This window comes from Pagrus major, chromosome 17, assembly GCF_040436345.1.
Source record: "Pagrus major chromosome 17, Pma_NU_1.0".
Classification (NCBI taxonomy): Eukaryota; Metazoa; Chordata; class Actinopteri; order Spariformes; family Sparidae; genus Pagrus; species Pagrus major.
The window spans coordinates 15,003,387-15,147,565 of NC_133231.1; the positions used below are offsets into that span (position 1 = coordinate 15,003,387).

The following is a 144,179-nucleotide window of genomic DNA, read 5'->3' on the forward strand; positions in this document are numbered from 1 at the left end:
TGTGTGGATGCAGGAGCAGAAGAATTTTCCAGTGTGAGTAAGACAGATGTTTTTCCCCTCTTTGGCTTTGACATCATAGGGCTCATTACACAGATTACATCATGGTCAATCTTCAGTCTCCTGCATGTGAGATGACTGAATGAAGTTTCCTAATGATGTAAACACGGTGTCTCAGAGAGAGAAAATCCCTATGTGTAGAAGTGATTCAATGAGCACAGACACAGTATTTTATGGGTCATTCATTTTTATTACACTATTAATTAGCTTGACCAGTTTTAATTTCTCAGATTGCTTGCAAATACAGTTACACAACAGAGAACATTGTTGCCAAATTGAAATATCTGTCTGCTTATTTGTGGAGCATGTCTTTGGTTAAAGGTCTGAATGAAAATGAAGAACAGCTCTCTCGATGATGCTATCAACATCCCTAGAATCAATGCAGTATAATTGAAATCAGGCAGACAGAATCAGTGTCTCACAAATACACAAATTGAGTCATTTGGTTCTACTTGTGCTTAGTGCCACTCCTTGTCAATTAGGCAGAGAGGCCTCGTGTCTACCTCTGTTTCACATTTCGGTTATAAACTTGTCAATGTTTTCTCATACAAGCCTCTAAAATTACATTACAGGTGAAAAGCATGACCCTTGATCCAACTGATTATTACATATAAATAAAAAATACAGAATAATTACATCCAAAACACAGCATTGTAAAAGGCAATAATGCAGCAATTAAAATCTCAATAACATTGTTTATATTTTCGTTGGGAAGTAAGGGGGACAGACCAACAAAGAAGTCTAGAATTTGACGGAGGACGTACGTACAAATGTGATTGGAGTAACTACAGTATACACCATTCTAAGTCTGCTAAATGCTGGTAGGAAACCTTCAGTGGTTTGGGAAACACAGGCAAGCTTATTCTCATCTATGGTTTCAGTAGTATCATTACAAGATCAACTGACTTAAACTGTGAACATACGACGTTTTCATTCACTAACGTAGCTGTACAAATTATACAAGGGCTATGACTTCTCTTCACCCGTCATAACTCAACCGCAACCTGCAATTAACCTGCCTAACGAGAGAAACTGAAGATTAATCCTAAATCATTACTCAGATAGTCGAACAAAAAAAAAAGAAGAAAAGAAATTATAAATAAAGACCTTTTTCCTCTGAATGGACAAATGCAGGTTTTTAGAGAAAAACTTCCACCAGTAAGAAATAAATAAAATATGAACTGATTTTGGTATGAATTATCTATACTATAGCATATAGGTTAAGACTGATGATTAAAAAGCAACATCCCACAATGTGACCTTCCTCAACCAAGATGGTCTGATAGAATTAAGTAATGGAAATCAACCCTGACGCACTAAGCGTTAACAATCAGCCAGAAAACAAGGGGTAATCCCTTTTTTTAACTACCTATACGGGGCATTAGGTTGATCATAAATATGACAAACTACAATGAGTCATTCAGTGACAGGCTTTTTATGAAGAGAGTAACTTAAATATAGCATCTATAGAGTACTAACATTCGATGCTGTTGAGTTCAAATTTGTCAAACTGGCAGATTTAAAGACATACAGCATGTTTCTACTACTATCATGCCCGAGTGTGGTCTGTTTTTAATACACACACTGATACTTCACGTTACTATAACTGTGGCCTCCTCTGTAAAGTATAATACGCTTTAAGTTCCTCCACTCTGACACACACCTGCCAACTGTGAAAATGAACAGGCTGCTACAGGAAGTGATGAGAGGGGCATCAGGCGTGTAGTGTGTCTGTCGGATGTGTCGAACGTCACTACTCGGTCTACTAGGGGAGTGATGCATTTTACTGAAAAGAAGATGGAATCTCAACGTCTACCTTAAATACATTCAGAAAGAAGTTACTGTGTCGTTGTCTTGTGCTGGTTTTTACAACAGTCCGTTTTCAATCAGCCATGTTAGGAAAATGTTTCTCCTTCTCGTAACAGCACAACGTACTATTTTTATGTATTATTCCGTTTACATCAATGCAAATTAATCATAGAAATGTCTACATCTAGTAGTAGCATGTATTTCTTACGTTATTTACAGTGTCCAGTTTGAACGGTGACATTTCCGACTTTTTCAAAAGCAATGACAAGAACAACACAAAGAAGTACAGCAGCATCATACACCAAGTTGTCATGCTTTCATTAAAAGAACGGACTTCTGATTATTCTGTTTTTACAGTTCTTCAGGTAGCAGATCAAAAGAAATAAACTCATTCACCGACTAAATTAGCTAAATGGAATATTTGGTATGCTTTGCCAAATAATTTGATCCTCAGAAGTCAAAAACATGATTTTTTCTCTTACAGTAGTTCTGTATCGACTAGTGTGGTCTTTTTGGCCTTCCATGTTTTAAATTAAAGTCTCACACATTCAACGTAAACACCTCCACATCCTCACTTAATGTCCATGTCTTAATATTAGAGGTATTGCCCAATGTTACAGTAGCTCCTGGAGGTAAGTTTAGCTTGACAATTAGCTTAATTGTCCTTTCATCACTGAGTGGGTTTTAAATTGAGAATTATTACACCATAACTAGGCTGTCACTCACACTCATCTACACAGATACATTATATCTAACTGTGGTACAATTTGAACAAAGAGACTACTACTGAAAAATAAATCCTATAAAGCATTATGCACCGTTCAACTTTCTAGTGAGGGGCGATAGGTCAAGTCATGCCACTGGGATGGTTCTCCTGTCTATGACGTGAAGGTTTTCAGGATTATGAAACGCTGTGGCACCGCTAATGGAAAGAACAATGCTTGGACTCTAACCTAAGAGGAGTATTAGGTTACAATAGGTGATGTGAGTTCGTATCATATCTCAATATTCACATTCTGGTAATGATGATAGGATGTCGTCGGTCATTTACAATGGGTTTGGGACGTACCCCGTACTTATTCAGTTACTTTATGTTTGCAACACATCTTAAATCCGTCATAGGGAGTGTAGCTGGGACACCACTGTAAGGAAGAGTGGGGGGAGGGACAAAACAAGTGGTCAGGCATGACTTGTTGGCAGCCCCAGTACCTCAGTTCATCTGTTCAAAGAATTTGTAGGTAGGGTTTTCATAGCCGTGGTTCTGCATTTTGTTGAGCTGTCGTTCTTCTGGCGTCAGCATGGGGTCGACCTGCTGCGAGACAAAGAGCTTTGATTATTACACACTAAAGACAAAATTCATGAGCAAGGACCGCACCATCATCACCATCCATCCAACCATGATTTTGTTGAGGGAATAGGGTTACGCACTACGAAATTTTTGCTCTTCGGGGTCTCTCAGTCCAAACAATGCAATGAAATCGAATAAAGATATTTCCAAAAATGTCAAACTATTCTAACTATTAGCATATACAAAGTCAACTTACTTTCAAATTTTGCCGCTAATAAAGTATACCATAATCTTTAGCCTGATACCCATCATCCATTGGTTTACTTATTTTATCGCAACATGAAATAAAGGGAAGTCAGTGGATACGTTGAGCGTAGGAAATTAATCTGTTTCTGTAATGACCTGGTCAGTGTTACTATAGGCTCTAATACAATATTCACTATTTTTTTCTCTCTCTCTTTCATTGCACTGCTGTGGTCCTTTAAGACAAGACTGGCTGAAACAAAAGGCCCATCTGGGGTCGTACCTCTACGATGCCATGGCTGATAGTGCCGTATGGCTTCCTGCGCACCAGCAGCAAGCTGATTACCATCACCATGGCAATGGCCACAGCCACCACCAGCAGCCCCACCATGGCGCCGCGGTTAAACGTCTCCAATGCATCGGGTTGCTGTGGACAGAATTGTGCAGTGAGACGTTAAACGAGGGAGACACTTAGCGACATAGTGAAAAAGGCCATCTGAATTTGAAATTATTTCATACCAGTTCATCTCTCTCAATCTCAGGAAGCTTGTTGACGACCTGCTTGAGCTCCACAGAGGTGTTGATCTAAGAGAAGGGAGGGAAGGTGTGAGAATCAGGGAAATATAAGGACACAGTGTCTGAAATATGACCAGCCTTTTACGCAATCGTCATATTACCTTTTCCTCGTATTCGTAAGTAGGGCCTCTCTCAGATGTAGTGTAATCATATTCATCAACTGCAGGTGCTTAAGATGGAGACACAGAATTAAACATTAAGCTGTGGGCAAAAGTAGGAAAAACAAAACTCTGAAATCATTGTAAACATGAAAACAGCAGCTCACCTTTCTTATTAGACTGCAGTTCTTTAGGGCAAAAAAGAGGGAAAAGTGTCATTAACAACAGCAGCCACTTACACACTTAGGACAGGCTTATGGATGTTGAATTTGTGTGTGTGTGTACGAGTAGGATGTGGATGTATACCAATGCGGGGAGGATAAGGCCTGTTCTGGAAGGCTCTCTCCTCTTCCTCTTCATCATCCTTTTCCTCCTCGCTCTCTGCCGGCAGGAGCTCCTCAGTAGTGCGGGTCTCAGAGAAGGAGGTGGTCATGAGCTCGCTGATGTCTCCCCTCTCTGCCTTGACAAGCTCCTCTGCAGGTGACACATAAAATAAATAAAAAACAGAAGTCAGCCTGACGGTGACCAGAGTTCACACACAGCGATCTGCGGATTTGAAAGCTGATAATATGATGGGTAACAGTAGCTGAGCTTACGGATATCGCTGTGCAGCTCTTCGGCCAAGGAAGGATCCTTGTAAAGCAGTGCAAGACTCTGGTTCATCCTCTCCTCAATTACATGGAGATGTGTGTACACCTGCAAATCATAAACATCCATTCTAGTCACGCCGGGCTCCAAAAATACAGTAATAGAGTGTTGTTATATTGGGCTATAATAAAGTTTGACTCGACAATCTGTTTAAAACACCCCAAAGAAAAACCTCAAGAATCCAGGATATTATTGTCTGATTATTCCAAGATGTAATCCAAACATGATGGTATCCATAGTGATACTCTCCAATCACAAGAGTCAAAGACCTCATGTTTGGAGAAATTGGGTCATATTTGGGCCTCGTACATGACAAAAATAAGATGTATCTGATATCTTAGTATAATATAATATCTGTCCTCATAAAGTGTATTAAATCCATATTTGACCTGATATTGGGTATATCAACTAAACTATCCAATCATAATGTTTTGAATTCTGGTCTTTTTTGCACAGTGGAACTTTTACCAAGAAAGGGCCACCAGAGTTCAAACAATGAGTGTGTGTTGAAATGGTGAAAAGAGAAGCAGTGACTTGGTTCCTTGAATTAATGAAAACTGAAAGTCCAGATAGATATTTTTCATGGATTCTTGTGTTGAAAGCAGCTTTTGAAGTTAGCAAAGCCTGGCTTTGATCTCTGTGTAATGAAAAGAAGATTGGGAGCTGCTTCACCTCTGTGAGTTCAGTCCCAACTCTTCAGCACACAATGTTCTGTACGTTTCTCGGTCAGCAGAAAAGGAGCCTCGCGTCTCAAAAGCACAGGCGTGCACGGAAAGCATTTCAGAAGCAGAAATCTCACACACCTGGAATTTCATTTGCTCAGCCTTCTGCGGGTCGACAGCCACAATGTGCTGGTAATGCCTGAGTGTGTGTCTGCGGTCCTTCTGCTCTGCGGCCATGTATCGCTTCAGAGCCTGCAGCACGCGCTCCGGCTGGAAGAAGAAGTTAAAGAGAGAGGCCAGAGTCAGGGAGATAAAATATATTTGCACTTTCTTTTTATGTCGCTTCCCCCTCTGTGCTCCATGATGGACTTACCTGAGGGGGATCGGACTGTACTGCAGTCAGGTAGTTCTCCAGGGCCAGGCGGCGGTTGTTGTTGAGTATGGCCTCCACTCTGGCAAGATGAGTCTCCACCAGCCTCTGCCTCTCTCCAGCCACTTGCTCCTCCAGCGTTTGCAGCACAGATTGGAAGTGCTAGATGTGAAAAGATGAGGGATGAGTGAAGATGGTGCAACATTGCCACAGGAGAATTTAAAGTACAGAATTAAAGCCAAGGTTGACGAACGTCTGCTTACCTCATTCAGGGCCTGTCGCTCTGACCTTGGCAGATTCTTTGACTGGTTGTCTGCCTCTGCCCATTCCTTCATGATCTAAGGAAAGAAAGGGACGTGATATCAGTTTATTTTCATTCAAGTATCCTATATGATATAAAACAGGGTTCGCCAGTACAACCTGTATAAAGTGCACACTGACGGAGGCATCGACATGATATGACTGTACAATTTCTTGAAACTGTAGAATGTGTATATGTTTATCTTTGCATATCAACTGGTGCACCTTCATTCCAAAAAAACTTTGATGTTTGTCTTCAAACAATAGTTTGACATTTTAGTTAATTTCACTTATTTGCTGTTTTGCCAAAAGCTAGATGAAAAGATTGTTATGGTCCCACTCAGCTCAGATCAACAGTAGCCTGGCTGTCTGAAGGGAACAAAATCTGCTCTCCAGCACTTCTAAAGCTCATAATTAACATGCTATATCTGTACAAAATGTGAACAGTAAAAATAGGGTGTCAAGACTTTAAAGGCCCTTTAAGGGATAGGCCATGGACATCAGCAGTAGCTGTTGACGCTGTGATACTGTGCACTGGATAATTGTTGTGCAATTCAAATAAACATGAAATTAAATCAAATGCAAAGATTGTTTGTGAAGTGACTCTCTAGAGTCTCTGCTGGTTGCGAGGCCACATCACAGTGACGACAACACAGAAAAATTAAAAAAAGAAAGCAGTGAAGTGTTTCGAAAAGATTTTGAACTGTTCCTTAAAAAATGGGACAATAGTTGTCGTGACAACATCTTTCATCAGCCCGCAACTAAACACCTTGGCAGTTATGAGGAATGTATGGTATAAAAAGAAAACCTGTGACATTGTCTGACTAGTTTTGAAAGAACATTAAACATATCATCACTGTGAATCTCTAACAACATGGTGACCATCGAAACTGTTGAGCAAGAAGGCTTGATGGCAGTGATGCAAACACAGTAATTGTGGTGTGTGATACTGCAGCTGAAACCCAGAGAAGGGTTGTTTTTTTTTTCCAGAAGCTGTTTTTTAGATTGTGAACAAAGATATGAACACACACACACACACACACACACACACACACACACACACATACACACACACACAGAGTCAGACATGCAGTGTGATAAACTCATGTGTGAAACATGCCTGCACAACCACTGCAAAGTATTATATATATTATATTATATAATTATAAGTATAGATTATTGAAAATAACTTTAACTCCTGGAAATAAGCACTGAAATCACATTCTATTTGAATTATGAGGGGGTTGATTATACGTGCGAATATAAACAATCATACCACTGACATTTGAGGTTAGGGTTAAAAGTTCACTTCTTTCAGGGCAAATGTGAAATTTCTATCTAATTTCTGCTTCCCTGAATGCAGGTAAAACATGCAGAGGCCGGTGCCCCTGTGGTTTTGAGAATTAGACTGGGGAGTCTCAATCCACATTAATGACTCAACTGTCCGACCTGACAGCCAAAAAACTATTAGCCTGTTCTTAGCCCTGTGAAAGTCACCTCATTGATGCGCTTCATTCTGCGCTCCTCCAGGTCTGTTTTGGCACGCAGGAAGTTGGCATGCTCAGTGTCATCCACCGGCTTCTCAAAATAAACATCGACACCATCTGTGGGCCGAGGCGTAGTCACTAGATGGGAAGAGACAGAAAACAGAGGTTGTTACTGTGACAGGAGCCAGAGAGCAATTATATCCTAATTAAATGAACAGCCCTGGTCAAAGTGTGTCTCAGGGTGTGCACAGAGGAAATAGGAAGAGAGACGGAAGGTAATTTTACACAACAACTACGGGAATGGTTAAAAAATGTTTAAAAAGGACCATGGATAACTATATCTGCTTTGTTCTGGAGAGAATTTAGGTGGAAAGTGATGATAATTCTTTATGGAGTACCAGGGAAAAGAATGAGAAGTTTAATCATTACTGTTGATTCGTGGGCTTTAATCTATATAAATATTGGAAAATAGATTAAGAAGATTATTGAAAAAGTGCTGAAACTACTGATCCCATTTCATCTGTGTAAGTGATGGTACCACTTTGTGGTTTAGAAAACATGCATTCCAACATTACTTAAAATGTGAGTACTAGGGATGGAATAATTCTTCTGATTATCAGAGAAAATAAATGCAATACTTTGGCCCCGCTCTGTCTGCAGTCATCACTCTCACTCAATGTCCCGCCCACAACACTATCTGATTGGTTACACATCACAAGTAATAGCTTATAAACACTGAGCAATCTGATTCTGCAAAGGAACTATTAACTATTAAGATTTTTATTTTTACTGGAAATGTATATCTGTTCCAAATATTGATTATCGCTGTCCTAGATTACTAATAATCCCACAGACAGAGAGCACCATCATGGTTTACCATCATGGTTTACCATCATGATTTTGTTCTTAGCCAATTTAAGTGGTCGACTGTTCCATTTTCTGTGCACACCAGAATAAACTCTGCTGACGCCTGGAGGTTACTGTGGACACCAAATACAGCCACCATGTAGGAAGAGACACTTTTGAGGCCTTGTCAGACGCATGCATATACCACATACGTGCATGAGGTGCATGGGTGGGTGTAAACATTCAGTATGTGATGGCACTTATTTTACATTATGGAAATACACTCACAGCTGTCTCCCTTGATCAGAGGAGTAGAGGTGGTGGGCTTGTGACTTTTCGGGTAGTAGAGGGAGTCCAGATAGTCTGACGTCTGGTAGGGACCTGAGTCAATCGGGTACTCATACTCATCTGGATCCTTCACAGCTATAGCCTCCTCTTCCTCCTCTTCTTCCGCCTCCTCCTCATCAACTTCCTCCTCTTCTTCCTCCTCCTCCTCGTCCTCTTCCTCCACCACCTCGTCATCCTCCTCTTCCATATCGGCCTCGTCCACGTCGGTGTCAGGAGAGGGGCTTGGCGTGGGGGCCGTCACTTTGGTGCTGTGGAAAAGTGGTAAAGGTCATTGCTCTGACGTTTACGAACATGCAATGTGTTATCCTCCAACATCTGGCCAAGCTGAATCATCTTACACAGAATTCAGTTTTCCACTGGTCTGCGATGAGAGTGTCTGAGCGCCGGCAGGGACGTCTCTTTCCTCTGTCTCGCCTTTCCCGCTGGAGCCCCCTCGGCCTGGGCAGCACACATACTCGACTCCTCGGAAATGGTCTCCACATGGCAACAGCATCCCATAGCTGTGGAGCTCCAGATTTTCTGCAGCACATTCCTGAGAGGCAGGTTGTGATTAATATTCTTGTGTTAAAATGTGCACAAAGTACGGTAAATTCTAAATATAACGAGAGAGTTTCTACTTTACTTTTTGAATATAATAAATGAATGCTGATATGAAGGAGTGCTGAACTTTAGCTTGAACTTGACACCTTTCTTCTGTGGAAATAACACCGCAGTTGCTGATAAGGTATGATGTGTGCACACCACACCAACGTGCAGACTTGTCTGATCTTGCCTGCTATTTTCTGTTAGGCCTGGCTACAAAAGAGGTTTTAATTTTGCATTGGAAAGTTTATTGGGTGCATGAAAAGTTAAACATTTACAAAATGTATCAGCGGAAAGTCCCATAAAACAAAAAAAAAAAATCAACCTTCTGCTTTTCCGTGACTTTAAGCCTTTTTTTCCTTAATCCTTAAACTCACATTGTACAAATGCCATGTATCTGCCCTTCTTACCTCCTTAGCAATGTTGTGCCAGTACACGTAGCTCTCACAAGCATCCATCTGCTCCTGGTGGAGGAAACGGCATCGGTCGGGCACCAGCAGGGCCTCGCTCACATACTCGCCCTCTGCAGCAGGATGGAAGAAAAGCGGCATTTTGAGAGTTGAGGACAAACTTGAGGACTCAGTGCTGTGTTTAAACCTTGAGATTAAATGTGAATGTGCTTTAATAAGGAAGAAAAGAGAATACAAGCTGCACCATACATAAAATACATGAAACGCAAGTATAATAGTGAACGAGAGGGGTTAGATGGGGATGGGCGGCATAAATTAAGACTGACAGAAAGCATAAATGAGTAATGTGCGAGCACTTTGAACAGACAAACTGCAGCTACAGTCAAGGACATAGAAATAAACAATAAACCATACTTAAAATGGAAAAGAGGTTTTATAGTACATATAATACAGTACATGTAGTAATCATTTCAGACCTGTTCTTCATACAGTACTGTTATTACACACTGTTCTTTCACGACTCATACACCCACACAACAGGCAGTACAGTAGAAATCGAACAAGCTCGAGCCAGTTCTTCAGCGCTGTGCAAAATAATAATGCTCCACGACTCAAAGGTGAGTCACTGCTCATTACTCATTCATTCATTCATTCATTGTTGGTCTATCTGCCCCCCTAGTGGCTTACAGCAGGCATGGCCTCTCTGTAATACTGCAATTGTTCATGCTGCTTTGTGTCCGTTAAACTGCACATCCTGCTTTGTGTCCGTGCCTGTCTGCAGGTTTAACAGTAACACAAGTAGAAAGCTGTGATAATGAGAGAGATGCAAAGAGAGTTTTGTACATTAAATCTAAGCATACTTGAGTATACTTGTAGCCAGACCAATCATCAGTACACTTCAAGTATGTTAATCATGAGTTAACTTAAACTTTGCTATTTTGGATCAACTCATTTTGCACACACAAGTATATTTTAGCTGTAATTAAATAGTAGAAAAGCACAATTTGAAATGCGTTTTTGTGTGCTTTTATATGCTAAAGTGGAACAGCTTAAAGTATACTTTGTACACTTAGTATTAAGTATGTTGCTGTGTATGTACTAATATACATGCTTGGTTAGTTAACTTATTTGTGTTACAAGTACATACACATGTATTGTGAGTGTCTGGCAGATATACAACAATACAACATGAATATATTCCTCCTGTAGCATGCTCAGTTATACTTTATTACAATTACTATGAAAGGACACTTTGCAGTTAATTATCAACAGACTTCAGTTTTACTTTGCTGTACTTTGAACATAAATATAAAAGTATACTTCTAATAAGTTTTCTATGCCTAAAATGTACTGCTAATACTACTAATAATAAAGTACACCATTTTATTTCACAAGGGTGGTACAAGTATGAAATCAGTGTGAAGCCATATGTGGCACTAAAAATCTTGTTAGCTTATGCTTTTACTGAGAAAGCACAAACAAATTAATGTATTTTTCTGTTCTGACACAGAATCATGGTTTATTTCACTGTTTATTGTATTCAATGTACTGTGTGTTATGTAACTGCTTAGTTTGGATATTAGACGTGTAGTGTTTTAAAGGAGTCTCTAACATCTCAAAAGGACGTGTTGTTGATGACATAAAACTGACCCTGTTGTTTGCACTGAAGGATTTATATTGGTCTATAATGAAAAAGAATAGAAATAGTTTATATCGATAAATATAAATATGAATATACAGTCTGAGAAAGGTATAGGCTGAAGCTACAGCTTATAATGCCTACCCTTTTAACAATACATTATGACCAACTTCGAGGGTAATTGTTAAGGATAAACCAATAAAAGTATAATTGTTGCTCATGAAAGTGTTTGGCCTTTAAAGAAATTATGTATCTCTATAAATGTATGACTAAACCAAGAAAAGAAATACTTCAGCATCTAGGGAAATGTGCTTTTTGGCATTTTGCTCAAAGTCACCAGACCATATGTAACGTGTTATAATTTGTTTAATTTGTCCAAATACTGGAAGATAAAATTGACTATTTGACATTTCAAAACTTTTTTAATTATTGAGTTGCACAGATGCTGGTAGGTAGATTTTGTCATTGTTTTAGCGAACCTTCTTTCCCTTCTGCAGTTATCAATCCCCTCCCTTCTCTCTATGTAATCAAATCACACTTCATCGCACTCATCTTAATGAAAATATATCACTTACAGCAGTTTTTTAGACAGAACTGGGCTAGCTGTTTCCCCCCCATTTCCTCTCATTGTGCTAAGCTAAGCTAACTGGCTTCATGTTTAACAGACAGACATGAGATGACACGATGGTATTAATCTTTTCATATTACTCTCAGCGAGAAAGCAAGACATTTTGGGTGCACGTCATCCCACTGTCTCTCTCCCCACATTTCCCTTGTAGATGAAGCATACAGTAAATCTAGAAACAATTACTTTTAAGAAACAACAACATGGAGAGGTACTTCCTCTGCAGGGACACAGGAAATCTAAACCTATGTATTCTTGGTGGTGTAATTGACCTCATGGTCGTCAGGTGTGCTGGTCTTACCTAGACAGCGGTAGGGCAGGACTATGAAGGGATGTGTCTGGCAGCGGCCCCAGCCTTTCTTGCACCAGGCGTGGATGGTGACGGGTCTTTTCGACTCCTCTATGTGTGAGATCGGAAGTGCTGGGTACATCTGGACGTACGGGTACATGCAGAGACGACAGGGACACAGAAACAGGTAGATGGATGGGCAGAACAGAGGGGATTGGAGACAAGAGGAGTGGCAGACAGGGAACGATTGGTTAGAGAGGGGGTTTGAAGATCGGTTGGGAGGGGTGGGATCAGGGAAGAGCACAGTCAGTTGGGAGAAGACTAACAAGGGAAAGAGTCATGCAGCATATTCTCCAACTACTTACACAGAGCCATGTCAGACATTTGACACGGCGTACTGAAGGTTCATTCTTTCATTTCAATGAACATTCTTGTCTTTTAATGTTTCTACTTTCCCATCCGACTACTTGAATTTAAAATCTTGGCCAGCAATTTGAAGCACAAACACATAATGTGGACAGCAATGTAGACTCTGAATGCACACTGAAGTGCTTTCTTCACAAATGTCAAAGCAAAAAAAGAAGGCTTTTGTATAACAGATACACTACTGTCAGCTAATCGCATTACAGTCCGTTCATGGCTCATGGCTGCTGCTGCTGCTGCTCTCTGTGTCTACTTTGACCTCCAGATGGCGCTTGGTTGCCTTTACTTCACATGAATATTCCTGAAGGGGGAGTGTGTGGAGAGTATGTGTACCATTGATTACCTTACAGTAAATGTTAACGAGTACACATATCAGGTAACAACGAGGAGGAAAAGTGGATGGAGGCACAAATGAAATATGGAGATATTCCAACAGGCCTCCATCACGTCACTATATATGGTTAAATATATAGATGCATAGGACAGGTGTTGGACAAACCAAATTAGAGAAAAGAGTATCATACTTCATTAAATTAAAATCAGCTCTGGACTGCGTTGCCATTAAGCGTAATTCTGATTTGAATAGATCCAGACTAGTGTTCATCATGTTTCTGTTAGGCTCAGGACCCTACCTCCTGACAGTAGGACAGGATTTCGCTGGGCTCTTTGAAGCAGCCCTGGCGGCCCTGAGGATCTGGCTCCCACTGGCCCGTCTGTAGGTTCATGTGCAGGAGCTGACGGCCGCAGAACATGGCGATCTGCGGCTCCGCCACCTGGGGGCCGGGCCCATTCACCTCAGTCATGGACAGGGCCTAGAGAGAGCAGAGGGAGAGAGACACATGAGCGGTGAGGAGGAGTCGATACAAACACAGTGGCACATCATATCGTGTTTGAAGCTGAACCAGGGCGGGCAGACCAGAGATAATTCCTAAATGCACTCTCCAACATTAGACCAAGAGTGTAAGCCAGGGTGGTGGGCTGAGAGTGAGAGAACGATCGAAAAACAGAAGAATGTCGAGGGAGGAAGAGGAAGCTAATGCACAGGAGAATTGAGTGCAAACTGTGAGCTTTAAGAGAATATCGGCAGTCGTCTTCCATAGAAGACTGCTGAAATAACCCCATGAAGAGCCAATAAAAAAGCTGACTTATCGACTGGTGGCCTATGCTCCCTGCTGGCTGACAGCACTGACAGCTGACAGAAGAAGGAATGGATGGTGGATGAGGAGAAAGGTGTACAGGAAACACATGCAAGAGTATGTAAAAGACTGCCCCCCGCCCCCCTTTCCCCACTCCAGCGGCCTTCTAGGATGTTGTTATTGATCCCGGGATATGTTGCCTCTGCCTTGGGGAGGGCCCATGGGACCCCACACAGAGGAACAAACAGCAGCTAGGGCTCGGAGTCAGGTGTTAATACAAGCTCATTGACCGATGGGCCACTTCACTACATTAACACACAGCACAGAGGCAGAGAGAGAGAGCCCAGGGAGGAATAAAGGAGGGGTTAGAAAGCTCTATAAACAGCACAGAGAAGGACTTCATCCACACATTTTTCAGACAAACAAAAACATCATGACAAAATGCCAAAGTATTCCATGTTCCACTGGATGTCTGAGTCATCCCTGGTGCAACAGTGACTTGTTTACTCCAGCAGACTCACTTTGTTCAAGTACAAGATGAGCATCTGAGAGCATCAGGCGACAGCAACATTCATGGTACAGAACATGCGATGATGTGTACTGTCCAACCCCCGAAACTCATCAAAAAGGCACCCCGAACTCCGGAGCCACCTATGTATAGCTCCTATCCTTTCATCTTTGCTGACAGACAGAGAGACAGACCCACTGACGACAGACAAGACGAGCGACGCTGAGCCAATTAGAAGGAAGTTGCCCAAAGGGAAGAAACGGAAGAGAAAAAAATCTGAGCGAGTGACGCCTGATCAAAGGGAAGCCCTGCTTTGGCCGACCGGAGCTTGAGTGTTTGAAGTCCCTAATTAAAATTCATACTGAATAAAATAAATATATAAAACCCCTTTGAGTAAACGTACAATAAATATAATAAGCCCTGAGCAGTCTGTGCATTATAATTATGCTAAGAGGAGTTTGTGTTTCTGCGTGTCCTAGCAGATTTCTTACAAATTACACATCTACTTTTGATTACTGCTGACCATCTCCCAAAGCAGAGCAGTGTTTTTAGATTTATGAATGCATTTTTCTACCTTATAGGCAGCAGTTTTTTCCAGATCATTTCAATAATGTCTGAATATCATTTAGCAGAGGCTTAAAACAGCAGCTCCAGAGAGGTGATCATCACAGTGAACCTCTTCTTTTTGTCTAAACCACTTTTGAAGTCATGAGCTGCAATCAAATTTTTCATTTGTATGTTTTTTAATATTAAAGTAAAAAAAAGAATGTTTCCTTTTAACACAATTCTTTCTTAATCGCTACAAAATCTTTTTTTTTTTCCCTTTCCTTGCTGTGCATATCTTCTCATTGTTTGTCTCCGGCGTTTTCTTTCCTGACAAAGTTGCTCTCTAACACGTTGCTGTTTTGCTGAAGTTTTTGCTGTCGTCACCTGCTGACATCTCTGCTGTGATGGATAACTCATCTCAGGCAAGTTTCAAGTGCCTGCAAGTTAATGATCGACCCGGCAGATAAATAGAGACAATGGCTGCTTAGCAGGTATGGAAAACATATTCAAAAATAGAAAATAATTACCAGAAATAACTCTATTATACTTTGGGATATCATTGATTAATAATCTGTAGTAAGCAGTGTCGCACAATCAATCAAAATATTATCAAAATGCAAAGTGCAATATCCAAATTGCTGAGGCTGCTGGAGGGTAAAATGTGTGAAAAGATGTGCAGCAAAGACACCCTGGCCTCCAAATCTTGTTCTCCAGATGTAAGAAAACATGTTTGTTTTCTTTACAGACTCCAACAAATGTCACATCATCATGATTTTATTAGTTTTCTCAATGAAAATGAGAATTGTGGTGGAAAAATAACCGCAAATCGAGAATCATATCGCAATTGTTATATCCGTCAAATCACAATAAGTAAAACATGTTCCACTCCTGAGCTGAACTCTGTGTTAGTTATTGACTGAGCTGAAATGGAGCTTTCTATTGGCTAAGTGTGTTGCTGGATAAGCATGAGGAAACCCTGCTGAAGCTGCTGAAACAGTCTGTCTGGTGTGGCTGCTGAGCTAATGTCTAAATAGATATATCTCTTTGACTCGGGGAAGGTCAGTGCCACGAGGAAAAAAAAAAAGGAAGAAAAAAAAAACTTCCGGATATTTGAGAAGATAACCTGGCAGCTCCCCCTGGTCCAGCTCTCTCTTTCTGCCTGCTCTCCACTACTGCACTTGCAGAAAATCAATGCTGAGCGACTGCAACTGTATCGCCACGTTCCCCCCAATCAATAGTAGTCCATCAGGAGCCTGAGGCCCTGACCTCCAGCACTGCAAGGCCAGGCTGATCTGAGACCAGATTAGATCTCGCTTCAGTGATAACCCCTTATAAAGATATACAGTTTTAAGATGTGCAGTCGTGTTGGTTTGTTCCTCCACGGCAGCAGGACACCTGCTTGTTTTTGACCCAGTTCGGAGCATGATTCTTCATATGAACATTAGTCAGTGGTTGACGTCAGACGGATCCACGCTGCTCTGGTGTGTGGATGCCACTCAGTGTCTTTGTAGGCGTTTCATTGTACTCTCACAGCAATTTCAGAAACTGTTGCCAGCATGCGTCAGTCCTTTTCATTCTTACCCCAAAATGGTGAGAATCCTTTCAGGAAGCATCAGTTGATGGATAGAAATATATTCTGTGGTACTGACATCTTTATTTACGAAGTGCGTCATGTTGACTGGTCAGATCGTGGACCTGTTTTTCATAAAAATATACACGGACTTGGCAAGTCAGTTAATGCAATACTCAGGGGTCGGGGAAACATCTGGCAAGACAGTGCTTGAACGCAGGCATGACGATAGAAGCTGGATTTCAGTCAAGTGAATGTTGTTGTTGACTGTACTTGTTGCAAGAACTTACTGTCTTAATTTGCTTTGTTTATCTGATCATGTTCAATCACAACATAACTAACTGTATTACACTAAAACATATAGCTTTTACGATGAAGAGGCAATTGCATTATGTCTATTATTCTTAGGCCCCGGATCACGTGTCAGTGCTATTTCTGTCGAATCAACTTCAACATCCAACTTAAAGCCCAGCCAGGACACAACTGCTGCACAACAAATATTAATGCGCCATGTGCGGCTGTCTGTGCAACAGGACGGCAGAGAGGATCTGCCAAGTTGCTAATCGCGTTTCAACCACAAATTGGTCGGTTGACCAGGAGCAGAATCTACCTGATAACAACAGTCAATTAGAAAAGATGGTCTGCAGAGGTTGTGGACGAGAGAGGAAAACAGAGCAGGGAAGCTAATGTGTTTACAATAACAAGAAAACTACAATGTCTGCACACATCTACTTTATTTTCTTGTCTTTGTGCCATATAGACTAAGATTGTCGCCTGTATCAATTACCACTTAGTCCAGCCTAAATTAAACTAATATAGGGTGGATTTCCAGGATGAAGCTTACTGACTGACTGTGATCCCCTAACCTTTAACGCCACCATGACGTTGACGTTAAACCTCTGTAAACTTAATTTACAAGTGATAAAAAAGAATTTAGTGCAGTTTATGGCTATTCATGATGGCACACAAGAACATGGACAAGTAACAGTCAATCTTCTTTACCATTGTTTCATCTCATTTCCAGTCAAATTCTGCGAAACGGACACCACAGTGCAGTGAATAAATACATAATTCCTGCATTTTGCCTTGATGATTGTCTTGCAATGTACGGATTATCACAGAATTGCTGTATTGTGATATTATCGTTATCATGAGCAACGTATTGTAAGGTACTCTGTGATTCCCACCCAATATAACACACACAAGTAAAATGCTGAACACGGTCAACATTTCAACTGTAAGTATAGAGGGTTTACAACACGTATTCATTATAACACCAAAACAGGTAATGTTTACAAAAAAGAATTACACAGTAAAACATGCTATGCTCCCAATGCTCTGAGGTCTTTCATAAACACATGGCTGTATTCACTAGATACAGATTAAATAGACACAGACAATAGTCCTCTGTAGGGAAGAATTAGGCTTTCATTGACAGCTAAAAATAGCTTCTGCTACAGTGAATGAGACACATTCTTATGCCGTGATTAAGCTGTTTTGTCCATGTTTTGTACTTCCAATTTATAGCTGTAGTTCTCTTCAGACTAAAAAACATGTGGTGAAAGCTTTTCAGTGTCTCTGTGTTGCGCAATTTCCATTTTGACATCAATTGGACTTCTTGTTAAAAACTGCCGTGGTGTGAGCCGGGAAGTGAAAGTCTCTCTGAACATTCCCAGTCCCCATCAGGAACTGAGACTGATCACTGGTCCAGCTGGCTTCACAGTAATGCTTCACAATCTGTCAACAATTATGCTTCTTCTCCAGTAAAGGAAAGGCTGCAGATCTGCTCTCCACCAATGTCTCAGAGAGGAAATGCTGTAGTGTACTGAAGCATCTCTGTACAGTACATGGAGGGGGGCAGGGAGGGTGGGTAAGACGGTGCTGCTCAACCATCCTGAGTCCCACATATCATGTCCTAGTGCTGATGAGGCTGAACAGGCAGACAGCCCAGAAGCCTGGCAGCTGCCCACTGCGGAGAGCGCTGCATCATTAATAACGACCTGGTGATATTAAGCATCGATTGGCTTTCTGCCTCTTCACCAGGTTCTTTGCCTCCGTTTGCTCCCTTGATATCCTATTTTTCTTTGCTCTGCTAAGTTCTCCATATCCGCCGCATGCAGAGTGCTGCGTCTCTTTGTGATCACACGTGTACCTCCAGAGTCACCGTTACAGAGAGCATCACAAGGAAACTAAGTGATCCCACAGAGACAAGAGCACAATGTGCACTGGAGCAGAAGTTGTGGAACAGCTGATGCAGATATAATAATGGTTAATTATATTTTCACAGATATCCGTCTGGTAGAGGAAATTATGCTGCAGAGTGGAGCACTCGAAATAAGTGCCTGCAACAGATATGATCTTGCAGCATAAATACTTCTGTCAGTTGAGCTGAGTTTGTGCCGGGGCAGTACATTTACATGTTCCTCCAGCAGCTTCAGCCCTGTCCTAATTAAATTTTTAGCACCTGTTCCACCCTTATGTTGCAGGATGACTTCATCCTCTGTAATGATGCAATCTCCCGGCCCTGGCAGGCAAGCCAGAGCAGGAGAGGCGGAGGCCACCCATCATTTGTTACCTTTTACAAGTAGCTGCCAGACCGTACAGTGGAGAGCCGCGCCATAAAATGCATTACAGGCTTACAGGCAAGTAGATCCTGCAGGGAGCAACATGTCATGTTATGTATGAACAGTCACACAGGGGCTTTTGATTGCATTTTTTTTTTTTTTTTTTTAACCCTAACCCTAACCCATTTCATGTTTCTCCATGAAAACCATTCTATAGTGGTATATGTGTGCATATGTATTTGTTAGGTATATCTGTGACATGTTGTGTGAGGCCCTTGGGTACGTATTTTGTTGTGCTCTATAAATCAACTTAAAAAGGTGCAATATGTAGGTGTCAAATTCGTACTCAAAACAAACAGGGGGCAGCATATCACCAGAGTAACCGCTAACTGCTGCTAAATGTAGCTGCAGTCAGCTAGTTTGCTCAATTAGCATGGGAGCTCGGAGCACTGGGGGAGTGTTGCTGTTCACACTGCTAGCACAGGAGCTGGATACACCAGGATAGGCCAGGGCTAGCTGGTTAGCATGCTTACTTCTGTACATATCTCTGCAACGCTAAATTGCTTCACATTCGTTAGATAATTTTAGTACATTTTTTTTAAGGTTTTCAACTCAAATTCTTACATATTGCACCTTTAAAACAGCAAATACACTGCCTACGACATAAACACAGGCTGTCTGGTCAGAGGTTTATTATATGCAGCTTGCTTGACACCTGATAATTAACTTGAGACAATAGACCCCTGAGGAGCTAATCCCTTCTTAGCAACAGGGATCTGGGATATCCAAATCGAACCAAAATACACCATGTAGTGACAATCAATTGAACAACCATACATCACAAACACAAAACAACTTGTAAAATTCCACGATTCATCCCAATTTTGTCTATTATACTGAGGCTTGACAACATTTTGAGTAACATATGTCACAGAATAGGAATTAGAATTATGAAATTACAGCAGGCACGTTTACTTTCTTCTGCGTGGTGTATGGACAAATCTTATGCCATCATCTTTAGGATACATCTCTCATGATTAATGTTCAGGCTGTTGAGCAGGCTGTTTGGGCAACAGTACAAATATCTTGCCAATGTAACTGATGACAAGCTAGCAAGCTTGAGTTTCATGTTGACACTGCGTACGAGACAGCACATCAGCGCATGTTTATTCAATAAGGTTCAGAGTTGTAATATCGACAGTACTCTTGTAAAAATGTTTTATTCTTGTTTCGTCACATCCGTACTCATATTCTCTCTTGCTGGTGCAGATCACTTACCCTCAAAAACAGATAAAGACTGCAGGGTACAAGGTGAGGACTTTGAAGAAGGCCAAGTAAGTCTTGGCTGATCTCAGCCACCCACTGTCCAAAGAGTTTGCTTCCATCTGGCCACAGATACATTTGGCCAAGATGCAGGACCTTTTCAATGTCCTTCTTAATATGTTATGATATGATTTGATGATTATGTTTTCTTTGTATTTATTTTTATTTCTTTGTATGTATTTTCTTTTTGTGTTTTTTCTTTATTGTTGCCGGATTGTAATGTGATTACTGTTGGCTGTCCAACAAATTTTCCTTTTGGGATAATAAAGATACCTTCAACCTTGAACATGTTTGCACATTGTGTTTACATGTGTGTTAACCAAGGCTTAACAGACTTGTTACATTTCAATTCCAATGTCTGAATATTAAAGGTGCAATGTGTGATAATTTTGTTTGAAAACATTAAACATTTAGTAAAATCTTTGACAGAATATGAAGAAATGTTGACGTCTATGTAATGTGTTGCAGACATATCTACTGAAAGTTGGCATGCTAACCAGCTAGCCCCGGCCCAAATCTCCTGTGCTAGGACACTAACACATGCCTGATAATGTGTGCTCCCAGCCTGGACTGACAGATGCACGGCTAAGTTAGCTAACGAGCTAATAATAGCTACAGATAACAGCAGTTAGTGGTTATTCTGCATATGCTGCCACCAATTTGTTTTGAATTTGGCAGGACGCCAATTCTTACATATTGTCCCTTTAAGAATTCAGTGCTCAGTGAAACGGTGTACTTACACGATTATGCTATTATTTTATCATTATATCAGTGGCACTTGAATTTCCAATAATTTTGTTTATCACAATTATTTATAGGACAATGTATGGTTGCAATACCACAATACCACAAGGGTTGCGAGAGTTTACAAACATCGAGTCATTAAATACCCAGAATTCCCATTAGGTTATGTTGGTGAAACGTAATAAAGCTATCTGCAGCTTGCTCGATCCTGTGCAAACAACAAGCTTTGTCATGTCTGGTGTGAAAAGCCTGCATGGTTAAGTAGGGCTGCTCTAACATTGCGGAGTGGCAAATTTCCATCGCTCATGTAGAGAACACACCCACGTACAAATAGGCCTCATCGATGCACAACCCATGCACGTTTGAAACACACACGCACACACAAACAGGCGTTCCTGTCTTTGTGCTTCTCTGCAGCACAGATGGCTGAATAGTGGGAGTCTTCCTGCTCTCGGGGGCCCCTCCCTCCACCTTCTCTCAAGGCTGAGCTCCATCCACCCCAGCCAGCCACCCTATCCTTGATATCCCTTGCGTTGTTGTCTCCCTCTTCCTCTCTAACAGCTTTCACACAATACCCGACACTCTGCTGCTTGGCCTCCCTCCCTAGGCCAGTGCTAAATGGCCAGATAGATTTGGGAGCATTCATCATTGTAATCATGTCGGTTAATTATTCATAGGCTCCATCAGGCCTCTTCCTGGTGTGGCATGTACTTATTAGAGAGTAGCAACATTAGTCTGCCAGGCTCTCATGATGCAGAGGGGACAAAGGAGGATAGAGCAGGTTAGCGCTGCACACTGACGCTCATTATTATACATCTCTGACTAACAGCTAATTGAAGCCATTAATTTTCTATTGAGCAGAGACTGATGGGCAGAGTGGAAAATGCTGCATTGTGTTTTATGTATTGTTCTATAGCTTCCTACTGTAAACCACATATAGGGTTACTTATTGAATATTAAACTTGATGCCTCGTTTCAATACTCGCTCGACAACCATTATGGCAGAGGCTTTTGGCTGTGCATTTGCAAACATCACGACCTTCCCTAAGTCGGGCTCTCTCATCAGTCCAGATTACAGCGGTCCAGCCTCCAGCTGGGCACACTGGGAGCAGATGGCCCCATAATCACCAGGGTTCATCTAGGTCTGCAACAGCAGCCAAAACCAGCTCCCAATATTTGATTTAATTTCAAGTATAGCTTAAAATACAGAGCATGTCAGATGGCATCACTGCAAGAGACTCCATAGATCTGGAGGCTGACCGTGCCAACCATTTCATGATTGTGGTTATTTAGGAGTGTCAGTCAGAGCTGTGCCAACTGGGGACTGTATATAGAAGACCAGAGTGGCATATCCTTTCTTAAGGTTTAAGCCTCTTCTGAAAAGAAGCTGCAGGGGAATAGGAAAGAGAGCGATTTCTCTCTTCTGTAAAGGTCACTATCTCCTCCGGGGATCGCATAACCTTAGCTGTAAACGGATTTCCCTAATGTAGGATAGAACCATGAGACTCGAGCAGAGCTGCAACATTTAGTAGATTAATCAAGTAGTCATTCAAAGAGAAAATTAATCGCCAACTATTTTGAAAACTGATAATCATTTCAGTCAATATTTGCCTTTTCCAGCTTCTGAAATGTGAGGATTTGCTGCTTTCATTTGTCATTTATGATAGTAAATGATGAGGCTCTGGGATTTGTACTGAAAGTAGGATAAAAGAAGCAATTTGCTGATGTACTTATAGGCTGAATGATTAATCAACTAATTGAGAAACTAATTGGCAGATTAATCGATAATGAAAGTAATAGGTTGCAGCCCTAGACTCAACAGAAGCGACAGGAAGAGAGTCTTCACCTTTCCCATGACTCCTTATCAATATCATGTTCACACATATCCTGCTTCTCTCTTCGCATTACACTCAATAATGCACACACCTGAATTTTACTTCCAGTGTGCTGGCAATATTGTTACAGCCATGTTTCCTGTCAGCTTTTCTTTTTTTTTTTTTTTAAACATCCTGCCTTTCAGCAGCATCCGTGGTAAAACCTGTCCAACGCAATCACGAGAACAAAACAGGAAACTCCCACGGACGTAAAACTGATTTCATGTGTAGTGTTCCCATTTCTATGGAAAGGCTGTATTAAGCAATATTCGGAATGAGACAAATGAGAGTGATACTTGTGTTGCACAGTAGTAGGCTGAATGTTGCCTCTCTGTTCCACCCACATTTCAACAAATGCTTCATCTGAGTCACGCAGCATAATGACGTTTTCTGTCAAGAAAAGACAAAAACACCAAGCATGGTTGGTCATTTTCACAATCCTCTCTACTCCACCACCGCCTCCTGCAGATATGTGGGAAACAAACAGCTGCGTAATAATGTTTCATGAAGCCAGCCAGAAAAACAGAGTCTGAAAACATCAGACTCCTGCTTGTTCCTTCCCAGTTCCTTCTATGTGTTCAAACTGAGATGATTTTGTCTTCTGGTAGCACTGTTGATGAATTTATCCTGTTATGTAACACCGCTGAACCTCCTTGACTGTTAAGCAACACAACATGGGAATGCCAACATGTTAATGCCAAACTCTGTGCGACTGCAGATATGATTTCAAGCTGAAGAGCTACCTCGGGGGATTTACGGAATCAAAGGCTTAGCGGAGATTTGAGTACTGCAGGTCCATCTGAAACATCCTAATGTCAACACAATTGCCACTGAATCAGGGATTTTCTGCAGGCAGATTGTGATTGACACAACGCAAACAAGCTCTCCAAGTCTGTATTTATATGGTAAATACATCCAAAAAGGCTGGTGTCATATCTGGCACTCGACGGTTCAAATTTCTATTAGCAAGCGCGTTTTGTGCATCGTCACAACTGGGATTATTTTCTGCAGGCTAATGTTGCCTTTTTCTCCCACATAGGCCGAAACCTCTTGGTTATAATGAGTTGAACAGCATATTTCAGTGAAATGAAATGAAAATGCACAATTAAATCATAATCATCCTGAGACCACAATGAGATACGAGCAGTATTCTATGTTTTTTTGCCTGCTTTGAGTGTAATGAATAAAGCAATCCTCATCTAAATGAATCTCTGAAACTGGCAATTCATCCTGAAAACAAATCCCGATTTCTGCAGGTTAGGGAGATTAGGAGGTAACAAGATTTTCAATTTCAGACACATATACAGATGATGACTTTGTATTACAGTGGGAGCGTGCAGAGACAAGACTGGAGGTGTTAAGGCAACAACATGATGGCCTTGAGCATGTTCTAAATAGATTAAGGCAATCTCAAGGCCTAAATGAGAGCATGTACAGGTTAAAAGACTGAAATAATTGATCCACTTAAGGACAGACTGTCTCTCTACGGTCTCCACTGACAAACAGCAGGCAGCCGGCATCAATAAAATCTGACACTTCTTCTCGCTTCCTTCTTATCTCACACCCTGGGCCTCTGCTGCCTCTCCAGCCCCTCGCGCTGCCTTTGTCTTCGCAGTCGATCTGCACTGAAGTCTTTTCTCTTTTGGATCCGCGTGTCATTGCTCTCCTCCCCGGCTCTAGTTTCCTGTCACTTTGTGCACTTTTTGAATATTGCAGATAGTTGGTACGGGAATCCTCTACAGATCTGTCTACAGTGCTTTTCTTGAAGCTAACAGCATCCTGAATCGCTTGAAACTGGAAACTATAAGTTAAATTTTAAATCATCTGTCAAATTAATATTCTCGTCAGGAAATGACGAGTCCTTTGGGGCATGGATGCACTTCATCCACATGACGTATGATCTCTGGTGCTTTCTGCGCTTTAATAGCGCAAATATGTAAATGGGCAACTGATAAACTAATGACATCCTCTGTCTTGTTTCTGCTGTCTTGTTCTTTGTGATTGAAGCATGTGAAATAAATAAAACCGTGCTGAACTGAATATACACGTGCAGCAGCAGAGTGATAAATCAAGTAGTGGAGGGAGATGGGGGTTAAAAGATTCATATATCTCTTTCCTCCTGTCTCTTATTTATGCACATATACAATTCTGATCACATTGTGCCAGCCCTCCTGGGAGCCTGTCTAGCAGATGCATCTTATGGAAATGAGGCTTTGAGGTTATATATGTATATGTTGTGTGAGCCTCACGAGGAGAACATGAGGCAGGGGCTGAGTGCTGTGTGGTTGTGTATTATTGCTATTATTATATATTTGTTGAGGTGGGGGCGAAACCAGAATGCTAAAAGCAATAACTGATGTTTTTATTAGTGGCGGATCTGTACCAGCTACATTACACACCACATTAAGTATAAGGGGAGGTATACAACAGTTAACTTCACAACATGTTTAATTCAGAGGCATGTGGTATCACCACAGTGTGAGCAGGCTGCTCTTTAACTCCCAGTGAGAGGTCAGAGTGTACACCACCGCTGATAAAAGAGCCCAGCATGGACAGTTTCAGCCCAACAAGCTGCAAAGACATATTGAGGGGACGACCTCTTCCCAGGTTTCTCATCGTGCCCTGCACAGCATCTTTGGCCTACTGTTCATGTTAATGAGGTGCTGCGTTAATGAACAGCAGGATAAACAGCTAACGCTGGGAGGACCACTGGGACCAGCCTGCCGCTCGAACAAGGCAAACGCAAAAACCTGAAGTTTGGCTACGGACACACTCGAGGAAACCGTGCGCTGCGCAGCTAGTGTCGCTCCTCCCTCACATTTAACATCAGCTTCCGCTCACTCGTCCTCCTCTTCATCCGTCTCACTTCCTCCCATCCAACCCGTAAACACATATTTTTTTTTTAAAGCCCTCTCCGCCACGATCTCCCTCTCAGCATCACTTGGCCACCGAGGGTGGTTGCCATGGTAACACCACCCACAGGAGCCGGCTACCTTCCCTGTTACCGTAGCAACTGGTTCCCCACAGAATTTCAAGCATGTCACTCAGTGTCTCTCTCTCTCCTGCTTGTTATCAGTCTGCCTCTCTCTCTCTCTCTCTCTCTCTCTCTCTCTCCCTCTTTCTCAAATGAAAGAGTCCCCACATGTTCGTTCGACTTTCTGTCCCCGGCAAGTCGCTGATCGCCGGCTTAACGGTTGGTTAGCTTTCCTCCGTACAGTCTGTTGGATGCAAGACTACAGGTGAAAAGGGCAAAAAAACCAACTAGAAATAACTGAAATAGAAACTAATCTGCATGAAACTTCTCCGTTGATCGCTTCCATGAGGACAATTATTGTTGTGTTTTTTGTATTTAATGACAAAATATGCATTGTCTAATTAAATATGTGCTAATTTGCACACTCAAAATAAACACTTAATTGTGTATTTTGGACGTTTTCTTTTCACTCGCCTGAAAGAAGACATGTTATGGAAGCTTAACAGCCAAAAATCTCAAATCTCAAAGTTTGTTAAATCATTGATGCTCTTCTGGGCCCTCCTGAGTTGGGCAAAACCGTGTCCCTCATTATATTGAAGAAATTTTACAACAAAACAACAAACAACCAGCAGGCGAACACTTGAAACTCCAGAGACAGAGATATAGTTGATAACATTATTGGGTTGGACTGCTGGTCAAGTCAAGTCAAGTCGATTTTATTCATGTAGCCTAAAATCACAATCATATTGCCTCAGTGGGCTTTACAGTCCCACTGAAGAGCCTTGATTTGAGTAAGTAAAAACTCCCCAGAAAAAGAAACCTTGTAGCAGAGGGGGAAGAAGTGGAAGAAACCTGAGGAAGAGAATCCGTGTATCATTCGTTCATTCGTTTTTCAAAATAAAACCAAAAATAAGAAAACGAAAAAACAATTCCTTTTCTCAGTATTCGTTTCCTAAACTAAAATGAAAAAACGGATAACGACTCGTTTTTTTCAGTTTTCGATTTTATGCTCAAATGAATAATGGAAAAAACGGATAACGAGCGTTTCCCGTTTCATGTTGCAAGCATTTGGTACCTACACCGGAAATTACCGTCACCCGGAAGTGGCCTGGAGCAAAGCTAACGTTAGCAGAGCCAGTCAATTCTCTGTTGGTGTTGAGCACAGAATCTTCTCACCGACATTTCCGAGCACCTCTGAACACCGAACTGCTGCAGCGTGGTAGAAATCTCGGCATGCGTTTTACCATCCTCAAAAAGCTGTCCAATTATATCTGCATGATCCTCAAGTCCTGCCATTATTTTTGTTTTGCGCGCCCTCGCAGTACAGAGACAGAGACGGTCACTTCCGCTTCCGGCTCATTGAACTTTTTTCAGATCAAAATGGGATAAAACATGAAACGGGAAACGCTCGTTATCCGTTTTTTCCATTATTCATTTGAGCATAAAATCGAAAACTGAAAAAAACGAGTCGTTATCCGTTTTTTCATTTTAGTTTAGGAAACGAATACTGAGAAAAGGAATTGTTTTTTCGTTTTCTTATTTTTGGTTTTATTTTGAAAAACGAATGAACGAATGATACACGGATTGAAGAGCCACAGAGAAGAATCCCTCTCCTAGGTTGGACAGACATGACCGACAAAATCACAAGGATGATTATACAGATTTAAATGGTCGCACAATTTAAAGTATTCGGGATCTGAGAAAATGTGACATGCAAAATAAAATAAGAAAAAGGTTGTTAGTAACAGCAAAAAACCCCCCAAAAATGTGTATATATATATATATATATATATGTACAGTTAATATAATCGATTACTACACTGTCAGCGACAGTATTATGTTGTTTCTTTTTAATGATCCCACTCCTGCTCAGGAGCTGCCCTTGGTAAATCTCAGTGTGGTGAATCAGTAGCTGACTTAACGATTCGTCACATGTCCCACTGATTCGTCTGCTTCAGGGCCAAACAGCCTGCATGTTACAACACAACTGATCATCTTTCCGTTTTGCTATAAATCTACTTCAACAGTCATCCAAACACTTCCTTCAAGTACTCTCATACGCACAGTTACAAAAGGGGGATGTGTACAAATCGGAATAATCTGTTTGTCAGTCGAGAAGTGCATGATAAATCACCTCACCTTAAGTTAACTTGGGTAGCAAGGTGGTGAAACTGCTGCTTTAGTCTGTGTTTTTAACAAAAGCTGATCTTAAAAGGCACTGCAATGTTTCCTTTTAACAACCTTAAGTTATTTCTTACCGACCTTTGTATCCAAAAGCTCATGTGTTTGTATGCATCAGATTCAACACAATCCCTTTACATTTCCAGCAGCACTAGAAAGCACACTTACACTTCCGCCAATCCGCAGAGAAAAAATAATAACTGAGATCAGGTCAGGCTGACATGTCCTGTCTTGCTTTAGCCGTCTCAGTGTTATTCTAGACCGGGCCACTCTGCTGAGATAATGTGTGCTGGCTGTGCAGGCTGCCAGTCTGTGCTGCAGAATCACTCAGTAGATTAAATATTAGCGTTATCTCATTTCCTCAGGCCATAAAGTCTCCACAGACTGTCCAACTGAAGGGAAAATGGTTTAATCATTGAGACAATCTGTACAAAAGACCCCTCACCGGGGCCTGGGACCTCCATTTATGCTTTGTGCTCTTATTACGTTCCTTTTCCAAGCCACCGCTGGACTCATGCGAAGTGCCCTATTTGTCAGCCGAGCTTGGTTGAGTATTGGCTGTTAACCAGCACAGCTTGGCCTTGGCGAGCATGGTGAGCCTAAGATGAGAAAAGAATGAAGAACTACTTGTTTCTCCCCATCACCCACTGAATCTTATTGTTTATGATTAACAGTGGTCGCAGCAGCACCCGAGTCTATTTGTTATCTATAGCTGTTTGCTCCACCAACCTGGCTCTTTGCAGCAGGCACACCAGCTGTGTACATTGTATAAAGTAGAAGCAGATTCAACTGCATGCAGCCTTTGGAGACTTTATACTGGGGTTTCTGAATACAGAGCATCAAGTCAAATGCTGTGGGAACATGTTGTCTCAGGGGAAGGGAGGATACAGTATGTTGGAGACTCCTCTGCTGCAACTGTACATTCAATATACAATATACTATCCTGAAACGTGTTAACACTAGAGCTTCAACCATTTAAAGAAAATGAATTGCCTATTTTAGTAATCGATTAATCATTTCAGTCATTTTTTAACAAAAACATCAAAGGACTTGCTGCCTTCCTTTGTCATGCCAAACAATTTATTAAATGTTTCAAAAGAGCACTCACTGAATATCCGACATCCACTATCAAATAACTTTGCTGCGCACACAAACAGCTGAATGCAGCAGGATCACACCATCTGTCTTGGGATTGTCAAAAAGCATTCTGGGAAATGTAGGAAATCACTAAAAGATAATTTGATGGCATCCATTAAGACAAAATGGCTACAACCAACAGACAAATTACGCAACACAAGCCTCATAAAATGAGAAATGTACCAAACAAAAAGAGAGATTATAAATATTTATTGATGACGTCTGGTCTTTTTCCACCGCCTCTGAAGAATATCTGATGTTAAAACCTTTGTTTGGGTGCATCAGTGAGGTGTACTGAGAAAAGAGAGCCAGCAGATGCAAATAAACACAGGCAGAGTCTGACGTCTGAAAATATCAAGAATGGAAAAAAAAATAAAAAAAAGTATATAAAAAAATAACACAATGAAGGTTGAGTTTGGAGCATGAATTATTCAGGTACAATTGCAAGGAAAGTGAAAAGATGTCACTGGCCACTGAAAGTAGCAGAGGCAGATGGAGGAGCAGCGTCTGGGAGACTGGGCAGGGGAGGGGTAATGAGTGCCTCTGGGATGTGGCAGGGGGAGAACAGAAGAGGCTGGGGCCGAGACAGAGAGGAGGGACAAGGGGGGCCGAGGCGAAGGAGGAGACGGGCGTGGGGATTTTCTTTTGTGCTCTGAAGAGGGAGGCTGTGGAGTGGACCTGGAGGGTGGGGAGGGAGGAAGAGGATGGGTGGGGGGGGGACATAAAAACCAGGTAGCATGAAGAGAGAGAAGACTGGCGGTGGAGCGTTGAGAGGGTGCGTGACAAGTGCCAAAGCCCTGTCGACAAGCGAGAGCCCAGACCTTTCCACGGCCTTCAATAATTGATGCAACCTCTGCAGCGTGCCATCTTTATAAAGCAGCAAGTGTGTGCTGTGTGTGTGTGTGTGTGTACTTCTGAGTTATCTACGAGCGTAAGCATGTGACCTAATTGTGTGTTTGTGAGTGATTTCCATCCATCCATCCTTACTGCTGCACCTTTAGATTAAAGTGTTAGAAATGAGCTTTTAGTCCTCCTGATCGAGCTGCGTGTTTTGATGAAGGAGGTGCCAAAAAGTACATCCGTTTCTCTCCATTACAGCTCCCAATGTTCTTCTGCAGAATGTTAATACGGGCCTGATCAGTCTCAGTGGACCCGACAACCCCACACTCTCTCAAACCCTGCAGCCAAGGCCGTTAAGGAAATTAGATTTTGCAGTCCTGCTTTCATACAAGTCAGCGCTCCGCTCTGGCCACGGGGCTTCTCTTTGCCTCTGCTCACCCTCCCTCCGTCTCATTTCAAGGCCACCTGTGAATACATGTACATGACAGAGATGGATCTCTGCGCTCTCCCAGCTGCTCGGGCTGAGTAGCAATAGGGCTGGGTCCCTCCATTAGCATGCACTCCACCCTGCAACCCACATAACATCCTACATGCTCTACATCACTTACACTCTCTCTCCTCCTTCGCCCTTTCTCAAATTGTCCGCCGTGCCAGGGCAATCCCCCGCTCCCTCTCTCTCTCTCTCTCTCTCCCTCCACCAGCAATCTGTTTTCTCTCTCTTTCCCTCCTGAACATGGACGACAAGTGTTATCACCACACTGCAGATGTTTTTTTTTCCAAGAGCGGGGGCTCCTCTGAAACCTCCCACTGGCTGCAGCAGGACTAAACATCATGCTTCAACTTTTCCCTGCAGAAATCCAACCCATTAGGCTTACTGATATCTCTGGCCTGCAAGACTCTGGAGAGGATCCACAGCTGGATGCGATCAGGACGGCTATTCTGGTACCTCGAGCCCTCTAGGTGACACTGGACATACTCATGACACGTGCAAACACACACTGGAGATGCATGCACACATCTCTACCACACAGTCCCATATGAGCTTTTTACAGGCAGGTGCAAGCAATCAAATTTCATCCGCAAATGCTCCATGAATCTACACATATGATCTATCTGACATTCAAGTGAGTGGATGATGAAAGGTGAAGTAATGTTATTCCTTAGAAACAGCCATCTGGGAAGTCAAAGAAATTAACTCATCAAATGTAGTGCACTGGGTTATGCATGACGGGCTATAGAGAGGATATAAAGTGATGAGCCCTGCAAGCAAACATTATTAAACTCTGATGTGGGAATTACTCTTCTTTCCAACTGAGACACATCATTCAAACTGTTTCAGAGAGGCCAGAAGACAAGATTGAAGCATCTTAAAACATAAGCATTTTGACAGAGCGTCCCTGAACCTATGGGGAGGACGTCACGCAAATGTGCAATTAATGTCAATTTAATTTCAGCAGAAAGTCTGGACAGACTCCATGCCCGCCGGAGACACAAACACAAATGTATATTTTCTTCATTTCCACTCCAGACTCTCGAAACGACTGGCAGCGAGAGAGGAAATGAAACCCGACTCAATAACCCCGTGAATCACACAACAACACAGGGCACGCAGGGCGCAGAATGGCCGAAAGGGTGCATTATTATCACTCATTAGCCTGTCACCTCTAGCTCAATCGCTCGGGCACGTTTACAGCACTGCTTTCCTGCGGTACAGCTCTCATTTCACAATGACTCTGCAGGATTTAATCCACGTCCTCTGTGTGTGTGTGTGTGTGTGTTGCACTTGAAAACCTTGGAAAGGAAGCGAGATTCAGAGAACGGGGGGAAACATGTGATACAATAAAACGGTGCGTTTTATGCCCACTGGCACACGGATATAGTAGAGAATAGCGAGCACACAGGAATCCATTAGAGGAACCCGATTATCTCTTGGCTCTAAAATTAATTAAGTGAGTGTGGAGCAGTGTGTGCATACACGTGTGTGTTTGTGTTTGTGTGTGAGAGAGATCTGGCTGTCCTCATCTTTTTTTTTTCTTGTTTTTTTTTTTTATTTTTTATAACAAATCCTCTTGTGTTACTGCATTGAGAGGCAGATGGGGGTGGGAGGTGCATGAATCTGTATGGCTGTGTTCCAGCACGAGGCCTGAAATTGCTGTTGGTGGTGGAGGTGGGGTGGGGTGGTGGAGGTGGGTGGGGGTTACGCAGAGACTTTGTGACTCACCATTTTCATTTAATCTTCGGCCATACTAAAATGTGCTTTCTACTCTTTCCTCCCCTACTCTCTCCCTCCCCGTTCCTCCCCTTATGCTTCGTGCCTGCCCAGACATCCTGTACTTCCTGAAACCTGTAGATAGAGTACGTAGGTTTCTGGGTGTGCCACGGCTGTTCTCCTGCAGCTTATTGGGACTATAGTGCTCAGGTTTACACTGCAGTCATTTATCTTGATAAATACAGACCTGGTTGACTAAAGCTGAGCATACCTGTCGTCCCTAGTCATCCTTTTATCAAATATGGCTGCACACAACCGCAGTAATCATGTGGTTGCTCTCCTTGAATCAGATTTTCCCGTGGGTTTTGTTATGGCAAAAACCGAGCTTATGGCTGCAGTCTGGCTCTATGTGAGTCGGTATTCACATATCTGTGTGACCTTATAGAGCATGACAAGATACCACAGGATGATATGAGATTGTGCTGATCATTTCTGCAGCAGTTTCTGTTTCTTTAATATCTCTGGCTTTATGAGACTATGTTGCAAATCAATGACCTCTATAATTAGATATATATACTTTTATTTCTGTAACAATTAGTTGGTTGAGCAGTTAGTTGATTGAAAGAGAACTAAATGGCAACATTTTGAAAACCAAACAGTCATTGAAGTATTTTCACTGGTTGCACTTCCTAGAATGGGAATATTTGGAAGTTTTCTTACTATTTTTTTTGTTTGTTAATAAACTTGATAACTGGACTAAAGTTGTCAACTTCAGCTTTAGGAAACTGTGCATTTTTTCACAATGACCTGACACTTTATAAACAACAAATCGAGAAGATAATGGTCAATTATTAACAAATAATGAAAATAAATGATAGAAAAAATTGACACCCTTCATCAGAATATCTACTGTAGTGTTATATATATATCTCGATTCTGAATAGGATGGAGGATTTTATTTTTCAGTACTAGCTGTATTTTTTTGCTTTCCTCTCTGACAGCAGGACACATGTACCACTGTAGTTCCCACCTCCTCAAGAAGTGAATTAGCTCAGATGCTGTTGTTCTTAACATTCAATACACAAGCCATGTTATATTTACACACTTGTTTATATTTATATTATATTTATCTTTTAACCCATTAAGAGCGAGTACAACGTGTTTCTCCCTTTAGAGCCTGATGCGACGTGAGCATGTTTGATTGATGGATGATGTTTTCACTTTCAAGACATGTGACTCAAGACATGCACTGTAATTTGTTAATGAACATTAGAGCCCATTTCAAATGGGTGCCCGAGGTCTTAATGGGTTAATAAAAATAAAAAAATCTTATGCCCTGAATGTTGTTTCAGTTTCTCCCCATGGTATCGAAAATTGATATTTTTTAAGGTATCGTATCGATCCTGTTTCGTGACAACACTACTACTGTATAAGTGTGTTGTGTAAGGTTGCACATGTAATTGCAAAATGGTCAAAATCGCAATATGGCTAAGTGCAACATTCAAATTGGAAGAAGTTGCAATTTCTTCTTAAAAAAAGGTCAAATGTGTGACAAAACAGCATTATAATGAAACACTGTAGTGCTGCAGAGACGCCCTGACCTACAGTAATTACTCTCCATGATGTAAGAAAACATATTTGTTCGGCACTCTGTATATTTTAAAGGTTGACTTCACTTTAAAAAAGTCAGGAAACCGACAACCTCAGAATTGCCGGGTAAAGGAGACTGTCTGTGACTGACCTACAAGGGACAAATATGTTCAATGGATCGCTGATTCGGTATAAATTGTACGTCAAAATCTTCAACAGCTGACAAATCTCACAGTATATGTTATGATAAGTATCAAAGATTAAGAATCCATTTTCTGCTCCACGAATGTCAGACTACCTGATGTAAGTCTACCATGAAGGTGGCTGCTTCTGTCATCTCCTCATGCACGACGCTTTTGTTCGGCGTGTCAATTAGCTAAATGCTTCTTGTGCTGCCACAGGTAAGTGCTGTCACGGCCGAGACACCTGGGAAGCCGTTACTCTACTTGACATGCGTGACAACCTGGCATCAATGTGTCCGTCCAATCGCAGCAACAACACGGGATGATGCTGAATTTGTATTTCAGCTAAAAAAAAAGGAAACCACTGAGGCCTCACTAATCCAGAACAGTGTCGGGAAATTAAATTTACAACTGTGATTACAGTCCGATGCACTAACAAATTTCAATATTACGCCACAAAAGAGAGATCAAAACAAATTTGTCCAACTCACACATCTTGGCTGAATGGATGTTGAGTAAATTAAGGGAAGCTGACAGTTTTATTAAGACTAATACCACAGTGTAATCCAGCCAGCCAACCCTCTCACAGCGTAATCTTCAGCCTAAACCTTCATGGGCAGGTCTGCTTGTATGAAGCTAAAGCCTGTTCCTCAGCATAGCAGTAATCCCACTAAGGCTCTTAGAGAAGTGAAATTATTTCACAATGAAAGGAGAGGCTTTATGTGACTGTTCGAGACTCGCTGTGGAAGATGGCTAATAAATAAACATCTCACAAATCCTCTTAGGAGCTCGGGGGGGAGACCCTGAAGCACTGATACCGTACCCAGTCGCTCATCGCTTCCAGGTGGAGAAGTGAAGGACGTTTGACCTGAGCCACAGCTCCAGCTGGGACATCATGACTCATCCCCCTCACCCCCACCCCCACCTCCTCCTCCTCCACATTCACACGCACCTCCACCACCACTCTGCTCCAACCTGCCTCGGTTCTAACGCAGATGATGGATGACTGAAAAGGTATTGAGAACTAAAGGTCGAGTCCATCAAACTGTGTGTCTGCTGCTGGAGGCTGGAAGGTGGGGAGCAGCTGGTGGCCCATTGATCTGTCGCTCTCTGTGAGAGGCTTCCACTATCTCCTCTCTCACCTATTGACGGAGACACATGCCAATAAGAGATGACCCTGTATCTCATTAGTACACTCTGTATCACACTCAGGCACCGCATGTCCAATGATAGATCAAAGTCGTGCCCTCTTGGATGAACAGCTCCTTCATCACAAGGCCTCACATTTAGAAATTGACGCTCTGTATGAAATCTGACAATGACAGTGATTCTCTCTGGTTGTTTTATTTTCTGTACAGTGTTCCTTCATGGAGACCAAATGTGCCACAGAGCAGCAATTGAATATGCATGACTCCATCCTGCTTAAGAGCTGCACCACTCCTCTAACAAAAAAAACAAAAAGGACGGATGGAAGCTGATTTCTCCCTCTGACAAGGCCAGATGGGATGCAACGAGATGGGATTTGATGTCAGAGCAGAAGGGCCTACAGAACATTTTCCAGGCCCAGACTTGACGCAGCGAGCCGAAACCACATCTTTACGGGAGCTCTCTCTGTTTGCGTGAGCTTCCATCTGACCATCGCCGCATTTGCATTTCAAATCCCTTCCCCATCACTGCGTTTTGTGCGGACGCTGTGTGTCATCACTCTTGTTGACACGGGACGGTGCTCGAGGATGCATTTTGCAAATGAAACCTGGCCCAGATAAGGGTGCGTGTCAGCAATACGGAGATAGAGGCGACTGTGTGCGTGGCGTGTGTGATAATGTCGTCATGAAGTCAAACTAAAATAAAACAAAGAATTAAAATACAGCATTTTGTCCCAAGATTCACAAGGAAACACAGCAACAACAAAAAAATCACAATGCGCCATCGCTCCAAATGATCCGGATCGTGTCGCTCTTACCTCGACGTTTCCCCACACGCAGCAGGACAACACAGCCATCAATATAGGTATTGCGGTATGTCCCATTTTCTCGCCTCCTTTTGTCTCCCTCTTTTTTTGTGTGTGTGTGGCGAAGTTGCTGTTGTAAAAATGAACTGACTCCCAACAATCGCTGTCTGGTTACATCAGCTGAGGTGATGGACACTGCGTCCGTCGGAGCCTTCCTGCGATATCTCCTGCGTCTGCGTCCTGCTCGCTCTTGCCGACGGGCTCTCCAATGGCAGCCTGGGATTTTATGTGGATGAAGTCTGACAGAACCAAGCCCTGTTTCTGCGGGTATTTATCACAGACTTTACTCACGGCGTGCTCGCCTTGGCTTGGTGAAGAGAGACATCTGGTGGTGGTGCGCTGAGAATGCACGGCGGGGGCCGCTTGTTGAGTTTCTGCGACAGTTTAAAGGGAGAATCCAGAGAAAATAACACATGGTCCCTTTAAAAATTTTGACTTGTCCTCAAGCTGAACAGCTGTCTGAAGTGTTTGTCATCTTGGGGAAAAACCTGGGGCTGCGCCACAGAGAATAAAACTGTTAAAGATGTATAAAATTATCTGCTTTGAATCTGTTCAAACATCTGAAAGTTTAACTGCTGGCTATCAGATGCCTCAGATGATCCTGAGAAGTCAATTCTCAGTGTAAAAGCACTGCAAGCAGGCCGCAGATGATGGATGATGGATGATGGATCACTGCGATGGACTGTTTACAGGTCTAAATCAGCAATCAGACAGCTTCAGCTGATCCAGAATGCTGCTGCCAGGGTGATAACCAGGACCAAAAAAAGCTCAGCACATTACTCCAGTTCTCAGATCACTGCATTGCCTACCAACTTCTCACAGAACCAACTTCGGAATTTGCTTGCTTGTCCATAAATCAGTGAATGGTGCATATCCAAAATACTTGTCAGATCTCCTGACTCAGTACAGAACCCTCCAGACCTCTCAGGTTGGCTGGTTCTGGAGTACTGGCTGCTCCCAGAGTCAAAACCAAACATGGTCAAGCTGCTTTTGGCTTCGATGCTGCCCAAAGGTGGAACAAAGTGCCAGCTGAGCCAAGGCTGGAGACTATGCTGTCTACTTTTAAGTCTAAGCTAAAGACCCAGCTGTATTACATTACTTTTAATTAATTTTCTCTTAAATCACATTTATTTCTTAGTTTAATTTGTATGTCTTGTTTTATTGTTTTTATTCTGTGTCATGTTGGCAGCTTGCTTGCTATTATTGTTTTTGCCATTTACTTTTGGTCTTATTGTTTTTATCATTTGTTCTTTATTGTTATTGTTTGTATTGTATATTTAAAACACTTTAAATTGCCTTGCACACAAAAGGTGCTGTACAAATAAATTTGCCTTGGCTAGAGGGGGCCAAAAGGGCCAGTGGGATGGTGGGGTATTGGCTGGATGCATGTCTGCATTTCTTATTTTCATCTTATTTTCATTATTTATTTTCTTGATAACTGAAAAAAAAAAAAAAATACAGTACAGGGCACTCGGGATGGGGGGACGGGCACTCTGTGTACTCGAGTACAAATGTTAAACTCACATGAGAGCAGAAAAGAGAGAAAAAATGTGAAAGTTCAATCAACACTTTTCTATAAGAGTTTCAACAAAAACTGAACATTCAAGAAGGTAGAAGTCGTCTCAGGGTTGTCGTATGAGACTTTATTAGTTTTATGTGTGAGTGTGTATTTATTTATTTTTGACTTTTCTCCCCATTTTTATTCCCTTCCTGTGAAACGCTGGATTTTAAAATCTGTCAAATGAAACAATCGGAGAAGGAAAATTAAGATTTTAGTTGAACTGAAATCAGAAATCTGTGATGAGGAGTTTCAAGAGGATGGAAGATGGTTCTCCCATGCGAAAAAATGTTGAAAACCACTGGGATAGCAGATAAACAAATACATTTATAGTGACTGAAAAATAGCAACTCTTGTTCTCCCTTTTTTTTAAAACGTTTTTCAAACACCACAGAGACATTAAACCGAGGTAAACAAATTGAATAAGATGGAAGACTAAAAGTTCAAGAAACATCAATAAATAAAAATTGAGACAGGAAAGACAGGAAAATAAATAGAAACATGAGGAAAAAATCTTACAAGCATTGTTTCAAAAATAAATAACAGGATAACATACGATATATGACATATTAAATATAGAAGTGCTGACTCATTTTGTGCAGACCTATTATGCTTTTTCATGTTTTTCCTCTGCTTCACTGGTCTATATATGTTCTTATGCATGTAAAAGATTAAAAAGGTCAAACTCCGCACCTACAGAAGCTCCTCTCTCCCACAGAAAACACTGCTCCTGAAACGTCTTGCCAGTAGTCTCGCCTTTAATTCTGTGACTTTGTGACATCACACTACCTGACCATGTCAAACATTTGCATGATTTATGCCTAGCGGCTAGTTTGGCACATATGATTTAATTTAGCACAGCTGCTCTGTTGTTTTTAGCAGTGCTAGCTCAGGTGTGTGTGAGCTGACCAATCAGAGCAGACTGGGTATTCAGGAGGGGGGGCCTTAAAGAGACAGGAGCTAAGACAAAGCGTCTCAGACAGAGGAGGAATACACTTTTACTTTTTTATATATAAGTAAAGCATGTAAACCTATTCTAGTGGTAACTAAATATAAAGTTATGAAAATAAAATCATGAACCTGACAATGAGCATAAGATGACTCATTTAAAAGAGCACTCAGAAACAAGTAAATACAACTCAATCAATCAATACAAATATGAGATATAATTAATTCTGTAAAGCATCTGTAAATGTATCATAAAGCATCAGGAAATTCACTTCATTATTTTGTGATGTCAAATCCTTGAGGTGGTTAAAATGTGTTGTTTTCATAAAGTAATCTATATTTTGAACGTATTTACAATTCAAACATATATTTTTCTACACGAAATAAAATGAGGTTTTAGCTCAAGCATTTCCCTTAAACGCTGCCTAAATGCCACCCTCTCAAATACAACACATGACATGAATAGGAAGTGTATTCTTTTTTTTTTCAGTGTTCTTGGCAGCAACATCCACAAACCGTCAGCAGGGGGAACACATGGTATAAAAATAAATACAACTTCCTCATACACCCCTACAGCAAACTGAGCTGCGGCAGGTGGCTGAATGAAACCCTGATCCTCTTACCTGTGTGTGTGTGTGTGTGTGTGTGTGTGTGTGGGGGGGGGGGGGTAATTAATGGTCATGGTCTGACACTTTACTGAAAGACAGCTGATGAAGAGGAGGAGCATGCCTTTGCACACTGAACTCTTCACTGCAGCTGCAGCAGGTATTTGGGGCGTGGCTTAAACTAAAGGTGTGTGAGGAAGAGGTCGTCTCGGGTGTGTTTCTGCGTGTCAAGGAAGAGCAACTGACATTTGGATTGAAGTTTTAACGACTGCCGAAATACTTCTCAGAAACCGTCTCTGAACGTTTTACAAATTCAGGATTTTTTTAAATTAACTTTGCAACAGGAGGAGTACAAAAGTAACGCGTTACAGTCAAGGAGTTGTCCTTTGGACTTCCTTTGGAGCGTTTTGGAGGATGCATTCTGCCAGATATGAATACGACGTAAGTTTGGTCAAATATCACTTCTGTTAACATTGTGTGTTGTTTATTCCCTCATAAAGACATCAGTTTTTTACTACACGTTCAAAGTCGGCTCGCCTCGGGCCTGGATCCGCTGACAGCCTGTTTTCTTTAGGAGTTGTGTGTGTTTACACGAGCAGGCCTCCACGAACACACATTTCAAACCTTCATACCTTCGACCTCTGACAGGGTTTCTGTATCTGATCATCAGGGTGTTTCTGGGTCTTCATCCCTCAATAAAATCATGAAATATCAAACTAGGACCACTTGATTAGTGTTAAAATGAGTTGTCATGCTGACAGAGGGTTTATTTGCGCCTACTGCCATCAGAAAGGAAATGGATATTTTAGTAAATTAGTGTTTGTCCTAAATGGGGCTGATATCATTTTTCCATGCTGCAAAATGTTTTTTTCACTCTGTATTTCCAAGTTATGCTTCGTCTCTTTTACATGCCTCAATCGTCAGAAAACTCAGTCACAAAGGCAGTCCAAAGACATCATCAGACTTTGATGCTATTTGCTGGCTTCACATTGATGTATACCTTTTTAAAAGATAATTGTTATTAGTTGGATTTCTTCACATACGGAGAAAAAAAATGTGTGAGCTATTTTTACAGCCTACTACTCATCATCTCATAGCCTGTGATCTGGTTAGATACTGTTGAGATGATCTGTGTTCTCTCATGCAGAAGGAGGCACAGACTTGAAAACCTCAGGCAGACGTACTGTGTCACTAATAATAGTTGGTATTTACATTGCTGGTTCTGTTTACATTTCGCTTTTGAATTTAAAATTAAAATGACATTTACTTTGCTTAATTCCGATCATATTAATTGAAAAGTTTCTCGAACCGAGGAACTGTGTACCTTCAGTCGACTGAGTCACGCTCAAACTGATTAGTTTCTGAGGATCTGCTTGTGTAGCTGCTGCCGTGGTGCCTCGTTTAAAGGGTAACGCCACCAATTTGATACATTAAAGTATGTTTACAGGACTTGAAGAGTACTACTGCATATGTAAAAAAAAAAACCAACTGGTATGAAGCCCTTTGTGGCTCCAGATTAAGATACATGTAATCTGGTAAATTGCCTCCAGCGGCTACATTGCATTGTGGGTAATGTAGGAGCCAGGTTTTGAAAAAGAAGAATGCACAGAATAAAAAAGGGGATATCTTTTGATCATTTGTTTTTAAACTGTCCATAATGAGTCCAACAATGTTATAGGAGGCTTTTCAAAACTTGGCTCCTACATTACCCACAATGCAATTAATCCACAGCGTGACATCACTGCAGGATATTTATTAAATTATGCATGCATTAGTGCTCCTCAAGACCTGTTAACACACTTTGATGTGTAAAATTGGTGGAGTTACCCTTTAAATCCCTCTGGCTGTAGTTATTGTGTGTCTCAACAACAACTGCTGGTATATTTTTTGGTGAAATGCACTGAATTATGATTGACTGAATAAAGTATTGTGGTGTATTTTGTTCTTTAAAGGCCATAAACAAGTCAACATTGTGATTTACATTGATTTTAGATTAACCAAGACAGACTCTTCACTGCTTTAAAAGCACAATAAAACAATGCTTTTTGGTGTTTAATATTTAAGCAGACTTGTGTTTTAGATGATAATAGGATGCAAAAGCTCTCGAAAGCTTATGTTTCCTAACCTATAGGTCAAATTCTCCTGGAGCGTGCATACATTATGTAAATACCCAGCATACAGTTCTTGTTACTACATAATTCAGTCTTGTTTGAGACAAGTGAAACGCCAGCAGAGGATGTGGGCAGAAAATAGTGTCAGACGGCCAAAGGTTGAACTTCACTCTGCACAGAGACTCATTAATGGTTACAAGGCTTCGGTCAGTGCTGCTGAAATCCACCAGCTCTCTTCCACCTTTATTTGACAGCTTCATGAAAACAGTCCTAACCCCCCGGGGAAATACACCCTGCACTGTACCGGAGTGTGTACGTGTGCTAAGAATGTGAGCAAACAGTAACAGGATTCAAGCAAAATAAACTGTCTTTCTTTCTTAATATAATGTGACACTGACACAGACTGTTATCAAAGTGTCAGAGGTGAGGGGGTGCCCACAGCTTGAGGTATTTGACACAATTGAATTGCCTGGCATTGTTCTTACTGGACCCCCATCCTCCTAAAAGACAACTACAAATACACGAACCAACAAAGCAAGCAGCAGGTTGAGATTTGGCAAGGAAATGAAGCGCTGCATACTGGCACGAGTTAAGATCCAGTGAAAGTGTTGTTGTAGGTGGCAAAATTATACATGCATGCAGGCACATGAATCTATTGTCCAGCTTTGTGTTGGTAGAAGTAGGCCTTTGCATGTAGTGTGTAGTGCTGTAACTATCTATTATTTTCAGTATTGATTAATCTGCTGATTATTTTTTCAATGAATTGTTTAGTCTATAAAATGTCAACAAAAAAAAGTTGTGAAAAATGCTCATTACAGTTTCCCAGAGCCTGAAATGACGTCTTCAAATTGCTTCTTTTGTCCAGTCAAAAGTCCAAAACCCAAAGATTTCATTTGCTGTCATGAATGACAGATGAGCAGCAAATCCTTTACATTTAAGAAGCTGGAACCAGGATTAATTAATCCACTAATGACTGTCGTTGCAGCTCTAATAGTAGGCCTAAATCTCAACAAAACTGACTCTGTAGATACACATTCTAAGTGTTTCAGGTTTAAAATATATCATGTACTGTATATCATATCTCTAAGAAAGGCTCAGAGGTGAAGGTAAACAAATCTGAATTTGCAGCTGCATGATAAGTGGACTAAGGCACTTTCTGTTTCTATTTAATATGCTACAAAAGTTGAATTGCTTTCAGATTTCTCATTTTTTCCTGTGGTAGACGTGCGATAAAGTACCTGACCTAACTCAAAAACTCAACGACTGACGATCCAGGATAGAACAGGATAGAACAGGATGTGGGCGGATATATTATTATGTTATACTCTGGGCAAAAAAACACAGAAAAACAACATTTAAATGTAACTTGATAGCTCTCAAACCACTTACCAAATACAGCACACTTTAAGACAAATCGAGATTAAGTACCAAATTTGTCATGCCACACCTCTGTCCTTTAGATTCTCAATGTTGGCAGAGATTGTGTCACAGTTGGTAAATGAGCAGTTTCTTCCTTTTGTTAATATTTGATTACTCACAGACAATGAGGTCAGTCATAGATACTGGATGAGATGGGAATACTATGATTAATAAAGTCTTTGTTCCCTGTTTTTGTGGTGACTCAGCCGAGTAAGTAAATGATTCTTTGTGCAAGGCCGTTGCTGCTTTTCTGCCGCATTTCGAGCCACATTCTAAGAGCAGCCATGTTGAAACTGAGCAGCTGAAGTGAAGTGAATGTGGTGTTAGTGTCGCACCTCTTTATTATTGACCTAACTGAATGATACACTGAAATGAACAGCTGACAAAACTGGACAAGTTCAATCTTTAATAACATCTAACTATGTTCAGTTGTGTTTAGTTTCACACAGCTTTTGTTTGCCATTTATCAGCGAGGTGGTGGTATGCCACAAGGCTGTAGCGTCACTTTTCCACACACACAGCCGCCTGCTGCTGACTAACTGCTAAATGTCTGCTCAGGGCTACTGTCAGGTAAGAGATGTGTGTAGGTGTTTGCTCACTAAAAGTAAATATGAGGGCACTGAAGCCTAAATTGCTTTGATTGCTGTCGTATTTGACTGCCGTGGTTTGTGCTGGCTGCACAGGTCAGTGTTGGAAATGTGCAGGAGGGGGGCAACGCAACAGATTTTCCACATCAAAGTCTGTTTACAGGACTTGGGGAGTACTTCTGCATCTGCGAAAAAGTTGTATAAAGCCTTCTGTTGCTCCAGAGGGAGGTGCACGAAATCTGACAAATTGCCTCAAGTGATGTCGCTCGAGGCAGCGTCAGTTGACTGCAAGTTTGAAGTCAAACAAAACTGGAAAAGTAGGGTTCGAAAGATGTTAGTGTCCCAGACCTCTGTCTTCATCTCTGCTTGAGGCGAGCGTCTCGAGGCTACATTAGCTGCTCCTAGCATAAAGAGCCCACATCTTCAACTGACTGAGTTGCATTCTGGGTAATGTAGGTGCCAGGTTTTGACAAGGAAGAAGAAATCTGAAATAGACAAGATGATTTCTCTGGTCTGACGGTGTTGTAGGGGTGCAGTGTTAAATAGGTGGGGCACTCTTTAAAGTTCTTACCCCAGACAGCCTCATGTGTTTACTCCTCTGCTGCTGGAAAATGTTCAAAGTATGTCGACGAACTACTTGAGCAGGTGCAGCCCCGAGCAATGCACTGCAGAACTAACTGGATGAAAAATAGTACAGCACTCATTCTCCTTGAACATTTGTAATTGTTCGAGCTGCAGTTGAATGTTTTAGCAGTGTCCATGACATATATCGATATTTTCTTGAACTGGTACAAAATATGTTTAGACAGAGGAAGAATAGCAGCCCAGGGATTGGAGAAACAAAGGCGGTGTTGCTGCTCAAAATTCTTCGGCCTCTTAGTCTGTATAGTGAGTATATCATTTTGACTCGTGTTCCACTGGATTAAATTCAACCTTCTTGTGAAAACCCAATGTACTCACGATTCAAGGAGGCATGGAAACTTGAATGAGCATTTATTTCCTTTACCCACTTGATGCTCTATTCATACTAAAGGCACTGTATCTGTTCATATCATATCCATCAAAAACCTGTATCGATCCACACATCCGCTGATTTCTCAGCAACTTATTAGCGACCTTTCTGCTCGAGCCCATTATCACCCTTGGTAAACTAGAACAATATAACTGTATTCTAACATTTAAAAGCAGAATAATAGACATAGAAACATAGTAGCATAGCCTTAGCATAGTCTGCTATACAAAGTATACATTGACCATCGTATAAACTCAAATAATGTTTGAACGTAAATAACATATTTGCCAAATAAGGATAAGCACTCAAGGATAAGTTTATCCAAAAATGAAAATTCAGTCATTATCTAGTCACCCCCATGCTGATGGAAAGACAAAACAAAACAGCGTTGCAGCATTCTCCTTTACAGCTGAAGTAGATGGGGAGATTTTTAAAACATGTAAACATCCAACCAAAAGTCTCTGGAAGCCCCAAGATCCCAAACTGATTTTGAAAGACATCATTTACACCCAGGACACTCTGTTGAGCTTGTGCACCCGCTTGAGACAGGGTGCGTGCTAATGCTTTTAGCTTAGCAGCTACAGTGTAAATAACATCTTTTGAAATCAGTTTTTATATCTTGGGGCTTCTGGAGACCTAGACAAGCTGTATGGGGACATTTTATGGTTTCTTTCAGTTATTTTTTTATGTTTTAAAACAAGTCCCCATCTACTTCAGTAGCTTAAAGAATGCTGCAACGCTGTTTTGCAGTGAAGCTCCAGAAAAGTGGACTACAAAACTTCCCCAGTCTTTCCATTGGCATGTGGTTGAGTAGATAATGACTAAATTTATTTTTTTGGGTGAAGTTATCCTTTAAGTGGCTCTTACCCCAAGTGATTGGTTGGATGGAACCGATCAGACCTTGAGAAGAAGTTCTTACATGTTGAAAATGGATGAAGGGACTCTCTCTGAATTTGTGCATGTTCTAGCAAATGCAGTCATCAAATGCATATAAAAAATGTAGCAAAACACAGTGTCAGTGCCTTAAAGGGCTAGTGAAGCATGGGACATTACAGTACATTCATTTTTTGCTTTGTGAACTGACAGATCTGAATTGATGTAAATGAATTATTGTTAATATGGACCATTGTTAAAATTACATAGTAGCAGCACTGCTGGAGGGTAACCTGCTTCTTTTTTTTCTTAAACCACACCTCACAGTAGTGTTAACTTGTTTTCCACTTGTCAAACTGGTTAGATTACTTAGAAATACTGTGTTGCAAGCAACAGACTGCAGAATACATCCCTCACCCATTATGTTCACAGGCTGTTTGAGCCTGATGTGCAGCCCAAATTGTTTTCTTGACAAACATTAGCACTTCTTTTTTCTTGAATCATCATGTTGTGGCAATTTTTCAGCGTTGAAAGACCGACCACACTACTTCCCGTTTAATAATGGCACGGCACACTGAGCTGGTATTTTAAAAAAACGCTACACATAGTTCAAAAATGGGATAGTATTTCTTTCTCGGAGTGAAGAATGGGATATGATGAAGAGCGTGTAATGGTTTTATTAGGCTGTGATCAGGGTGACGGAGACCCTGGAGCACTTGCTGACCCCATCTCTAATGATTCCCCTCATTCTGGCCCATGATTGCTGTTAGAGATTCCAATTAGAAAGCATGTGTGGAAGCCCGAGCCGGGTAAGAATAGGCCTTAATTGCCATGAGTTATCATCTAGACTCATGTAATTGAGCCCCCATCTTAAGGGGCAGCACATCTGACAAATTGATTTAATACCAAAGTGATTCTCCATCCCTAATGGCACTCGGGCTTCTTCACTCATGGGCTACAGGCACCGAATTCATTGTGTGTTGATTACTAACCGGCCTGAAACCTTTTGTCTCAGTCCGCCCACTTGAGAGAGCTCAACAACAGACACACATACAGTATCGACAGACACACACACACAGCCTAAAGCTCTGTGCCCATAATCTCTATCCCTCACTTATTATGCAATTTCGTATTACATGTATGTGCACATGGAGGTTTGAGTGTGGGAGCCCTGACACATGTAATGAACCGGTTTTGCCAGTTTTGCAAAGATAGAGTTGCCGCTTGTTTGAACTTGCCAGCAGTTTGAGGCGTTTCACATCACTTTTTTCTGTCTTTCTCGTTTTTGTGTCATGGGACAGCAGCTTATTTAATGCTTAGATATTGAGAAGTAAAATTATTGTTGTATATTTTACAACAGAATCTGTGCCCCGAGTACAAACTTCCTCGATTACACTGAAGCCTGTTCATGGCGGCGTGTCATGTCATGAAGATGTTTGCTCATTAAAGTCTATACTTTGATTAGATTCTAAGCGAACGCATTTATCATTTCTTTTCTGTCATCAGGATGTTTACAGTGTTGTTTTCTTAAATTGCAGCTATAGAAAATCTCATCTATGTTTATCTATAGACACATTTCTTTTGTAGGTGAGGTTCCCAACTGACTAATAAAGCTGCAATGATTAGTCGGTTAAATCGTCTGGTTCCAGCTTCTTAAATGTAAAGGTTTGCTTCTTTTCTGTGTCATTTATGATACTAAATACAGAGTCTCTGGGTTTGTGTTGGACAAAAGATCAATTTCAAGATGTCATCTTGGGCTGTGGGGAATTGTGATGACATTTTATATACTAAATGATTTATTGTGAAAATAATAAGCAGACTAATGAAAATAATCGTTAGTCGCAGCTCTTCTAACAACCCTTCATTATTCCCCTCATTCTGCATGGGCTGAGGAGAAAATGTGACTCGTTGGGTCAGAAACTGTTGTTAATGACCTAATTCTTGCAGAATAATTTGGTAATCTATTTTAAGTTACAGTATTTCCTTCTTTAATTGGTGTTCATCTTAATGAATACACACTGCAGGAATATACATCTCCCCATTGTTCATAGTAAACCAAACTAAATGTTAACTTTCTCATTCTAGATAACTAGCTTTATTCTAGATTTCCTATATAACTATTATTCAGCTATAGATGTTCCATTACTGTGGCACTTTTTGTTCCTGTGACTTTTAATATATTTTTATATTTATATTTGTGTCTTCCTATCCTCAGTGCTCCTCATTTTGTTGTATCCAGTACAATGGAGGATACAAGCTTTCTATTCTATTTCTATCCATTTAAAACATGTTATAACTTGCTGACTATGTTTCCCTCTTTTTCTGCATCAGGGCCGCAACGGCCGTCATGAGCGGATCGACTTCCTAACCAGCAAAGAGAAGAAGTCATCAAAGCGGACGATCGGCATCGTGATCGGGGTTCTTGTGGCGTTTCTCATCCTTGCAGCTGTCGCAGCGTTCCTCATTTGGCTGTTTGTCTGTGAGTCCAGTTGAAAGCTTTCCTTTACAATATCATGCAGAGTAGAGACTTGAAGCCTGCTTTTAGATTTTTGGATAAATTAAAGTCGAAGAACATCAGGAGAAGCTGGACACTCTCCGGACATTTCTGTACATAAATCAAGCTTCTTCTTGACATAATTAAATGAGAAATTGTGGGTATTTACATTCCCGACATCAGTTACTGCCAAAACATGCAGAATATCAGAAACTCTAAAGTGGATCATTTCCACTTGCTGTTGAGGCACAACTCTTTGATATAAGTGTGTAAGAGTGGCTTGTTTGGACTTTGTAATTTCCCATTAGTGTTAGCCTATTTGACAGCTCTGACTTTCTCCTTTTAATAATGCAAAGGAGAAAAATGTCACAGAGTCCATGGCACAGCTTCCTTGTCATTTACACATGCGTCTGATAAAAAGGCCCTCTGAAGTCTTGATAAACAGCCTCTTGATTCAACTGGCTGTTTTAATTGCTCTGAGAGCCAAACTGTCTTCTCGGGAAGAGATCACACCGTATAACTTTAAAATAGTGCTTCAAGGCCTGTTTAAAACCCTGAGTCTCCTCTTTCATCAAAGGCCGCTATCTTATATCATTTTGTTGATCAAACACTAAACTCTCATCTGCCTCTCTGCTCCTAGTTAAAGATGCTGATTCTAAAAGCACCCTTAGTAAGCAGGAAAGGCCATCAGCGCTTGTCTTTAGTGGGCATATGAAGTTGGTTGGCGAGCCGTATGACCAGAAGCTGGAGAACACGGAGAGCCCTCAATTCAAGGCTATGGCAACCAGACTGGAGGCAACTGTGAGTTTGACACCCAAAGAAGATGATTTTCCTTTTTTTTTGCTTCTTTTCTATCATCTACATTGTGTAGTGTGAGCTTTTTTGAGCAGAGTATTACACTCGAGTCCCTTCTTTCACTAAGGATTAGTTATGGATGTTGTTTGGCATCGTTGAAATGCTTCTTTTTAAAAAAAAAAAAAAAAAAGCCCCTCCCAATGCACAGTAACTGCTGAAGGCACATTAGCGTGGGCGGAATAAAACGCTGTACAATTCCCTTAGTAATTCCCTCAACAGCATCTCCTATGATTGGATACAGTGGAGATATGTTAGTAGCACCACTTAACAGCGTGTTGATGGCACAAAAAAGCCCTGCTCAAACCCCATCAAGAGCACACTTTCTCAGTGAAAAGCTACAGGAGTGAGGGTGTTAGGTGGGGATGAGGGTGGAAGTGGTCGACTGGAATATTAGATGACTGGATGATTGGTGGGGTGAGATGTATGATGTACTCGGTTTGCACTTGCATACGACAAAAAGGGCCACTTTTGAGGAATAGGGTCTGATCTAGGTTAGTGTTTACATGACGGGTGGAGTGTAGTCAACGAGGCTGGAGATGGAGGCATCTTGTCTAAGCGGTTGCCAGTCTAGCACCACCTGTCTGTGGAGTCTAAACGTTTATTTTATCCTCCTCCATGTCTGCTAGATGGGCTAAGTGAAATGCCAATGGGTTCATATCTGCTGTTGCTGACTCAGCCATTTGTAAACCGCTCTTTATATTTTATTTTAGGATAACAGACCACTTTCTCCTGTGAACAGTCATTTCCCTCTCCCACCATGTCATTTTCTGCTATAATCTCCTGCTTACCCATACATCCTCTGCAGCTCCTTCTTTTTCCATTTTTGGTGTTAACCTTTACACAACAACTGTCGCTGTTAAGTTAGATAACACTGTACATGCATAAAATATGGCGGTTACCTGCACGTATGACGTCAAGCATGACGGCAGCCTCGTCTGACGTAATTCGCAGCTCCCTGCAGCTGAAGGCAAGACGGTTAATTGAGAATCCCATTGTAGTGTGCTTTTCATGGAAGACCGTCTTTGTGTTAACATGCTAATTTGTACTATGTCTCTAGGCAGACAAGCAGAAATCTTGTTCGTGTTCTTTTCACTTAAAAGATACATTTTCTCTTCACAGCTGGGGGAAAACCTAAAGAGAGATCCTTTCCTGGCAAAATACTACACTAAGTCAGTGGTCACGGCGTTCAGGTACTGTTGAGAGCTCCTCTAATTTTTTTATGCTGCTGAACAGACTGTGAAAACTAAATATTGCATGAAGGAAGTTTTGTTGCACTGACCTCTGTGGATTCAGAGTTTCAACTGTGTTGCATTTCTTAGAACAAGCAAAATCAAAGTTAGATGTGGTCTGTTGACTTCTGACCACTCTGAGTTCTGTGTGTGAAGTTCTGTACGAACAGCAGCAGTAAAACACAACAGTTCACTGCCTGTGTGGAGGCGAACTCGGACAGAACATGGAGCTACTGTCAGATCTAGCTTTTGTGACTTACAGTGGTGGGATGTAACTAAGTACAATTACTCAAGTACTGTACTTAAATACAAATTTGTGTTGTATTTTCCTTGAGTATCTACATTTTCTTCTACTTTATACTTCTGCTCCACTACATCTCTGAGCCAAATATTGTACTTTTTTACTCCACTACATTTGTTGGAAAGCTTTAGTTACTAGTTACTTTTCAGATCCCGTCCAGTGAAAACCATGTAACTCCAAATCTGGTGATTTAAAATTTGAATTTTTCTGATGAACTAAGGGACGAAATGTTCCTTTTATGAGAATTCTCCAACTTCTTAAGCTAAATAAACTTTTTAAAAACACACTTGGATTAGCTAGAAAATGAATTGTCACAAAGCTAAATAGAGTTTAGAGAGACAAAGTCCTCTTGATGATCCATTAGAGTATGATGCATTGCTGTAGAATAACCAGCCAACAGTAAAAAATCAAACATACTCATTAATGCAGCTGTAATATTAATCCAAAAACACAATAGTAAAAGACTGATAGGGAACATTAACTGTACAATTAATTACAATACATACTGTTGCTGTACTTAAAGGGTAACTCCACCAATTTTACACACTAAAGTGTGTTTTGGGGTCTTGGGGAGTGCTAATGCATCTGTGAAAGAGTAGTATAAAGCCTTCTGTGGCTCTAGAGAAAGCTGCATGTAATCTGATAAAATGCCTCCAATGATGCCACTCAGTGGCTAGGGTGCATTGTGGGTAATGCCAAGCTTTGAAAAGTCCAACAGTGTGATAGGAGTGGAATTGCTAGACCAATGGACTGCTTTTCACAACCTGGTGCCTACATTACCCACTGCACCCCAAGACCTGTAAACACACTTTAATGTGTAAAAATGGTGAAGTCACCCTTTTAAATGTTGCTTGAATATTGTAGTTTGCTAAAGAATGGTCTCTTTATCTTCTCCCTCTCCCCCATTGCTCTCTCGTTTCTGCTTGCACCAGTGAGGGTGTGATAGCCTACTACTGGTCCCAGTTTGACGTCCCAGTGGAAGACCTGGAGATCGTGCCGGAGTTCTCAGAGGAGCGGGTGCTGGAGATACTAGAGAATGGCATTAAGGCGATGCGTAGCACAGCGAGCCGCAAGGATATCCAAATCGGTGAAATCACTGCCTCGGGTAGGTACCTCCAGGGTCAGGTTGGGGGTGACACCAGGAGGCAGAGAGATAAGGACAAATAGGGGTTTACTACAGCTGGCTCCAGATTATGACATTTAACAATCAGCAAAGATAAAGCACTATGAATACAGATCTGAAAAAGCTTGTTGTCATCTCCTATCAGCGTTGGTATTTTGTATGTGTTCTATTTGTATAGTAGCAGCTTGCTCTGAGTTGTGCTGATAAGATGATAACAGATAAGCCAGACCTCTCTGCTTGTGCTGCATCTGAGATTGCACATTTTATGCTGTTTGGATCCTCTAATGATATTAGCTGGGCCCTGGCCTGGCTTGAGACAGCCATTTTTCTTCCTTCTGTCTTCTCAGCATTCACGTTGCATTTGTCCACATCCTGGCCACCAGCCAAGCGCTGGCCCTGTGACTCAGTGGTTTTTGGTCCACTTTAAAATGATTTCTGTGGGTATGATTTGATGTTGCTGTCCCAGATAGTTAGACAGAGATGTATGGGCTGCTGCTGTAGGGCAAGGTGAGATGGAGCAGAAAGAGCTACACACCATCACCAGTTCCCTTAACTGCAGGGAAATGGAACAGAAAATGTGCAACCCAAATATTTTAGGCTCATGCATTAAATTCTGTCAGGCTCCAAACGTTAGCCCATTCTTACCTTTTCCTCTTGTGTCTCTGCCACTCTCTCTCTCTCCCGCCTCTCTGTCTCCAGTCACAGATCCTCGTATGGCCAGGAACCCCACAGCCAGTGAGTACAGCGTGTCCCATTTCAATCACTCGCAGTTGTAATTTTCCAGCTGGCTAGATGCTCACCCCTCCTGCCAGTCTGTAACGAATGGCTGGCCTGGCCAGTACTGTACATGTGCTGCTCTAGTCAGAGATTGAGAACCCTGTATCAGGCCGGAGCGAGTCACTCACTGTGCCTGACACTTTTCTTTGACACTCTCTGGTGATTTATAACCTCGGGATGATTAGACTACATTGCATGACATTAAATTACCATAGTAGCTGTGCTATCCTTACATTAATCTGTGCTTATACAGCTATATCATAAAGGATGGGGGAATATACACGTGTAATTTGTAATGCAAAGTCATTGCTTTGCATGATTTCAAAAATGATTCCATGGCAGATAGAGTCATTACTGTCAATATTTGTTTTTAGAAAATGAGCAGAAGATACAGAACATGATGATGATCTGATTTTAATTTACAAGCTAAAATACTGTTTCCAAGTTACCTTCCCATACTCACCTTAGGATATAACCAATCTTTCTATTCCCAGGGGAGTGTTTCTTCCGTCTTGAGGCTGAAGGAACGGAAAAGACATTTTCATCACCAGGTTACCCCAGAGGCTACCCTCCCAGGTCTCGGTGTCAGTGGCAAATCCGAGCGTCAGAGAACAATGTTATATCTGTCAAGTTCCCCTTCTTCCACATCGAGGATGACTGCTCGGATGACTTTGTCGCCATCTATGACTCTCTGAGTCCGGATGATTCTCAAGCCATCACAGAGTAAGTCGAAGGGATGTGAATGTCTAGAGGGTTTGGGAAACCTTGTACAAGGTCATATCAGTGCTCTTTTATATTTGAATCTTTCTGGATGGTTTTACTGTCATATTATTGACTTTCAGTATTCCCCACACTAATGCCTCCCCCAGGGAGGTATTTTATTTCAAAGAAAACCTGTAAATTGACTCATTTCTGCTCCTACAGTAGGAATTGTGACACAAATCACATTCTCATTTTGCCTTGAACCTTGACTCCCAGGGTTTGTTCTCTATCAACATTTGTCTCATTTGTTTAGCTTTTACGATCAGAGAGAGGGGAAACACAGCTGTACATGATTCCCAGAGGACAAGCACTAGGAATCACTTTGTATTTGAGTGAAATGTTGCAGAGGGATTTAGGAGTAAAGGCTGTTTTTGATGTGGGTGGAAAACATTTTCCACTCCATTCCTTTCACTGGATTTGTGATTACAACTTTTTCTCTTTTTTTTGGCCCTGAAGCCTTTAGTGCTGCATGTCCCATTTTATTGTTAACTTTTGAGACCTCAGTGAGATTGAGTTGGCTCAAAAAGACCTCTCCTTTCAAATCTATGATGGGTGCCAACCTGAATCCTGCTACACCACTGTGTGTAATTGCACTTTTTCTACGGGGGAGGGCTATGATTCTGAAACTACAGGCTCCTGAATGCAACATCAGTTGTAGCTGCAGGCAATTTCAAACTCAGAAACCATTGCCAAACAAATATGCGTTACCAAGTGATGCATAAAATTTTTATAAAGCTATTGAGCGATCAGCTTTATCCAAGGTGACATGGGGTTTATGAGAGCCATAATATAATACTCTATAATGACATTATTCTACTGGAGGTAGATGTATTGCTGCTCTTGCAGCGTCATTCACACCTCCATTCCTCTGCCGCCAGCGGTGCTGAAACTTTTTGCTAATGTACCTAATGTTTGACTTTGAAAGTCCGCCTAGGCAATTTCTATCTCGCGCTGGCACATCTCTCCTTATTTATCTCTTTCTCTATCTCTCTCTGCTTATCTATTGATTTCTTTTCAAATTATTTTTTTCTTGAACCATTTTAAACTTGTTTGCTGAATTGATGTTTTACTGCTTTTGACTAGAAAGAATTACAGCTTTATTTGAGCTCCCAAAGTGTTGCACATCCTATAGAAAAAAGCAAAACTCCACTCAATAAATGCAGGAGATGTCATCTCATGCTTCATGGCTGCAGACGCCTTTTTTTGATTCTATGATTGTACGTGATTTGTGGATCATCTCTCTCACAGGAAGTGTGGTCAGCGGCCACCCTCCAACCCTCTGATGGTGGTGTCATCTGGTAACATCATGCTGGTTAACCTGATTACCGACACTGATGTCCAGAGGCCTGGATTTGAAGCGGAGTATAAGTCTGTCCCCAAGTCTAGTGGTAATTAAGACATTCACGGCACATCATCCATTCTGCATTCTGTACTATATCTACAACAGCTCACATAGATTTGTTTATTTCTGATTGTACTCAAATGATAATGCACAAATGTTTTCAGTTAAAGCCTGTGGTGGCGTCCTCTCTCAAAGCAACGGAGCCCTCACCTCCCCTCTCCACCCCAGCTTTTATCCTCCTGCCGTCGACTGCAAGTGGACCATCAAGGTTTGCAACACTGCTTCCCTCACTGCCCCCCCTCCTCTACCTGAAACCCCTCTACACACCTCCTCCTCTCCTCCTCCTCCTCCTCCTCCATCCTCAGCCTGCCATGAGAGGAATGCTGAGGCAGCACTATAGAAGCCAAGCTGTTCAGTACCTCTTCTATCTTCATCTGTCAGACTGCTGTTGCTGCCGCAGCTCTAGCTGAGCTGCAGTGTTTTGTGTGTTGTTTTGTTTGCTGGTGTGTATGTTGTTGTGTGTGTGTGTGTGTGTGTGTGTGTGTGTGTGTGTGTGTATGTATATACACGTGCATGTGCGCACCCACGGCCTGTTTAGGCGTGTTGCAGCTTGTCTGCCTGCATTTACATGGGATACAGATGCATGTCTTTTTGTGTAGGTGGAGGAGTGACATGCATGGTAAACAAGGTTGTTATGAACCAATCACCTCTTCCTCTGTGCTGCAGGTCCCTGCTGGGAAGAAGGTGCGGCTGAAGTTCAACATGTTCCGCATGAAGGAGCCTGGGGTGGACGTCCGTGTGTGTCACAAAGACTATGTGGAGGTTATGGGCACCAAGTGAGACTTGAACTTGAATTTAAATGGCACCCTAGACACCCGTCACCAAACATCAATCATTTACTGACTTCTTGGTTAAACTTTGACCCACTGTACCTGCAATTTTTTGCAGTTTTCCTGTGCAATTACACACAATTAAGGTTCTCTCAATTTCAGAACCTTTCAATTTTTTTTTCCTTTTAGATGATTTTACTTCATAGATAACTCATTTAAAGGTCCAGTGTGTATTTGAAGTGATTTAGAAGCATTTAATCATGCTTTCATTAGTGTATAATCACCTGTAACTTAGAATCGTTTGTGTTTTTGTTACCTTAGAATGAGCCTTTTTTAGCCCATATGGATCCAACAATTAAAATCTGGAGATGGTGACTTGTTCATTCCTATGAAGGCTGCTCAGTGGTGCATGAAGCCAGAAAAGCTCGACTTCCCGTGTATAAAACTACCCGGGTCTTCTGTGTTGTGGGACCCAAAGAGCGTGCACACTAAGGACTTCCTCTGACCGAGCCAACTAACTTCCGGTTTAGCGCCCAGCTAACTTGAATAGAGATAGAATGATTTAATCTTACGACTCTTCTAGACTTTCCAAATTTTATTGGACCGAATGGCTCAAATTATGACAGAGAAACAAGTCATTTTGCAGAGTTTGTGACGCTAAAAAAATATATACAGCCGCTTCTTTCACAATATAAGCTTATGGGAAAAGTCTTTTTGGGCCCCAGCGCATCACTCGACAATGTAATTACATGATTTGGCCACTACAAAAGTTGGCTTCAAAGCCTGGAGCTCTTCCTGGGGGCTTGGTCGCCATGTTGCAATGCCATATTTCTACAGTAGCCCATAACGGACAAATTAAACACCGGCTCTAGAGAGGGCCTTTCACGTTTTTTGCATTTTTAGTGGCCACCGTAGAGCAGAGTCAGATGAAGGGTGTTTGGTTGCTTGCAATCTGCAACCTCACGCAATTTGCCACTAAATCCTTCACACTGGACCTTTCAGACTTGTCAGAAGTTGTAATCATTCTGAATTTTCCTTGTGTGCCAGATATTGTGGAGAAATGTCCTCCTTGGCTCTGACCAGCAGCACCAATACCATGGATGTGATCTTCCACTCCGATGAGTCCTACACGGACAAAGGCTTCAGTGCAGAGTACAGCGCCTACGATCCTTCAAACCGTGAGTTTAAAGTCACTCTCGCTATCACATTTGCACAACATTTGGCGAGATGGGTGAAATGTTGCGACGTGACAGTGACACTCATAGCCTGCCATTACAGAGCAAGACACTGGGAGTAACTGCAGACCGAGAGACTTCGAGACGGTGGCTGACTGACAGTCAAATAGAGCTGTTTAGTGATAGAGGCTTAGAAACTGTGGCAGTGAAACTCAAGAGCTAGACTAATCACCAGAGAGCTTGTTTATTGGGTCCATTTTATTTGCCACTGTCAGTCAGGAGCACTCCACTTTCAATACTCTCCACTCTTTATGTTGTCTCCCAGTTTGACCGAAATGGATTTATAATTGCTCTGATCAGCAGGGACAAGCATTGGCAACATGATGGATGTAGCGAACATACACTGTCACTCCCTCTTGCTCAATTTGTCATCGTCGTCTATATCTCCTTTTTTTTCTCTGCTCCCTCCCTCTTTCCTCCGGTTTGTGAGCAGCTTGCCCTGACAAGTTTGCCTGTTCCAGTGGCATCTGCATCAACAAAGACCTGAAGTGTGATGGCTGGAACGACTGCGGGGACATGAGCGACGAGATGAAGTGCCGTAAGTTCCCCCTGGACCCAACTACACTGTCTTTCCTCCCCTCCTCGCTTCTTATCCCACCTCCTATATCCTCCACTCTGCTCCTCTAGTTTGACATTTTGGCAAACACTCTTACCTGCCTTCTTGCCAAGAGGTGGATGTGAAGATCGATACCACTCTCATAACTGCCCGTTAAATATAAGGCTACAGCCAGAAGCCAGTTAGCTTAGCATTAAGACTGGAAACAGGGGGATCCAGGCTATCCTGGCTCGAAGGTAACAAACTATGAAGAGTAAAAAAGAAGAGTTGTGGTTTTATGGGGGGATGATGTACGTGACTATTTCCTGGCTGGGAGCAGTCATTTCCTGGAGTCTTATCTTCATTATAAGGTTGCCACGCTCCAGAAAGTTACTGACGGCCCGCGGCCAAGAAATAGTCTTGCACACCGCCCCCCGTAAAACCACAACTTGACATTTTTACTCTTTCTTGTAAGAATTGAGTGAAATAGATATAATGTGTTCGAGAGTTGTTGGAAGACAGATTTTGTTACCTTCAGATCAGAGCACAAATTCTACAATGAAAATTTAGTTAAAACAAAAGTAGAGAGAGAGCAGAAAACATTCACAACCTGATAGACCATATTCACACAGCGGCCATTTTCCTCTGACATCACACTCAGGGTGGGAAGCTTAAACTCCTATAAACATATACGGGGAATCTGACAAATTGTTATCATTTTACCGTTTCCCGATTGACCAGCAACTAAAAGGATGATGGATAGTGAAAATCTGTCGGGACAACAGGCCATGATTCAACCCATTAGCTACCGTTAGACGACAGCTAACGTTAGCATTCAACCACTTCCTAGCTAACATTACTATTTGATAGTGTTACACAATATAATAGGCAATGTATAAATTAATTCCATAAAATGAACATTTATTTAAGCCAGAAAGTGAAAAGGTGTTATATGTTACATATAAAAATGTGTCAACCTCCCCAGTCCCCCTCGTAATTCGAACCCTGCCTCAGACAGAGCAACGCCAGCTGTTTCCAGTCTTTGTGCTAAGCTAAGCTAGCTGGCTGTTTGCTGTAGCTACAAACATATCCTACAAACATGAGAGTGGCATCTATCTTCTCATCTAACCCTTGGCAAAAAAGCAAAAAAGCAAATTTCCCAAAATGTCTAACGTTTGACCTACTAGAGATATTTGTGTTTTTAATTACTTTCCATATCACTGAATATCATATGAACACCTTCCTCTGTTGCATTGTTTAATACATGCCATTTGTGTTACCCCAGAGTGTGAGAAGGACCAGTTTGCATGTGGGAATGGTTTGTGCAAGCCGAAACTCTGGGTGTGCGATCGCGTCAACGACTGCGGAGACGGGAGCGATGAGAAAACGTGCAGTAAGTTTTTCCCGTCTTCAAGCGCTCTTTAGGGGACACAAACCCTATCTAATGCTATGCTAATTGTGCTAACATTAAAGACACATCACTGCTAATGCTCTGGTCACCGACTGCTTGGTCATTATTTCATCAGTAATGGAGTTTGTTTGAAGCCTAGCCCAATTTGCTCAGCAGACACTTAATCATGTGTAATACACGCAAGAAAAATGGAGACAGATGCTAATGTCCACTCTGGCTCCATCGCTAATGTCCTTCCGAAACTTTTCCTGTCATCTCCTTATTCAAGTTTTCATCATTATTTTGTTATAATTTCCCCATCATCGCCGTGTTTCACCGCCTCCAGGTTGCGAGGAGAATGAGTGGCGCTGCGGTGACGGGGCTTGTTTGCCTCAGGATGTTGTGTGTGACAGGAAGAAGGACTGCGAAGATGGAAGCGACGAGGCCTCTTGTAAAACCTGTAAGTGGCAGCACTTTATTCTCTTCCCAGCCAGACGCGCATTTGAAAAAAAAAAAAAAAAACCCTCACCAGAGTGATTTAGAAGCATGTTACACAAACCATTAAGCAATTAAGCTTCATCCACAGCTGAGGAGTGTTTTAGGTTTTATGTAGATGCTGCGTTCTTAATGCAAGGTATTTTTCACTGTCCACATTATTTTAGCTCTTTCTCTCATTTCCTCTCTACTTCACTCTTTATCAATTTCCCTTTCACTCAATCACTTGGTCACACACACACACACACACACACACACACACACACACACACACACACACACACACACACACACACACACACACACAGAGGGCTGTGGACTCTTGCATTTCCTTTTGATTTTCACTTGTGTGGTTAAAGAGCGATATTAGACCTCAACCCCAATCAATACCCCCAATCAATGCAATCTGCTCCTCAATCACTACGTATTGTGCATTCAAGTCTCACTTTGAAGCCTCGCTGATTGCACAGTATTTTACTGGTTAAACTTGGAAATGCTGTGATTGAAATACGCTATGTGTTTTGATTTTGGGACCCGTCTCCACCCCCACTGTAGCTCCGGGAATCTGCTCCGACTTCAGCTTCAAGTGCAAGAACGGCGACTGCGTCAACAAGGTGAACGCCGAATGTGACCGAGTTCACGACTGCACTGATAACTCGGACGAGGCCGGCTGTGGTAAGAAATGTTTTCCTTCCCCCTTACAAGACTCGGCTTTTTAAATGTTTTGAAACAGCTGAAAGTGGATTTAATCTCTTCAGTGTCATTCAAATAGATTATAGAAGAGCTCGTTGAGCCGCGAGCTGGGCTGTCTGTTAGAAAAGAGCCTCAGGCCTTGACTGCTTTATTTATTTCATTCTTCTTTGAAAGCATCTCTTGTCATCTCTGAAGTTTTAGTTTTTTCCTCCATTTAAGCCTTAGGGCGTGTCTGTGTTTTTGTCTTTCTTTCTCTTTTTCATCAGCTAATATGCCACTGTGCCTTATTAGGATTCCAAAGACTCGTAGTTGCATTCGCAGCCAAGGCCGGTGTCATGATGGCTTCAAGTCAACTTAATCTACTTTTCCGATTCAGTCTCACTTAGTATTTTGCATTCAACCATCTGATGCCCCTCCCCTTACATTATATACTCTGTTAAATGCCAGATTGTGGGACCAGGCCCTATAAGCTGAACCGCATCGTGGGAGGGCAGAACGCTGAGCTGGGGGAGTGGCCCTGGCAGGTCAGCCTTCACTTCCTGACCTACGGGCACGTTTGCGGTGCCTCGATCATATCTAATAAGTGGCTCCTTTCGGCTTCCCACTGCTTTGTCACAAGCAACCCAGCGTGAGTCACAGCTCAAACATCCACAGCACTCACACACATGTACAGAGCAGGACATGAAACACATCCACTCTCATATATTTTAGTGTTATTGTGTCCCTTAATTTTTTATTATTCCTCACATTATTTAACATTTTACTGGATCTCATTATGCAATATTCATAATACGCATTCTGCTGGAAAAGAAGTAGAACTGTGCACAACAGAGGGCCATTTATATACAAATTGCAAAAGTCTGAAAATTAGCCCCTGATGATGCAGTTAATTCAGAAAAACCTTGGGGGGGCTAAAATTTACATCTCATCCATGAAAAGAATGGAGCTGTATTCATCGGAGTGCCCTGTAGGTGGAGCACTAACCATGCTGTTAGACCTGAGCCACCCTCTATTGTTATTGAGCAGGGAATATGTTCATTTTCACAGACTCACAGTTGGTGTTGATATTTGCTGTACACAGTGCCGTTATTTAATTTGTAAGCACTCTCCAGAATACTTAATAAAGCCACTACACATGTTTTCTATACAGCCATACATCACCATGAGTGGTATGATGATAATAGTATGTAATTTTGCATGTTTTTGTAGAGGGGTGGCAACAATATCATGAACATTGAATGCAGTCCAGTACAGTCATGTTGTGGCAAATACAACCTCTGTAGCTTACAGCAGTCTGTTTTTGTCAAGAAGGTTGGAGAAGTGTACTTAGTAGATGTAGTAACAATAAATATAGTATATGCTGCGGGGCTATAGTGTTGGTTGTATTAGCTTGCACACTTGTGTCCTGATCTGTTCTTGCGTGTACAGAAACATAACCTTTGCTCCATGATCCTGTACATGCTACCACAGGAACCACATTGCATCCAACTGGCAGACCTACAGCGGCATGCAGGACCAGTACAAGCAGGATGGCGTACAGCGGCGCCCATTGAAGAGGATCATCTCCCACCCGGATTACAATCAGATGACCTTTGACTATGACATTGCGCTGCTTGAGCTCAGCGAGCCGCTGGAGTTCGCCAACACCATCCAACCCATCTGCCTACCCTCTCACTCCCACATCTTCCCTGCGGGCATGTCCTGCTGGGTCACAGGCTGGGGCGCGCTCCGAGAAGGAGGTATTATGCAGGAATTGGTGATTTTGTGTAGAGCTGTAGCCTTTTTTTGTCGTTGTTTGTTTCTCACTGTAGCTGATTATTATACTCGCTTTGAATAATTTTGCCGTTATTCCTCAATTAACGCTGACCCACTCTGCGATTGTGTTTTTCCTTTTTGCATATCCAGCTCACATCAAAATTAAGACATCCCACTCCTCCCCCATCCTTCTCACAATTAGCGATTCATCTCCGTCCTTCATCTTCTTTCCCTGCCTGCTTCCTTCTTCTTCCCTTCATCTCTCTCATTCCATCCTGTCTTTTTCCTTTCCTTTAATGTCCCACCCATTTCTTTATCTCTCCCATCATGACATACTTCTCTTCCGCTCAACCCTCCCTCCCTTTTCTCTCATCTTTTTCTAATCTGCTCTATTCCATTAAGCCTTCTTCCATATCCATATATCAAGACAGACGTCGGCTCTCCTGGGAAGCCTCTTAAACCTTCATTAGCTAACACTAATCCAGCCCATTAACACCTTTGATGTTAGTGACGAACACAGAGGTCACGTGACGGAGCGCTGACCCCTTTGTCTTGCTCTTGCAGGTCAAAAGGCGCAGGTGCTGCAAAAGGCATCGGTGAAAATCATCAACGACACGGTGTGCAACACGGTCACGGAGGGCCAAGTCACCTCCAGGATGCTCTGCAGTGGATTCCTGGCCGGAGGAGTTGACGCATGCCAGGTGAGACCGTGCAACATGTTCTGCAGCCAAAGGTCTGATATAATCATCGCGTGTCTCACATCTGAGCCCAATCTAATAACCTTTCTCCTGTCTTCACCAGGGAGACTCCGGAGGTCCCCTGGTGTGTTTCGAGGAGAGTGGGAAGTGGTTCCAGGCCGGCATCGTGAGCTGGGGTGAGGGCTGTGCTCGTCGGAACAAGCCCGGTGTCTACACCAGGGTCACCAAGCTGAGGGAGTGGATCAGGAAGGAGACCGGGGTTTGATGATGCTTTGAGGAACGGGGAGGGATGAAGACTCGGGAACAACGTCAACGTGCTAAAAATAATGGAGACGGAACATTTGAGTCCGATTCGGGACAAGTCTCTCAAAGATTTAGTTATTTAGCAGCAGACTGAGGAGACTGCTGCATGGACCTGGCTACTCACATGAATGACTTAGAGCACTTTATTTGGTTGCCAACCCCCCCTTTGCCACTCCTTACTTGCTCACACACACACAAACTCATATTTTTCTACTTTTTAAGGTATAAATCAGCTCAGTGTGTGTTGCCCAGATCAATTATGTCATGTTTCCCTTGAGTACGCAAAATGAAATATGCATATTCTGTGATTAGTGCATATTACTGGGGATTGTTTTCCCAACATTTTACAGTTTTACAAGTGTGTTTTTTGTATACAATTGGAAAAGTAGATGTGTTTTTAAGTCTAAATAAGTGAGATGCCTTCATCCTCTTGGGCTGCAGTGAATGTTGCACTTTGCCAGCGGGCTCATGCTGTAGATAGCTATAAATTTGAGGTTTTATTAACATAACACTATTTTTAGTACATTTGCTACAAAACACTCATAGATTACTGCTGACCAGCTTCCGAAGCACAGCAAAAGGTTCTTAAATTGATTAAAGGATTTTATCTACCTATCTGCCAGGCAGCCATTAGTCTCAGTTCTTATCAGTTGAGTGTAAACATCAACTTGCAGAGACATCCGCATTACCATGTGAGGATAACACAAGTTTAGAAGACTAAACACAAAAGCAAGAGAGAAAAAGGACCGCTCAAATCTATGCAGGGGCATTTTCATATCCCACTAAAATGAATGAAAAGCAGAAGCTGCCTGGAAGGTAGAAAATGAATTAATCAGTCTCTAAAAGCCCACGGTTTGCTTTGGAAAATGGCCAGCAGTAATGTTAAGTATACCAGATTTGTAGTTGGTGGGCTGAAACGAGCAAAAAAAAAAAAAAAAAAACACCATCATGATCCCTGAGGAATGTTGATGTGAGACTGGAGTGGTGCTCAAGTTGTTTTAAGTTGTTGTTGATCTGAACAGGGCTCCTAGATCAGTATTTCTCTTACATATTTACAGATGCTTATTGGTCTGGCCTGCTCTGTGAATGATTTGCCAAAGTGTGAAATTCGTAGCAGAGGATGAGGATTATTTCCAGCTGGCTTTTGCACGGGTTTCTAAGTAAAGCTCCGGGTGTTAGGGGTCCTCAGTCACACTCACCTGAGAGCCGAAGTAAACCAATGGGGGTTTTTCACAAGTTGCCAGAGCGATGCAATGAGTTCTGATCCCCATAAGAGTTTCCTCTCTTTGGTTGCGACCACATCTAAAATTCGACTGGATGGTTTCTTTAACTCTATTTCCCTTTTTTCTCTGACTCATCCTGGAGATAATGTATCCTGGATAAGCAAACCAAAGATTTGCATAAGTATTATTTATTGAAGGGGAAAAAATTAAGAAGAAAACTTTGAGGATATGCTCAGCTGACCCGTTGTTATTAATGTCTTAGAGGTTAAATAACTATGCAAGTGGAGGCAACAACTTTTAAATGGTAGATATTTTCATACACAACCTCATCACCTTTCCTTGTTTGTGTTTGTATATGTTTTTATACGAGTCATGACAATAAACATCTGATTCCTCAGTACCTAATTGCATCACCTGCATTATTCGTCTTTGATGAGGTCTCGTTTTGTGTTATGTCGTGCGTAATAAATGCGTGTCTTGTGAGACCTTGTCCCTTCTCACAGTAGAATAGTAATGAGCATGTATTCTCCTCCCCGTTGTGAGCAGCATGACTACCTGGGGAACAGAGGTGACAAGACAAACTCATTTTGTCAAATAATACCTACCTTTGTCACAGCTCTATCCTATTACCCTACGAGATGGGCATGTCGACTTCGGGAGGTGGATACACGTACAGTGGGGGTTCTACCATCTCATCTGTCTTCATTAAAAGCAGCGCACCACTGGGGGAATAGGAAAATCAACATAGACAGTGCTGCTAATTTATGTATTCATCATTGTTGGTACATGGAACGCTTTGTTTGTCGCTGTTCTCCTCACCAGGCGGAGAACTCAAGATTCACACCAGCCAGTTCTTTATCGGAAATGGTTTTATTTAAATATAAATATGTGTACAAAGGTACAAGCAACGGTAGCTCATTTTTAGCAAATAAAATTCTTAATACATTATTAAAAGAATGAACAAACAAATGGCAATTAGTTGTGTTCCAAAAAAAAAGCATAGTAACTGCATTCAATGATTGATGAACAAACTTATAGACGAGAAAAATCTGTGGACCCAAACAAATCAACCAAGATAGATACATATGTATATAAAGATACTTTACAATAGAGCAGCTTACACGCTGTACATTAAGGCTTATATAAAATATAAAAATAAAGACAAGCGATGATGTTTGCCTCCTCACTTTAAGTGACTTTTGTTCTCTTGTCAGGCTGCCTGGTAACAGCTTCATAGACAAATGGCAGTACAGGCGTCCATACTGAAACATCCAGGAGTTGGAATGCAACCGGGCCAAGTGAAGAAAACCAATGTCTCAAACATGAAATGGACATGAAGATAAACGCTGAAGATTTCACTAGACACATCATTTGCATGCAACAGAGAGAAAGTATGGGCTCAGCCATTTGTACAGATACTTAGTGTTTCAGGGTAGTACTGTTTCTTGTAAACATATTGAGACAATTTGATTGAGTTGTAAAACTTGAGTGTGTGGTCCGCGTTAGGACTTTCTTTCCCCACCTGAGCCTGCCGAAAATTGACGCTGCATTCAAGTTTATTTTAAGTTCAAGATTGCCACCGTTCCAAATCACCACTTTTGATTGTTCTGGTAATAGCCTACTCTTGATTTTACAATCAGAAAACAGTAGCAGGGGTAGGACAGAAGTAGCCTCAGCCTCAGCCCCCGTTTCCCCCCTGTAAAATTATCACCATCTTTGGGTTTTCATGGCCTTACCTTGTCCATCTTGGTACAACACACAGTTAACATACAGTCCCCCATTACAATGAAGGCTACAATACACATTCTCTTCGTAGCTCCGTCTTTTTATCCACCAATAAGTCCAACATGTTAGGGTTATTATCAGAAGAAGCTCCAGGAATACAGCTCAGGCCAGAAGTATTCCACCGCTGATTAGACTCCTCATACAGTACAGTGCCTGGAGCACTTGTTGGTCAGTAGAGCTAGCCTGTTGTGCAGAATAGTTTGTCTGTCTCTGTGGATAGCTCAGTCGGTTGTTGATGATAGAGACACAAATGTGCTTAGAATTCCTTTCGCATGCCAACAAAACACCAAATGACAGACAACGATAGGTTGTTCATATCTGTTTTTTTCCTCAAATATGTCTTAGTTTGTCTTTCAAAGTGTTTTAGAGGTCGTGTTTGACATTTAGCGTTGACAAAAAGTAAACTCTGGAAGGCAGGTAAACAGCTACCCCAGTCATTTTGGCCACCCAAATTCAGGAGATGCATTTGATTTGTTTTCTAGTTGGCTCTTGCACCGACAGAATATCTCCACAGGTTTGGGTGGTCATCATGTAGAGATAACCTGGTGAGGTATCACACTGTAATCAGAAGTTTGACTTGAACATCACAATCTGCTGAATTCTCCAGCTCAGGAGCTCCACAGTTAGCATCGTTGCAGATCCCTCAAACCATCACAACAAATAAAGGTCGGTTATCCCATAACCTAAATCACACGACTCCCTCCAAACACTGTCCAGACACGTCCTTGGAGGACTGTCCGAGTAAATAAAGTCTCTGTTCATGTTAGTCCAGCCACATATGTGGCGCTGACAATGGTTATCTACTCACTGCTCCTATACTCTTCTTTTCCCCAACTTGTTTGTCCAATCAAACATGCGTCTGCATACGTTGTGAGGGCCGGCCGTAGTCAGACTGCTGGGAGGACACTTGTGAGGAGGCATAAGAGAAACGAGACGAGCTTGACACCTTGCTGGCCTGATCTGATTGGTCATACGCATCCACCTTCTCGTAGGAAGCGGGCTTGACGTAGCTGGTGAAGGCGCGACCATAGGTAGCAGGTAGGTAAGCAGAGCCACTGTAGATGGGATCAGTGGGATAAATGCTGGCCGACTGGGCAGGCTGCTGCTGGGCAGCTTGCTGCTGTTCGTATGCGGTTCTGCCCGCTGTGGTGGTTGCGTATCGGTGGGAGAAGTCATAGACACGAGGCTGGGTGCCGTGCTGACCGTACATGGGGCTGGGGGAGGGCAGCTGTGATGGAGTGTAGACTGGCCGAGTGTTGGGGACATATTCAGAGAATCCGCTGCTGCGGATGTGGCGGTCCTCGTGGCCACGGACGTTGTAGTATCCATTGGTGGGATCCTTTGAGAGGGAGAGAGAAAATTACATCATGAACTTTTCAAAGTTCAGAATAATAGATGACAATAATACATTCTTGCTATTTTGAGCGTGTTTCTGCGAGTATTTTCAGTTTTACCTTGATGTCCGATCTCTCATCCTCCTCCTCTTCCAGGAGGTCGCTATGTTCTGTGCGCGATGTCCCTGGAGACTCGCTGCTGTTTGGAGCCTGAGGGAAGACCAAGCATTTTTGAAGAATTACTAGGACGAACAAGACCTCACTTGAATGAGAACAGAGCAAAATCGGAGTATCACACTACAGTGTTGATGTGAATACTCCGTAACCATCAAGAGAGATATCTGGCACACAGAGGCGGTGAACAAAGAAATTTACCATGGGCTCTTTGACATCCTCCTCATCATCGTTGCCACGTGTAGCGTTGTGATCGCTGTGAACGATCTGAACTCTGATGTCGCTCTTGGAAAGACGAGTGCACCTTTTGCCTGTGGGAATTGAGAATAAAAAAGGCTTTACTTGACATTTACTAGAAGTAACATTTACATCAGAAGTTCTATTTAAACACAGGGTGAAACGGCACAAAAATCGCACAGAAACTGCTCGATTTTCTGCTCACAAATGAAAAAAGACTTCAATCTGTTTGATGTGGAGAATTGGCTGTTGACCCTCTTGCCCATACTGACCGTTGAGCTCACCTTTGCCTGTGTGCCTGCAGCACAGGGAGACTAGAGTGATGACACAGATGAGCAGGACACAGCCTCCACCTACTGCTCCGCCGACAATTATCAACATAGGCAGGGCTTCTGTAACAAGAAGAGTAATGGAAGAGAAGTGTGACACAGGGGGTGGGGGTAGAAGGTTGTCAAGAGAAGGAAAGGGATGAAATGAGAGATGGAAGAGCATAAGTGTCAGTGTCGGGAATGTTCAGATCAGAGCGAAAGAAAAAAGAGATCCATTCGTTTGTCTTGCTAATCCCACAAACGTCAGCGCCTATATAAATTCATCTGCAGTAAGCCCTGGCCTGCTCACTGCCAGCGTATGCTCGTGCGGGCAATCCGGCAACCCACAGCCTGGCTATTGTCTCTAATCTCTCTGAAAGAAGGGTAACAAGGCCTGACATGCAATGAAGCAACAGACAGTAATCTAATTAGAGATTCCAGGAGATACCGCTGCCCATTTCTCTAGAGACCCCACTCTGCTACGTTGATGTAAATTACTGGAGAGGACCTTATTTTTGGTGTCTGCTGCAACAAAAGCTTCCAGTAGCATCAGTAGTAGTACTGGTAGTACTACTGCCTAATTCTAAGATCACTTAAAGGGGCTTCAGCCTGAACTTGGCTCCGATACAGTGATGGAGAATACGAGTCCAACCGCAAACACATGTGACTTCCTCTAATTGACTTTTGTCCCCCAATCAATATCTATGTTATGGGGCAAACATATTCATTAAAGGAACCATCTGCTGATTAAATCATATCGATTAGGGGAGTATAATTAAGATAAGTACAAGACAGGAGCACTGCTTTCACCTTATCTGGCCCCCTTTCACAGCTAGGATTGAGAGTATCACTGTAACATCTGCAGAGGGGTCTGGTGGGGGATTATCACTCCTGTCAGTGTGTGCTAGGGTTGGTACGAATGGCTAATTTTCCAGACGTTTAGACTGAAGTTCATTATAAGACTAGTCCACAAGTCTAAAAGTAAGTAAACCATCTGTAAACAGTCAAAACTGAGCACAGTTTAATCTAAAAATATCAGTATATTGGATCCTAGATGCAACAGTTAATCAGTGTTGTTAAAGGTGCAATATGTAATAATTGTAATAATTAACCTGTTGAAGTTATACTCCAGACAAACATGGGGCAGCATATCAGCAGAGTAGGTTTGGCATCACTCAGTGGTCATCCATCAGGGCAGACTGGACGCTACAGTGACTCACTATTGCCCTCTGAGGTACAAAGTGGTATTACAAGATAATGTGAGTCGGGGCTAGCTGGTTAGCATGCTAACCTCAGACATAGACGTCTTTGACATAATGTCAAAACTGTTATTTCTTTACATTCTGTTGATGATTTTAGTTTACTACCTAAGGAGGTTATGTGTTGGCCCGTGTCCATTTGCTGGTTGGTTGGTTTGTCAGCAGGATTACAAAAAAACTACTCAACAGATTTCCACAACACCAAGATGGAGGATGAGTCAAAGGGGACTGTTGGTCCTTGGTGGAGGTATGCACTCTATTGAGTGCTGTTTTAGTTTTTGAATGTTTTAAATTCTTACATATTGCTCCTTTAACAACAAAGCTGCTATTTTTTTATATAGCAACCTTTTGACTGGGAAATTTCAGTGCAAATTATGTCAGATGTAATTTTAAAGTATACACTAATAATAATTAGTTTTACTTCTGGTTCCAACTAGTGAAGCCAGTAACGTTTAGTCACTCGTCAACTAATTGTGCACATGCTTAGTGCGTACCTTGCTCCTTCAGTGTGACCAGGGCTGTGCCTGTGCCGAAGCGGTTCCAAGCAGTGCAGTTGTAGCGCAGCTGGAAATCCTGTGCCAGAGTCTCGGACAGCACCAGAGAAGAAAGGACCCCGTGGTCACTGGTTACCGTCTGCACTGAGTAACGACCAGAGGAACCAGAGGACAGGCTCATGTCTCCAAAGGTCCACACCTGCGGAGAGGAGCAAGAGAATAGACAACAGGGAGTAAGTCGCTTTTCTATGAAGAATTCCTCACCGGTGAACATAGCAGGGGCCTATGCAGCTGTTTATCCTTAGATCCCTGCCTGCCGCTGACTGAACACCAGTTTCTCTCTCTGTTCTGCTTTCTCTCCGCCGACCTCTAAGGTGCTCCGTGGCTGACACAGCGCACAGGCTCATGTTTAAGCTGCCTCCCACGTCTGCCCTGCAGGTGAAGCCTAAGGAGGGTTAGGTAGCTGCACTATGAAATAAGGCTCCTCTCTGCTGTCTGTAGCACAGGGCCAGCAGGGCACCTGTCTCTCACTCCTCCTCACACCCTAATTATCCTCTCTCAGCCCAGCGTACCTTCGGCAGTTCAACAGGGTCAGCCGAGTGATGCCTCTTGGGCCGCTAATTGAATGCGGTTTGGCTGAAACCTGCAGGAAGCCAGTCTCCCACAGCTCCCCACAACTCCACTTTCTCTCCAGTCAACGTCTGTGCAATTAGAGTTGTGAATATGTGTATGTGTGTGTGTGTGTGTGCGTGTTTGTTAGAGCTCGAGGTGGAGATGTGCGGGTGCAAAGGTGTGAAGGTGAGGTCAGGGATGAAACTACGCTGAATGATCCATCTCATGTGGGTGTGGCTATAGGAGGAACACGGAGTATGGAAGCTCTCAAACATAAGTGAATGACACACAGCACAAATAAGAGGCTCACTTACAATCTTATCAGGCGGGGGGCTGCTTCCCACCCGACACTCCAGCTTGCCCTTGGAGTGCTTGACAGCATGCTGCGTGGCTTCCGCTGTGATGATAGGAGGGCCTGGTGTGAAGAAGAAAGAAGGACAGAGAGAGCAGAGTGGATAATGAAAAAAACAGAAGGATAGTTTGAAATACTGACCAGTAACAAAGAATCAGATCAGTAAATTTTGATGCTATTCATTCAACAGATCACTCCAAACATAACAAGCAACCCTGTATAGAGAGAAGAAGTCCCTCCCCTTCATGTACTATAGTCATAAATGGCAAGAGACTCATCCAAACCTTTCTCCAGCACTAATACAGCACTGTGGTGATACTTTGGTCTGGCTATGCAAGGCTACATTTTGTGTGAAACCGCTCAGTGAACTACATCTCTTGTCTCGTGCAATAAACATGACCAACACCAACATGGCCATCATCTTAGCAAAGAAAAAGTATTAAAAGATGTAAAAATCTGACCATGTTGACAGCTGCAGCGATGCAAAAGTGGAGTTAGTCGGTTCTGGAAGCTAGCTAGCATGCAAGCTGGCTCGACAAGGTTTCAGTCATGGGTTTTTGTGAGAGTTAAACGAATTGATGTCACTTTTGCAACCAGAGCTGTCGACAAGTGGCAGGACACCAGGTCAGTTGGCCCAAAAGGCCCCTCTAACCCCAAAGATAACATGCTTTGGAGATGATCTTGTCCTGGGCACAAGCAAAACTATCGGCGACCCTGTACGCTGTTGGGTATTTCTAATTACATATTTTCGCCGTCCTATACTTCAACAGTTTCATGACAAATGTCATATGTGTAATTCAGGGCACAGTAAAAACATTTGTCTCTTGCCATTAACTACTGTACATATTTTTTCTTAAATAAGGTCCCATGGTGGTCCATCGGAAGAGGAAAGACTTCCCCTATCTATACTATATCTAAAAAAAAGCTTTGAAAAAAAAAGCCACTCACCATTAATAGTGAGAGTGACATCTCTTTCTGCAACTCCAATCCGGGGCACGATGGCCTTGCAGGTGTATGTTCCAGCATCCTCCTGGGTAACAGCCTTCAGCTGCAAGGTGTTACCATTACTGAGCACCTAGTGAGAAATCCAGAGAGAACAAGTGAGCAGCGTGTCAGAAAGAGAATGAGCAAGAAAGAGAAAGCGAGGCGATGTAGGGAGGAAGAGGCAGACAAAGGAGACCGGGACCTTTATCAGTGGCCCACTCATTGTGGAGGCAGCACAGAGGTGGGCTGACCATTGTAACAAATGCTGGTGGTTTGAGTTTAATTTCATTGTGAAGAGCTTTAATCACGGCATTAAAGCACTCCAGCCACCGCTGAGTGACCGTGCTGCTGGGGAGATTGTTGTAATTAAACAGTGGGGACAGATCAGAGCGTACTGTGGTGTGAGTGGGCCCTAGCCTTTGGAGCTGCTACACTCACTCAGTCCTTAGCTCATTGATCCTGTCATTCCATCAAGCTGTGATTAATCCATTTACCCCCACTCCGTCCTCCCCCCCTCCCACCCTCTCCAATTTTTTTTATTTCAACACACTCATGGAGTAACCCAATTAATCCATTACTCCTGGCTGTGTGAGGGACAGTAGCAGTGGGTGGATTAGAAAAATGCCTCCCTTAGAGGGGCTGAAAGCGCTCACTCTTTGAGATGACAGCATCGCTTACGCCACTCCTGCAGCATTCTTTACTGAGGGTGTTTTCTCCTGCATCGCCTCAGAAATTATATTAGTCGCCAGGAGAGAGGCTCCTATGGGATGTCCCTGCTGATGGTGTGCATGCGCTGAAAGATTTTTACCAGGATGATGTAAAGTGAAGGTGGAAATGTCCCATTTGTTCCACCTACGAAATTGACTTTGAGGAAATGGATACTCAAGTGCAGCCGGGCCTTTTTAATGTCTAAGAACCAGGCGCCGCTCTGAAAGTTGCAGCACGTGTTGTAATGTTGTTAGTTTCAACCACACCTTGGCTCACTGGTTGACTGACTGATTGATGGAGCGATTGATTGAGTTAGAATTATGACAGCATGTCATGTACAGTAATGATGCTGCATGAATCTGTCAGTGGACGGACAGTTTTTTGCCAGAGGCTTTAGCCCTCAGGGAGCATGGAGAGAGGAGGTGTTGAAGATACAGCCTGAAAAAGAATGTGTGTGTGTGGGGGGGGAAGTGTGAGGGATTCATGCCTGAAGGCCATGTGTGAATATCCCTCTCTGGAGGGGTGGTGTTGAGGGATGGTGTTGAAGCTTCACCATATCACCAGGATAAATCAATGACAAGTGTTTGTTGCCTTACCACGCTGGAGCCATGCTTCGTCCAGGCCAGGGTGAGAGGAGGGTTTCCAGTCCACGCACAAGTAAAGGCTGCATCCATCCCGATATCCACCGTCATTGGCTTGGGCTCCGACAGCAGTCTGGGGCCAACTAGGGTGAAGCAACACAGACAGTCAGTTACAATCAATACAAGGCTGCTTTTAAAATCTCAAAATACACAGCTCAGCCACAAAGTTAAACTCACATTGGACATCGACCAGTGTGCTGACATTGGTGCTGCCCACAGAGTTGGACACCTCGCAGGAGACAGGGTCTGTGAAGTAAGAGTAGTCCACCGTCACCTCAAGGCTGTCCCCGTTTGCCTCGGAGATGGGGACTCCTCCTTTCGACCACCTGGGACAGATGAATAATCACATTATACGGTCGCATTAGTTCAGGGAAGGTAGTCAGCCATGCGTACCAAAGTGGCTATTAGCTGATTCACGGCTTGTGCCAATCACAATCAAAGGCTGCCAATCAAGCAGCCCATTTAACCCAATGAATCTACGAAACACTTGCATGCTTGTCCTGCCTCTTTCACACCATATAATGTCATGAAATAGTTATGTGATTGCATTGTGTCATCATCAAAAACTGAGATCCAGGGCTCCCACATCTTCTTAAACATCAAACTCAAAGACTTTTCAAGGACTTTCCAGGTCTAATTCCCTGATATTCAAGGACCCAGCATTATATAATTTGAAACACAGATCAAGGTTAACCATCACACTTTCTCGAGGCAAGTAGCGCGTGCAAAAATAAGGCAACTGCGACACATGCAGACAGCAGAACGTAGCCTATATGCTAACATATAGTAAAGAAAATATAATAAAATAAAGAAAATTCAAGAACTTTCAATGACCCAAGTCTATTAACGTCTAGTTTAAAAAACTCTCAAGGCCTTTTTCCCTCAAATCCAAAAACTTTCAAGGATTTCGAAAGATTAAAACGAAGGATGGATACCTGTATCCGGTGATTTCAGGATTGGCCGAAGCAGAGCAGATGAAGAGAACCTTTGCTCCCTCCGTCACAGTCTGAGGCTGGACTGACAGAGTCACTGAAGGAGGGTCTGTGAAAGGAAAACCTTTATGTTACTGACACGAATGTACGACTTAGCTCTTCATCAGATTTACTAATCTTATTGGCACCAGCCACCTTTTAACGGTGCAACAGGATTAAATGTCCTTTTACAGATTACTGAACATAGCGTGCTTTATTTTGGCGGTCTTTAAAGGAAGGCAGATGCCGGGACACTCACGCTGGACGTTGATGGTGACCGATGTCTGGCGACCAGCAGGGGCAGCTGGGTTAAGAACCCTGCAGGTGTAGGTGCGCCCGGTGTCGCTGTCCTCAGGGGTGATTGGAAGCATACTGACAGCCAACTCCCTCTTCCCATCCTCCATCAGTGTCTGCACAACAATGCACAGTGTAGCTGTTAGACGCTGCTGAAAGTCCTGAACAGCGGTTTACAAACTTTTACAGAGAGACTCCATTACAATTGAGTAGAACTGAACATCAGCTCAATGTTGCACAAGCAAGTCACTTGTTATTTGTGCTCGCACCACTCATAGAATATCTCTATGACACTGCAGGTCTTATTTTTTCATGTGTGAGGCATTAAAATTGCCATCCCGTTCTTTGGCATGGCAGTTAAATCATATATTTTATGATGCAGCAGGGGGATATTGTGCTGTTCCCACATTTCTGAGAGTGTTCCCCGTCAGCGCTCCTTGTTTGTCATCATCTTTTAAATCTATTTACTGCTCACAGAAATCAATACGCCTAAGTGAGGAAAGGTGTAGATTCTGAGGATATGGCTCACAGCTCTCTCACTTTCTCCCTCACACACACACACACTCACACAAGAGGAAAAAAAAAACTGTGATGGCCAAGGTGCCTGTGTGTCGTTTTTTTTTTTTTTTTTGGTGGTGACAGTGAGGAAGAAGTGTCACACATCTTTGGAAAAAGAGCAAGGGCGAGCCAAGCCTTTTCCCTGGGCAGCCAAATCAATGGACGGAGGCTTTCACTTCCTCGGCCAGACACACAAAAAGCATTTTTATGCTGGATCAAATCACATCACTCCCTGTCACCACCCCTCACTCGGACAAAGCTTTCTCCTCCCCCAAGTCTCACTTCTTAATGTTGGAAATTCTCTCTGTTTTTCACAAAGCTATCTCACCAGATAACTCTATATTCTTCTCTCCCCCTGTATTCCTCTCCTCTCCTCTCCTCTCCCCCCTCCCTCCTCCAATCCTCTGCCCTCCCTTCTCACTGCAGGCTCTCGCCTCCTTAAATGTGGCGTTTAGCGTCGTTTAGCGTGGTCAGAGAGCATGAAAAATGTGACACTTTCCCAGCCGTGGCTGGCTTACGCTCCGGCGCATCCCCATTGTGTTTCTGCATTGTTGTGGGTGATTTCTTCTCTGCAGAAACTCTACTGTATGAAACACTCATGCCTGTCTGAGCTTTGGCATGCTCCAGTTATGCTGTAGTGTCGCTGCATTAGCGAGCAAAAGGGGGAGTGGAGGGGGTTTGCAAGCGAGAGGGGGTGGGGGTGGAAGAGGAGGTGGGGTGGTGGTGGGGGGGGGGGGGGGGGGGGGGTCAGGCTTGGGTGAAAATGGGAGGGGGACTGCAGAGAGTGAGCGAGAGAAGGGTGGCAATAGGGAAAAAAACTGCGAGACCACGGAAGAAAGATGAGAAAAATAAAAAGACAAACTGAAAGAAAAGAGGAATATTATACCCTCAGAGAAAATATTTCTGTTTTGAATAGCTCTGCATTTATTTCTGCCCGCTGTCATGTTTTGTAATATCGTGTGGGTGTTAGTGATTGAATGATAATGCTGGGCATAGATCTCTTCTTAATGTACCTTGGAATAAACTGCAGACTCCATGACCTCTCCATCTCTGTACCAGGTGATCTCAGCAGCAGGTTTGGCTCCCGAGGCTCTGCAGGTGAGGTTGTGTCGTGTGTGGGCCTTAAGACGTACAACAGGGCCGCCTTCCACCACAGGGTCTGACGGGGGAACTGTAAAGCAGAACAAACATACCACTCAAAACAACAAAAAAGCTCATTACAGCTCCCGGCCAGCACAAAGAAGTATCTGGTGTTGAGCTTGTTTTTGCTCTTCGCTCAGCATCAATATATCTCACAAGTAAAAGAAGCAAACAGTATCTCCTTATGGCCATGTGTCTGTTTAACAAGATGCAGTTTCAGACAGGAGGAAAGACCAAGAACTGTTGTCATTTAGAAGAAAAAAAAACAGACTCAACCTTATTTATTTCCTTTCTTGGGACTAGCATTATTACTCTATTTGCTCTTACTGTTGCAGAGTGATGTTTCAACTGAATTGCTTATTTGTTCATTTATTTGCATGGTTTCGCACGCACCACTGGCAAGCCAAGCGTGCCACCCCTGATGAAGGCGTCTATCTCCCCAACCAATAAGAGAAGGCGTAAACATGGGGTTTGTGCTGGCCTTTCTCGCTCCCTCCACCGAACCAATTTCACTGTGTGTATCTGAATTGTCAGAGGTCCTTCCGCTGCCGCGGCACGGACACTAATGGAATCCGAGTGCTAGGTGATTTTAATTTCCATGCCGATTCCCCTGACTGCACTCCCGCCGTTGACTCCTTTGACTGTGCAGGATTGCTTTGGTCTCATCTGGCCACATTGATTTACACACACACACACACAGGCATGTGCACACCCATACACAGCAAGAGCCCCATCCTCTCTTTAACACTCCTTATGTCCACACATAAACCGCACGCTCCTGAGCGACGCACCTGATTTCATTTATATGTTTATGAAATGCACATAATGTTCATGAACCACCTGCCTGGGTCTTTCAGAGTGCATTTAATGTAGGAAGACAGCTTCACCAACTTTCTCTGCTGCCTCCACGTGGGCATGTTTATGGCTGTGTGTGGGCATGTGATGACCGTGCTGCTTTGTGCTGCCTTGACAAGTGACATGCAGAAAGGTGGGCTGATGGTCACAGGTGAGCTCTGTGAATCTGTTCATTTAGTAGAAATGTTCTTATGCTTGTGATCTCAGTCTGCTTGCCTTTCCATGGCAACATTCTCTGTACTGCTTGCCTCAATGAACTCAGGATACACACCTGACTGACAACGGATATATTCAAGGACAACAGCCTCTAGAGTGAAAGTTTTGTGTTGTGGCAGAAGCTGCAGCATCATGTGTGCATCACTGTTCCCTCTGAGTTTCTGTATAATACTAGCTGAAAGTGTATGGACAATTGACAGGACTAATTAATGAGTGATATTCCCTTGCATGCCACCAGATGACAGCAGTGCTTTGCCGATTCCAATTCCCACAAGACCTGGCCCTCCTCCTCCTCCTCCTCCTCCTCCTCACCCCCTCTCCCCCCCTCCACCTCTGAACGTCTGTGTGAAGAAGTAGATCACTCACATCATGTTAATGTAAAAACCGCCTTGCGGTTGACAAATGTTGTGGCTCACTGTAAAATGTGCTAACTGTGCAGACCCTGACTTTCAAGCGGCTACGCAAGTCATTTGTGACTGCAGCAATCACATTATCCAAGACGTCCACAGTCTTGATTACCGCCACTGAAAGCAGAGGGGCTTCCTTTTTTTTTTTTCTAGCTTGATCTCTTGGCTAAGCCTTGCTTTGTTTGAATTATACTTTTCCTGACATGATCTTTCACCAGCAATTTACAATGGGGTTACCTTTGAGTGGTGAAGAGTGTTTTGATGTACTTTTTATTTTTGTCTATGATAACTTGAGCGATTATCTTTTGTGTATTGCACATGTGTTTATTTGTCTTCTGTGTTTTGTGATGAAGACACTCCCCTGATTGTTCCCAAGCGCTGCCAGCCGGCAGGCCTTGGCACGAGGGCTGGCTGTGAGGATCATGCGTGAGCTGTGTATCTTACCTAGTACAGTGAGCTTGGCACGGTGGGAGCGCAGTGCCGCCTGTGTAGCCTGACACTCATACACCGCGTCATCCGCCAACTCTGCCGAATCGATCAGCAAGCTGTGCTCGCCTGATAGCGGGTCGCCCATTAAGGAATAGCGCGTCCAGCCTGCGTGAAGCCAGCACAGAGAATAGAGTCAGAGACAAACAAACCAACCAACAACAAACACATAATGAAAGGACTATAAAATGAACAGACTTGTGCCTTGAACAAAGGAGAGAGAAACGTGGCAAGGCTCTGTAAGACACAAATGAAAGCAAGCAGCACCTCACTGGGCCAGGAATTGAGCCGTTGTGTTAGCAGAGCAGCATGAGGCTGGAAAATGCAACACGTGAGCGGGCTGCTGCCTGAGGAGTCTGTCCTTTAAACACAGACATAATAAAGATGGGGTGGCTAAGGTCAAGAGGAAGCATCTCCACCTTCTCTCTAGTCTGCCACACATTTAAATGTCAGTGCGTGACAAAAGCCAATTGATTATCTACCTTCCTACAAGACCCTTAAAATGCTAAGCAACAAATTAAAGTTCGGCATGTGCAGCAGTAGCCGACCTGTCCGGGGTACATTGTTCTCTAAACATTCATTTGCGTAAAACTCCAACGTTTGACAGAGAGAGACTTGGTTTCTAATGAGACCTAGCATTGATCGCATCAAGACAGACTGAGCCAGAGAGAGCAATAAACACCCAGGAAGCAGCAGAGAAAAGAGACAGATAGAAAGAGAGAGGTCAGAGATAATACCTGGAAGGTCTCTCTCTCCACCCAGTGCAAGGCCATCTTTGGTCCATTGTACCATTCCCCGATAACCCACAATGACGCAGGGTAGAGTCACTGACTGACCAGCTACAACCACCTGGTCCTGAGGCTGCTGGGAGAAGTAGGCTGCTTGGGTGGCGGCTGGAAGAAAAGAGAGAAAGCAGGATATGAATATAACATCTATTAGGATTTTCATGATGGTAGATGGACACTTTGGACTGAAATTCACAAAATAGCAAAAAAAAAAATTATATAGGAATGCTGAATACTGCGAGCAGACTGTAATGGCAGTTGGTTTCTGCAGAGCCAGCAGAGATGCAGCATGAGGAAAGTGAAACCTGCGCTGTAAGGGGTGTAAAAAGTTAAGTGTGAAAGAGAACAGACTCCCATGAACTGGTCTGCTAAGTCTCTTGTTTTCATGGCACTTGCTGAGACAAGGCTGACACGTGTGAAAATATTATTTTTCTCCTCTATAAATGTGCGGTCTAAGAGGAAGAGTCAGCTGCGCTTCATAACTTATTTAACTCTTTCCCAAGGCCATATGGTTATGTGCTCGCTGACATGAAGCAAACACACTTCTGGGGAGAAAAATCTGCCACTCTTTCAGAGCGCTTTTTTGTAAAAATGGATGTTAAACAATCAAAACTCCATTAAAGTTCCCGGGGGACCCATCCGTTTGAGCCTGCTGAAAGTCAGCAGAGACACCTGCCGCCGTTCCGCTGCTGTGTTTAAGTACGGCAAACAGTCTCACCGGATTGGCTGGCCTGCCTTCACACGCATGCAGGAAACACAGCGTGAATGTGGATCCGCGGTTCCAACTGTTTGTGCCACTATGCTAAAGATTGAGTATTACAAACCCTACTGGCAGGGGAAGATGGCAACACTCCAGAGGTAACTAATCCGTAGGGGAAGGTAGGAGGAGAGGGAGAGGCAGTTGGTTGGTTATCTAAGTGGGGTGTCTGTGTGAGTCGGGAAGAGGACTTAAAAAAAAAAAAGCCTTCCCTCATTCTTCTTCTCTCTTTCTTTGTTGCTCAGTGGAGAATGGAAGGGAAGGGGGACAGAGGAAGATAAAGAGGGTTCTATTCAGGCAGTGCTAAGCCCCCCCCTGAACTGCTTCTCTTGGTGGGAGCGCTTAAACAGACAGGGTTGCCCCCCCCTCCCGGCGAAGAAAGCCGCTGAAAGGAGGGCAACATACGGCGGCCAGAGACGCGCTATTGTCCCCTTGTCCCTCTCTTTTAATAGGCCTCTTCATTTCCAATCAATCCTGCTAAATGCAAGTTTAATAGCTTTTCAATAGCAGCTTTTCCCCCCAGAGGGTAGCTGGGATTTTCTCTCTCCCTCTCTCTCACCCCTTTTCTCTTTGCCCGTCTCTTCCCCCTCTTTCTCTCGCTCCATTCTCTCCAGTTTTTCTTTTCTGTTTTGAGAGAGGGGGGCTTCAGAGCTTGTTGGCAGTGTTTATTCCGCACTCAATTATCCACTTCATCTCGGGGTGCACCGTGGACTGAACCCTGCCCCTCGCCTCCCCTCTCTCCCTTTTGCGCCCTCCTGCCTCTGTCTCCCAACAGCACAATTAAAGCCGCCAAACAGTGAGTTCATCATGAACGTGAGCTCTCCACGGCTCAGGCTTTTGCGGGGTTTCTCAACGACCGCCTCGAAAAAAGCCATTTTCAAATGCGCCCATTCTCTCTCCATCTGGGCCAAAGTACATAGTTAATAGATAGTTGAACAGAAAAGAAAGATCAGAGAACAATGCATGTTAGCTCAACCAATAATGTCTCCCCGTGCATCATTTTACCAATGTGTTTGAAAAGCCCATCGAGCTGTGGATGCACACAGGTAGGCTGTATGTGTGTCACGCACTGTGGATCAAAAGAGGCCAATTTAAGAGCGTCAATGAGAAGTGAAACGTCTTCTAGCTCAGGCTATTAGGCGTTTAGCGAAGGCTGGCATTTTCCCATCATACCTTCAAAAATGCAGTTTTTACAGTCTGCCCGCCTGTCCCTAACATTCTGCCTTTATGAGCTGTTGAGCGTTTTCATATGCCTCCCCTTGCAGAGTGAGATGGGGATTTTCCTCTTTGTACTCGCCACAGTACAAACATTTTTAAGTATCTTGCCCAGAGTATCAAAATGTTTACAATGGAGCAACAATTCAGCGCATTGGATGATTGTTCGGATGGATTACATGCATTGAATTGTTTCTCTTCACCTCACCCACGTACAATTTTGCATGCTCACATATGGCAATTAACGCCACGGCGTACAAATATAGAGTACAGAGTATGTGCTGTGGCGAATGTCTTCACACCATACGAGTGATTCATTGCTCTCCAGCTCCCTTATTGAAAATGCTCAACAGAACATCTCGACTGGCTAATGACTCATGCCAGATTCCTTTAATTCCTCCTTGCTGAATTAGACAATTCTTTGACGGTGTATTAGCAGCTTAATTACATGAATACATTTCTGACGAGGAGAGAGGGAGGGAGGAACAGAACCAGACAAAGAAACAGTGGAGGAGAGGCAGTCAGAAGAAGTATAGGAGGCTGTGGGTGTGAAGGAGCTTGTTCTTGGTGTGCTGCAGTGGCACGTACACGTGCGTGCAAACACCACAATGCCAACCATACTGCAGCTTTCAGTGTCTTCACCAGACTCCAAAAAAATGAGGAGCTTGTGTTTTGGCTGTGATTGAATCAAATTCGAAAAGAAAGATTTGAATCCCCTTGAAATCCCAACATCTCTGCAGTAGATGTCGGTTTATTCACCATGTAGTGTTGAATGTTACGCAGGTAAATACGTACAGATTAGTCGTACCGCATGTGGCGTGCTTAATGTTACTTTAAAGGCAGTTAAAATTTAGATCTGCAAGTCTTCATCACAAAAAAATGCAACATTTACTCTATTTCTTACCTTTGCTGTGTGTGTGGGAGCGTGTATGTGTGTGTGCGTATGTGTGTGAGCGTTCGCTTTTCCATCCCCCAGTAACAAGGTCAAAACACATTTGGCCTGATACATTTAAATCCGGATTTCTCAAAATGGAATATCATTTCACGCCGCTGGATGCACATAGGGCTAAGTTTGTGAGTGTGTGTGTGTGCGTGTGCATTTCTGCCCGCCTGTGTGAGCTCGGTGTGTGTGTTGTCTAAAAATATGCCATGTATGTTTATGTCTGCGTGTGTGTGAGTGGATGTGAGTGTGGAGGGTGGGGCAGTGTTAATAGGCAAAGCAACTTGTCAGGCACCGGAGGGCACATTTAGCAGTTACTTCGACACAGTGACTTTGCTGTTTCTGTCACATGGTCGGAGTTAAGTGCAAAACAGCCTCTCTCCGACTTGGACACAAGCTATTAAAGAGCTTTTGCGTCGACCCCGCCACTGCCTGCACTCTCTCTCCTTCATCTGAACTGATGGGGATACACTCACATCAGGAAGGATCAGGATGAGATGGACAGATGTCAGCAGTGATCTGTCCACCGCTGGACATCTGCCTTGATAGAATTAGATTGAACCAGTCACTGTGTGTGTGTGTGTGTGTGTGTGTGTGTGCTGCGGATGTGTAAGCGCCAGCCATGATGCTAAAGACTGAGAAAGATAATGGCACTGCAGATGACCTTTAGATAAAATGTGGATCTAACTCACACAGTGCAGTGCATTTGCTACCAAGTCACCACAGTCATAATCTGTTACGCCATTTTGGTAATCTGACAAAAAACAAAAACACTATTCCAGGCTGTAACTCAATTTAACCCAGCATTCAAAAAGTCAGCTCCTTCAAATAAAACATAAAATAACATCAGACTCTCTCGTTCACAACAGCTCAGCCGGTGCACTCTGTCCATTTCCCCGTGTTTTTACAATGACACTTGACTGCATATGTTCATTCACTCTAAGAGGCTCTGAGCCGCGTTCGCAGAGAGTCCCTATTTTAGTCCTGATTTCATTCCATGTCCTCATTCCCATCCAGAGCAAAGAGTGCAACATCCAGTCCTGTGGGGTCTATAAATATAAGTGCTCTCAACTTGACTGGACAATTTGCTCTGTGCAGTAATAATTCAAATGTTAAAAAATAGCGCCCGATAGCTACTTGCATATTTTTTTTTTTTTTGCCCCAATGGCAGTGGAGGCAGAATCCTGCACCCAGCTGGTGTGAGTTTTCCACAATAAGAGCCAGAGAGGAGAAAATGAGGAGGGGAAAAAAAAAAAAACGCTGCACAAAACAAGGCAATTGGCAAAAAAGTGTCAAGCTTGGAATAAACAACCCCTCTCCCCAAATGCCATCCATTGTGCCTTGTCTAGATAAGGCTTCTAAATCGGGCTGGAAAATGCAAGCTCCATTTCTCTCTGTATGGAATTATTATCCCTTTGTTTTGAGTCAGGCTCTTTTGTCTTCCCCTTCCTGTGTGCGTGTGTGTGCTCTTGTGTGTGTCTATATACAAAGTAGAGACAGTAGTGCTGAGGTAGCTGAACCAAAGAGTATGTCCCAAAGGGGACGCTGCACCCATCTCATGTTTGATCTGGCTACTAAGCTCATTACCACGACTCCTACAGAACTTCTGAGGGCTTGAAGGGGGTGAACAACAGACAGATACCACCCACCAACTTGTGGCAGCGTGGCACCTAACACATGCTCTTCGTGTGTGATCACCTCTGTGTTTTTCTTGGACTTGGACCGTGGCAAACGGCTCCAGCTTGTGCCTCTGCAGATGGCCCTCCTCTCTCTCACCTAAATGCGTCCCGGCCTCTCTCTCCCACGTTGCATTCCAGCTGCACTCCCACCCGCCCGCTCTCACTATCTTTTCTCCCATTCTGCGTTTTTTTGTGCCCAAATTGCAGTCTAACAGCTTTTTAAGAGCTGTTTTGCTGGAGTTTAATCCTCCTAGCCTCCCCTTTCAGCCTTTATTCCATTGTGAAAATCTTGGCTCAGACCGAGACCCTTTTTAGAGAGTGGACCCGCTCATCCACCCAGCCCCCCCTCCTGCTGCTCTGCTGATACCCCCGCCACCCAGGGCATTCCCTCTCATTCCTGCATCCCTCTACAATCCATCCCCTCATTCCTCTGTTTATCACTCATATGTCTACAGTCAGTGAGCCATGATCCCTGAAATCAATGCCTAGCAGGCCCCCTCTGAGAGTTATATAAGGTGTTACTAATTGTTGATTTGCTTTCTCCATGGCTCTTTCTGCCATCACTCCACTTTCCCAGACTCCGTGTCAGCTGTCATCTCTTGCCAGCCTCTCTCCCTTGCACTTTCTCTCTCCCATCTCCCCTCTCTCCCGTATCCCCCTGTCCCTTTTCTCTCGCTCTCTACATCCCTGGTGTGAAAATCACAGGGGTTTGTGTCAGCTTGTCAACACAACACTCAAGAAAGCAGGGCAGAGGGAACAACCGGAAAAAAAAGAGCCACTACATGTTAGAACGACCGGAAAAAACTGAGGAAAGGTAAAAATGGAAAAAGTGGGCTCCTGTCAGCTTCCGATTGCAAAGGAGCTGGGCCTGAGAGGGGATTGATGGAACGCTGTAATCAGTCTGTCTCCGAGGCTGTCACCACGAGGTTTTTCTCTGCTGGAATAGGGCACTGCACACATCAGGGCAGCAGTGAGGCTGATCACATGGGAGAGCAGTGGCAGAGTTTCTCCCTGGGTACCTGCTACAGCAGATGCAGCGGATAGAGTAATAAAGTGGTATGCATACGAGGAGGGGAAGAAGGGAGGGAGAACAGGAGGAGGGGGCACCAAGAGTGCTGATGTGACATAGTCAGCGAGTGTATGTGAATGGTGCTGCAGTGCCCCTACAATGTGCCATAAATACACCCATTCTTATACTGTCTTCTCACACATAGATGCACACTCACTGTCACAGCCCCATATCTTTAGGGTTTCTAGTGGGCAGAAGCATCTCTCTGAGTATAATTCTAGCGCAGCTTTTAAAACAGCTCCCCCACTCTGAAGCCAAGAGCCAAAGAGCTGAGAGCTGACTCCGTGCAGACAGATAGCAAGTGACTGGCTGGCTGGCTGGCTGGCTGGCAGGAGGACAGGAAATAAAAAGCCATATAAAAAAGGGAAAAAAAGGGGAGGGAGCCAGTGGTGGCGGTATGAAATTGTCTGTACCCATCAGCCAGCAGTGTTGACAAGATGTTGATTGAGCTAGTCTTGTCATTTCGTGTCATTCCTGCTTACCCCCTGGTGTTTCCACTGCAAGACAGCTGCTGGCTGGATCTGTGTCACAGTTCCAGCCCTCTTCTGTCCCCCCCCCCAGCTTCTCTCTCTCTCTTTCTCTGTCGCTTTTTCTGTCTGTATCCCAGTTTACCTCACCGACTCCACCCCCCCCCCCCCCCCCCCCCCCCACCCCCACCAGTGTTTGGATGGAAGGGCTTTCAGTATAATTTACTGTGCTTTTAAATCATTAACTTCTTGTGCTGTTTGCAAAAGCCCCGGTTTAGTGTGTGCACAACAGCTGACACGGTGGATAAAACAGCGATGGTACGCAACATGTGACAGAAAGGCTTCTCAAAGATGGGACAGGAGCCGGGAAAAAAAAAGAAAACCTTTTCATTCCCCGCCGCAGTCGTGACAAGTAAACGAGACAGATAAATATATAAATAAATAATTGATTCAAAATCCATAAAACAATGAAGAGATCATGTTAAAATTGCCTCCATCTCTTGCTTTTTCTAAAAGGCGGTGGAAATGAAAACAAAGGAATTCTCTACATAGATTCTGTACTGGGACTCTGGGCCTAATGCCCTGGAGTGTCAATTAATTTAGTCTAGGGATTTGCGGCCTACTCTTCCTAATTGAGCCCGGTGGAGACCCCCTTGGCTCTTAACGATAGGAAGTAGTGCGTTTCATAATTAATATTTTTTTTCCCTTTATTATTATTATTTTTTAATGAGGGTGGTAATGTTGTAAATGTATGCATCTCATTAGAGTAAGAGGGCCATCTACACTATTGTTCACTTCTGCAGTGTTTGCTGCTGGTGAGATGAATAAGAGATACAACCTCATTCAGAGGCAGCGATGGCACATTGAAGTCAAAGCTGCGCTTTTGTGTGCGTGTTTGAATATAAAACAGAGCTCGCTCAATGAGAGTCTCATTAGTGTTGCTTAATATGTGTGCTTTTTAAAGCTTAGAGGTTAATGCCCGACTTGCCTCCATTTCACTGGAGCTCTCTTTAATTTGATGCATAATTCTTTTTTGTCAGCAGCTGACAAGAGCCCCTTCAGAGAAAGCAGCTGAGCTGTGTTGTGAACTCTGCATCCAACAGGAACACAAAGGCACACAAACACTCCTAATTAAACCTGTTTAAAATGTGTCTCTTCACTTTCTTTCTAATGTTCGCTCCACATTACAGAAGGTATTTCAGAACTATCCTATCGCCCCATCTCTCTGTCCAGAGAACATAACTCCTGGTGGTTAAACAAATTACCTCCTCTCCCAGGAGAGCCATGGATCCAGTGGAAACAATAAGTGCGTGATTCACAATGCTGCCGCCTCTCTGTTCTTACAAAACGGCCTTCAAATTGCCATTTTATTAATCACTGTCTGTGGTTAGTCTGTGACCAGAATTCCTGCTCCCTTTTCATCTCGAGGTGGAGAAAAGGCGAGTTTTAATTTAACATCAAATTTTTATTCCGTTCATCAGATTGCCTGTAACTTGAACCATTCCTTTAAAATTACTGATGACTAAGAGCTTCCAGAACACAAGAAAGGGAGGGGAAAAAAAACGTTACCTGCCGACCTCAATACATCCTGCTTTGTGTTGAGAAAAAGAAGGGAAGGGGAAAACTAATTTCCTGAAACTCCATTTCTTAAGCGTTGATTAGTAAAGGAGCATAATTAGAGTGAAATGTGAAGTCAGGGGTTTTTTCAGATTGCGCCGCTTCCTCTAGAAAAATCAGGCCATGATTAATGAATAAATGATTAATGAGCGAGCTAATTAATCAATTAATTATTAAGCAAGCACTCTGAACAAGAAACGGGCAGGATGACGGTGAACAGTGGATATAAGAGATGGTTAGGTTGTGTGCTGGAGAAAAAAGGATTTAGGATAATCTGCCTGTTTGTTCTGTCAGTTTGTTTTGTCTTCCGTTCCAGGGGAAGATGAGGAAGAGGGCGGATGGGTGGGGATGGCAGGCTCAGCACTCATCCTGAGCTTCCTGAGTCTTGTGTGAGGGAATTGACCTGAAATTGCTGCATCTCGGGGTCAGGGCTTTGGGTCACTCAAAAGTGAAGCCCGGCATAACATTTGCAAACTACAGTCGATGATATTTGCATTGGGCTGTGAAAGGCCATGCGACCCACAGTCAACACCTCTTGAAAGGGAAAGAGTAACGCAGAAGTTCCCTTCTCAACCAGTCATCTCTCCTCCCCCTGTCTTTAACTAGGACACCCCATCAATCTTTGATAATGTGCAGTGTGGGTCTCTCCTGTGTGACCAGGCTGATGAGACATCACAGCAGGGATTGATGTATGAAATGCAGGCTCCCAATGTAACTGTGATATACTGGACCGTTTCAAGTCAAGTTTGACCTTTTTTTCCCGGATATTAATCGTTGCGGTGAAAGAATATATGTGTGATATATCCCTCCCCCCGGAGCTCCCCACACTTTTATTCTTTGGCTTCTTCTATACCTTTAGCGTAGTGCTTGTGGAGGTGGGGGCTTTTTTTCCCCAACTCTGCCAAAAGTCCCCAGAGCTGCTACACAACAGGATTTGGGACACAAAATATTATTTTATAAGCGGATGGGTTTATTGTTTCTATTAAAATGCAGCATTACTCTATAAAGCTGCATTTTCCCCCACCTCCCCTCGACACCCGGAAACACATCCTCAAAGCAAGGAACATGAGAGAAGGATCTTTCATCCCCGCATATCTTTCCTGGCGTTTACTGCTGGCCTTATTAACAGAGTTGTGAGTGACAGAGGCAGAGTGTGCCGGGGGAATCTCAAGGGGCTTTGATGGAGGCAAGCGATGGAGCTGCAGCAAGCTGAGGGCAAGATCATGCTTACGTTTATCCGCTCAAAGTGCTTTGTAAAGTTCTTTGTCTGCGTATTCCTTTCCCTAACACTCCTTTTACGTCTCTGCATCTTCTGGTCTATTGTTTTATTTAAACGGCCACTGGCTGGACTAGTGCCGTATTCTCTCCTAATCATACCATGGCATTGCAGATTTCCTCAGAGTCAACTGGGTGTGAATAGGTCTTTGTCATGCTGGGTGGGTCGGCTCATTGACTGTGAAACCCTGGACATATGGTGGCAGTGTGTTGGGATGTATCGTGGCAGAGAATGCCGTGGGTTGGGCTCTTGACCCTTGCCTGGCCTTTAACACCTTGCCGGCTGCACCGTGTGGCTGTGCGGCTTGATGAACTTAAACACTTTATTGTGCAGTCTGTTTTACGGGGTGTGTTTTCTTTAGGGGTTTTACTTTGGATGAAGAATGTACGGTTCACAGTCGGGGCAGATGTGTGCTATGTGACTGTTTTACCAAACACGGAGCACACGCCTTTTCTCAGGCCGCAGTGACACACACACACACACACACACAAATGGACACACACTTGTCTGTAACACAATGTTTGCACGGTAGGAGTAAATAGTCCGTGTATCTTTGATGGCCAGACTTCTACAGAGGAATCTTCTTTTGTCCTGGTGCGATAAGACTGTTAATTAAGTGTCTAACAGGAACGTCTAGAGCTTCCACTGTGGTGACATTGCCACCCGAATAGAACCACATTACACAGGGAAATGAGTTCAGCTGCAGTCCTCGTGTCTGGTCAGAGGACAAAGACAACAGAAGCAAACTTCAAACTGGGGCTGGGTGATTTCAGATATCGTTATATTGTAATATAATATAAAGTTTACTTGAATATTTCAATTTTCTGTTACTTATCACTTCCACCTGCACTACATTTGGAGGCAAATATTGTACTTTTCACTCCACTACTTTTTTTGGATAACTTTAGTTACTTTGCAGACTGCATCAGAGCCAAAGCAGCACATTTCTAAATTATTTTATTTTATCTATCGCTGATAACGCCAACGCCAAGTCAACGGCAAGTATACAGGTGATACATACATATAAAGCTCAAGTATGATGATTACTTGTCAAAAATCTCTTTGTGGAAACATTTTGTAAAAGTACCAATAGTCATCCCGATTATATTGTTGCAACATTGTGATATTTGGTCAAAAATATTTTGATATTTGATTTTGTCACCCAGTCCCAGCATTTATGAAGTGTTTTTGAGGAGATTTCAAAATACTGAGATATAGATATACGCAATTGTATTTGAAGGCCCCACTTTAAACTTATGTTTCCTTCATTTGTCTGTTTGCAAAACAAGACTTTCTCTGCAGGTCACATCCACCGACAGGGCCTCCAGTTTGGGGCTCTGATAAACAAGTGGAGCGTTACATGCTCTTAAGCCCATCTAGTGAGATGATCGATCATTAGACAGAATGTGGAGATAACTCCCTCAGCTTGCCTGCTGGCTACCGCTGATCCCATATCACCCTCGCAGGATATGGTATGAATCACAGGAAGTTGAGCTCGATCTATATAGATTGTGCCGCTTGATTACAAATGAAAAAAAATCCCATTTGGCTTAGCCACTCGAACGCCTCAGAGTCTGGCTGCGTGCTGTGTGAATGTGTGGGTGTGTGCGACGCGATGCGCGATCTGCGTGTGTAAAATAATGGCTTTTTAACTTTCTCCTTTAACCGATTTCTGATATTTGCTGATCCCCTCTCTTACAATCTGTCCTTACCTTCATTCATTTACTTTGCTCAGTCCATCCTGCACTTAAATCTCCCTTCTTGAGGGAGTCGTCTTTTAAATCTTAATTAAAACAGACTCCAACCCCCCCAACCCCCCCAGGGGCTGGCTGAAAGCAGCTTAGAACAATCAAGAGGACGGATTAGAAGTGAGAAGAAAAGAAGAGAAGAGGAGACGCGAGAGGGGGGGGGAGAAAAAACAACAACGAGAAAGGAACGCCGGAGAAAAATATTGAGAGGAGAGAGAGAGAGATGACCCCTTTCCCTTCATCCCCACGATCCTCTCTCCTTCCCCCTTTGCTCTGTCTCTCCCTCTCTCTCAGGGCTCTGGAGTCTTGGCCTGACCTATTGACATTCAGCTTCTCGGCAGATTAAGCAGCGAATGGAGCCTCTGCAAAGGGTAAACACACTGGAGGAACAATGACCAACAGGCGGCAACCTTATTGGATTCTAATTAACTGCCAGGAGAGATGGCTAGGGGCATGTTAAGTGCTGTGGGACACAAGTTAGAGCCCCAGACCTTAAACACCACACCCCACATCACCTCCTTCTCCTGTAGATTGTCTCTGTCTCCCTCTATCTTCCTCTGTATTCTCCCTCTCCTCGCTATTCTTCTCTCTTTCAATCTATTTGCTCGCTGTTTCACATATGGCCCATGAGAGCGGCAAGCAGAGGCTTTTAAAGCACTCCTCGGAGAGCTATTTGCCATCCCTCTTTCCTGGGCCACCTCTCCCTTTTCTACTCCCCCCTTTTTTAACAAGGTGGAACGAGGCTTGTCCCCCAGAGGTAGCCGTTTGAGCGATAAGGTTAAAATAGGCTGAAAAATTGGGAGAGATTATTTGATATTGAAGAGATTGAATTATCTGGAGTGAAGGAGAGGGATGAAGGAGAGCGAAGATCATTTTTCTGCATTGCCCTCGGGAGGAACACGACCAGAGGGAGAGAGGTAAACGGGATCTTAGACCTCGCTGGTCGCACATCTGAAAATAAAACTCGCTCTTTCCTCTCTTTTTTTTTTTTTTTGTGCTCCTATGCCAATTAACCCGTAACGCTAATTTGAGTGTGAGTCCAAGCAGGTCTCCCTGTATGTGTGAACTTTCTCACTGGTGCAGTGGGCCCTCCGTCTTTTGAGCGGTCCCCTGATTAGGCCGACTCACAATGGCGTTGCGGTCGCTGGGGTCCCCTGTATGGAACCACAAGCACTAATTAGACTGGTCTCATTAATGAGTTAGCGTGAGAGAGAGAGGGAGAGAAAGAGGACCCTGGCCATCATGCGTCGAGAAAGACACAGAAAAAAAAATGCAAAATGCCCTGCTAGAGACAGGCCATCGTCACCTCAGCAGGCATATAAAGCAATTCATTAATTGGTGTGAAAACAGCCACACACGGGCAAACACACACATGCTCTCACACCTCAGCACGGATACACATCGTAATGTTATGGGTATTCCGTGAACCCGTTGCTTGTTAACACATTACCTGGGATCAAAGAGGCAAAGGGTGGAAGGAGACAGGACTAGAGGGGTCATTATTTGTCGAGGAAAATTGCAGCCCAGTGTTATGTTTGTCCTTCGGCGAAACCTGGCAGAATGGAGGTCTCATCCGGTTTACAAAAACGGGCCGATCCCTTCCCTCGTTACCATCATGTGAGGCTCTTTGAAATCCTCAGAGTACTTTTTTTTTTTTTTAATCAAAGCTGGGAGGAAATGAATCGGAGCTTCAGTTGTGATCCAAGCCCGGAGGTATAGAAGGGATCCACATGACCGCTGCCCATTTCCACACCATTACAGCAACAGTCATGGCTGTAATAGGTTGAATTGGGCCATTGATTTCTCTCATGCACCCTCTCTTTCACCCAAAAAAACTAGTCGGTGCCAGTTCTGAGATACACCCAGTTCTTTTTTAACAAAACATCACATGCTCAAAGACAGCTCGCACAAAAAAACTTCAACCTCAGCCCAATGAAAGAGTACACACACACGGACACACACACACGGACACACAACCAATACAATATGTCCCAGCTTGAGTTCCTGGGGAGTTAAACAAAGGACTGAGTTTAAATTGGCTTTTAAAGAACTCCCAAGCACAATCAGGGAGTTGACTTGAGCTACTATAGTGTGTCAGAGGACTGTTTAGAGAAAGAAGGGTAGTTAGGCTGAGGTCTATAGTGCAGTGAATGGCTAATCTAAAGTGTGACGGCTCAAGAGCTTCCCCCGACCAGCTTCAATAGGCCTCCAATCAGGCCTGACTGCCCTTCAATCTTTGGTCAGCTGTTTTAACTGGCTTGTGATTGAGTGGCTTCATTAAGGGCCTATTTATCTTCCCCTGTATCACAGTCCTGGAAGACTGGTGACGTGCTCAACACACCCACGCACCGCCTCCACATGAACCTGAGCAGATGCACAACTGCATTAGCACACGCAGAACATTCAGCAACACAGCACGACTAGAACGAACATGGTCCTTTTCAGTTAGTTGAAAAGATGTAAAATCTCTTTTTGTTCTGAACTGTGCTGATTTTCACAAACTTCCTCCTCTTTTCACCCCCGTCGCTCTCCTCTCGTCAGCTTTCCCAGCAGCTTCATCATCACTTCTCTCGAGAAATCTGTCCCAGGCCCTGTAGGCTGTCATACCATCCAGGATTTGGCATGAGACTGTGCTGAAGTGTAATAGCGGCTGAACAAAAAAAAAAAAAAAAACGTGGGCCAGGTCAAACCATGACCCCACACAGACACAGACCCTCCCAAACAAGCCACAACAAACAGCTTTCTGTAGCCACTCTCTGCCTTTGATCTGAAGAAGCCGAGATGAGATCTGTCTCCTCTTCCCTCTCTTCTCTTTTGCCCTTTCCTCCTCTTTCTTTTACGACTTCTCCTCATATCTCTCTTTCCGCTCCCGCTGAGCAGGTGTATTAAATGAGGTGACTATTCCAGCAGCATTGGGCCGCACCTCAAAGTGCAGTCTGTGAAGAGGGCTTTTCTCCCCTTCCCTCTTATCTTTTATCCCTTCTATCGCCCCGTCTCCTTTACTCTCCCTTTTCCTCTCCCTTTATCCCTCTCCATCCCCTTTACTTCTTTTAACGTGTTCCCTCGCACTCTTGAATGTGAAATAGAGAGGGCCATCCAATGCCTCTCATCTATTTGAATTCATCCACACCTCCCTGTCTATCTGGCTCTGAGCATCTCTCTCTCGGCCTATTGTCTATTTAGCTATACGTCTAATTATGCTGTCTCACTTATGTAATTAGCGCAAAAATAAATGGCTGCCGTAGCTTTGTCTCTTCCCTTCACCCCTCCCGTTGCAGGCTCCGAGAAAACAAATTATGGAGAACAATAGGTACAAATGGCTTCTGCACCAAACCACATGATGGATGCAGCCTGGGCTCCCTGCATCTCATCCCTTCCTTTTTTCCCTTCCTCGCTTACTCTCTTTACTCTCCCTCCCTTCTCCATTATCTCCAGCTCTATATGTCTCTGTTTGGAAACAGGGGAGGACTTGAGCACGCTCTCGCCCAACTACCCTATCATTGTATGGCTGTATCATCTGTCTTCCCTTCTTGGCACTGACACTATATTCACACTGACATCATATTAGGCAAGGTCTCTTTTTCTATCTTTCTCTCTGCTCTACTCTCTCTTTTTTTCCCCTTCTCCTGCTGTTGTCTCCACTGGCACTCTCTCCTCTCCTCTTCATCCCCCAGAGCATTCTATACACCACGAATGCAAAGCAAACGCCTGGGACTTTCTAAAGCAAACAGCCCGGCATCCTGTGCCGTAGCCCCATCTGTGGATAGTCTGAGCAGGGAACAATCAGTCCCTCTCCTCCTCTGCTTCGTTCTCTCTCCAGCCCCCTGGGATCTGCACAGCGCTAGGATGCCTCAGTCAGACGGGTGCAATGTGCTGGAACAATGGTTGGGCTGCTTCCTCCAAGGAGGGGTGTTAGGTTCACCTCAGCCAGCTTGGGAAGCACTTAGCCATGTGTTCATGCCCTCCTTGCTGCAGCTTCGCAGGAATGTGGCAGAAGCAGAAAAGCCTCCCACTATACACCTTCCTTACCTCAACCTCATACATACCCCCTATCCAAAACTCTACTATGCTTACACACCGACACCTACACGCATGCACGCACACAACCACCTTCTGCGTGTCCAAGTGTACACCTGAGATCTAATGCTTAGCCTGAGGTGTTGAAATATCAACTTTCTATTAATCCCCTTCAGACTTGCAGTCAGTTACACCTTTGTTGTTTTTTCACCTCTGCTACGCTGGAAGAAAAACAGCAGGTTTGGTTTACACCAATACAAGCATATCCATTACCTGAAATGCTAGGCTCCTGGCAGTAAATCCCTTTGACCCCTCTGCCTTCCTTTTCTTTCTTTTCTCTCTCCCTCTCCCTCCCCCCTCTGTTCTCACGCTGGGCCCATTGCATCGGCTTTCTCTGGCCGAACAGACGGCAGGAGAGAGACACACCTTACCCTCCTACCGGTTCAACCACCCACCGCCCGCCTCAGCCACCCACACGCTACATTGTTCCTCACGTCTCCACACAGCTCAATAACATTAACATGTTTTGCCGTGGAGGGAGCCGCAGTTAAAAGCCTGATCGATAAGCTTTGACTGACACCCCTCAGTTGATAGCAAATTGGCCGCCTTCTATCGCAGACCCCCCAGGGCGAGTTTCTCAGCCCTGTCCGAAATGGGAAAAATAAATGGAAATAAAAGACTTCGCTACACTTTCTCCAACCCTTCACCCGGCCTCCTACAACAACACAGAGCTGGGCTTTCATTGTGCAGAGGAAAAAGAGACCACAGCAAGCCCACTATTTTGGTTAATGGTTGAGTCACTAGCACAGTATTAGCCCTGGTGTTCCAGGCAGTTTGAACTGACAGGAAGAGGAGATGAAAAGAAGAATGAGAAAGGGAGGGGGGCTGGACTTCAAGGAACGAGGAGTTGGAGCACTTGCTCCCAAAAGGGTATACACTGTTTCCATTGCTAATAAAGTGAGCAGCAGGCAGGCAATCTCTCGTTTCCTTGAATGTGTTTTTAGCCTGAGTTGGTTAAGGAGATGACATGTCCTGAGAGCTGGAGCATCATTAATTAGACAGTTGGACTTTGACTAATCGCTCCAGAAAGGGCACACAGCCCTGAAGATGCCAAACACTCATCTTAGCTTATCATCCTCTGCCCCAGTGTGTGCCCTTGACCTCTGTGCATGTGTGTGCATGTGTGCATGTGTGTGTGTTTGTTAAGGGTGTTGCGTCTGTGGGCTCCTCGTGAGTCACTTCCGGATGATGCACACATGCCATAAGCCCTGGTGCACCCAGAGAAATATGTCAGATCTTCTGTTTAGTGAGTCCCACTGACAATTACATTTCATATAAGGAGAAGTTAAAATAAATCAGCCTCTTGTGTTAAATAAACGATGTCTGATGGTATTTCCTAACTGAACTTTTCTCTTCCCTGAACCCCTTCTCAGCTGCCAGAATCCGTCTCCAACAGAGCTATCTTTAATATAAGGTTAAGGAACACGGCTGCTGGAGATAACACAGGAACAGATATTGCTGCAACGCAGAAGATAAATTTCAATTTGCTGTTGGTTTCTGTGTCTCGGCTGGAGATATGAAATTCTTGTCTTGCAGGGCAGGAATTGATTGGAAAATAAAAATGAATGTGTGGTCTGGTATGTCTGCGATTCTTTTCTGTTGTATGTTGGGCTTGGGGTCTTTTGAAATGGTGATACATCTCTCTAGTCTGAAGTGACACTTACATTTTAGGGGGAGATAAATGCAATCCAAGTCTTTCTTAAAATAGCTGCTACTGTATAAACGTGACTGTTTCCCTTGGGGGCCTGTTTTAATGACATGCACACAATCCCGGTTTCTCCCTTTCTCTATTCTTAACATTAACTATGTTTGTACAGAATTATAAAAGAGTAAACATGTTTGCGCTGTCCCCACCAGTCAGCATGCTGATGATACAGCCTGAAGTGCTCTAACTGGGGAAGAAGACTCCAGGCAGTGGCAGGATGCTGACACGGCCCCTCCATTGTCCCATTCCTTGTCATTTCCTCCCCGGATCCCCCGACTGCCCCAGAGGAAGACAAGGTGAGGATGTGCAGAGACAGACACAAGGAGAAAAGCCAAGACAAAAAGAGGATGGGCGGGAAGGGGTAAAAATAATACTGGAAGAGGCCAAGTGCCATGCACGGTTTGCTACCTGGCCACTTATGCTTCCTGTGTTGAGCCATACCAGCGTACACATCCAGTTAAGTTGCTAACAGCTGATAACAAAGCCTCAGGACACACTGCCAAGTTCTTTATCTGTGTTTACCCGCATGGCAAAGCTGATTAGAGAAAGGCAACATTATGAAGCTCCATTGTTTTCTTTCACCTTCCAGTTTCTCCTTCCGTACACGTAGCAAGTGCGTGTGCGGGGAAGGGGGAAACGGGAGGATATCTGTTTACAAAGAGGGGCAGAAAGACAATGGGATGTTTGCATGACACGTCTTCAGGATGAGGAAAGAAGCAGGACATAGTTTAAGATGTTGATCATTCATTACTGTCTGTTTGTGTGTGTGCATGACCTCAAATCTGGAGGCAAACATTCAACAACAACTTTCAAACAATAACTTTAGTTGTTTGGTGGAGAAATAAAATACACATTGGATATAAAGAAATAAGATATAGCTAAATGTGTGGATCTTTACATTTGATTTGTGGCCACTAGAGAATCTACAAATATCAGATACAGTGTTCAATATAACACCCTGCCAGCAAAACCATTACACAGGGCTCAGGCAAACAGGAAATCAAAGTGGGCCAAAATTCATCTATATCTTTGCCATGACTATGTCTCCTAAATAATGCAAGACACTTCTGTTCAAGACTCAGCTGTGTTCGGATTCTGCTGCGTCGGCACTATTGTGCACCTCGTATCTAACTCTCCTCATCGCCTGGCTGGGGTTCTTGCCGCCAAACTTTCTGCCACTTACCTACTTTACCCTCAATCTCTTTGCATCAGAGGCGTACAAGAAACGAAACTGATAGAAGGGAGAGAAGAGAAATGGAAAACTAGAAGGAGGGATTTTGTGTGTGTGTGCGCTAGTGTGACAGAGAGGGAGACAAGTGTAACAAGATGGAGAAAAGGTTAACGATGCTCAGCGGTCTTCCTCAGTGTTTCCCTGCTACTTGTCAGCTTAATCATCAAGAGACTGGTGACACATGTGAGTCTTGTCCCTGTAACCAGACTCCTCTCCCTCTATCCTCCCTCCCCCTCCTCATCTTAAACTCTGTTTCCCCATCCGGAGTCCCTCCACAAGAATTCAAAGAGCAGCAGAACGGCAGTTCATAAAATATGCACAGCTCCCCAAAACCAACCTCTTGGGCCACATTGCCACTGCGTCCACAAACACATCTGCACTGCATGAGGAAAAGACAAATCTCTGGTAATGGGAAAGGGAAGGATGCCGGGGCGGGGAGGAGGGGGCTCGGTCAGGGCTTATCACTTTCTCGGCTTAGTTGTGTCCGTGCGTGCCCTGTAGAAGTGTGCGTGTGCATGAACAGGCTTTCAACCTTTGGTGAAAGTCTGCCGGCCGCCTCCGGCCCATTAAGCGGTTACGCTCTTGCGTCCTCCTGTCCCATAGTCACACATTCTGCGACCAGGCAAAGGAGTTGTGAGAAGAAGAAGTAAGGTGGAAAATTTCCACAGCGTTACACTATAGTGGGACATGACAGGCAACGCGACTTAAGAGGAAGGGAGAGAAACTTGTAATCTCAGCTCACAGCCTTTGAACTTGGCCCGATGAGACGTAAGCGACCCAAAGCAAAAGGTTCCAAAGAAGAGCTCACTGAAGATTACTCAGAATACTGATGCAGTGTGGAATCCAATTCCTCTGGGAGCCCAGGGGACTTTCCGAGAGAGTAAATTATCAGTGTTGTACAAGACTACATACATACAAATGTATGCTATATGCCATACTCACATTTCAAAGTGGAGCCATGTGCTGTGGCCACATTTTTATACTGTGGAAGACTGGCACAATAAATGAGGTCTAGGGTCTCTTAGGTTCTAATTAGGGCAGCTGTTACCATTTTCATTATTTGTGTGTTTGTGTGTGAGAGAGAGAGAGAGAGAGAGAGAGAGCGGGAGAGAGAGAGAGGAGTTGTGTGTGCGTGTGTGTGTGTGTGTGTGTGTGTTAGGGTTAGGGTCAGGGAAAATATGCCACTGTCTGGCTACCGCCCCTTCTCATCCAGCTGTTGCTAGTCTATCAGGGAGCAGAGGTCTGCTGGTGTCATATCCCTCCCCCGAGCTCTGAATAATGACAAAACCATGCGGAACCGGGGCTGAAGGTAAAGACGTATACTCGCAACAAATGGCCACTAAGCACGCTTTGCCATTTGTGATCTGGAAAGCTGGTGAAACTGCGAGTGATTCAGTCTGGAGGCTACAAAGGCAGCTTGGAGAAATAAAAAAAATGAAGCCTAAAAGGATTATTCCATCTTTTGTCCCTCCCAGAGAAGATCTGTGTCAGCGCGATACTGTTGTGTATTCTCTTACATTTAAATGTAATTATTTTCCCTCAAATTGTTAATGCCATGCAGTAGTTTATCAACTCTGAAAAATGCTGATAAGTCAACAGTTGCTCAGTGTTAATTGCTGAAAGCTTCTTTTACAGCACTAAATTAATGAAGTACGTTTCACCAGCTGCTCAGAGAGTCGGTCTGTTCATAAAGATTAGATTTATACTGAAAAAACAGAGATCCTCTGTCCTCTGTCACATCTCACTAATTCGATTACACCGCCATCAGACAGATAGGAGATAGATAAGGTGAAAACTACCTTTATAAGCCTGACGTGCATCAGATTAAACACTAATTCCTTTTCAAATGTGTGTCTTTTTTTTTTTTCTTCATGAAACACACTCACAATCTGGTTTACATTGATCCTGGGTAGTCTGAGTATTTGATTTGTTTTTTTGTCATAAAGATTCATAAACAAACTCCTGTAGTCAACTCACTTCTGCAAACAAGAAGCAGCAGGGGGGTGAGTGTGTGTGTGTGTGTGTGTGTGTGTGTGTGGGGGGGGGGGGGGCAGACAGGTGCGTTATTTCTCCGCCTGTCTCCCGAAAAACAAACGCTCCCCCTCTCCTGCCTCTCTCTCACTCATTCTCTCTATCCCTTTCTCCCCCCCCTCCCTCCCTCACTCTCCCTCTCTCCATCTCTCTCGCTCCATCACAAACGCACATACCCGAGAGACTGTGCTCGACCGTGCACCCTTTTATCTGTTTACGCACCGTTCACAGAGACCACGATCGATTACGACTCAAAAGAGAAAAACTTCAGACCAGTAGGAGACATAATTTCCACGTCGTTCCATCAGGCCAGAGCTCTCGCTTTAGTGTTTTAATGGAAATCAATCTGGGGACCACTGACTAACTTCAGGGGGGGGGAAAGGGATGCGGAGCTCTGCACGGCTCCGTCTCATATCTCGGCGCTTTTAGTTGAAGCATCTCATCCAGGAGAATTTATTGTGAGTGGACGCAGTCCGGAGCAACAAATCCCCCCGGGTGAAAAAAAATAAAAATAAAAATCTGATAAGTTAAACTTTGCGTTCATCCACACACTCGTGCCTATCCACTAAAACAGACAGCGTCTCTCTCACACATCCGAGATCTGAACCAGAACAGTAAAGAGACCCCTCTGATTTACGCAGTGCCACAATCCTCCGGTGCTCCGGGTCGGCTTGCAGACAGTGGAAACCTCCTGATGTAATCACTCTTTCAAAACTAATTAAACATTTACCGGCAATTAACAGCAGTGAACTGTAGCACTGCAGCATCTCAGTTGCCCCCCTGTTAACAGCGCACTGGATGGCTTGACGCAGCGCGCCAGCACGGAGCGCGGTCCATCCTCTCTCCACCGATACAGACCTGCATGCTGGATGAGGACAAAACAAGAAAGAAAAAAGCATGTCTTACCTGAGACCATAAGGCAAAAGATGAGGTATAACGCCGTCATTTTAGAAGCTCTGGCCGCTGATTGTGTTGCGTGGAAGGATTCACTCGCTCCGTCTATGCGACTAGAGCTGGTTATGGTCCGCCGCGGCACCGGAATATCACCGGACGGACAAGCCAAGCGCACTGGGATTCGTCTAGAATAGCATCCAGTTGAAAGAAATGACTCTGAAAGGTCCGAACAGTTTGTAAACTCTCAGTTAACAATGCATCTCCATAGTTGGTAACTTTCCCCACTGCGTCAGCTTCTTTTCCAGGGTCCGCTCCCCGTCACGCCGGCACAGCTTTCCCCTCTCACTGCGCTCTCTAACAGTCCATTAGTGGATCTGGCGTTTCAGTCGCTGCGATCGTCCACGGTCCACTTTTTCACCTGCTTGAGCATGCTGAGCTCGAGAGCGATCTCTCCTCCTCGACAGTGCGCAGTGATAAACCCCGGTGAAGTTGCCTCTCGCCCCCTCCGCTGGAGTCTCTCACTCTGTTCTAACACACTCACTCCTTCTCTCCCTCTCTCTCACACACACTCTTCTCCCGTCGGTCTCCTCTGTTTACTTCTCACTCCCTCTTGCCAATAGGAAATGCGCACTGACAGTCATCTGGTGCTAGTAGGGGGGGTACACCGAATCTGGCAGGAGCTGAGTCGGAGGAGCCCCTCTGCCTCAGATGCTTGCCAGGGGGGGCCCAGCGGCCCCCGCCCCCAGGGGCCCCGCTATTGGCTCATCGTGCGTCACGGGGAGGGTATTTAAGACATTTATTCTGAGTTAAATGACTGCCTTAACATTTTTGGGTGGAGCAGCCCACACGGAGACTTGAATTCTATTAATTCATGCTATTCATTTGTAGGAAAATGTACATTCTGTTGTGATCTAGAAAAAAATGTGTTTGAATATAAATCTGCATTGTGACCCCACTTATGGCAAACTAGCTCAATATAAACATTAATTTTCATCAAGTCTGAACCTTAACCCAACCCTCTTCATTTTCTCTTTATAACCACGGCTCTGTGATTTAATCATGCTGAGACTCGACAATATGAGCTGAAGTAATGTTGTCAATGATAATGAGTCACTAAACTATATATAGTGTTAACAGACTTCTCAGTATGCATTATTACACAGAAACTCTCCCGCCTTCTGAATGAAGTTGAGAAACCAAACCTTCATTTTTGTCAATCATGGGTCAGTTTTTGATCAAAAAGGAAATCTAACTATTGAGAATTGGTATCTGGTTCAATCGCTTCCCTCCATCAGCCAACAGATTTGGAAACTAATTAAGGCAAATGAATGTGTAAGTAGTCACATTAGAGCCGAATCAGCTCCAGATGTTTTGCCAAATGGTGAAATGATGACTTGATTGTAAAAACCTCAACACTTGTGAAAGAATAAATCAACAATTACAACTTGTTGTCTTTTGTTTACCCAAACAACTTATGTTGTTTAGCCTGAATCAGAATCACTAATTCAGTTAGTTTACAAATGACTATGAAGAAGCCTACCTTCATAGTTTATCCAGAGAAAGTTCATAAGCTTGTTGAGATTTTTTTTTCTAATTATTTTCTTTGAAGTTGACTCAAAACATACTTTTATCAGGTGCAGTTTGATCTAAAATGAGCCTATTGTTCATTGTCATACAGTGGGCGCTAAAATGAACAGAAGAGAACAGAGTCATTATCATATTTCAACAAAAGCGAAAGGCTTTTATAAAGAGATGAAAACAGTGCAGTCTATCACTTGCCTGTGGCTGTTTATAGGCTCGCTCTTTGATGTTGTTCATTAGTTATTCAAGGATCTATTGATTAACCAAAATAATAGGCCTTGCAGTCATCCGGTTAATCAGTCTTTCACTTGTATGTGTATTGTAGCAAGCGACGATTTAATTTAATGTTAACACATCCCCCCTTCACACACAAACAGTGAAAGACACGCACACATGCGCCCTGTTAACTCAACCAGGTGGTTTGCGCTCCACAAGACTGTGAAAAATTCATCAAAGTGTGTAAATCTGGACACTGAGGACTTCAGCGTGTGTGTGGATTCCAGAAAACATCATCCAGCAAAATGAGAGTCTTTCCTTTTTGACATTTCGCGCTGCATTTAATTAAAGGCTGAAGCACACAATGATTAGGGCTCACTCCTCATGAGGGTCCCCCCCCCCCCAACAGTAGTTTTCAAACCCCGGGGCTGGCCTTCCTGTTTATTGCCTCCCTGTAATGCAAACATAAGGGTCCCCTGCCAGTAAACACATGTTGATGGAAGAAACAGCTTGCACAGCTGGGAAGCCAACCCAGGTTAGTGTGAGTGAGCACATGGGCAAATGAGCGCGTCTGAATGTGTGTGTTTGTGCGCAGGAATAGATGTTTGTTGTTTCTACATATGTCAGGGTGCGATTCGGGCTGTCTGGAGCTGGAATGTGAGAGATAAAGAGTAGTGAGAATTGATTCTGCTTTTTGTTTTTCTCTGAGTGTATGTGTGTGTGTGTTTGTCGGCCATAGTGTGCACATGTGAAACCATCAGTGACTGAAGGCGGGGGCTCTGGTGAGCAGTAAAACAGTGGGGTGCCTCCACCCAGTTGTGCTGTGATAATAAAATCAGCAACCATTGTGCAAAGACTGTCACCAGGCATGATGCTGTGATTGAAATGCATGATCTCCTATGGCTCACACAGATGGACAAATAGATGAGGGCCAAACAGATGATACATGCACTAGCATCGGTTTGAGCCAATAGTCTTAATTATGCTGGCCTCCGTGGCATCAAATGGAGGGCGCCCATACTCCCCAAGCTTTTGAGTGTGTGAATAATTTATAAATAAAAAGGGGGTTTTCAGCTGTGGGTTTATTAATAATAAATATGGTTTGATATTTACTAAACTGTTCAGAGGGAGAAAGGGGTGACAGTTAAGACGTCGTTTGCATGGTAATTGTAAGGAGGTAATAAATAAGGCATGAAGTGGAGATATATGGAAATGTGATTCGCAGGGAAATGAGAATAATTTAACAAAATATTATCCCAGTCCCTATTTGACCCGGGGTCAATTAAAAAAAGAGATGTCAGTCGCGGCGAACGGCATGCTGGGCCCTTAAAATTACATTCGCTTGCTTTTTCTTTTGTCTGGCTGGAAAGCGGATCCAACGTTCAAGTGGAGAGAAATGTATTCATACTGACACAAACCATGTGTTTAGTTTGAATGAATATTAAACTGAATAAAATCAACCTCATTACCCGCCACGGGAAAAAGAAGACATTTCTCTCTCAAAAGTAAACTCGGTAAAACATGAGCTCCAAGTTGAGGAATGTGAGTTTTGTTTTGTCTCAAAACCTTCCAGCGCGGTGGGAAAACTCCACATAGTTTTCAGTGAAAACACATATTGGCCACACATTATAAAACATTTTATATAAGCTTATGAAATGATCATGTTTTATCATTCAAACACACACTAATCATTCCCCCCTAATTGAATCTGTATCATAATTAATAAGCTTCATCTTGGGATTTGAAATACAGCCCACTGGATTGATGAATATTAACATCCTGCTCTCTGTAATGTAGTGAATGTCCATGTTGCAGTGTTTGGGCTCCTCTAGGGGTCTAAGGTTTATGCTGCTATCCATATGAGAAACATTACACCAGCTTTTACTGTAATTGTGATATTGAATGTTGAGCTGATCTGTGTCAACCATAACTCTGAATGCCGCTACAAGCTCATAACTCATAAGGACATATACCTTTGCTAGGCAGTGGTATCCATCTGCCCGCCTCGCGAGCAATTCAAAACTGTCTCCTCTCCCCCATTCCAATAATATGACGTCAGTCCACTGCACCGGTTTGAAATTTTGCAATTAAGCATTTTCTTTATGTGTGATTGACGAGCAGGAGGAGGGCCATTAAAGCTCAACATGGACCCGGGGCTCACTCTGCAGTCTATAGGACTATTTCCAGCCTCGTATCAAATCCATGTCCTCTGCCCTAATATCAGAATATGACTCTGGCCACCCATGGATTTTGTTTTTGTCTGTAATGAAAGTCTCTCTGGGGATGTGGTTGAGAGATTCTTTTCCTCAAGGGTCAAGGAGAGGTTGAGGCTTCTGGTTCAAGCTGCGCTCGGAAAAGGGTGTGGATTACAGGAATGTGACTGTTGAACCCAGTTTCTACAGATATATACAGGCAAGGTCTGGAGTCTGACATTACAGTGGTTGTGACTGTGGGGACTTGAAGGTATAGAGTCACATGGAGATAAAGTCATCACGACAAAAAGGAGGTGAAGCTGCACACTTTGTCGTAGGGATGATATATACTTATATAGGGGCTGATAAATTATCTAGAGCCCGACTGATACTGGACTTTTGATACTTAGATACTGTTATTAAAGAGTAAAAACATCCCAATATTAAAGATGGAGGAAAGGTACGTAGTTAGTTTAACGATAAACTTAATTGTCAAAAATGATATCAGTGCACTGAAACAATAAACTCCACTGGGAGTTTAATAATTATATAAATTACCTCAAGATTCATTTTCTGCATTATGTTCTATAAAAAAAAAAAAAAAAAAAAAATTGGCACATATTGATCAACATACGGATATATCTTTAATAGGCCAATAACAGCCAATAATATCGGCCAACCAATATAGAGGCTGGGTTCTAAGATTATCAGCTACAATGAAATTATAGCCGATTAATAGGGCAGTTATTATGAAATCCATTTATTTTTAATGACTTAGCAAGTGCTGCATCTACACACTCAGATACAGTTAGTGGTAGTAAGCACCTTTAAAGCCTGCAAAGCGGATGACCACAGTTTGACTTGCCATTTTGTCATTCGTGGCAACCAAAGCTGGCTATTTTTTCACAGGAAGTCGGATCATTTCCAGCCATTTCAGTGGTGACAAAACCAAAACAGGAAGGCTATTTTAAGCCAAACCATCATGTTTTTCTAACCCTAACCAAGTGGTTAACCTAAACCTTGGGAGACCATAAGGACAGCATAATTAACAACATAAATTAGCAACATGAAGAAATGTTAAGTTTAAAATTATCTGTGGTTTTGCAGAAACATACTTAACCAACATTTACTCTGCCGATCGGGTTGGCTGCGCATGTGTAGAGCCATCAGTGTAGACTAGAGAGCCAAACATGTCGCTGCCAGTGTGGATGTTTTTTTTCTTTCTTTGAAAAAGTTCTTATTAGAGTTAAAAATATTAAATTATCCTTCCATCCAATTTCTTTTGAAATTACAAAAATGTCAAATTATTGGTTATCTTTTCAGTATCGGCCATGAGAGGAAGGTAATTATCTGTTATCGGTATCAGCTGAAAAAAATCCTTATCATGCATTCCTGTTCTATAGCTCTGATGTATCTTTAGTAGTATAATCAAATTTTAAACTGACAGGGTTTGAGCCCCGATGAAGATAGTTTTTCATCATCTAATAAATGCACCAGAGCTAAAAAAGCAACTCCTATTTTTGCAAGCCAGCACTTCATCAACCTGGTGGTGCGTTTCACCCGCCTCTTCAATAACGTGATTACAACATCCCCCAAAAATTTAAGCTCAGATTGACTGGGTCCTTGGCCAGCCTAGCCGTGTCTTTGCTGATAAGTACAGCAGTAAGCTGTCTAAAATATTCATGCACTGATGCAGAGTTGTTGTCCCTTGATGGGCCTCACCATGTGCAACATCTGTTCCTGATGTCATGCGCATTCCTGTGTGCCAGAAATGCCCTGATGGCGTCCGTGGCATCTCTGCTGTACTAAGCCATGTCCAGACACACAGCGCTTCCGCTCAGCTACGATAAATATCTGAGACAACCGTTGCAATCCAGTCGCCTGGACAGAACTATTGAACACTTGTGCTAATCCATACACATAGATTAGCCAGTGCAGTCTCACACTGAGATCAGCAATACTGCCACTCATTGATGAATGCGTCATCTGATTGTTGGCTCTATCATGATTATTTTGTGAGTATAACACTGAATAACTCCTCAGTGCAGCAAACTCTAATGTGTTGTGATACAAAATACTATGTGCCAACCCACTTAACTGCCAACGCATTAATGCAGTCAGCTCAATAACAATTTGATGAATATAATTAGCCTATATTCCAACATTGTACTCTAATTAATGCAGCAGTCAGAGTCTCCTCAAACCATTAAAAATGTAAGTTAAAGGTAAGCAGCCATATTGTTTTGACCCGTCCACAGTTGACACTGACCTCTCATGTCTATGACATGAAAAAGAGGCAATGAGAGGGACAGAGGCAGAGTCAGCAAATAGTCAAGGTGAATGCTGTTTGGATACAGTGTCCATACCAGTCCACAACTACAGTCACAGCTTCCTTCAACACTGGGCTCGCCTCGCTGTCTGCTGACAATCACATGAATAGGCCACGACTGACTGCTTGTTTTGTGCCATGATCCCTTGCTGCTCAGGCCGCTGAAAAAAATAAATAACCCAGCTCTGCACTGCTATAAATAATGGATGACTCGTCCACTGTCACTTTTCATAGCATGTCAAGCCACGGCCTGGCCATTATTAGGGTCTGTCCTCTTCCCCTTTCTGCCTCTGACTCCAGTTTTGTTATTGTTCTGGTCGACTTGCCTACACACCTCTTCAGTGGGTTGGCTGTCAGTCTTTCTCTGGGTTAGTGCAGTTGATGGTTGCCACAGAGAAGAAAGAGACGCTTTGGGGGCTTGAAACAAGATGGTTGATACAGCGAGTCGCTGCTGGAATGGCAACAGCAGGAAATCTGCCTTGACCTGGAACAGGTAGCTAAGCACTTTCAGCTAAGATGTCATCCGTCTGCTTGCGTTAGATAACCTGTGCTAGAGCGCTGCCGGGGAAGTGGTTAGGGATTGACCTCATCATCTTGACACAGACTTGCTGTCGCCCTCGGACCCAATGAAAAACTAACAGCGTTGCTTTAAAGTTGAAAACAGGTCTACACCCCCGGCGCAAGAGACAAGACCGCTTACTTAAACAGACACACAATATGCCCCGATCCACCCATCCAGCAGGAGAAATCATGGATTATTTACATATGCAGCTGTGTTGAAGAAAAATGAATGAGGAACATCTGGCTGGAGACGGGATACGAGAGAGAGATATGACCGGCCTCTGTTACACAAACACATGGGTGTGTTGAGGAATCAGAGGAGGATGTTGTTTTAGGCGCAGACACTAAGAGAGTAGGAACTGTTTTCACCCCTTATCGGTTTCAGCTCTCTGTTCAAAATGTGCCTCGGTGCCACCAGGCCAGGCCCGAGGCGAGTGTTGTCCACCAGCAGCTCTCGGCTCCCGCAGACTGAGCCAGTCTCTCCATCTGCAGAGTAATAGCATCAAATCAAGGCCCGCAGCAAACAAACCCTGACAGATACTCTCATTTGGGATTCACTTTGGGACAGCTGTGGTGCCATCCAAAAGGGGGGACGGAGAGGGGGAAGCCAGCAGTCAGTAATGTATGCAGAGTGTCTGCGCGTCCTGGATGACAGCAACACGAGCGCTTGTCACAGGAGACATCAGTTCTACTTAGTCACAGCGCTGCGGGGCAATCCATATGACTGCAGTGCTGTGCGAACTCTATTAATAGTTATCTACCTTTCAGGAGTTATTATGCTGAGTAGGGGATGACAGAGGAATATAATGGATGAAGTCCCAAATGAGGGAAGGAAACAGGGTCTGTGGAGCATCTTTTGTGCCACTTGGCCCGTTGCAACTTAAGAATCTTCCTCCAATCTTCTCTCTCACCCTACTCGTGTTAGCCTGTGTGGCTGGGCAGTCCGGTGCCAGGCCCACGGTTTATGTGAGAGGCATAATAAGGATTAGTTATGGGGCAGGAAGGGAAGAGGGGGGGGATGGAGGGAAAGATCAGCAGAGGTGGGGTGCAGAGAGCAGGCAAAAGAGATAGATGGTGAAGAGAGGAAAAGGAGGGTGGGAAAGATAGGCGGGCTGCCGCAGACTTGTTTAAAAATCAAGGTCCTGAGTTGGCCACGGTTAATTTTTCATCATACTCCTAAATTAAAAATGTGAACGGTCATCACTTATTTGTCAAATTGTCTTAGCTCAAAAGGCAGATGTCACATTGGGTTTGCAAAAGGTCAGGGGGAGCCAACCGGAGGGGAGGAAGAGAGTGGATCAAAGACTGCTGATCCCACCAAAATGCCTGCAAAACTACCTTGTTTAAGGGGCATTTACTCCAAATGGAGTTCCTGCACTGTTACACTAAGTGGAGATGACATGATTTAAAATGGAACATCTGGAATGGCTTTGGTATACTTATTCAACATACCTTCAAGATCCTACATGAATATAGCAAATATATAAACAAAATATACCACAGCAGACTTATATCCCCTACTTAAGTCTAAAAAGCCTGTAAGTTAATACCCATATGCTCTAAATCAATACCACATTCCTTTCAGTGTAAGCATAAATATGTATCTTACTTTTCCAGCGATTATCATAACCACTCACATTCGCTTTAATCATCTCATGGTGCTCCTCCATACGCATGAATATTTAGACATACTATAATGTAAAGTGAATCCATTAGATTTCTGGAGATTATTTTACTGACTCTCACTGTCCATCATCCCACGATTCCCTGTCTTCTTGTTATTTTGGTGCTCTTTGGAAAGGAAAAGCAGCATGTCTGAAGGAAAAAACCATGCAAATACACAGCTAGAATAATCAACCTCCCCTGGCGATGCTTAGCGTGCCTCATTTCCAAGATTTCCAAGATTAGAAAGAAGGAGAGGGGAAAAAATGATAGACTGGTGTTGCTCCTACCTCTTCAAAATTGCAAATGTGTAGATCTATGGATGAGTGCTTAGCCCACAGCTGCCAGCCAAAGGAGAGAGAGACACAAAGGTTCCTTGTGTTCAGGGCTAAAGACTGGCCAAGAAAGGGAGCTAAAGATCTACTAGTGTACCTCAGCTGTCTTAAGGGTCAATAGATCCTTTCCATCCCACTAAATGAGCCTACAGCCCCCGCTGTTCGGCCATAGACAGGTCAGAATTGCTAAATCAATGTTATGAAAGACAACACCATGTCAAAAAAAGTCGATTCCAGTTTCGTCTCTTTGAAAACGTCTATCGTAACCTCAAGTGTTCAACAACACATACCAGCTCATATTTTGTTGTCTTGAATAAGAAACAGACAGGGTGAGGAGAGAACCAGATCCTCGCCATTCAAAACATCGGCCCTTGTTTTGTTTTAACACATCTGGAAAGCTGGTTCCTTTCGCCCCATTCCCTCATCTCTTCTCGATAGGCTCAGGATAAGCATCTGTTACCAGGGACATCTTGGAAGATCTGGGCAGCCTAACAGATTGTGTTTGAGGATGAGGAAAAGGTTGTTTGAATTCAAAAAGGAGGTGTGATTTCCCACACAGGCTTCCTGTTAGTCTCCTGACCTCACCTAGTGGAGGAGATAACAAATTATGATTTTCAGTGAAGAGAGTGGAAAACTCTAAAACACCAGTTTGTTTTTGTCTGGCAGAAATGACAAATATTGTTTTTGCAACACTGAAAACATTCTGATTATTTCTATCATGTAAAACTGAATTAGTTGTTATGTGTATATACTAATCTTGTAGTAGGCTGCTCAAAATTTGGAGGAAAAAAAACTGCAAAATGTAATAATATTGGTCATATTTCATTTGCATCTGCTCATGGACGCTGCAAATGATGAACTCATTTTCCTGCGAGACCAGATTTAAAGCAGTTAGTCTGCGTATTGTTTGGGTTACACTGCTCTCTTATCAGCTCTATTATTAGCCAGCCACTCGCTCTCTGCAGTTGCCTTCCTTCCAGTATTTCCTGATTGCATTTTTCATCCCCGTCTCAACCGCGTCCCCGCTTCTTATGTGCTGTGTACTTTCCCTGGCAGTTCCTGTAAAAGGCCACGTCCTCGCTATGATCAGAACTGTTTTTAGAAAATAGGATCTGAGAGGAAGTTCATCATGCCCTTGCCACGCCAAGGCAACAAGCGCCGTACGTCCGTCGAGACACGCCCCAATTACCTCTGTGACTTAATTATATTTCACACCGGACATTGTAAGCCAAGGTTGTGCCCCGGTGTCTGTCAAAAGCACAGCCAACAACACATGGCTTACATGAGTCGTCGATCTGTGTTCCCAAACCGTTATACCTGTTAGAAAATGAACGCGGTTGGAGGAATTGAGACTTTATGTAAATATTAGTGTTATTATTTCATGGGCTTGGCACAGACTTTCATCCCAAGTGACTCACAAATTCTGGAACCCATTTGCAAAGCTGAGCTTTGCACCAGAGAAACGCAGGTAAAGTACATTGCTCAAGGGTACAACCGTTCCACATAATACGTGTTGTATTAAAACAGGTTGTGCTCAAATTAAGTGGACCCATGAATTGAAATTAAAAAGGGGCCCCTTTTGAGAGGAAAATAGATTAGTTTTGCTGATAGATGATCACTTGAAAGCTCTGTGATGTGAATAAGTAAATTTTGACCAGTTGCAGTAAAGCTGATTTATATCAGTTAAGATGTTGTCCTGAGGGTGCTGCAGAGGGGTGGGGGATATGGCAATTTACCCAAGAATACATCAAAGCCTTCTAAAGTGGCTTAATGCTACAGATATGCTTTTTCATTGTTTACATTGTATAACCTAATTTAGTTTGCTGAGAGGAATTCCTAAACAGAGCATTAGCTTTACATTCCTGAGACCGTTAACGTCAAGTTGGTCACATAAAATGTTGTATACGTATGCAACACTTCTCCCTGTGTAAGTCTGGTGCAGTACTGACCTTTTAATAAGAGTATAGTTAACAGAGATCCCTGTGGTACTATTCATTATTGTTGTAACACTAGCTCAAGTACCTTAGCGGAAACTAGAAATTGTGGTTCCCCTCAACCAAAACCTGCTCATTATTGTCCATGTGAACAGCTTGTCTGATTCATTAAGTGTTTCCCGCACTATGTGCTCAGGAGACACACAGAAAGCAAAGAAAGCAGGCACTGTAGGAGGGAGGGAGGGAGGATGATGGTAGGTTGTGGTTTGGCCGGAGCGTGCTCGAAGTGAAATATGATTGATTAGTGCATTCTTGGGTTGACATGCCCCCACTGCAGTTGAAATCTGTTAACTCAATGTGCACGGACTGGGCCGAATGAAGAGTCAAACCTGTTGTGACTGCCACATGGCAAATATTATGGTTGGCTCGCCAGGCCACAGCTCAAGTAGGATGGTATAAACAAACAGTCTACTAGGGGATTCAGGGTGTGTGTGACACCACATGTCCATGTTTGGCAGAGTATGCATATATGTGTTTGTATTATGGATGCATGCGTGAAATGTTGGACTGTAATTTTTCCGTGGTTGACGTGGAACATAATAAAACATGACAGAGGATGAGTGTTCTTTAACGTCTGTTTGCGCGTTTCAAACAAACATGGCATCGTGCAAAACGGACCAGAGACAGACACGGCTACGTCCTGTGGATTACTGAAGGACGTGAACCAGGGGAATGTAATAGTACATGGGATATATCACATTCAGAGCCACCAGCTTGAGTCATCTTTGTCGGATCACTATAACAAATAGGTTCTTTTCTCCTCTCTTCATTAATCCTTGACGGGTTAATGTGGATTTAACACAACTCTGGCAAAGGTCAGATTAAATCAATTCTTGGTAAAGCCAGAGCTTGGTCCTAGCGAGGCTGGGAAAATACAATAAGAAGCAGTGTGATGAGCGGGGTGTGAGCCTGTCTGTCAGCAGCCATTAATGGTCACATCAAAGCCTCAATGAAATCAGAGCCTTGCTGAGAGCTGTCATTATAGGGCTGTTTGAGAGTCTGCGGGGCCAGCTTCCAGATCTCCCTCGGCCCTACGCTGCTCTGTGGGGACCGGTGCCTCTTCAGCAGCAACCACCGCCCAGCGCTCACTCGACTGGGCCAGGTTCACACCGCTTTCTGCCGCTAATAAGCGAACAGTAAGGTGAGGAAGGGAGAGGTTTTGAATTCACGATGGTATCAAAGAGGTTATTTAAATCGCTGCTCCACAGGTGTCTTTATCTCTCTAATGAAACTGGCATTAGCACGTTTCCTCTCCCCAGCAGGACACTGTAATGATTTCCTGCACAAAAAGACAAGTAAAATATACCTTCACCATAAAGGTGTTAGTCAAACTTTGCTTTTTATATCGAAGTGGATGATTTCAGGTGGACCACTGCTATTCACACTCCCAAAATCCTGGCTAAAAGGGCTTGAAATGTTAATTCATAAATACAAGCTTGCATAATTCACCACAGGAGAGTCAGGTGTCACACAGCTTCTCATGCTGATTTCAGAGAGTTCCTGTCCACACTGTACAGCCACACACACAGGAAATATAGCCATGCCCGGCCAGTCTGTCTAAACATCTGTGTCTGCGCCTTTATGGGTGGCCTGTGCAGTGAGGACAATCATTGTAATCTTGACCATAGTAGGGGAAATAGGAGCTCACCAGGAGTTGTGTGGCTGTCACAGGAGTCCATGCTTGACAGGTTCGCACTAGAAAAAGTCCCCATGCTGTGAGCGACTGTCCTCTCTCTCCTGTCTACCCCTTATCTGCTCCCCTCAGCCCCTGCCACACACACATACATACACACGGGCACGCGCGTACACACACAACCTACATTTCTTCGCCCATCACACAATAGTGTGCAGCAACAACTGTCTCCCTCGGCCACCTCTGTTCCCTGCCCACTCAGGGAGGATGACATGTGTTTGATGGCCAAAATCACTGCACTGTCTACCTTCTCTGCCTCCTCAGCGGCAGGCACACCACGGCCTGAGGGTGGCGGTGGCGGGGGGAGGGAGGGAGGTGAGTGAGTGGCATGTTTGTACTGCTCAGCTCCTTCAGAAGAGATTTAATGTAGCTGATATGTTGTTTTGTTTGTTGCTTTGTGTGTCGCTCTTAATTAGCTCCATGGACAGTAAGAATGTGCCCCATCAAAGCCACTACAGCTAATCAGGAGAGCTGAGGAGCCCGGGATGAAGAGCAGAATGACGCTGACCTCAAAATGTCAGCTGGTGTTGCATTTCTTATTGTTTACTCTCACTATTCCACGCACTGGTGTGCATGATCATGCTAAAGGCTCTTTGCATATCTGAACTCTGATTTTTGTCCATAGTTATCTCTGATAAGAACAAGTTGGGATTGGGAAAAAACTAAAAAGGCTAAAAAAAATAAAACAGCCTTGTGGCTTTTTGTTGAAAGGATTGAAGCTCATTATGGGGAAACAGCCTGAACCTTGGCTGCCCACGCCATTCATTTGGGGAGCCATGAGGCTCATTATCCTTTTGAAGAGACTACAGGTCAGGGCACCGCAACCTGCCCTCTGCAATCGCCACAGCAACAAGACCCGCAGAACTCAGAGGTGACGACTGACAGCACATTACGGTGTTTTGCTGTTATTTTATTTGCTAGTCAGCCAACAAGGAAGAGGAGATGAAGAGGGGGTGATGAGAAGAGGGGACAGCCGCCAGTCACTATGAACTTGGGTGATTGATGGTGGTAATGCAGTCTGTTTAGGGACATCCGCATCACTGCTTCTGCTGTTCTTAAAGTTGTGTCCTTGCAGGTCCTGACTATGTCCCACAGCTACATGGACAAGGGTAAGGAATTTAATTCACTGAAAGTTTGGGTTGATAAATGACAATCTGTTCAACTTTTACCAGCCGATCAAATTGTAATTAATATTTATACCTCTTCCATCTGCCTACATTAATACCCCTTTTACACTGGACAGACTACACTAACACCCACTGACATCTGGCTTTTGTTAGGGCTGGGTAATATATATGATATATATCGTTATCATCATATGAGACTACGATATACTACTGGATACCAGATTTTGGATTTAACACGTGTGTTGTCTTTTCCTGGTTTTAAAGGCTGTATTACTGTAAGGTGATGTGTGTGTGTGGCGTCCTTTTCTGAGCTTACCTGTACTACTTGTTATAATACTTGTCTTTACCCACTTAGTCATTATATCCACTTTACTGATGATTATTTATCATAAATCTAATTATATTAGTTTTTTGTAAAACATATCAATAGTCATCCTGACAATACTGTGCAACATTGATATGGAAGAAGGGCCTATTTGGTCAAAAATATTGTGATGTTTGATTTTGTCGCTCAGTCCTAACGATAATGAAGTGCTTTTGAGGAGATTTCAAAATATCAAGGTATTTATTGTGTATCACAATATGGCCTATTATATCATGAAATTATGTTATCGTCCAGCCCTAGCTTTTGTCTTCAGTTGGAAAAGGTACACTGCAATAGTGACAGTTATTTATCGGCTCCAGCTCTGATTAAGGTTGTAGCGATACACCAGTTTACCATGTAAAAAGTAAAACATGACAGTTATCGTACTGTGTACATTTGCTAATCTACAATATTGAATTGCAATGTATTAGTGTTTAAAGTAAATATATTTCAAGTTTATATCAAGTTTCAAGTCTGTCAGGACTAGGGCTGTAATCTCCTAGTCGACTGGTCGATTTATTGGTCGATACGTTCTGGCTCGACCAAAATTCTGATTGGTCGATTTTTGTGTTAATTACATGCTGCTATAGCAGTGCGTAAACAAGCAGCGGGTCCTCTCCATCCCAATGCTGTGTGTCCTGCATATGGCATATTTGACTTCATCAGGAGGAAAGTACCAAGTGCTAATGGCAGGTGTTTTCAGAGCACCCCTGTTTCACAGGGAACAGTGTGTCTTCAGAACACCCCCCTTGTTTTCACTATTTTGGATTAGCCCTACCCACTACAGACAACAGATTGAAGAACGTACTAGAAGGCCTAGGTCCTGTGGTTTGTTAAATATTTATTTATTTTTAAGCGTTTCATTTACAGTCATTCCTATTCTATCATGTCAAAGACATCAGCATGTGGCAGCATTTTATAAAAATAGAAAATGGAAAAAAAGTCAAATGCAAAGTTTGTAAACAATATATCACAGCTCGACTACAAACATGGCATATCACCTAAAAACAGTAAGCTGACTTGTCTGCGTTAGGTTGCTCCGTCCGTTTTAAGTATATGAACATATCAGAATTGGCAATTTAGTTGAAATTTCACGGGTTTGGTCAACCAAAGATTTCTTTGGTTGATTACAGCCCTAGTCAGGACATAAGATATTGCGAAATTATAATAAAGTGTTTGTTCAACCCAAAAACCGGTTAAAAAAAAATGGTTATCATACAATGACAATCTCATACTGTTGCAACTCTAGTTCCCATTGGCAGTGGTGGAAACATGACACCTAGTTGGACACATTTATTTTCTCTCCTTTTCCTGCGCAACGCTATGACGCACGCTGACCTTACAGACACTGTGTGGAAATAGTTTTCCAACCATCTCTTTTGAGTAGCACTCTCACATTGTTCAGGTGGCGTTGAGTTTGAAAGAAAGACTGTCATAAAGAAACATTGTCACTGGCTTCCATGTTGCTGTTCATTGTTTTCTGGTGCATTTGTGACATCAAACCCAACACGCCAGAAAAAAACAGAAAGACAAACTCGTCTATTGGCAAAGTGAAAGGAGCCAATTGCCTAATTTTAATTTACCCGAGTAAAAAAAACCCTGCATATAGGCGCTAATTCTGGTGTGAAAATGTATAAGTAGTGATTATGTGGGCGGGCCTCAACCTGACAGAGGCACACCTGAGCTGATAAAACAACTGGTTCAAGCCATATTTTGTATTGTCTGAAGGAGCACACAAAGGAAACAGCTATCATTGTTTGTTTGGTCGACAGTAGACATTTTTCCTGTTGATTGTACCCTGGATGTGTTATTTACTTCAAATCCTGTGGAACAACAACAAAGTGAAAGTTAAATCAATGTGAAAGAAAATAAAAAGCCAGGATAGCTCTTTGGTCCTTATATGTTAACTGGTATGCCAATACAGAGATTTCTTAACACCCCCACAAGAAGTGGTGTTAGAAATTCTCCCTATTTACATGATCCTTCCAATCAGACAGCCCATGCACTGGGTATGAATCAAAGAGCCTGAGCAGAGTAGCTTACAAGAGGCACATAAAGGACCCAAACCCAGACTCCTGACTACTTCAGGGTTTTTGCCTCTATGGAGCTCTACTTTGTGAGCATGTTTATGACTGTAATGGGTGTGAGAGGTCTGCTAATGCTCCCGAGAGTCTCACCCACACACCGAAGAACTTAATATTATGGCCATACAGATGATGAAAAGAAATAATGTAATGGACAGGCTGCACAGTCTTTATAATCTACCTGCCAAAGCACATTCTGAGTCCAGCCCTCACAATCATCCCGCTCCTCCACTCCACGTGAACCTCACGTGCCACGTGTCATAATGAGGAAGCGGCCGCGCTCGCATGCTCGCTGCTCATCTCACGTCCACCATCTCCTTAGTGAACTGACAGCTGAATGTTGCCAACTTTGCCAATTACTCATGTTCAGTGCGCCCAATAGCACAAAGCTCTTGAATGGCCTTCTGGTCCTCATGCTTTTACTGATATGCTAATACACAGCTCCCATGAACACCACTAGGCAGCAAATTTGCTATGTTTTTCTTTTTTTCTTTTTTAACATACAATTAACATTGACGCTGCATTATATGGGCTTGAACAGCTTAACTTGCAAGAGTTACCCATCCATGAATCTTACCACATCCAACAAAACAGTGAAAAACATCTTCAAAGATAAAAAATGAGCACCATATTTTTCCGTTACTCTGGCAACACAGCTTTTTTATATTTCACCTGTCTCCTGTCCTTGGGTTAAACAAATCAGTAGCAGAGTTCTGCCACAGGCACCAGCTGTTTTTATCTGCTTGTTGCTATTGGAAATGATGGCACTTAGACTCAAGGGCCCTTTCTTAGCCTTGATAGAGCTAGCTATCTAGTCTGAGCCTCTTGGCTCTTTCTATACCCCTGCTAACAGTATGGCCACAATCTGCCCTTATCACTAACCCCACCATGGTCCCCTCTCTGAGTCTGGCTCAAGGGAAAAGGGGGGAGGAAAATGGTGTTTTGGATCATGTTTATGATTCCCGCTCTTGCTGCCCTTTCCTGCTCCCACCCTCCTGCTCCCTGAATCCCATGGCTGACTGATAATGGAACAAAGCTGCTGTCCACTCATCTGTGTGTGTGTCACATGTCCTGCTCGAAGCCCCCCTCAGTTATGGTGAATCATCTGCGACAGAGTAACTGGAGCACACGGTCACTCTGCCCGCTGGCTCTGCCTTGCCAGTGCCAGTGCTGAATCCATCGCCTGCCCAGGGAGAGTGAAGAGAGGGCAGGCAAGACTTTGCAGAGATCTCCCCTCCCTCTCCCCTCCAGCTCGCAGAGACCAAGCCTGCATGGGTGGCCCTGTCTGAGGCGGTTTGCTCTTAATTGAGTTGCTCACTCAGCCACTGGCCCTGGGGGACACCTCTGTGTCACTTCCTATGATTAACCTAAATTTCATCCATCGTCCACGACTGCTGCCAGATCTGGCGAGGCCAAGAAGTATGTGTTGAGACATCCACAGTAAAAGAGCAAGGGGAGGAAAAGGAAAGGGGTGAGCACAGGGCCGAGGTAAGATTTGATGATGGTGGCAGAATAAATCCACCCATTAATGCGCACATCTATACATAAAACAGAGAAGTGAGGATGAAGATAATTAGGATACCTGGTAAAAGGTCCAACTTTCCTGCCTCAGCAAAAGCTATACTGCATTGATGTGGCACAGTCTGCATTGAGTTGGTCAAGTGGATTTAAAAATGGCCTCTCTTGTCATACCGAGTTCCATTAAACAGCATTGGTGCCGACCAATTTGGGCTTTTTAGCTCTGGCCTAGCTCCAGGGGATAGGATGGTAATGTATGGGGCTTTCTGTGAGTTTGTCTTAGGCTAGGTTGCTCATTTCCCCAGTAAGTAGCAGGAGATCAAAGGCAGTGAGTGAAGAGCCATTCTGTCCAGTCCTACACTGGGCCAATCAGACCTCTCATTTATTGGCACTCTAAGAAGCGGGATAAATCACGTCAACCAGCATCGACCAGAGCCTTAGTCATGAACAGTAGCTCACAACAACGCATGGATTTGCTGCTGTCTTTGATAAATGCGAACTTATTTAACAGCTTTGATGGGCGACCATCGGCGCGTAACCATTGTTTTCCTTTTTTGGTTTTCACAGCTTTTTCTTGTGCTCGCCCTCACTTGTTTTCTTTCTCACTTGCTTCCTTTTTCATGCCCGTTTTGTTTTCCAAACACTTGTGTGCGTCGGCAGCCCTCTCTCTGCCAAGGCACTCATGGAGAAGTGATAGGCATGGGGAGTCTGTGGGCCAGCAACCATGAAATAAATATGGATGGTCATGAGTGAGATGAGCGAGGATCATCTGTTTTGCCATCTGCTTGTGCGAGAGCGTGGATGTAATGACTGTAGTCCTGCCTAGCCCAGTGAGCCCTCCGTTGTGGGGAAGGCGCCTGACAGAAACGCACACTTACTGAGCCCACAAACACACACACACACCATGCATGTACATGTACACATTCATTCATCCATGCACACACACACAATTGCACAAAGACACACCACTTATACTGTACCCAGTCAGTTGTTCCCCCTAAAGGCTACAGTACACAGCAGTGCCTACACACATAGACACAACAGCACAGCAGTGGCTTCCCGACTAGGCACCATGTACAAAGCCCGGGCTGCGGTGTGTGTTCGACTGCCCTGCCTATTCTGCGAGCATCTGGCCCACCGTGGCCATTAGAAATGACAGGTTGACAATTGCCAGGCCGGATTGGTGTTGGTGATTGTTCAGCTGGCAGCGCCCTACCATGAGACAGTCTGTTAGTGTCTCTGCGCAAGGAACAACATGGGAGTTGTGTTCGCAGCACTCTGGGCATCGAGGGGAATAAAAAGCTGCACCAATCCACCAGCACCAGCAACTCCCCCACCAACCCTATGCTCTGTCCCCCAAGCAGACAATCCTCTTTTTTCCTTGGATGGCTTCGTCGCTGAGGGCTGGTAATAGTATGAGTGTATGTTTATAGAAAAAAAAAACAGAAAGGGGAAAAAAAAAAACAGGCTGCTGAATTATACATATTCCTTATGGAGGGTGACACAGTAGGAGCTCTCAGAATCAATCTTGACGCTTGGATGGAATCATAGAGCGCAGAGAAAATGGCAAACATTGCTGTGGCTCAATGGCCTGATGCTCTCATAAATATGTTTTTATGGCCCTGAATGAGTTGGGGCACAGAGATGTTTGGTGCTCATAAAGGTGCGTGCGTGTGTTAGAGTGTACAGTATAATGCTTCATACCTCAGGTTATAAAACATTGTAATTCAATTAGCTTATACTATATGAAAATCAATAGTGAGTCAATCATAGTTTAGCATGTTACACGTCAATAATCAGGAATTGGGTGTAAGAAAAGGGCTTGATTGCTGACACTATCTTGTTTCTCAGTCTGTCTTGCAGTGGATTGGTGTAGCTATATACCGTATTGACCATTTGCACAACAAAGTTACAAATGCATCCAATCCAACACAACACTCTCAAATCAAATTCTGTCTCATTTACTGGATCCTCTATGGAGAAATTGAGCATTCTGCTGCCTCTGATTTTTCATCCATCCTTTGGGTTAAGCGTTGTCTTGGGAACTCGGAGAAACCAGGCGGCTGGGGGTGGAGTGGGGTGAGGGAGACTGTTAAGAGGCTCTTGAACTATAGTCTACTGTCAGTGGAGAGTGCTGAATGAGAAAACTGTCCAAGAGGAGAAAAGAGAAGCAGAAGAAGCAACAGATTCATGGCTAGGATGATTTGTTTTGCTTGTCTACACCCCCTCGAGGCTGCCAGCCTCCACCATCAATGAAATACACTTGAGCAAAACCGCGCATAGCTTCATGCCATGTACAAAGTCATGGGACAGGAGAGTTAAAGCTGCTTTACCACTAGTCATGTAGCTTTTCTGCTCTCTGTGTTGTTTACAGTCTCTGATTCCAAGTTCCCTGTTTCTTTTTGTCTGATTAGGAATTTAACAATGTTCTCTTTGGTAAAAAAAAAACAAAAAAAAACTGTGTAGAGAGAAACAACGATGCAGCCATCCCTATTCAGCTGTGATGTTTTTCTCCCTCATTCAGTTTGAAGCTTCACCAACTGGCGCAGTCTACTGCTTTTTTCATGTTGCCCTGGCATTTAAGCTACAGCGAAAGCACTCTTTGAAATCTGTGGTTCAAAAAAAAAAAAGTTATATCCGTCCTCAATGATGTGTGACGGCCACAGGATACACCACTATGTTTTGAACCTGTGTAATTTGGTGATTAATGTTGACCCTGTCTGCCCTATTCCTTATTTATCTCCAGTTTTATTGAACCATAGGGAATCGCAACGACTGCAGAAACTCAGCCAGTGGTGCATGAGTATGATGCAAAGGGAGTCCCACGCCTCTTCCCCGGCCGTTCTTTTATGCCCTTTAGCTCTCTGATGATTCACCTGCCAATAATCAAAACGTGCCTCACTTTCATGTCTCGTATGCTCCAATAAAGCTTAATAACAAGTCGTGGATTTAAATAGCACAGGCCAAACCCTGGCACCAGCTCTATCCGTCGCTCTACATAGAGCTAGAAATAGCCAAGATCTGGTCCAAAACGTCACAGGGAAATTGGGATTAAGTTCAGCTTGATGTCGCCCGTCTCTCCGCTGCCCAGATTTCCACTTGCACTTTTCCCAGCAGCAACTCTCACATCTTTGTGGGTCACATCACAGAATTCCTGTCATGAAGGGCGACGGGTTTTAACGTCAGGGACTGTGATATCTCCTCCCTGAACCCTTCCCCTCTCCCTCTTCCCTTCCACCGATAACAGCTAATCCTTGCCTCACATTAAACTGTGACCAAGATCAATTAAAACCCTGCCTCACCCCGATAGCAATCTCCCTCCACAGCAGCCAACGCTGGGAGAAGTTTGTGTGTCTGTGCGTGTGTACAGTATTTGAGTACACATGTGAATGTGTGCGTGTGTGCATGTGTGTGTGTGTGTGCATGTGTGCAGAAGTAGAACTATAACAGAGAGCCATCTCCATCCTCTTCAGCGGGTTGCAGTCGGTTGCCAAGCCGCAGGGAGAGCCTGCCATTGATTTTCATCGCCTCTTAACAGAGATGAAAGACAATAAAAACAATAACAGTGATGATCACAACACTGCTGCCCATGTATGCATATAATGATTATCCATATCTTAATTAGTATTCTTTCCTTTGTTGTAATTATTTTTATTTGGCGCTGGCCTTATCGTTGTTATGAATTCTGTAATGAAAATTAATAATAGTTTGGTGTGTACCTATGTGTGTTTGTGTGTGCTAATACAACACTCCTGAATGTGGGTCTGCACCCTACAGCACATTGTTCCTCCTTCTTTCATTTCTCATTTTTTGGATCAGTCTGATGGAGATCTCTCGCACAAAGAGGATTCTCCCCGCCTATCGTTTTTATTTAGAAAGTTGAGTGTAAGTGGGCAGTATTTTCTGATGCGAATGCTGTGCCAGTTTCATGGAGCGCAGTTGTTTCCAAAACCATTGGCATCATAGTGAGACTGGTTGGCAGAAATGGAAGGCTTGGTCCTGGGGTGCCAAATGTGCTTTGGCATGTGAGATGGAGGGCTGGGTAGTGGGAAGTTGGGGACGCCATGAAGGTAGAGGATAGGGAGGGGTTGGTAGCGCGCACGGCAGGACAGGGCGGGTATAGAGGCGGAGCGGAGTCTCAAGCGTGCAGAGTGGCTGCCAAGCCGACTGTCATGTTAGCCACTGGGATTGGCTGCTGTGGGCCTCAGGTTGTTTTGGTGTGTACATCAAAAGGACAGGCTGTGAACATGAAAACACAACTCATTTTTCCCCTCCATCTATCCCATCTCTCGCCTCTCCTACACCACTTTTTTCTCTTGCTCTTAGGCTCTCTTTTCGTCTGCTTCCCACGAGAGGCACATCCAAGGTGCTGCAGAATCTTTGAGCTCAGGAGGAGAGACAGCATGCCTGCAGGGTTGCCACGACAAAGTGCAGGAAAGACCCGGGAGAGGAGAGGAAAGGGATAGAAGTGCAGAGGAGAGGTGGCCAGCAGTCTGAGACACAAGCCTAACTATTATGTTATCAGAGATGACAGAGGAAATGTGTCCGTCATATTTTCAACAGAACAGATGACCCAGGAAAAGCTAAACACAAGCTTCTCACTGCATCACAAACCACAAGAAAAGTACCATCTGCTGCCATTTTCACCCTCCTTGAATTGAGTCTGTGTTTCATCTTTTGCACTGCTGTCAGCACTGTTTCAATTACATCCTGCAGCTTATGTCTATAGTCGATTACACCAGCTTGGTGCTCATGTGTAAGGCTTGACTCTGTTTGTAGGCTGTGCAGGGCTTTCTTCTTTTATTGTCTAGTCCAAAGACAATGGTGTTCTTGGCCTGCGAGCAATTTCCACCCCTTCGCACCGCAGCGCGAGAATTACGTTGTGAATGATCCAAATTCAGAACAAAGAGATCCAATTTTGATTCCTTAATGTTGTTGTTTGTGTTTTCTGTACCACACTTTTTATTTTTAGTTGGTGGGGTTTTTTCTTCTCCTAGATTGGCTCTGCTTAGTTGTGACCTAGTTTATTAAAAGGGGGGGAGTTTGGCCAAGCCATGGGAATCAGGGGCAGATTAACTTTCTGTTAGTTCTCGCTTGCACAGCTCCATATGTCAGAGCTGCTGCTGTACAAAAAAATGTCACTTAAAGAGTAAAATAACTTGTAGGGGTGAAATGCCCACTCCGACTGAGAAGCTGCATCTCTAGCAGGAACTAACTAAAGGCTGGATTCGTCGTCACAGTAGAACAGCTATACAGATACATTTAGAGTTCAGAATATAATTTTAACTATTGACAGAGCCACCACAACACCAGATGATGTGTTTATCAGGCAGTGTTGTGCTCCTCTGTCGACTGAAGTAACCACGTCTACAGCCCGTCACTCACTTATCGACAGAGAACAACAAATGCAGCGAGGAGAAGCTGGAAGTGGCTTTGCTAGATAGCAAAATAGGAATTTGTCTAGCATTACCGCAAAAGAGGAAATTACTTAGCCTTTCTTCAACCTGCTGCATGTTGTCTAGCACCGGAAAACGTGTGTGTGTGTGTGGGGGGGGGGGGCGAACACAAAGCATCACCTTGTGAGGGTCAATCACAATTCTTTCTGTCTGCACACATCCCTGTAGACCTGATGTGTACTGTAATTGCATTTCTGAGGAGGTGCACGCCACATCATGTAGGTAGCTCAACACCTTGGAGCAGAAACATTCAGTCTTAAGCTTAGAAGTGAGTGAATGGTAGAAGGAAGTGGACATGGGTTGCATTGCTTTATTAAAATTTCCATGTGGAATTCTTTCAGGAGTCAGCAGTAATCTCCAGTTTCCAGTCGCAGTAACTATCAAACTGTATTTGCCAACAAACACACCATCACAAGTGAAAGACATGCGAGTGATTAATTCACTATTGGGTAGAAAAATATGCATTAGGCGTCCGCAGCTCATCAGTGTTTTTGAGTGATGGGCTGAAAACATATTATGCCCGTCTTGAGTCATCTGTCATCTGCCCTATATCTTCATTGTTCATCTGTCCTTGTGTTTTTGCCCGATTTAATGTAAACACGTCCATGTTATCCGTAGCCTCGCTTGTAATTAAGCATATTCAGGAGTCATAACCTCATTGAATCTCAAAGCATTTACGGGGTTATCCAACTGAAGTCGGCTTACAAAAGAAATCAGGGATCAGGAGTAAATGACAAGAGGATAAAGGGATAGGAGATAGGAGAGCACTGGGGAAGGGCATTCTGTTTCTTGTCTTACTTTACTGCAGTCAGTGGGCGGAGGCTAGTGATTACTGAGATGGCAATGAGCTACAAAAGATCTTGAGGGTGTTGGTTTGAGTTCTTTCTTCCTTTTATCGCTGTGTGCTTTCTATATGTCTGTAAATGCTGCCGTTCAATTATTGTATTACATGCTCATATTTATTAGAGAGCAGTATTGCAGCATCTTGATCTGGGCCCGTCTACACAAAGAGGCAAATCCTTACAAACATACAACTGGACCCAGAGGCAGATCATAACCACCCCCTCAAGTGTGACAACTACACTGCAAAAAGTTGTGTGCTTGACAAGTCTCAAAATATCACATTCCTAGTATATTCTTAATCTGATCATTTAACTGTATTCCCAAATCAGTCAGGAAATCCTGAAACTGAGTAATTCACTGGTAAATCAAGTTACATTAGATCTGTGTTAGGGGTAGGGCTGGGCAATATAAAGATATTATATCGTTATTGTGATATGAGACAATATATCGTCTTAGATTTTGGATATCGTTAAATCGTGATAATTCATAAATGGTGTTTTTTCCTGGTTTTAAGGGCTGCATTACAGTAAAATGATGTCATTTTCTGAACTTACCAGACTGTTCTACTTGTTCTAACACTTGTCTTTATCCACATTAAATCTACATTACTGATGATTATTTATCAAAAATGTCAATGTGTTAATATTTCATGAAAGAACCAATTGTCACCAATGCTGTCGCAACAGAATAAAAAAATAAAATAAAAAATATCGAGATATATATTGTAAATCGAGATATTATGGAAGCCCTAAAGGGCCATGCATTCATACATTTTATTTCTTCCGTTTTCCCGTGATAACAAGTTAATTTCATTTGTTTTCTCGAGATCTCGAGTTATTATCTCGAAATAACAACTGCCGTTTTCCCGAGATAACGAGATAATTTTCTCGAGATCTCGAGATAACGAAACTTTGTTTTCCCGAGATAACGATATAATTAATTCGAGATCTCCTCATTAACTACATAGTTGGTCAGCTATGTAGTTAATGACATCAGGCTCACTTAGATTGCGCCGCCGATATAGCTGAAGCCTTGCTAACCGTCTTTTTAGATTATGCACACTAATGTGTATATTATCTGTAATAGCAAGGCATAATGCTATTTCAGCCTGTGTCAGGCCTTGATTGAAAACATATGTGACGTGGTGATCGATATGCTCCTGCTCCTCTGACATTGCTACACTGAATGATGTTTCCTGCAATGATTTAATATACTACACTATCATTTCGTTATCTCAAGATCTCGAGAAAATTATCCCGTTATCTCGGGAAAACGGTAGTTGTTATTTCGAGATAATAACTCAAGATCTCGAGAAAACAAATGAAATTAACTCGTTATCATGGGAAAACGGAGGAAATAAAATGTATGAATGCATGGCTTCCGTAAGATATAGCCTAAAACCATTGCAATATCATTTTCAGGCCATATCGCCCAGCCCTAGTTAGGGGTAACGTGTTGTAAAATAATGTAAGTAATACTTGAGTTAAAGTAACGATATTGTGTCAAAATATTACTTCGGTAAAAATGAAAAATAGTACTTGAGGAAAAGTCTTAAAGTATCTAATATTAAATGTACCAGTAACAGTAAATGATGCATGAACATTAAGATGCATGTTTGGGTTGACTGATAATCAGCCTGATATCAGATCCGATATCCAACCTTTTTCTGAATATCAGAATCTGTGGTTTTCGACGCGATTGCCAACAGAATAAAGTCAATTAAAACTGTTCTACTATGGCTCTGATGCAGCCTGCAATCTGCAAAGTAACTAAAGCTATGAATTAAACGTGGGGGAGTAAAAGTACGACATTTGCCTCCACAATGCAGTGGGACGTGTAAAGTGGCAGATAACGGAAATACTCAAGTAAAGTAGAAGTACCTCATAATTGTACTTAAGTACAGTGTTTGAGTAAATGTAATTTGTTACATTTCATCACTGATGTAATCACATTACATTTCTCTGTAACACAGTATTGTTATTTATTTATATCCCTAAATTCATTCACATTACAGTTACGGATCAAATAATTATATTGTTACTTGCGTTAAGTTCTTCAATTATCGGCACAATGGGCGGATAGAACAAAATCATCAACATGCCTTTTCACGCATGCTTGCACAGCAATTGCCTGCGCTCTGCTGATATCCATCAACACAGGCAGTGCACATGGAGAGGCTCTTCAGCCGGGGCAGTCTTGTGTTGACTCAGAGGAGGAGCAGGTGATTTGAGAGACTCGTGATCATGAGGTATAACCACTGCTTTATTTTTAATTAACAAATAAGCTAGACTAGTCAACTGTATCCACTGTAAAGCCATGGTTTGGTGAGCGAGAAACTCAAGTGAGTTTGTTTGAGTGTGTTTGGCCCATAAATGCAGCTCATACGCCATATCAACAGCATAAAACAAAGATCTTGTTTGTTCTTATTGGGATAGGGCTAATATGTGGCCAAATGTAAGGTTTACATTCCATTCTTTCACGTATTACTGTGTTTCAGCACGTCTGATCTCAAGTAATTTTAGCAAAAAACATCATTTTCTATTTATTCAAATCCATGAAAACGTTTGAGAGTTTACTGATCTTTTGACTGAACCAACTTATTTCAAGATTTCTTGTCAAGCTAAATTATTTTTGCTGCATGGACAGATAATTACATTACCGTTAACACATTTTCTCCTTTCTTTTATTTCTTCTTCTGCGTTTTAGCTCCCCTTTATTGCAGTGACATTGGTTGACTAAACATCTACAGTAACTAGCGTTTGACCCTGGTGTCAACCTTTTCATACAGTTTGCATTCTCATGTCCACTAGGCTGATACCAAAGCGGTATTAGAAGAACAACATTATGATGTATACAATGTGTGCTCATTTATTCTCACGCCCCTACACTAATGCTCATGTCAAACAGCTACAATAACAAGCACAGGCAGCATAATAAAAGCATTCCATTGGATGTGTAAGGGAACGGATAAATGGACCCAACTTCTACTAATAAGTCAATGGTGGTGTGGTGTTAAATTCAAAGAAGATCCAAATCAGTCTCCTGATTATGCAAACATGTGTCCACATTTGCATGGTGACACAGGATGCATAAGTGGTCGGATCGTGTGTATAAAACACTCGGGATGGACTAAATGTTCCCGAACCAAATTGACCAAATGGAACTTTGCTGGAGCAAATGCTACGAATGTAATGTTGAGTGAGCGATTTAATGACAGCAGAAACAAATTGCACACTCACAGTCAGAAGCCACAGAAAAGCATACAAGCACTAATCAAGACCAGTGAGTCCTGCAGGCAGATCACTCAACTATGTTTCTGCCTCTCATTACCTGCCCTGCTTTATGCGAGGGCAGTTGGATGGAGCTGCTCGCTGCCTCTGCAGAGCATCTCTGCAGGGCCCCCTCATGGTGGTCCCCCCCCTCCCCACCGCCGAAAAACTACCCATGGCTACTTTTAAACTTGTATCGGATGATTAGACTTGGGTTGCATCCCAGAACACCGCTCAGCCCCAGCAGGGATTCAGCAGGGAGCATCGCAGCCAATGCATAATTTCTCAAGATGGGGGGACTCACACTGAGCCAGTGAGTCCCAATCCTGCAACGGCAGACATGTGAAAAGCTTATTGAAGAACTAAATAAGACAGTACTGAGCAGCTGAGAGAAAAAAAACAAGATTGCACCTTTTTGACACAGTCAGATGAAGTGGCCAGTTTAGTAAAATTCCAAGTTAATGCTCATTATTTGATAAAAAGGAGCTGGATATTTCCTATTTTTTCCCAAGGGATTAAAGCTCACCCTTCTACCTCCGTCTCCCATTTCACCTGTTTTCAACATCCTACAGTCTTCTCCTTCATCTCCCTCCTTCTCCATAAAGGGATGCTCAAGAATACGATTCTCTCTTCTCAAACTTATCCACATCTTAATTAAAGGTTTTACGGCTTTCCTAAGTTTCATTTTGTATTCCTCTTCGGTTATCTTATCTAAATGCTATAATGGAAGGCAATTTTCTGAATCTGAGGAGAAAAAAAAACTGCATTTTTGGAACAACAACAGCAACGGCATAATGTTATGAAGATATTTGTGGGCCTCTCTATCTGCCAAATGAGGAGATTTCAGTCTCTTTCATCCAGTTCTAATCAACGCTGAACATGTGGGAAACTAATGGTGTTTTTCTGTTAGCAAAACAGCGCCCGCTTCACCTCTGAGTGGGACAGTATACAGGATTGAGCAGATTATAGACTGTGCTGTACATAACGACGGGTCAAACGTACAAAATGTGCATCTTTTATTTTTAATGGCTTATGAATATTTAACTGTCGGGGTCACTCGGCAAAAAAATTCCACAGTGGAAATCAATAAATTGGTTTTTTAAATGGAAACCTGGGCAAAGCATTTAGTCTCACCAAAATACTATGAATTACCCTGAGCTTAATCTCTTGAGCACTCTGCCAGGGAGAAAACGCTGCAATTCCTGACAGCACTGAGAGAGTTTTTATGCATGTGTGCATGTGTGCATGGCTGCATATGTGCTTTCTTGATCTTTTGCTGTGAACCCTTTCTTGTGTCCACTGTTGACTGTTACTTTTTGGGGTGTTTGTGTGTCCAGTGCACAAGTTGATTCCAGAAGGATTTATGTGTACAGCATGTGTTTCTGCAACTATAAAGGCATCTTTCATTCTGTCATGCTCATAAATTTAATTTCTAAGTCAAGAAACATGAAACAGGAATTAAAAAAGCAGACTTCTACTGTGGCTGGATGTGCGCCAGCGTACTTTCAGCCAATTTTTTTTTTCCTCCTCAGCCTTTTTCCTTTATCCAACAGTAAAACGTTTTAACTGGGGGTGATTGTGCAGACCTATCTGCCAAGGGTTTTAGGGAGAGCAATGGTGTTACCATGGTGCTCGCACCCCCTCTCGCTGTTGTAAACAGGAGCCAGTGATTCCCCATTGGGATGATTTTGCATGCAGGTTGGAGAGAGAAAGCTGCTGGCCCCCCAAATGCATTCCATCACCATCACCCTCAGGGTCCACTGCTGGAGCCTTATTCCGACACATAGAGGAGAGCAGGGACGGGGAGGTTCGGGGGCATAGTCAGGGATGGGAGTATTAGAAAGGGAGAAAGAAGGTTTTCAGAAGACTGTGTTCAGGTGGATGAGAGGAAGGCATGTAGATAGAGAGAATGGTGAGGAAGGGAAAATGAGAGACCTGTGTGTATGGAAATAGTAAGAATAAAAAAAAAAGGTGGAATGGGATTAAATGCTTTGAAGGTATAGCTTTCTGAATTTACATACCAGCTAAATGTTACCCAGGATGATTGCTCTACTGTATCCTTGAGGGGAAAACTCTTTTGCACAAGACTTCAAAAATCAGCCCAAGACAACTATAAGCAGCACAATCTGACATCAATAGTTTCTCCTGGAAAATGTTATCTGAACCGTCCTTGGAGGTCTTAGCGAGGCCCCATACGGAGCCCTGGGTTAGTGATAGGGGCCATACTGATGAGCAGTCTCGATGCAGTGCGAGTCTGAGGCAAGCTGCTGTAGCTCAGAAGCTGGTGTCTTATCTCAAGCTTGATTTTTTTTTATTTACTTTTTGGAGTCCAATCCTTTTATCTGTGATCTAACCTGCAATGACGAGATAAAGCTGTGCTGACTTTTCCATAAATGCACTTATCAGAGCTGTACAAGCTCTCCAATGCCAATGAGATGGGCAGGATGATCACTTAGCATTCAGGATGCATGCCTTCACCTGTGCTGCCCACAGATACACAAACGAGCACACGCATACACCTACAGTACATGCGCAAAATCACAGAGGCGCACACACAAACACACTTTCCACTTGTGTTGCAGTGTGTCTACAGGCTATTCACGGTAATAGCTTGGGCTTTCAGCCCTAAGTGTGTTTTTTTTTTTTCTGTTCCAATCATACAATAGTGCCTGCTGAGCTGGCAAGTAAGAATATCAAACAGCAAATGAAATTCCTGAGAGCCGTCTGCACCTACACCAACTTGTAACATGAATTTTTCATCATTTGGTGTGGTAATATTACCTCATTAGAGTACTCAGGCAGCCATTCAATAAGCGTGGTCATTCTCCCTGCCAAGACGGGATCAGTGCTTGTATCAAAACAGCTCAATTCATTCACACCCCTCGCACACACAAATATCCATGCACGCACGCTGATAGGATCTCGCTGTACATGCACTGACACGTAATGAGGTTGTGTGACACTGGAGATGGACATGGAGGAGTCACATCTTGGGTATACAGCGCTTTGTCTCATGCAATCAAATGTGTACAATGAATACATAATGCCCACACAAACATACTTTCTCTCTCACACACAGTCTTTCCATCTATTTCTATCTTCTTGCCTGCTTCACCCCGTCTCTAACACTCATCTTTATACTCCTACTGGGATCAAAAGGTATCAGACACAAAGCGAGCTGGGTGAGGGGTGTGTGTGTGTGTGCGTGTGTGGGGAGGGGGCTGACTAAGAATTACCAGCACAATTGCAATTTCTAGACAAATATTCCAAGCAGGTCTTAGAAAGTCACTCAGATCTGGTGCATTCATTACTTCGCCGGCTTTCCAGCCTTCTGCTCACCTGCAGCCGACAGCTGCTAGCTCTTTTGGAGGGTTGAGCTGGGTCTCCTGGCGGAGTCAGGAGAAAACACCATTTTCACCTGGCTGCTATTTATCTGTGGGATGAAAACATCACAGCATCAAGCAGGAGTTCGACACACGTGGAAAGGAAGGGCTAGTTGGTTATTTATTCATTTCTCCAGCTAGGAAAATATTTACATGTCTTTGCTGCTGTGTTTGCTGCAGGAGTATGTTGATGTTTATGTCTCTCCAGTCATCATTCAGTGTGGGTTTTTTTTATTACTATTTTAACGGCAGGAGGCCATAACGTGAATGGAGCAGCCAGAACACATGTTTCGGAAAATATGCTTGATAAGGGGAAAAAAAAGCAGCCTGAAACTTGACTTGGAGGGCTTAATTAAACGATTGAAAACACCTCGGAGAAAGAACGACTGAGGTTAGTGAAAGATAAGAAATGGCCGTCTGACAGTGAGACTCAGTGGGGAATCATGGAGTAGCTGCATCTTTTTTTAGTGCTGAGCTAAAAAGAAGAGGATTTGGTGGCATGTTGGGAAAAACGCTTGCTCTAATGGACACTGGGTGAAACGGGCAGCAGGGATTAAGTGGCATCATAGATGTTTATGTGTATGTGTGTGTGTTGGGGGAGGATGCACATCTTCCATATTCACACGTGAATACAATTTCCAGACTATATTGCATAGCCGAGCTCTGTTCTTACCTTCAAATAGGGCTGCAAAAGTTTCTTGATTATTTGATTAGTTGAAACAAAAAATAATTCATTCATTATTTTGAATATCAATTCATTATTTGAGTTGTTTTTCAAGCAAAACGTCTCAAACGTAAGGGATTTCTGCTTGTCCTAGTCATTTCTGATGGTAAATGAGTCTGTGTTTTAGACCGTTAGTTGGACAAAAGAAGCAATTTGAAGATGTCACTTTTCATAATTTTTCATAATTTTTTGACATTTTAATGACTCATCAATTAATCATGAAAATAGTCGGAAGATTTGTCCATAATGAAAATAATCATTAGTTGCAGCCCTTCCTTTAATTGCAGTAAATTAGGGGTGTAAGGATGGATGAATTCCAATGTCACGGTGCATGTAATTGTTATATAATACATTTTATGGAAAATCAATTGAGAAATAGTTAGTGGATAAAAATAACCAAGCAGGAATGTCTGTTCTGTGCTACTCAAGCAAAGTCAGTGACAAATCAAAGTACCTTATGGCAGTGAGGCATGTGGAATTTCATGTCACGATAATCCTAGACAGAATAATTGCAATTTATGATATAATCCTGATTATCGAATCTTAAATCTTAAAATGTCACCAAAACCTACTTAAATCACTTCACCTAACATTACTAATGGAGAGAAGAGTGCATACTGGAGGTGTTGGATACATTTCCACACATGTGAGTTAACTTTTTTTGTGGGGGATACCATGGACAAGCTGTGCCGGCAGCCATGGTGCCAGTTTTAGGATTCACGAATGACTGAAAAGATGCCGGCTCCACCCTTGTGGCAGTTCCAAAATGATCTGGAAATCGACATAGGACTGTACGTTAGCGAGCTAGACAGGTTTTTCAAGTCATTCACGTGAGAATATATTGCAATAATATATTTTATTGTCCCATTACTAATGACAGCACTGAAAAAATAAATATATATAATTACCAAAAACTATTCTGAACTTTAATAGCCCAAACACCCACTGATGTTAAAATGGCAAACTAATACCATCTAACAGTATACTTTATGGTCATTAGGGGAGGGTGATCTCACCTCCTTCTTTGATTGTGATTGATCTTGAAGGGGTCCACAATCTAATTTTCAAACAAATCATTGAGATTTAATGTCCTCTTACTTCTGTTTCCAAACCTCATATAACCTCACTGACTAGCAGATCTGTGCTTTATGAACAAATCAATAGAGTGATGTGGCCAACTAGATGTCTCTGCCGGTTGGACGGATTTATCACGTGGCTCTTCCTTGGGTGACATAATGTAAATAATGCAATGTCAGTTAGCTAGAAACAAATGTGTAAGCAACATTTTAATGCAGTATTGTGTTTTAAAGGTGCAAATGAAGAAATTCATAAGCAAGTCTAGCTGTAGCCTACAGGGCATTTCAAAATTGAGAAAAAGATGGAAATTTAGATTGTGGATCATAATTGCAATTAAAAAGATTCTGATGTCATATTTTTTGGCCAGATAGCCCACCCCTAATGGTCACATTGCCCATCCGTATCAGCAATGTCATTTTTTTCCAGGGCAAACAAGTAAGGATTTGTCTGCCCCAATCTGTTCCTGTGATATAACTATATACAGTATATATATATATATATATATATGTTTCAACAGGTCTTAATCCACATTACACGGATTTAACATGAGATACACAGGGATTTGAGAAGATCAGCGTCTGCTCTGAGACAGAGAAAGAAAAAAAAATCTCTTTTCCCCTCTTTTTGTCATCCCTGCATCCAGTGTGGTTGTGTGTGTGTGTGGAGGGCTGAAACGTTTTTTTTATTTATTTTTTTTTACTTTCTCATAATCTTTTTTTTGCATGTTCATGTCAAATTTATTGTGGTAACAAGTCCCACATCTTCTTGCTCTTATAAGCCCCAAATCCTTTATCACTGTTGTTGTCATGTATGCTTAGCGCGCTGATGTTTCTTGCCCAGCCCCCCAGCCCACATTATGTTTGCTGCTGTAATCATCTTATTTACAGGTTATGGTCCCATAAAAACTGCCTCTGATGATCTCAGTCACAAGAATTCATCATGATGAGGCGTGACGTTCATGATGGAATCAGGAATCGCTCCCTGACTAACTCGTCTGTGGCAAAGCTCCACCGGCTGCCTCTGCGTCTGGTGGAGCCGGGGTGCATTGTGCTGTCTCCGGCTTCCCCCGACCTTCATCGCGCCCAGCCCTACAGCACAGCTTCTGTTTGCCTCATACTAAGAACTAAATCTGGCACAAGGCCGCTTAACAACAAGAGGCTTCCGCGCTGTATCGCTTTACGTCAAGCAAGACAATTAGCCTAGAATCTGAGCATATAGAGATCCAGTAAGACTTGGCCCTTTTTATCTTCACCAAATCCGATTCAAACTGATGAGAGCATCTTCAATTACAATGGTCGTTCAGCTTTCTGAAAAGACATTTTTCCCTCGCAGCAACCTTCTGAGAGTTCCATTCGGCAAAGATTTTAAGTTTCGAGTCTTGAAATGAAATCAGAGAAGGGAGAGAAAGAAAAATGACTGGCTGTATAATGAAGCCTTCCTGCAAATCCAGCAATGATTAATATCTGACGGAGAATAACATTTGATACAGTGCTACATGCTTCACGCCTATGAGGAGTGATAATTTTCGCTGCCACAACATATGAAACATCACTGTCTCCCCACGGCCGGAGAACAAGATCTACAGTAAGTCACAAAAGGAAATAAGGGGATTTGTTTGAGAAAGGAATTGTGTTCAGCAGCAACCACGGCTGCCCGCGTCTTGGCCTCCGTCAACCTTATTGCTTTGGTCCTGTTTCCCAGCCCCTCTCCCTGCTCCAATATGATAAGATTTACTGGCATGTCCAAATGGGTAATCTTGTTTATTCACTGTAGCTGTTTGGATCCCGACATCACCGGGAGAATTAAAGCCGCTGAATCTCAGCAGGAGGTCAAGCTGGAAAAAAAGGGAAATGTAGTTTTCTATCTCTATTCTGCCTCTGTACTGATGTTCATTAGTGCTGTAACAGTTGATATTATTTTCACAGCAGCTTACTCTTATATTCCCTCCTCTGTTGTTGAACTGACTTTATATATACATATATATATATATATATATATATATATATATATATATATATATATATATATATATATATATATATATATCTTTCTCTCAGTTGAGCTCTCCCTCCTGCGTGCGTGGATGTGCACATATACAAGAGAGAGAAAGAAGTACTGTACACTGGATGTTGCTGCTGTTTTTAAAAAGGTGCTGGTTCGACAGCCACCTATCAGATGCAACTCTTACTTCTGGAATCTATACCACTGATCCGATATCTAACCGCCAAATTGGCACTAAATTACTTAATTGATCGGTTGGAAAAGCCCAGCAGTACTTGGGCCAGAGGGGCCAGCAGAGCCGACAGCCTGCAGGTTCAACAGCGAGGTGTAGTCTGTCATATGAGCATGCTCTCTCTCTCTCTGCAAGAGATCTTCAATTATAAGAGGCTTGTACTGTGTTTGCATCCCTCCCATCAAGCCTTCACCTCTATTCTGATAAGCCCAGGCCTTTACCACTTGGTCTTATGACAGAAATCTGCAGACACAGAGTTGATCTCATGCTTTTTTTTTTTTTTTTTTACCACAAATCCTCTTTCCAGATCTTTCTTTTAAAGACAAACCATATTAAAGTCTGTGTTACTTTATGGACACTGTCCTGCCCTCACCCCAAGACCTTAGAAGGTAAAGATCGACCCACATCTTAGTCCGTCGCTGGCCAGAGTGTTGTGAAATAGGTTGAGCTTAATCTCTGATACAATTTCCCCATCCTTCCATGAGAGCAGCATGAAAACAATCCCGGCTGAGCAGATGTAATCTCGGGATTCAGATAGCAGCAATATGTAGCGACCGCAACGCTGGCAGAACACAGCCCCGACATGGCAATGCACACGTCACACCCGCAAACAGAGTGCGCTTGTGTCCTCTTGGGGCCGACAATCTCTCCATCAGTGAAGCGGTTGACTCACCAAATCAATTCAGCAGCGAGGAAGAAACGAACCGCATGGACAAGACATCTTAGGTGACAGAGAGCCTTTATTTGCTCTCTTTCTCACTTTCACTTCCTAATAGATAAGACATCAAGATACCCGCAGGGGATTGTTTGTGGTGGTGTGTGTGTCTGTGCGTGTGTGTGTGTGAGAGTGGGTGAATGGGTGGAGATGGAGGGGTGGGAGGGGGATGCAGGTTGTATGCGATTGCATCAGCCTTAGTGCTGAATGTGGATTCCTGGATTTCACTCACGTATAGTGGGGCCATTGAAAGGAAACAGGTGGCAGAGTACGGCGGGGGTGAGGGAGGGAGGGGGTGGGGGCTATTGTAATTAATGCTGCAGATGCTGCTTTCTGCAGCGCATCTGGGCAGTGCTCTCATTTACAGAAATCTCCTCCAAATTCTCTGCAAATCCCCCACAGGCCTTCAGAATCCCTTTTAAATCTCCCTGTAACTTCTTCTTCAGTTTCCCCTTGTTTCTTGACCATCACCTCCTCCTCACTTCTTGGAACTGCTGCATCTGATACAGCATTATTACTTCTTCTCCCCTCTCTTTTAGCTTTCTTCATATTTTTTTGCTGCCTTAAATTCTTCCCCTCTAACCTCCATTTCCTCCTCCTCCCTGCTTCTCACCCCTCCCACACCCACACACCTTTGCATAGTACTGCAGACCAATGGCATGTGTTTGTGCGGTCACAGTGGTAGGAAGCCCAGTCTCCTCTGATTACAGTGTGCTCAGGATTAGAGGGAGTATGCTCTAACATATTCAGTCTGGTATTATGCTGATATCCCCTGACACTGCTTCACAGGAACACCGCAGCCGGGCCAGGACGCTGCCTCACCGCAAACGACATGCAGAGCACCAGGTGGAATCAAAAACGGGCCAAATGGGACAACAGGGGGTTGAGTTCTGATGCAGAGGAAAGGAATGCACCAAGTTTGTATGGATTAAAGTGAAAGTGTTGGAACCTTTTAAATAAAACATAGGGCAATTTAGAGGGCCAGAGAAATAATGGAAATGATATACTGTATGCAATATCATCTGCTCTTTTCCACTCCACTGTCATTTTGCAAAATTGCAACATGCGATACTTTCAGGAGAAAAAAAAGTAGACACATTTTGATTTGCATTCGTTCACACATCAAGGGCACATTAAAATAAGGGCAAAGAATTCAACAATCTTCTGAATTTTCTCCCCTCTTATCTCCCTCAGCTCGGCAAGCGCTGTGCCAACGGAGCACTGTGTAAAAAAAAAAAAAAGAGCATCTTTGCATAAAATAGCAAGCGAGCAAAATCTAAAACAGTTGGTGAGGAACTCTAAATAATCACGGTGCTTTTGGAGATGAATGCATTAGCATAACTTAGTCCCAGCGAAGTAATCACTCGTCTCAGGGTGAGAAGATCCCCTCCAGGCTCATCTCACTCCTGCTGCTTGTATCCCCCTGAGTTCAGCCTCGGCAGAATGACTGACCCCCTGAGACTGAGGGGTAGATAGGACACGTGGTGGAGAGGAACAAGTTCGAGACCCCCATTGGTTTGTAGCAAAGCGCCTTTGGCAAGTGATAAGATCATACACAAAGAAAGATAAATGTGCTACAAAGCATCGTTTGGACCGTCTTTATCCCCACATCACTGTGGGAGTGACCACATGTACTGAAGACAGAGAGCGCACAAATGAAGCTATGACCAAGTCAGCGTGCGATCATCACAGGGAGCCGAAGTGTAATAGTGAAGAGTAGCATCCAGATAAAAGAGGGAGAAATACTTAATATCTAAATCAAAGGCCTATCAGTTTATGATTTTTGCGACTTCTGACAGATCTTACTTGTGGCATAACTGTGCATTTTAACAGTGGGGGGTTAATATGAATTGTTTTGATGTCCGTTGCTTTGTCTTCCATGTCAGGAAAATACAAGCTTGTAATAAGTTTTTTACAGGTAATAAAAGGTTGAGGCACAGTGAGAAATGACGGTAGGGTTGCAACGGTGTGAGGTTTTCACAGTTCGATACCCATCTTAGAAAATATCCAAGTGTCACGGTATCAAAATATGTCCTGACAGACTTGAAACTTCATATAAACTTCTTAAAAATAACACTATTGCAGAACTGCATGCAAGTAGAACTCCTTGATTAATTTTAGAAATCTTTATATAGAAATGATATCCAAGATAGTGATTTGAGCTGAGCTAGGCTATGCAACTTGTTTAACGTACCTTTGAAATTGAGAAAATATATATATCATTTTTTAATGGTAAGTAGTAAAAATTGGCTTCATTGATACTGTAGTTTTTAAGGGCCCGACCGATACTGGATCAGCTGATGCTGATATCGATATTAGGAAGTAGGAAATTCCGATATAGATTGGCCGATATGAACACATTTTTTGCAATGATTCCTCAAATGTGTTTATCAAACACTTTCAAGCAGGATATTTTACAGTTTAACAATAAGCTACATTGTCTATAATGACATCAGTACATTGAAACAACACATTTCACAGGAAATTTAATAATCAAAAATTACAACAAGCATCTTTTTCCGCATTACAATAAATAAAAAGTTTTACATGTCGCCGCATCTCCGACAACATCTACGCCAATACCAATATACCCATTTATCTGTCAGGCTCTATATTTTTTGCTCAGTTAAACTACAAGGGCGCACTTGGACTAGCTGTCAATTTAAAATGTTAGGCTATTTAAAAAAATGTGATGTTCTAATATAGAGAAATGTGTACTTTAACCAACTATATTTGATTCATGTTCACAAGCAAAGGTAACAATAAACATATCAAACACATGACTTCCACACCCTCATACATGCTTGGCATCCTGGGCCGACGGCATTCTGTTAGCAGCACAGCTCACAAATAAACAAGGATGAAGTGATTCTCTTCTCACAGGCAACCAACTGACTCATTCACAAATCACACACAGTCAACCAGTTAGTGAACGACCAATAAATGCAAAAACTGAGGAAATTCCAAATTATTCAAAGCAGTGTGTATGCTGTATGACTGTATACTGTATACTATAGTGTGGAAAGCAGCTCTAACAGCCTCAGAGCTCGGGCAAACAAGCCACAGTATGTAATATAACCTCCATAACCTCAACAAGACAGCAAGGGGTTACATACACACGGACAGCAGTGTAGACACATTTAACCAGCAGAGGAGAAAGCAGCCAAGACATAAACAGACACAGACAGTCAAGACAGAGATTTGACTCACGTTATTTAACGTCTGAATCCATTATCCTTTCTTTCACAGGGATGAAGCCTCCATGCCTGACCGACTGCATTCGCTGCTCAGGTGCTCATCTTTGTTTTTGGTTGTTTCTTCATCTAGCCACAGCTGCTAGCTAACTACAGCAGCACATTAGCTGATAACATTAGCATTTCTGGAAAACAAGTTTACTCTCCCGGTTGTTCCATTTAAATTAATGCTCGTTAGGGCTAAGCTAAAGTGTGACTGGCTTTAGAGTGAATTTCAGAGGTTCAAGCATTTTTAATCAACTGCCTGTTCCCTTCGGTTCCCACTGCCACTGGCCAGAACTAATGTTAGTGACAAGAAATAAAAAAAAGATGATGCTGCAAATTGTTTGGAAAGGTGATGTATTAATTATATTAATAATTACTACTTCTAGCTGTTCATTGAATTGGTGAACTGGTTACTGAACTAACATCCTATCTGTAAGTCACCTAATGGCAGATCACGTAACAGAAGTTCCCGTCCAGTAATGTGCTTATATGTATTGTGCTGTACTCTAAATATAGCTCTTTTAAATCTAAGGTTAATATGTGTAATATGTCTGAATGGGAAAAGGTTAATTGCACTAGCGTTAATTGTAACTACATATGCTAAACTGTGGTGAACAAGACAACAAACATTTGATGCTTTTTATTGGAGTACGAGCATAATTTTACCTCTTGCCACCATAGAGTGTGGCAGCTTAGGTATTGTATTGACATTGATCAATATTTTTGATATTGCCATTAATTTAAAAGCATAATATATAAGAATTCTGCGACTAGACCTTTGTTATATATTTTGTTGAGTTGTGTACTTACATTATCCCAAATGTTTCCAACAAAATGTTCAAATCCAGAGTAATCCGTAAGTTTACTCAAGCTAACGATGCATTTCATAAGGTCGCCGCTGCTACTTCCAGTCGACGAGCAAGACCAAATTTAGGGTGAATGAAACTTTTTAATTGACCTATTATGTGACATTTGTTCCTGATCACATCAGATGGTTGTTTGACCTTTTGGCTGTTCAATGGTGTATCCATCAACAGTGAAGCAAGTTTGACGGAAGAAACATTTGTGCTTACTTGTGTTACTCATGCAGTAAACAGCCAGTTTACTTTACTGTTCACTATAAAGTTAAAGGAGAAAGCAACAGCACGCACCGAGGGTCCCTCCACACTCCGCAAACATCTTTTGTTATGTTTCGATACAGAGCCCCCGAGCGGCAAGTGTTACATACTGTATGTACATTTAAATTCCACCATGTTGCCAGTACTACTGAACCCACGGGGAATCAACATCCAAACAGCAGCTCTCAACTTTTCAGCCCACTGTTTTGGTTTTCTCGTCACTGTAAATCCTCAAAAAGTTTACTCAGGCAGATGGAAGGCCAACTGCCAAAATATATTTCTCATGAGATTGTAGATCAAACCAATGTAAAATGCCAGGTCAATATTCATTCATGTGTCGCATTCAATGGGTACCTTGGAAAATCGAGGATCATGGCCAAGTGTGTTTTCCAGTTATCCTTCATTCTTCTAGCTGTTAAAAAATCACTAAAAGCGATTTTGATCGCCAAGAATGGATAAAGGGGACCTCCACCTCAAAATGTCTGGCATTTTGTGTGTGTTTTTTTAATGTGACTGTTATCACTCTGCAACAAGCCAAAGTGTCTTTGCAAAAACACCAACACAGTTGCTCGTGATAACCCACAGACCTTGTTATTGACAGTTTTGTCCGACTGCATGGAGATGAACAGTTGGTAGAAAGTAGTTCTCAAACTGTTCACAATAAGGGCTCCTGCATTATCATGGCTGTGGCGTTTTTATTTTTTAAGAAATGCTGCCGTTGAGCTTTTCAAATTTCCTTCATGCTTTGAGCACCACAGACCAAACGCCACTGAGCGCACTGTACTGGGGTGATCTACAGGAAATACCGGTGGATAGTACTCTGAGAAGAGGAAAAGTTTTGTTCTAATGTTGGTCGAACTGAGTCTCTGTGCCTCTGTGTTCATGTGGGTAATGCTAACAAAGAGTATCCCCATTGAAGTTGCCTTTATTTAGATTCCAGAGAATCAGAAGGAGGCTAAAAGTGAACATTTCCACTGGAGCTCCAGTCTCAGGGAATACAAAGCTCATTCACCACTGACAGAGGGGCCTTGTGTATTTCAGTGTCAGAGAGAAAAGTGAGCATTAGCATATTCTTGCTGAAGTTCCCTGAGGTGGCACATATGGATGTAAAAATGCTGCCACTACCATCAGTAGCGCGGCGAATGTTGCATGACATGCATTGTGAGCATTTCTTCTTCTGTCTCTGCCTTGTGTGGGTTGTATGCTAACTGATCCATTAGGAAAAAGGAAACGCTGGATGTTTACTGTAACCGTGGCAGTGTGTTGCACTCAAGCTTATCTTTTATACCCACATCACATCAGTCATTTCCTTCTTACCTCTATTTCCTTGCTTCTAGTAGCCGATACGGCTGCCTGTTGTCTCTCTAAATCAGAAACAGACTGTGTTTGAACAGCCGTTGATAAAACAAAAAAGTGATTCTGACTTGCTGTGGCTTTTCAAGCATCACAGGCTTTTTCAGCATGGAGATCTTGACCTGTTGATGACGGCAAGATCCAAAACCTACACACCTCGGATAGCCACACGAGCACATAATGACATGGCTGTAAAAGCACTCAAGCATGCACACATTCATAGGAAAATATATGTGTTATAAAGGAATCTGCTCAATAGCTTTTATCCTGGGTCCTAAAATGTGAAACAAAAGCTGTTGAGCTGTGGTCACCTGACTCTCTTGCAAAATTTCCCACTTCTGACTGCAGAACTTGTTGGCATTGCTGGTTGTTGGCCTCTCAGTAGGAGGATCACAGTTTTGTATGTGTGTGTGTTTGTGTCTTTACTGTCTGTTTGAATGTGCCCGTGTCATTGCATTGGTTGTGTGCATAAGTTTGGCAGTGGACAAGATTAGGATGGAAATATGTGTTGGCTTACTGACATGCTGGCAAGATCTAAATGAGAGCAAATGAAAAAGGAGGCCAGGAATAGAAGTTGGGGATGAATGGACACTGAGAAGAAGATAAAAGGTTTTCTATAAAGGCGGGGACGGCCAATTCTCCATGTGTGTGTCGACCCTCTGATGTTACAGGTGTTATCGTTTAATCCATCCGCTTTCTGCAGCCGCCAGTTGCTAACGCGTCCCCCCGTTTCTCCTCTCGCTCTGTGGGTGTGTACGTCTGTTTCTCTCCTCTATCGTCTCTGTTTCCTCCAGCCTGAGTAAATGTCAGAGCAAGCTGCTGCTCTTCCCAGACCACGCCGTGGGAGACAGACCAACCTCATCGCCGTGGCAACCCTCTGTTCTGGCTCAAAGAAAGAGGCAAGGGCGGAGAAGAAAGGAACTTTTATGCCTCTGAACCCCCACCAGTTTCCTCATCCCCCCTCGTCCTTGTGCATTGTAGCCCGGCCCTGAACCATGTGGCCAAGCTCCCAGGCTTTACTGTGACTAGAGAGGAGGAAGAGAGGAGGGCTGAAATTACTAAGGAGGTGACGAGGGATTTCTAAAAGTCAGTAAGAAAAATGAAAATAAGACGCTGTAGAAATACAAGCGGGAACTCTCAGGGACGTTGCTCTTTAATAGATACACCATGAATTCATTGAATAAAAGACACAAAAACATGCTCTTCAATTCTGAAAGGAAAAATCCTGCCAAATTCATTTCTCATAAGAGGTAAGGAAAACTTCACTAGAATTACCAGCAAGGCAAGGAAATGGCAATATTAGATTTCCCATAATACTTCCTTGGCTCGGAGCCATTGTATTTGGTTTCAATTTATACCAGCAGGAGGCTGCCTGATACCTTTCTTCTCTGGTAATGGCTTTCTTCTCCGAGCTGACTTGTCACCTCTAACAAGAAGTGAACCTTCAGGGATTTCAGCGGTCGTAAGGAGTAGTCGTAGGAGCCCGGCCAAAGACTGTCACTCATACCCAGGGTAAAGACTATTTTTTTCTGACAGCACAATTGGTCGTGGCACTAAGTTGAGTTGGTGAAATGACAGCATTTAGTTATTACCTTCCCGGGGGGGAGAGGTAGGAGACTGTTGGAGAGACAAAAACTGAGAGAGGGACGGAAGTGCAGTGGTGGCGGTCAGAAGTGAGGAACCATCTGGTTGTAGGTGAGGGACCATATTTAACACTGGCAGAAGCCCAATATTGTGTCTCCGGTGTATCCAGGTTTCTGCCTGTAAATTTGCCCATTTCCCACTGTAAATCTGTCCATTTTGCTTCTCTATTTTTTCTCTAAATCTGTTTGCACCCATTTATTCATTTTTTTTTATTCCTTGAGGTATCGATAGCCAAGCCCCGACACACACACACACACACACAAGCACACACACACACACCGTTTCCTTTAACTTGTTTGTCTGCTGCATCTTGTCTGCTCTAATAATGTAGATTTATTTCTCTGTGTGCCACCATCTTATCAGTTCCTCTCTCTCTCGTTTACTAGCATTGGAAGCAGCTGGAAAGACATGCTCACCTCTGTCCTGTTGTGAGACCCATTTCATTTCACCCACGCCAACTTCATTGAAGGCTATTACAGGCTGTATGAGGAATTGTTCTCCTTCACCTCTGCCATCAGCTACAGCTAGGATCATTCACATTTTGTCAGTGTGTGTGCTTATAGTAATGTCACGGATGCAGAGCTACAACCGTCACCATGCACACAAAAATGCACAGGCTTGGATGAATGCAGTATGCATGTAAATCTGAATATTCATGTGTGTGATTTTGTGCAGAGAAGGGCAGCCAAACCGGCAGAATAAAATGTTGGTGTTGTCTGTTTCTGCAAACCACAGATATGTTAAATTTGTACATTTCATACATAAATTATCAAGATTTGTACAAATTGTGTCATATCACAATGAAATCATATGTGAATGAACTGACTTTCCCGACCAGTTGGATCAACCATTGGATGTTTTAAAAGGAGATGTTGGGACATTTCCCAGCTGTGTTATTGGCAACAAAACGGGATATTTTAAGGAGACGTTGGGATAATTTCTAGCCGTGCTCATGGCCACAGAACCAGGTGAGCAAAAACATGATCTTTTCCTAACCTTAAACAAGTGGGTTTTGTGAACACAAGCACAAATGTTAAGTTGCAACATAAAGGAAGATAAAGGAAGGTAAAGTATCAAAAGGGCATTGTGTAGAATTTTGTTGAAAATCTTCAACAAAACACACATTTCTACAAAATGTGGAAAAAATAGTACTTACATAGACGTGATGATTTCTATGTATTGTGTTGTAGAGATATCTACTCAAGTTAGCATGCTAACTAGCTAGCGCTCATCCTGGTCCAAAGGTCCTTTGCTAGAGGTGTAAACACTAACATTGCCCTGGTCCCCGGCCACACAATCCAAACCGCTAGCGCATGCTAACTGAGCTAACTAGTTAACAGCAGCAGTTAGCAGATACTCAAGTGATATGCTGCCTCCTATTTGGTTTAAATATGATTTTTACAGGTGGCCAATTCTTCCACATTGCACCTTTAACATATCTGTGGTTTGCAGAAACATTTACTCTGGTGATTGGAGGATTGTTTTGCATTGTTTTGTAATCAGTGATTACACATATGTGCTTACATATTCCCTCATTAGAAATTATGTAGTGTGCATGCTCATGGATCAGGAGAAGGAACAAGCTTGTCATGGGAGCTGTGGCAGGTGTGTTGGACTGACCAACTGTTCTGGGGGATCTTGATCATATGAATTTTTTTGAAGGTGAGTGTGCATGCATGCTTTTTTGTGAGCGTGTGCGCCATGTGTGTCTGCATGGACTGCGTGTGTGCATAATCGTGTTTTCTGCTCGGCTGGCTGTGCCGGTGTGCGCCTGTGTTCAGGTTGCACATGACCCTGGCTCTGCTGGGAGGTCCGTGTCTTTCATGTCCCCTGTTCAGTTCTCCCTCAAATCTGGGTCAAAGGATAAAAGAATAACCCCTATCCGCTATGACACACACACACTCACACTGACACACACCGGTCTCTTTTTGAAAAATGACTTCCTGGAGATTTGAGTGGTAACAAGGTGGCACTGTGGAGGACGCTGAAGCCGACAACTTTTAAAATTCACCTTATGTAGCAGCAGACACACTGTCCTACATCTAGATGGTGTCACCTCTCTCTATTAACAACAGTTACTCAGTGCACCAGTTACCCATCTCCCTTCCTCTGTCTCCCTCGGTTTGTTTCAGTACATCTCACAGTTGACCTTGCCTAGACAAGATGAGAATGCTTGGTTTGCAAGTCGGCAGCAAGTCGATTAGAAATGCGTTGTGGCTGAGTGTCTCCTGGCATCTCTCTGTCTGCCTCACCATTCCTCTCTCACAGCTTGTCTTGCTCTTCCTCTTGTAGACTTTCCTTCTCTCCCTCTCTAAGCCTCTCCAACAATGGTGATGCTCTGGACCGGCTTGAACCCTCAGCGGAGGAAGAAGCCATGCTGGGGCATGTGTGTGTGTCAATGTGTGTTCAGGCATTCATCGCGGATGTGTGTGTGGCAGTTTGCGAAGATAGTCCTTGCCAAAGAACAGAGTGAGCATCCTCAGTCCCCTGCGTTTCTGAGCAGTGGCTGTCATTGAGGTCTTTTCTTTCTCTCGTAAAAAAAAAAAAAAAAAAGACTGAGGGGAAGTAGGGAATTGTTCCTGCACTGGGACACCCGGCCCCTCTCATAACTTCGGCCCCGTGGGCCTCAGGCTTGGAGCGGGGCAGTGTGTGTGGAGGATGTTAAGACCTACTGCCTGTCATAGATAAAGGCTGTAGACCTCCTACTAGCAGTGGGACACAACCATCTGGGAGGACCACAGTGCCTTATATCCATGCAACCCCCTGCTGCGCACACCCACATTCACACATACACAGCATCCTTAGAAGTCCATGCTGGGCAGGGGAGGACCCTGACAGATTGATGGAGAGGTCCCCGTGGCACACTTTTTGTCTCTAGCAACTTTTTAAAAAATGATTCAACACAGACCCTCCCTATCACT

The 144,179-nt window shown here is 43.1% G+C and overlaps 3 protein-coding genes across 5 annotated transcripts; 1 reads left to right on the plus strand and 2 right to left on the minus strand.

Moving 5' to 3' along the window:
* Window positions 1-226: 226 nt before the first annotated feature.
* On the minus strand, window positions 227-36,261 carry aplp1 (amyloid beta (A4) precursor-like protein 1). Of its 2 annotated transcripts, none has more exons than XM_073486215.1 (17): window positions 36,042-36,261; window positions 13,333-13,512; window positions 12,290-12,419; window positions 9,725-9,837; window positions 9,071-9,264; window positions 8,673-8,980; window positions 7,549-7,676; window positions 6,015-6,089; window positions 5,755-5,913; window positions 5,523-5,651; window positions 4,668-4,767; window positions 4,378-4,545; window positions 4,239-4,259; window positions 4,075-4,142; window positions 3,917-3,982; window positions 3,681-3,824; window positions 227-3,175 (listed from the first exon to the last, which is right to left on the minus strand). In XM_073486215.1, exons 1-17 carry the CDS (start codon window positions 36,105-36,107, stop codon window positions 3,077-3,079), a joined length of 2,148 nt encoding a protein of 715 aa, XP_073342316.1. In that variant the 5' UTR covers window positions 36,108-36,261; the 3' UTR covers window positions 227-3,076. The 2 variants fall into 2 exon arrangements, with proteins under 2 accessions (XP_073342316.1, XP_073342315.1); XM_073486214.1 differs by having other exon boundaries at window positions 227-3,178.
* A 3,086-nt stretch (window positions 36,262-39,347) lies between these two features.
* On the plus strand, window positions 39,348-63,642 carry st14 (ST14 transmembrane serine protease matriptase). Its single transcript, XM_073486213.1, has 19 exons — window positions 39,348-39,641; window positions 47,534-47,681; window positions 48,337-48,497; window positions 49,671-49,741; window positions 51,014-51,186; window positions 51,904-51,939; window positions 52,476-52,704; window positions 53,992-54,131; window positions 54,250-54,353; window positions 54,812-54,921; window positions 55,963-56,093; window positions 56,584-56,688; window positions 57,971-58,078; window positions 58,422-58,535; window positions 59,126-59,245; window positions 59,711-59,891; window positions 60,734-61,002; window positions 61,583-61,719; window positions 61,820-63,642. Exons 1-19 carry the CDS (start codon window positions 39,615-39,617, stop codon window positions 61,979-61,981), a joined length of 2,526 nt encoding a protein of 841 aa, XP_073342314.1. The 5' UTR covers window positions 39,348-39,614; the 3' UTR covers window positions 61,982-63,642.
* Window positions 63,643-64,105: 463 nt separating this feature from the next.
* Window positions 64,106-99,169, minus strand: kirrel3l (kirre like nephrin family adhesion molecule 3, like). 2 transcript variants are annotated; one of them, XM_073485906.1, is made up of 15 exons: window positions 98,561-99,169; window positions 77,795-77,950; window positions 77,016-77,165; window positions 74,967-75,124; window positions 73,361-73,511; window positions 73,066-73,171; window positions 72,308-72,456; window positions 72,086-72,213; window positions 70,746-70,872; window positions 69,760-69,860; window positions 68,834-69,032; window positions 67,057-67,164; window positions 66,737-66,846; window positions 66,482-66,571; window positions 64,106-66,366 (listed from the first exon to the last, which is right to left on the minus strand). In XM_073485906.1, exons 1-15 carry the CDS (start codon window positions 98,598-98,600, stop codon window positions 65,875-65,877), a joined length of 2,265 nt encoding a protein of 754 aa, XP_073342007.1. In that variant the 5' UTR covers window positions 98,601-99,169; the 3' UTR covers window positions 64,106-65,874. The 2 variants fall into 2 exon arrangements, with proteins under 2 accessions (XP_073342007.1, XP_073342006.1); XM_073485905.1 differs by having other exon boundaries at window positions 67,045-67,164.
* Window positions 99,170-144,179: the final 45,010 nt, after the last annotated feature.

Coding starts and splice junctions, on each gene's coding strand:
- st14 (XM_073486213.1), top strand. CDS start 39,615: ATGCATTCTGCCAGATATGAATACGAC. Junction 54,354..54,811: donor ACTGCAAGTGGACCATCAAG/GTTTGCAACACT, acceptor TCTGTGCTGCAG/GTCCCTGCTGGGAAGAAGGT. Junction 56,094..56,583: donor CGCCTACGATCCTTCAAACC/GTGAGTTTAAAG, acceptor GTTTGTGAGCAG/CTTGCCCTGACAAGTTTGCC.
- aplp1 (XM_073486214.1), bottom strand. CDS start 36,107: ATGGGACATACCGCAATACCTATATTGATGGCTGTGTTGTCCTGCTGC. Junction 6,090..7,548: donor GAATGAAGCGCATCAATGAG/GTGACTTTCACA, acceptor TTCTTTCCTTAG/ATCATGAAGGAATGGGCAGA. Junction 3,179..3,680: donor TCAGCCATGGCATCGTAGAG/GTACGACCCCAG, acceptor TTTGTCTCGCAG/CAGGTCGACCCCATGCTGAC.
- kirrel3l (XM_073485905.1), bottom strand. CDS start 98,600: ATGACGGCGTTATACCTCATCTTTTGCCTTATGGTCTCAG. Junction 70,873..72,085: donor CGAAGCATGGCTCCAGCGTG/GTAAGGCAACAA, acceptor ATTTCTCACTAG/GTGCTCAGTAATGGTAACAC. Junction 66,367..66,481: donor ATGAGAGATCGGACATCAAG/GTAAAACTGAAA, acceptor TCCCTCTCAAAG/GATCCCACCAATGGATACTA.